Genomic DNA, 142,781 nt, shown 5'->3' on the forward strand with positions numbered 1-142,781 from the left:
TTATAGTTTTATGTTTAACTTCCTTAATTATTAACAACAGAGAGAAACTCATGTTTTAACAAGTCCAGTTACAGCTACTCTGAGTAGCTAGCTGCCCATGGACCACTTACTCCCCAGCACTCTCTTCAAATAGGAATGAATAACATGCAGAGAAGCAACAGCTCTGCTCTGGGGCTCAGACTCATGGAATCCTAGGTCTTTAAAATGTATTTTGGTGGTCCTGAAGAAAGCTGTAACCAATAGTGGAATTCTTATTTCAGGAGTATGCTTGTTCACTTCTCGGTCTTTGGACCCACTACCAGAGACTCATCTAGCTGAAAAGAAATTCTTAGGTAAGATCTTACGTGAATAAAATGATACAAAATGGGTGGTAGCTTAAAGCAATGTGAGCTTGTTGGTCCTTACTCTAACAGGGAGAATATTTAAAAGTACTAAGCCAGCCAGATACTATCTGGCTTTGGGATCACTGAAGACATTGTCATACTGGGCAACATCTTCGTCTTGAATGAGAATAATTAATATCTGGGGTCACCACATTTGCTACCATTTAAAACAGGAGCAGTATGTAATTGCTATCTGCAATAGCATATCTAATCTAATACTTTAAAAGCAGCATTCAATTCCTAATAGATAACAGATGCACATGCCTTGATGTGACGATGCAAAGCCATATATATTGAAAATGGTAAAGTAAAGTAATATGGCCTTGGCTAAGTTACTGAACTGTGTTCCCTACCTATAAAATGACTTTTGGAAAAAAAGCCCCACGTTGTAGTTAGTCCTGTACCAAAATAGTTTACATTAAAAAACTGAGGCCCATTTAAGTGCTATAAATTTGGCCATTAATCATACTAGACTGTTTCCTTTAAGAGAAAGTCAAATTGATATCACTTTGTCAAACCTAAACCCACCTGAACTAGCAGTCTATAGTTGTGCTAAGGAAGGGCTCAAAGTCAGTATTAGAAATATTATACTTTATTGATTCTACAGCAGCTAATCTACCGTCCCGACAAATAACAGTAAGAATGGAAGAAACATATGAAGGTTAAAGTGAGCGTCTACACCACTGTGGAAAATGTTGTAACAAGGTTCACTGTTCTGAAGAGGCAGTTATAATACCTTAAAGTGTACAGTAATGATCCATTCTTGTTTCAAGCAACAAGAAGTCATTTCACCTGGGAGTCTGAAGTGAATTTATTCACACTGATTGTGCCCTCTGTTTTCGTAAATGGTTCTAACTCACAAAAAAGCCCTCTTCCCACCCTCTAATGCTTGAGTTTAAAAGACAAAGAGAATAGGGAAGGCTGGAATGGGGTGGCAGGAGCTACCTGTAAGGCCCACGTTAATTAATTTTACTCACTATGGTAAAGAAGGAAGCTCTGTTTTTTGCGGGTGGCTTGCTCCTTTGTCCTCTTTCAGCTAAATTCTTTCCACAGATTTACCTCAGATGGGAAAAAAGACAATTTGGGGGGGAAAAAAATTTTTTTTTTTAAATTTTTGCTTATCTAAAAACTGTTGATGTGGATGAAGACTTTTGCCTCAAAATGCAATCACTACAGTCCATTCCAGCCCAGCCCTACAGCAAGTAGAGAACACTTCTGCAAAGCCACCGACAGCAGCCTTACCAGAATCATGGAAAACCTGAAAGCTTGTAAAGAAAAACTCTGACCTTAACAAAAGACTACATTTGATAATGGAAATAATATATTTCTCCACTGATATACAATACTTATGTAATGCACTGAAAAAGATGGGATTTTGGAGTAAGAGCACAATTTGTACCATAACATTTTTGGCTCACATCTTCCCATTGGCGTCCTTGCTCCACTCTGAGGCCCTTCGCCACCCTTAGTGTATCTGGATAATACACTGCCACACACCGATGATGAAACAAGACAAGGAAACCACGTCACAAACCACGATGGAGCCCATCGCATGCAGTTCAGCCCAGCTTTACCCTTACTTTCCTCCAATACAGACTCCAATTTTGAACCATCTGCAGAGTGCAGACACACAAAACTAAAACAAGTATCTCCCTATGATTAGAATATTTTAGTCTTCAGAAACTTTCCAGATGTACCTTTGATGGAGCCCCCCCCACCCCCCACTAGGACCCACACAGGGATATCCTTTGCTCCTGTGAGTCCTGCCAGAACTTGTGTAATGGGTGCTCAGAGTCTGCACCTTCTTCCTCACTCCTCTTCTTCCTCCTCCTCCTCATCATCATCTTCATCATGGCAGTGTGTAATTTCCTGGGGGGCCAGTGGGAAGAGGTTGGGGGGCTTAATCTCACTAATTGACCGTGTCAGTTGGTGCCGCTTGTAGTCAGTATCTTTGAAATCCACTGATGTGCGGTTCCGGGTGGCGAGCGGGGACTCCATCTCATTGATATCTACATGTGTGTGTTCCACTGTTGACTCATGAGGCATCTACAACAAAGCCAGAAGTTCAGAAAGCAGGTGGAATAGACAGCTGTCTCCTAAGCCCTCTGCCTGTGTTAGATGGCCGCACAGTAACTCCCAAAATGGACCAGAGGCCAAGTCAATTCAGTTAAAGTATCTTCTTAGAACTTCCTAAAGCTCCCTATCCTCTTTTCTCTCCCAAACCCTCAGAACTGTGCCCAGATCAGATACTATAGTATAAAAAGTGGTAATATGGGAGAGAATTACTATTTCACAGCTAAAAAGTCTTGAAATCTAGATGAGTATTATTAACAGAATATAGGAATATAAAATTACACAGTAAAGTTAAGCTCTGTAACATTCTATCTTGATTGTTCTTTCTCAAACACCTTTTTGTGCAACCATGTAATCTGGCCATGAGCTCTGCACATTAGAAAAAAATGATCTAAACTTTCCTGTGCCATGCAGATAGCTAGTTGCAGAACTTGGCCTTAACAGTGTATCTTAACCGTAAATAATGGCCTTGGGCTATATTAACTCACCAAGACATGGGCAGCTCTGAAGAGGTAGCTGAACGGATAATACAGCAGGTTGATGAATGATGCTGCATAGAGATCAGCGTAGCGCATCACCTGACTGGCAAAGAGGGTCTGCCGGGAGCCACTGCGGAATAGGCTCCCCATCATCCCGTAGCACATGTCCATGTCGTGAGTTACTTTCTAAAACAGAGAACAAGGTTAACGCTCAGCTCATTCAGCAGACATTTACTGAACACTGGGTATGTGCCACTTGTATAAAATCAGAAACAGAGAAATCATTTCAAGTTTATTTTCCAAGTTTTCTCTCAAATCCCAATTGGTGGATACCTTAATACGTCTCTGGATGGAGCTGATATCTGGGCGCTCATTGCTGCTGCTGTCAAGGTGCCTGGGGACAAGAAAAATTCAGTGAAAATCTCTAGAAAGGATGTCTCATATATCTAGGTCACTCCTGAAGAGGTAGATGATTTTTAGGGAAATAATTTTTGATATGAGGAAACTTACTTGTACAGTTCAGCCAAGAAAATATCCAGGCTCTGAAGCTCTTCGAAAAGTGCTAAAGGTTGGAAGAAAAAGGAAAATGTTTTAAGTAAATAAAAAAGCATCTAGTTTTTAACTATTACTAAAAACTAAATTAAGAGGTTTCAGATATGGCTGAAGAGTAAAACTGTAGGTGAGTGTATAAAATGACTTCCCTCACCTTCAGGAAAACCCACTAACACTGCTTGGAATCTGGCAGCACATGACACCAGAATTTCCTCTTTAACTGCCCTTCCTCCTCCTCAAAACCACTAACTATACAACTTTCCCAACTGGATGCTGATTTTGAGCTTGCTGCCACTGCTAAGTCATGTCAGTCGTGTCCGACTCTGTGCAACCCCACAGACGGCAGCCCACCAGGCTCCCGTCCCTGGGATTCTCCAGGCAAGAATACTGTAGTGGGTTGCCATTTCCTTCTCCAATGCATGAAAGTGAAGTCGCTCAGTTGTGTCCGACTCTTCACAACCCCATGGACTGCAGCCTACCAGGCTCCTCTATCCATGGGATTTCCCAGGCAAGACTACTGGAGTGGGTTGCCATTGCCTTCTCCATTCTGAGCTTAGTAAGTGCCAAAGCACTTACTAAGTATGTCAGCAAAGCAAGTGTTAACAGTTTCACTTTTGGATAAAAGAATGAGTCACAAGTTCAGAACACAGAACCAAATCAACTAAATTTCTGAAGTTAGTTGTTAGTGAGAGTCACTCAGTCATGTCCAAATCTCTGTGACCCCGTGGACTGTAGCCTGCCAGCTTCCTCTGTTCATGGGATTTTCCAGGCAAGAATACTGGAGTGGGTTGCCATGGCTAGCCAGGAAGTCCCACCAAGAACTACAAGCAGTAGCAACAGCCAAATATGTTGTAAGCATTCCAGTCTTTCTCAGCCTGGGCTCCCCAAAGAGAATTAAGCAGTGAGGCATTCACTGTATATAACAAATATTCTTGATCTACCATCTGTGAGAGAACAGAGTCATATAAAATCATCTTTGTTTTGCAGTTCAAACGAGGAGTCTCAGTTGAAAAAGGTTGTACTTCTATCTCCTTTATAAACACACTGCCTCAGTTAAGTCCCAGCAACTTTATGATAGTAGGTATTATCTTCATTTTCACATCTGAGGATACTAAGGCACAGGGTGTCTCAGCATCTGCCTGAGGGCATGAAGATATTAAGTGGTAGAGCCAGGGTTACTACCTGAGGCAGGCTGAGTTTTCAGAGCAGTAACATTCTATATTTTAAAAGAATTCAAGAAAAAGGGAAAACAAGATAACCTCTCCAAATTCTGGACTTGTGTGAAATATGTGCCTAGATGAGAAGGAGGTGCTCAACTATTAGGACCCGCCTCTGACTCCCTGCATACAAAGTAATGGTTCATCAGAGGACTGATTCATAGCTAGCCATTAAGATATAAACTAGCAATAGAAAAGATTTATAAAGTAAGAACAATGGTTCCTTACAACTCTTATCGGTCCAGACATGCAGTTCCTGTGCGAGTTCAGGAATCACCAAGAAAGTTCGCCACCCTTGCCGTTTCTTTGATTTTAAAATGTCCCCAAAAATGTGATCTCCAATATACAAAATGTCTTTGCCCTTGGCTCCCAACAGATCACAAATTGTATCAGATGAACCTGAAACAATGCAATGAGAAAATAAAAACCAACATTCCAAGTACCATAACCATTAAATAGTATATAGATTAATTTTATTCTTTTAAGTATGTGAGGAATAGACTGGAAAAAGGGCTCACCTTTCTTAAGTCAAAGACTCACCATTGTCTTTTTTCATCATTCTTTTTACTGCCTCTATGACAAGGCCTTTAGCTCCACTGTGCTGACCAGAGCTCTCGATCCCCAAATCCAAGAGCAACAAAACCACGTCTCAGCTTGAGGGACCATAACCCTCCAAAGCACCACTACCATTTCTCCTCACAGGTCTGCCATTAGGTTGGCTTTGTTCAACTGCTTCTCATTCCAATAAAATATGCATCTATGTCTGTAGAGACTCCTTAAACCCCCTTGAGGCCTTGGGAACCATCCACCTGATTCCAACACTGAGAAAATGCCTCAAATATGCAGAGGAGGAGGACAGGAAAAACTGGTCCTTTTAGTGAAAATCAAAGATTCATTAGGACATGCTGACAACTTCTCAAACCCATCCTCCCAACTCTTTAGTAGGTGACTGAAGTGTTTACCTTCAGGAGACGCTATTTTTAGAATACTAAAGAACATAAGCATGGTGTCAGGAGGACACCAAAGCTTTCACAGTGAGATTCAAGCACAGACTTACATAAAGGAAAGTGCGTGACTCACCTCCAGAGTAGACGATGCCATGCTGTAAGGGGCCCGTGTAGGTACCAATTTTCAGCTTGCCAGTTTTCTGTGAGAAAAGAATTTGGATTTTGTAAAGTTATCACAATCTGCACCAAAAATGCTAGTTGGCTAGGCAGCCAAATCAATGTCACTTTTGAATTATATTCATTTGAATTATTCAGCTATATTATTGAGACCAAAACCCTAACTTCAAAAGAGGAGATAAGGCTAATAAGTTAAAAATACCTGTTTCCTGGGGAAAGAATAGGAAAGGGGGAAGGAGGAACATGAAGGATAATTGCTCGTGGACAGACCATCCTCTCAACTTACAGTATCCACCTGACGAAGTACTGTGCCTTCTCCAAAGAACAGTGGTTTCCGTGCATCCACCAAGATCAGGTCAAAGTAGGACTGCCACGGTCGATGAGAGCTCCCAGGCTGATAAGGAAGAAACAGCAAAAGCCAAAACATCACTCCTAATCTAAAAGCACTTCTGTTTCATCTCAAGTCAGATGAAAGCAATATATAAATACTAAGTAAAACCAGAAAATGCCACTGTTAAAAACATACTGTGGCTTATTATAAGGCACATCCTTTTGAAAGCAGGCAAAGTGAAACTATAAACAATGACTCTAATAATCTCTGTATTTTAAATTGTTTCACCTACTTACTAATTTATTTCAAGAAATTTAATGTATGAAAGAGTGTGCTCATACTCTAAAAATGGGCTTAAGAGGCTCAAAGGGGCTAAGGAGAGATTAAAAAAGACAAATATGTAAGAGACGGACTAAGAAAGAGGCAGTTTAGCATCTGAACTGAAGTATATAGCTAACACAGAACTATTATTAGCAAATTGTACAGGTTATGCTTTCAGAATGGTGGTGCCAGGTACACACTGGTCTTTGGCTCATACTGCGGGCTAATGAGCACTAATGTGGAAGGTATGCCCATCAACATTACTTCATCTTGAACTGGAACCATGGCTTTTAACCTTTTAAGATCAAGACAAAGAGCACTAAATACTGTGCTTTTGGGTGATCTCAGAAGTCACTAACTAACATTTATTCAGAGAAGCCTAGCGACTAAACCTGGGTCTCTTGCACCACAGGCACATTCTTTACCATTTGAGCCACCAGGGAAGCCCCCTAAATTGTGATTAGTATTTATTAAATCTAAGACCATACAGAAGGAATGACGACTTCTCTGCTAAGTATCAAAGTTAGCTGTTCTATTGACACAAAACTCAGCAATTACTAACAGCAGAATATAGCAGTTGTTAAGAATATATACATTTTCTGTTTCTTTTAATAAGATTATCTCCTTCAACCTGAAAATTCCTTTTTGCCACACAAATTTAGCAATTCTGTATAAAACTTGTTGGGCATAAAATTCTCATCCCATCCTACTAAATACCACATGAATCTCTCATTTCTGTCTACCAAGTTTTCAAATTGCTAGCAACTTTAAATTATACTAGCTCCTGCATTACTTGTAATATTAATGAATATTTCTGGATGGCTCCTGACCAATTCCTTACGCTCAATATTCCAGAATATTAAATGCATTCATTATTGCTAAATCAACAGTCTGTTATATTACAGAGAGTACCTTGGGGCCATGTGGGAAATCAAACAGGTAAGTCATAATTTTCTGGAAAAAAAGAAAATCCAACATAAGATCCATTTACTATTTGTGCAAGAGATATAGAACACCTAAGTAAAGCACACACAAGCTGTTTATAAGACATGTCTTTTTCAATACAAGATTCATTACATTCTTGTTTCCTCTAAAGTTTATGAAATCATGGGAGTTGAAGATAGAAATTAATGCTTCATCACAGCAAACAAATGCAAGCTTCTGACATTCTCAGTAGAACACAGGGTTCTTCTAGGAGATATTTTTATACGGATTCCTCCATATATTCCTATCAAATTCTCTGAGTGGACGGGAACACGTATTTGGAGGGAAGGGGTATCTGCGATAAGGGTGTAGAGAAAACTGATGACTCACATGGAAATAACACACCGTGGCCCTCTTACTACTGTTCCCAGGACAATCAAGCCAACTTATTCCAAATCACTAGATTTCTAAATCAGCATTTTACATAAAGAGGGTTAGCGAGCACTAAGCTTGCTAGGACTATGAACTTGTAACCAGCTTAGCAAAAGTAACATGAGGTTAAGGAATTAAATCAGCTTTTCTATATGCTTTAATCATGGCAAAAATTTTAAGAGGTAGTAAATTTTGATGGCTAAGAGTCAAAACAACTTTTTACCACCTATTGCTGTCTGGCTCCCAGCAGCAGGGAGGGAACGTATTACACATGTAATAAAAGGCGTAACTTTTCAAGTTGTAGAATGACACACAAAGACACAGAAGACACTGTAGTCAGCACAAATGTTTTAAATCACCCCCAAAATGAAAACCGTTAAGCAGCCAATTATAATCAGGGAAAATCGTCCAAAGAAATAGTCATAAAAATTTGAGAACCACTTTGAGGTGTGTCATTTATTTTTGCTTTTTTCATTCTGCTTTCAAAATGAAGTGGCAAAAAACTATTCTCACTTCATAAACTACCTTCTTCTTTATATTCATAGTTCTTTAGTCCAATATAATTCCTTTGTATAAAGAAATATACTAAGCACTTACATCTGTATATTTATAGTCACTGTTGGTGGCAAGAAATACTTTTCCTACTTCCTTCATCCGGCTCAGAAGTAAAGGCAGTTTTCCCTGAAATGTAATGATGATGATGAGCGGAACAGTAAAACACAAACACAGATCTTCTTCCACATGTGATGGGGTTATGCCCCGATAATACACTGAACATGGCAGCCAGCCTAGTCTACCTAAAATGTGCTGAGAACATACATTAGCCTACAGTTGGGCAAAATCATCTAACACAAAGTCTACTGTAACTTATAGAACACTATACTTAAAGTGAAAAGCAGAATGGATGTATCAGTTGTTTACCCTTGTGATCTCTTGGCTGACTAGGAGCTACTGCTCGCTGCTGCTGCCCAGCATCTCGGGAGTATCAGAGGGCATATCACTAGGCCAGGAAAAGATTCAAAATTCAACACACAGTTTATACTGAAATGTATCACCAAATATATATATATGGTTCCTGTGAGAGTGAATATATATATATATATATATATATATATATATTCATTTACACTGTAGAGTGGTCAGATACAGGACTTTTTTTTGTCTACTGAAATAGGAACAGGTGATGCCCTTTAAGGGAGGGTTGGTTGGTTTCAGAATTTTGCATTTAGAAGACCACATTGTCATTGTGCATGAATTATTATATATACAGAACATACATGGTATATATAATAGACATATAAAATAAATAATTATATGCCTATTAAAAACATAACTCTAACCTCTTCTTTATGTCTATCTCAGGAAAGAGTTTAAATTACCTTGTAATCTCTTAAATTAAGTGAATTAAGTGTGTTATAGATTAGGAGAAGCCAATTTTAGAGATCAGCTAAATGCTCTATGGAGAGTATTAGATATGGTCTCTCAGTGTGTACACTTTCATTTTATGAAATACCTTGCAGAAATGGCATGATGTGTATAGAATGCAACTTGAAAGTGCCCGGACTCATCTGTAACTACACGAGGAAATTCTGACTCCTGATGTGACCAGAAAGAAAAGAGCCTTTCCTTCTCTCACAGTGAATAGGTCCCTTCACTCAAATCCTCTTGCACCTCTCCTGAACCCCTCAATGTTCTTTCTTGAAACAACAATCATGGACGTGGGAGTGGATGGGAGTTGGAGGTACAAAGTCTGGAAATAAGACATCTTTACCAAAGAACTTTGAGGGAATAATTGCATCTACTACTTTTACTCCGTAAGAAAGGAAGAAGTTATCTCATCTCAGTATTCTGTGTGTGTGTCTGTGTAATTTTTATTTTGAAATAATTTGAGACTTAACAGAAAAGTTGTAAAAATAGTACAGAGAGTTCCCATGTATTCGTCATCCAGCTTCCTTTAATATTAACATCTTAACCCCAGTACAATGATCAAAACTAAGAAATTGACACAATGCTATTAACTGTAGACATTTAAAATTTTTTTTATGTTTACCACTGACGTCTTTTGAAGTACTTTAAAGCTTTCCTCATTATTCCCAGTTGATAGGTTAAAGACAATTTAAATAACAGTCACACATGTACATTTTTTTAGATGATCTAGCACCACGGTTATGATTCAGAGTACACTGAGGTGTGACTTTTGGCTTTCTACTTACTAACTGTATGAACTTGGGCAAGTTACTTAATCCTGAGTCCCCAGTTTCTTCATCTCTAAAGCAGAGGTAAGAAAAACTAACTCAGGATTTTATGGAAGGTTAAATGGGATAATGAATGTAAACACTTGGCACAGTGATACGTACACAGTAACCACTCTAGCTGCTATTACTATAATTAGAGCTAAAAGGATAAATGAAATACTGGTCCTCTTTGCCTAATAAAAAACAGGAAAAACAAACCTCATGCTCCAGCTGAGAATGCTTGGTGATTATACTTGGCATGTGTTAAAGTGCCAGGACAAAGAAATATCTTCTCTTGTCCGTTTCATTATCAATAAGCTTGCTAATTTCCCCAATAGGTAAAGCAAACTATCATGCAGATCTACTTTTCCCTTTACTACTTACATCTTTGACTACATACTTCTCAAGATTTTCAACTGTCTTTTCCTTAAGGGAACCCTAAAGAAAGAAAAAGAAAGCAAGAAAAGAACAAAATCAATTTTTAAGTTTATTATAAAAACTGTGTCTACTATTAGCTTAAATGCATTTCTTAAATATTTCCAAAATTAAAATGGCAGATGTGATTTGCTGCAACTCTGCCTCCAAAATGTATTTAAAATAGAAATCAAAAGGCATTTCATATTTAATTCAGCACAATTTATAATAAATGTAAACATAATATTATTAATCAGTAAATGTTATCAGCCAAGGAGGAGGTATTTGGAAAAAACAAATGGACCATAAGCATCCTGAAAGGATATGGTAATTATAACCTTAACACTAAAATCTCTTCTAGTAAGTCTGGAAAATGCAAATTGAAATAAAATCTAGAAGCCAAGCACCACCACTGAGGAAAGACCAGCACTACCTCTGTAAGCCAGACAGCCAAAGACAAGGACAAAAGTATTCTAGAGAGCTATCACTAGAGGCAAATCCCCCTTTTTTAACAGGTGAAAAACTCTGCCCTGTTTGCACTTGGAAAGTTAATGTCAGACCATAAAAGACACAAGTCAGGCAGTAAACAGGTGAAGCAGCAGCTCCTAGGTACCTTGTAATGAACCCAGTCAACTGCGTCTCTTACATCCTGGAACATACTCCGGTAAGACATGAAGAGGTCCCCATCTTTAAATCCTGTTTCGCAGCTACAGAAAGATGGAAAGAACATGACAGGGAATCCAAAGGAGGGTAAATAAAGGGAATACCAAACACTGCCCAGGGGACCCAAAGGTTCTTTTGTCACATAATAAAGGCTGTGTGGCTAATTCGGAAAATAATCACTCCCTAATGAAAATCCATTCTGACCATCAGAGATGACTACAGTGTTCAATGGAATATATTAACTGTGAACAGATACAAAATGGTAGAAGAGTATGATGGAGGCTAAAAGGCTAGTTCCAAAAATAACAGGTTGTTTTATTCATCACTTGTAAGAAACAGGTTCCCATCAAAGAAACATTTAAAATTGGTAATTTAGGTTCTCGCCACCCTGACTTTTCTGATACTGTTTCTAAGGTATGGTCTATTTTTTATTTATCTTAGTGACTTAGTGCTCAACCAAATTTAGTGCCTTGAAGTGGGTAAGGCCTAAAGAGGATAATAAGTTAGCAAACTCTGGCACATATGGCCGAACTTAACAATTCCCCCTAGAAAGGAAAGGATATCTTTTTCAAGACTTAAGCACATTTTTACTTGAGGGAGGATAAACAGTATCTTCCTCAATCAAATCTTGCTGGGCCTGGGAATGAAACGAAATTACTATCCCTGAATGGCTCCTGGGTAGCTGCTGTGAAATGAGTTGGGGGGTTTTAGTGCAATTCTGCTTGGACAGATAATCATCACACAAACCTCCCACTCAGTTGTCACAATTAGCACCTCTGCTGGCCGTCTTCATTCCCAGGAGAAGCCAATCAGAAGTGGTCCCTTCCAAACATGGCTGCAGCACACTGGCAAGGAGAGGGCCGTGTGGGAGGTGAGGGCCTGCATGGAGCTGCTGGTGCTGTCCCATCTCTCAGGCTGGCACTGTGGCATCTCTCACTAGCACTAAATTCACTTCAGAAAAGCAGAAAAGACCTACAATGGCCAGTTCTCTAAAACCCTGTACATTAATTTTTAAAAATCAATTGGAAAAAGAAAATTATAGTACACACATACCTGGTATATCTGGGACAATTAGTAAAAAAATCTACTAGGCAGGCCAACAGGTAGGTCTCTGAAAAATGAAGAATAGATATTCATAAGCTATAAGTGAGATAACTAAAATCTGTTTCTCTCCCTTGAGCAAAGACAAATGATCACGGAAAGAAGGGGAGACATCAGTATATGTAAGCATAGAATGAGTCTACCTGGTAGGTTGAATAGTGTGTTCAGAATGTAAAATCTTTCAGTGTCATCTCGTTGAATAAATTTATTTGGATACTGCTCTCTAGTTTCTGGTCTGAAAGAAAAAAAAAATTAACCAACATTCAAAAACAATATAACTCAGACGTATTCATCATTCAAAAATTAATTCAAATATTTTGGCGGCTATATGCAAGGTGAGGTTCCAAATAATACACATGGGAAACTCTGAAAATGAAGAGGCTCACTCACTGTTTCAGCCCCTAAAACATTCTCAGTCTGGCTAAGCGAGGGAGTCGCACACACAGACAATTGTGAAGGTCCAAAACAGAACTGCCACAAGAAAGGTGCAAAGAGCTATAACAAAACAGAGGGAAGGGAGAGAGACCATTTCAACTTAATGGGTAGAGAAAACGGAATGTAGAGGAAAATCTAGGAAGAATCCATGAAAGTCATGGCATATGAGCTGATCCTTAAAAAGTTAAACAGCCCAATCCAGAAACTAGTCAAATTCAAGTAGAGAAAGGTAAACAGAAATACAAAGCTAGAAAGATGAATTGAGGCAATCATGCTATTGTTTTTATATAATTTTCCTCTGAGCTAAACTGTAAAAGTATTAAATTAGGAGTATTAGGATAAAATGGAAAAAGAAATGTGATGTGTTGCAAAAAACGGCTACAAATCTTTCCTATCCCTTAGTAGTGTGACTCTGCAGTTCCTCCAATTAAGAGGCACAGTCTCTCTCTCTATCCTTGAATACAGGCTTGAGTAACAGAAAATGGGATCCAAGAAGACTTGGAAGACACGTGTGTATTAGGGCCAGTGTACTCCTGCTGGGGAGTAAAAGGCCCCATGCAGAAGTGAGGTGCCCCCGCCAGGCTGCCCTCTGTCAGACATGTGCATGAGGCCATTCTCCATCGCTGAGCAACTCCAGAACTGCTCAACTGACTCAGAATTTTGAGCTAAATCAAATGGCTACTGGTTTAAGCAACTAAGTTTTGAAGTCATTTATTATACAGCAAGAACTAACCCCAGCCCATGGGGTTGCAAAGAGTCGCACATGACTGAGCGGCTGAACTGAAGAACTGACTGACACAGACACAGAGGCCTGGGAAATCAGTTAGGGGTTCCTGCAGGGGTCCAGTTGAAAGCATGAGGGGCATGGGCATGTCCCAGAGTGGGCACAAAGGAAATTAAAGAGAAGAATTACTCAGGAGGGACTGCCAAGGTAAAAAGAACAGGCAACTGAACAGATGTGGTAGACGAGGGACATGGAGCCGAAGATGATAATTCTCACACTAAGGTGTCTCTGAGAGGGTGGTGGTAATATTAACTGAAACATAAAAATTAGATAAAATACAAGAGGAGTTTTATTTTGGATATGTTAATCTAAAAGTAAACATTTTTATAGGCAATTAGAAACAAAGGTCAAGAACTTAAAACAGAGATTCAAATTTGAGAGGTTGCTGGGATCATCTACACACAGGTTAACAGAGGCAGTCAGGTAGACTATTAGAGCAGAAGAGGCCACTTAAGAGTGGAGAGAAAGAAGACCAGACCGTGTCGAGGTCCACAGAGGACATTCAGAGTTTAAAAGAAAAAGCCAGTGAAACAAACAGAAATTGTTAAAGATGCATGAGAACCTTGAAGAGTGAAATGAAACACTGCAAGAAGAGGAAGGAGATAGTATTAATTATTACAGAGAAAATAAAAAGGAGAAAAACGAAAATACAAAAATGAACAGTCCTCACAACGAATATATGAAATTAACTAATTTAAATAAAGGACATCAAATTTAAATTTCATAATCAGGATAACTTGGGTAATGTTTGTTAACTACAAATGTCATAAACTCTACTTAGGAATATAAAATCACATTAGTTCCCTGTCCTAGCCAGCATTCTGAAACAAGAGTTCCCAATGAAGAATAACTTTGTGGAATATCACATCTTCTAGCCTTCCAAGATTTTCTGTAATGAAAATTAAAGCAGAAAGAAAGAGTAATGATATACTTTCCTCAGTCAGGTTTGGCAAGATGACATTGTCCTCTTGAATATCTTTCCCTATTCCCTTCATCATTTAAGAGTAATTCCTTTACATAAGGAAAGTTAATCATTATGCAATTAGAACCCAAACTGACTTATAAATACAGTTAGCAATTACATTTTGTTTAAGTGTCAAGTCATGCTAGTATACATTTAAAGTGAAAACTGACTCACGGAGAGGTAATATATTATAAAAGAAGGGATGCTAGACTTAGGAAGAAAACAGAGTTCAGTATTGCTAACTATCTGTGACCCACAGAATAAAGATTTGATCTCAACATTATTCTAACCTAAAACTTTAAAAGCCTTTAACTATTGCCTGAAAAGAGGTTCCAACTCACAGGCAAGGCATGTAAGGTGATGCTTGGTGGAGCCATAATTTTTCTTCCAACTTTGTTAACCACTATATTTCAATAATTATCTCTGTTGCCCTCCATCATCATTCTGGCCTTCTCCGTGGGCTTTCTAAAGACCGTACAGTGCTAAGTACTGTTTGAATGATTCTGCAGGTAACACATAAATGATTTATTTCTGAAACAATATTAAATATATTTCCAAAGAAACTATTTATTGGCTTCTTTGGGGGGAAGAAAGGTCTATAGATCTTGAGTTAGTAAATCTAATTGTAATTCTAACATATGGAACTGCTTCTCTTTCTTTTCTTCTCTATCTCCCACCCAATAACACAAAAATCCCTCTTCAGGAATTCATAAATAGAACCTTGGTTCATCATCATTGGGATTCTGAATTATAGTGACAATATCCATACATAAAGAGTCTGGGTTTCTAGTACTATCTGCAGTCACTTCACCTTCTAAATCCCACCTTTTGATATTCATGAACTTGAATAAATTCCTCAGAGAGAAATGGTGAAAGAAAGGTAGATATAACTACTGGTCCAATCAGATGTGTCAAATAGGGTATTTATTTCATACTGTTCTCATACTGTATACCTGGAAATCACTGAGTCTGTGTAATGCCAGCTGAAGACTTAACAGATGATTCAATTCCAAATAGGGCATGGCAGTTACCTCAGATTTAAAGGAAACTCTGGGACAGTTTCAGTTAGTGTCTCTTATCACAAAAAAGTATTTACCAAAAAGACATTGTTTATTTAACAAGTTTCAATGTAGACTGTGTAGTTTTTACTACTTTGCTATGAAAATAAATAATAGACTGATACTTAACCCATATTGGTTTTAAGAGTTGTTCTGACCCTAATAGTGTCAGTGGTAAATTAAGTGGTATAATAGTAGAGAAAACGTATAATTGTAAAGCCACAATTACAGAAATTGTCAAACTGGGGTACTGTGGTTTTTAAAGAAAAAATTTGAGATGTTTCAAAAAAGATACTAGACACTAAATTTTATCTGCTGTTTATTACTAGGGTGGAGAGTTCAAATTAGGTAAGAATAGTGGAAATATGCTAATTATGAAAATAAAACTTATCCTTATTTGTTTCAAATAGTATCACTCTGTATTCATTTTAACCCCATGTTTAAAAAAATTTAACCACATGATCAAATACCTGAAGGTATACATTAGAATATAAAAATAATGTATTAGCTGTTAAAAATCTTAGTCATTTACATCACTATAGTTTTAAATTTTTCAAAGTACTTTATGTACATACCTCTTCTGAGCAGCTACCTGAGAACTGTATTAAAAAGGAGAAAATAAAAATCTTAGAATTTCAAATAAGTCAAAGCCACTACAGTTTTTTGGCAAGTTTCAAGATTAGCTTTGTTGGATGCTATATAATTTTAGAAGGCACTTAATTTAAACAAAATGTAACTGCTAACTATATTTATACATCAGTTTGGGTCCTAGCTGTCTAAAAAATAATTATTAAGTATTCTTATGTAAAGGAATTGCTCTTTAATAATGAGGAAATAAGAAAGTATATTATACTGGGGAAGATAATGTCATCTTCACATTGTTTGAATATAAAAACACTAGAAAGAGGTTAAAGGTTCTTTGTACTCACCCCCTTATGAAGTTAAATCCATGTGCACAGACCAAGAGGTTTCCATAGGCATCAACTTTCAAAAGATTTCCATACAGTGTATCAAATACCAGTCCCCTATGTGAAAATGAAGATATCACCAATCACACAAAGTAATAAAGGCAAGGATCTAATGTAGTATTTACTCAATCACCACAAACCAACCTTCACCTTATTCAAGTTTTATGGTGGCTCATGTATGTACCCAAAAATACAACCCTAGAGGGTAAACTGAGTGAATAAAATCTTAAAAACGAATCCCAGGGCAACTAACAAATACTTAACTCTGTCTAGATGAATAATCACAATTGTTTTATGTGAGAGAGTTTAATCAAACAAGGTGTAAACAAAAATTTTCTGAATACAGCTGGTTCTGTTCTAAAACAGAGCTTCTTTTTATTCTCTTAGACAACTGAGTTGGCTTCTATTTCCCTCTATTAGACATTTCTCGCGCCGCCTGAGGTGGCCTGTGGTTCCCCTTGGATGGAAGTGCATTCTGCTGCCCAGTGAGAAGTAAAGAATCCTTCCCAAGCCTGCCTGTCCAGTCTGTCATATCTCACCCCAGGACTTTTGTGAGAAATGTTGTGAGCCTGGCGGGCTACAGTCCATGGGGTTGCAAAGAGTCAGACATGACTGAGCAGCTAAGCACACATGGGACACACACGATGGCATCTCAAAATAAGCCTCGTCTTAACCTCAAATCTTTCTTATCAAATCCAGAAATGGAAACTGCCAAGAAGGCTCCTAATTACCAAGTTAAATATATTAGCAAAACAAAATATATTAGCAAAACTCCCAACAGCATAAGAGAGGAGCATCTGCAATTACTGACCATTAGTTTTAATAATCCCTCTTCTCATAAATTTGTTGTTGTTGTTTAGTTACTGAGTCCAACTCTTTTTCAAGCCCATGGACTGTAGCCCACCAGGCTCATCTGCTCATGAGATTTTCAGGCAAGAATACTTTGAGTGGGTTCCCATTTCCTTCTACAGGGGATCTTCCCAACCCAGGGATGGAACCCGAGTCTCCTGCATTGGCAGGCGGATTCTTTACCACTGAGCCACCAAGGAGACTCCTTCTCAAAAATGGATCTTCTTTAATAGCAATGAACTAAGTTCAAAGTTCAAATCAGGAACACAAAAGATATGGCGTACATGAAAGGTTCATGGTAATTTCAGAAAACCAACCAAAAAGCCCCAAAGACCTTTTGATGTTTTGTTGCATCTTTTTGTTTGTTTGTTTGGGGGATGGCATTGGTTAGGGACACATTTGGAATTATTAATTTGGGGGACAAAAGGATGGCTTTTAATCCAAAAATAATCTTGAAAAATTACCTGGTAGGGAATGTAGAGTCATATGCAAAGCTGAGAAGCTCTTGAGGATAGCCAATAGAAACCAATCTCTCCACGGTAAGCTCAAAGCCAAGAGACTCATACTCCGGGGACTTGTACACTGCACAAAGAGGAGGTTCTCATTAAAACACAGCCAATTAAAATGGAAGCCAGAGTGAATTTCAACTTTCCCAATTCCTCTCTCCTACTAAATTTGCCATTTTTCTTCTTTTCCTTCAAACTTCATGTTTTGTACTGCCTCAAGGTATCGCAGAACTCAACTGTTAGTCTGTGGAAACAGGTCATGTTATGATAGGAGTAGCAGCAATAAGATGAATTATCAGGCATTCCAGGCTTCTTCATCTTAGGAAACCTAATCCAATCATTCTTTTCCTTTTTATTATCCTTTTTTTTTTCCTTCAATAACTTTATTCTTTATAAAACATATAAATAAATAAAACTTTTCAACTTCTAAAGGATTACCACGTTTAAGAAGAAGGTATATTGCTATCACCATTCTAGATTATGGGAATGCACTAGGCCCACAATCTAAAGTTGGGAGGCGGGGAATGTAATAGGCACACCTGTGGTATTAACCATGGGAATATAATTAATATAAAACTAGACAGAGAGGTCTATATAAGTTGAAGTCCTCACTGATGTGCATGACTGGTATAGGAATCCTTCAAAACTATTTTTTTTAAAAAAAGACTAGTCTATTTTTAGAATTACTATCTGGCTCTGGAATTGCCTTAAGCTCCAACCAGCATAATTCTATTTGTTAGGATTTACGTGTTTTCTTTATCAGTCCTAACAATGTCATAGCCATCAAAATTGCATTTTACAAATTATTAGTGCTAAAACTACCATAAAAAGACATGCCTAAGACAGGGAAGTCTGGATATGAATTGGGAATCAGACACTGAAGACTTAGAACTCATTTTATTAGACCTGATTATGGAAGAATGAATATGTGCACGAATATATAATGTTATATATATACCTCTTTATCTGCCAGAGAACAATGAGTTTTTTACAGGTGAAGTAAAATAGATTTTGGAATATGGGGGTTTCTCTCAAATATAATGTATGTCTGAAGTTTTCTATAATGAAAAACCTTTGCAGAATCATCACAGTTCAGTATAAAGAAAATGTTGCTCCTTTAAATGGGTTTCTTCCAAAATAAAGGATGTAGGTAGACATTCTTCCATCAGTTTTCTAGAAGCAGGTAAGCCATATTAAAAACTTAAAAATAAAAAACACCTGTGATCTTGCTAACTGCCAAATGAGGCCAAAAAAACTCCCCAAACATCCTATTCTTATGTCTCATAATAATGAAACTATTATTATAGTTCTATCTACAATTAACACATAGCCTATGGCTCAAATGGACTCTTCATTGTAATTAGTCTGCCTATCCAAGTTAGAGCTAATATTTTAATGAGTATGATTCAACTTTCCCTTTCCGAAAACAATCCTTTAGAATATTTCTGGAAATACATAAAACGGTAATACTGGTTGCCTCCAGAGAGGAGCTGAGTAGCTAAGAGACAGGAGAGGAAAGGAGACTTTCATATACCTTCTTCTGTACCTTTAAAACTTGTAATATGTTAATATTATCTATCCTTTTTAAATTGAAATTTTTAAAAACAAGGTGAGCTTTCAAAATCCTTCAATAAACATTTGTCATATTAAAAAGCCTACAAATTTTAAAGTCCTTTAGGAGATGCTTAAGTCTCAGCTCACCAGAAAAATGCCAAAAGAAGCTGTCATTTCTTCTGTGGAATGATGATTTCATGCCTAAGCTAACTCTGGCTAACATTTTCAAAACTGGCTATATTTTTCTCCTCCTCTCAATTTCAGTACCATCCTCACCCATCCCTCTCCCCCAAAACTTTTTAAATCCTCAGGCATGGAAGATGCACACTGTTGTAAAGGAAGTGCTATGTATATGTACATGCAAACAGAACAAGAGCCGGTGTATTATCATAAAAACTAGGAAAGCATGGTATCCATTGATGTCAATTTGAATTATTTTGAGAATATAAAATAATATCTCACCCCTCGAGCTTCCGCCTCAACTGAAAGTAAATTTCATTTTAACAAGATTTTCACAAAACAAAGATTACTTCTCAATCCTAACAAAGCCCCACTTATTTCAAACAACATTTTATTTAATGGAACAAAATTCCTATATAGCAAAGTCATTTGGATAATCCACTGACACTTATTCTCATAGGATTTGGCCCATATAAAATGTTTTCAATTATTAAATTTTCATAAAGATAATCTGTTGGATATACCTTAAGAATGGGAGACAGAAACAAAAGTTAATCATCCCCACTGATTACCTCTGAATGAACAATTTTCCCTAGTTAGAGAAGTGATGAAGTAATATTCATTAAAATCTATTTCTATGAGGCAATTTGGACTGAAACCCAAATCAATTTATTGAGAGTTTTTATTGAAAAAAAATGTGGGAGGCTGAAGAACACAATTTCCCATTCTGCCATCATAAGGAATAGAACAGCAGAAAATAAACACTATACTCCTGTCATGTTTGTGTTTATTCCAGGGCAGAACTTCCAAATGATTGTCTAGAAACTCCACCTACTGAAGTAAATACTTCAAATTTCTTTTCTCTCAATGAGTTTAGGATGCTTCCAAAAAATACAGTTTTCCCCAATTGCTTTTAAAGTTGCATGACAAGTACAAACATCAGATGAAGCCAGAATTTAGGTTTTCCTGAGTCTCATCCAAAGCTTCTCATGGCGGCATATAGTGCCACTATTAAAAATGAATTTCTAGATTGCGCAGGCCATCAAAGTTTAGGCTTGGGTGTTGAAATACACTACTCTCCCTCCAGTTTCTTTCAGCTAGTCCAAAATAAACTGTTCTATTCACAGATGGGAATGGATTTAGCAAAGAGAGTCCAAGTTCCACTCTGACAACACCATCTATTTCACTAAGCTCTATGTTAATCAGTAAGACCTACAAGCTATTGACATTTTCTCATAAGCTTCCTGGATAATCATTTCAGTAACATGAACTCCCAGGTCATTAAATCTATAGTTCTCTGCTAGAGAACTATACACTACAACCAGGGCTGGAGAAGCAGAACTGCAGCTGCACAGAGCATGAAATCTAGATGTTTGGTTCTAAGTGTCCCCTGAGGATAATTACAATCTGTTCTGACCTGGTGGCAAAAATGACTACTCTTGAAGCCTAAATATCATGGCTCAAATGAATAAATAAATAAAAAGCAAAATTCCTTTTTCAGTCAACCAGGCACTTCAAAGCCAGCCTTGACATCTGTGGGTAACCATATGTATCACCTCAGACTTACAGCTCCATATGCCTCTACAGCTGCAAAGGGTCTAATTTCAATTCCTCTGGCAAAACTGGCAAGTAAACGATGTACAGCTTCAAACTCAGTTCTTATAACTGACTTTCCAAAACACAGCCAATAACTTCAGGCGTAAACATAGTCTTACACATGCACTGCTTAATTTCTTCTTCAAGAAGGTCCTCAGGCCTATCCTAATTTACCCAATATCCAGAGACAAAGGAAGAGGTTATTTTAAGGGCCAGAGTCCAAAAAAGAGGCCTGCTTCAGGCACCAGGGCAGCACACAGTGTTCTCAGGTTACGTAACCAGACTATAAAGAGAACAACCAAAGCTTTGAGAGCTGAAGCTACTGAGAGCATTTGAAGATATTCTTTACTCCATAATCTGTGAGAGAGAAAAACAGGTCTTCCAGAAGTATCAACTGCCTGTTGTGGGGATGAAAGCTGTGGGCTCTGTTTTGAGTAGATTTTGCTCATACAAGATACAATCTGTATTAGAGGAGACAGTCCCTTTGGATGAGCCGAAAACTTTCTGCAGGGAAGTCTGGGACTCTCATGCACTTTTTACCTTTGCCACCAAGACACAGTGAGTGATAGTTTGGAGATTTTAGAAAAAAGGAAGGGCACACCTCGACAGAGGTTCCAGCCTAGCAGAATGCTGCTGCCAAAATGAGAACTCACATGAGGCAGACGCAGACGCGGAGTGTGTCACTCCAGTCTTGAAGGAGTCACACTGGCTCTCCTGTTAAAAAACAAAACAAAGCAACAAAACAAAACAAAAACAAAAACTGGTTTTAACACTGTTGTGATGGGCTGGAACAGAGAGATACCATTTGGAAACTGGTATTAATAGGAGTTACTGCCTCCTATTTAGAAGCCTCTGACCATCACTAAAATTCATCTAATTAGCCATAACAAGAGTACTGAAGATAAGCTTAAGTATTATACATTATTTAACTTTTCTTATACCCTAAGCCTAGAATACAAGCTTGATCCTGAAATGTTAAGTCAAAAGACAAATAGAAAAATAAATTTCTTTTGTCTTAGTTTATTTTTTCTGCCACATTTCAGGTTTATATGACAAAAATTGAATGCAACTGGTAAACAGAGTTTAAAATTGAACTACAGTAGGTGAAACAGACTAATAAAGAATACAAGAATAAACCAGAGCAGTCTCATCTCACTTTTAAGTGCTCATTTAAACAAAGTCTGCTTGTACCTAACAACCCACTTATCTACCCTTCCAGCACCTAAATTTGTAATCTTTATACAGGTAAGAACCAACTTTCCCTATTAAAGATCTAACTAGATGTCCAAATATGGAACAGAAGGGAAATTTTTTTTGATTCTGTGAATGGATATTTGCCCTTGGTAAATGGAGTCATATTACTCTATTTTTTAAAAGTTAAAGAAACTTTAACTAGTCTAGTAAAATAACTAACTTGAAGATACATAAATCTTTTAAAGATATTGATAAATTTAGGATATGAATTATGTTTAAGTTATAGGGTGTTTTCCCTAGAGACATCTAGGTTTTTGAAAACATATATTTAGATTCCTCCAACTTCTGTATTTTTTGTGAAAGGGAGATGGTACTAATTGGAAGAGCAAAATGACCAAATACAATGTTGAAAATTTCTAAAACTATTACAACTAGGAGAAATGAATACTACCAATCATACTATGAAAAGCAAAAATCCAACACAACCACTCAAGAACAGTTATTTGCTTTTATGCTATAAATGTGATCAACATCAACATTCTTTATTTAGGCTACATGATCTTGGTTCTCTGAGCTAACTAGGAAAGGTAATAATTCACACTTTCATTAAGGAAACTTCAAATTAAATCCATTCATTCTCATATAAACAAATACCAGAGGGCCTTTTCTATTTTTCACAACTATTTGAAAACCCCAACACACTATCATAGACAGTCAAAAATTTTCTCTCTAACCTATGAGATCACAAATGATCTTTAAAAAATGAAAAATTCTAAAAACTACCTCAATTTTAAAGTACCTAAAATCCAAAATCTAGGTACCATTCAATACTTTCAGTAATACAAAATAAAACCAACTCCAACATGGCTAGATATGTAAGTAAGTGAACAAGTAGAGTCTGAAAGACTGTCAATCTTAATTCATTGCCAATGCAAAATTAAATGGTAATTAAAAGATTAATTTAAAAAGTCATTAAGAAATTAAAAGAATATTTATTTTAAAATAAAATGAAAAAAATTACCTAACTCAAAATTTCCCCTCTGAGAACCTATATGCTTAGTAGGAATGTGTATTTAGACTATTTTTTTCATTTTAAAACAGAAAAACTGGCATTTTTGGAAATAATAACTTTAAACACCCTCTTTAACCAAAGATGCTTGTTAATTTTTTTAAAAAAGAGAGAAATAGCTAGTATATAATTTTTCCCTCAAGTAAGAATAGATCATCACACTCAAATGCCTGTACTTGAAGTTAGAAGAATGTAACAGACATCTGGTATGTCTACTGTATATAGGTATTAGATGCTGAGAACAGAAAACAAAATAATTCATAATCTTAGGCCTGAAGGAGATCACAGTGTACCACAATTAGATTTTTATAATAAATTTTAGAAGATCTACAACACAATGTGACTAAGGAGGTACAGGACAGAAACGGGGCCAATCAGCCCAGTCCAGAAGTCTTCTTAAAAAAAAAAAAGTGTGATTTACTCAGGCTTATATGGATAATCCATTTTTATAACCAGTATCTCAAGGTACTACAAAATTTACCAAACTTTCTGAGACTCACATAACATGTCTCAAATAACTCTGTCAGGGTCAGGCAAGTCAATTAAATGTGCAAAATGGTTTAAGTGTTGGTGTAGATCTTGGCATAAAGGGTGAAGGTGCTGTCAGCTATAGCTGACTTCTCTGTGGGAATGAAAGTTAAATGCTGCCATTTATGTGATAACAACCAACCTAGATTTTTACTTGGAATCTGCCAATTTTTAGCTACGGACTCAACTGAGAAAACCAACAGACTTTACTTGAGCCAAACAATTGTCTGTGGTTTCAGTTGTGCCCATGGGCAACTGGGGTGCAACCTCCAGTGTACACTTTAGATCAGATACTTTCACATAAGTTCTCTCATCTAACTGAAATGTTTCAACTGTCCTTTTCAAAGAGTCGTCGTCTGTTTTTTGGTTTTTTTTTTTTTGGCCGTACCACACAGTTTGTGGGATCTCACTTTCCTGATGAGGGACTGAACTTGTGAATCGGCCCTTGGCAGTGAAAGCTGAGTCCTAATCACTGGACCACCAGAGAATTCCCCTCTTCAAAGAGTCTTAAAGAAGTAGAATTTAGCTACTTAATGAATTGGAAATCCAGGTGGAAATAAATTCATTCTTCAACAACCACAGAATCTCCTAGATAATGTTGTTCTACTCATCTCAGGAAAAACGGAGTGAAAGTCGCTCAGTGGTGTCTGACTCTTTGCAATACCATGGACTATACAGTCCATGGAATTCTCGAGGCCAGAATACTGGAGTGGGTTGGGTAAGATCCCCTTATCCAGGGGATCTTCCCAACTCAGGGATCGAACTCAGGTCTCCTGCACTGCAGGTGGATTCTTTACCAACTAAGCCACAGGAAAAATTGAGGGGTAGATTAAAAAAAGCTTAGAAAATAAAGGAATCTTTACTGTAGTCACTCAGTCGTGTCCGACTCTTTGTGACCACATGGACTGCAGCCTATCAAGCTCCTCCATCCGTGGGATTTTCCAGGCAAGAGTACTGAAGTGGGTTGCAATTTGCTTCTCCAGGGGATCTTTCCAACACAGGGATTGAACCCAGGTCTCCCGCATTGCAGGCAGACACTTTACCGTCTGAGCCACCAGGGAAGCCTGTAAATCAAATCCCTTATGACTATACAGTGAAAGTGAGAAATAGATTTAAGGGACTAGATCTGATTGACAGAGTGCCTGATGAACTATGGACGGAGGTTCCTGACATTGTACAGGAGACAGGGATCAAGACCATCCCCATGGAAAAGAAATGCAAAAAAGCAAAATGGCTGCCTGAGGAGGCCTTACAAATAGCTGTGAAAAGAAGAGAAACGAAAAGCAAAGGAGAAAAGGAAAGATATTCCCATCTGAATGCAGAGTTCCAAAGAATAACAAGGAGAGATAACAAAGCCTTCCTCAGCGATCAATGAAAAGAAATAGAGGAAAACAACAGAATGGGAAAGACTAGAGATCTCTTCAAGAAAATCAGAGATACCAAGGGAACATTTCATGCAAAGATGGGTTCGATAAAGGACAGAAATGGTATGGACCTAACAGAAGCAGAAGCTATTAAGAAGAGGTGGCAAGAATACACAGAAGAACTATACAGAAAAGATCTTCACGACCCAGATAATCACGATGGTGTGATCACTCACCTAGAGCCAGACATCCTGGAATGTGAAGTCAAATGGGCCTTAGGAAGCATCACTATGAACAAAGTTAGTGGAGGTGATGGAATTCCAGTTGAGCTATTTCAAATCCTGAAAGATGATGCTATGAAAGTGCTGCACTCAATATGCCAGCAAATTTGGAAAACTCAGCAGTGGCCACAGGACTGGAAAAGGTCAGTTTTCATTTCAATCTCAAAGAAAGGCAATCCCAAGGAATCCTCAAACTACCACACAATTGCACTCATCTCACATGCTAGTAAAGTAATGCTTAAAATTCTCCTAGCCAGGCTTCAGCAATATGTGAACCGTGAACTTCCAAATGTTCAAGCTGGTTTTAGAAAAGGCAGAGGAACCAGAGATGAAATTGCCAACATCTGCTGGATCATCAAAAAAGCAAGAGAGTTCCAGAAAAACATCTATTTCTGATTTACTGACTATGCCAAAGCCTTGGACTGTGTGGATCACAATAAACTGTGGAAAATGCTGAAAGAGATGGGACTACCAGACCACCTGACCTGCCTCTTGAGAAACCTATATGCAAGTCAGGAACCAACAGTTAGAACTGGACATGGAACAACAGACTGGTTCCAAATAGGGAAAAGAGTAAGTCAAGGCTGTATACTGTCACCCTGCTTATTTAACTTATATACAGAGTACATTATGAGAAACGTCAGGCTGGAAGAAGCACAAGCTGGAATCAAGATTGCTAGGAGAAATATCAATAACCTCAGATATGCAGATAACATCACCCTTATGGCAGAAAGTGAAGAAGAACTATAAAAAGCCTCTTGATGAAAGTGAAAGAGGAGACTGAAAAAGTTGGCTTAAAGCTCAACAATCAGAAAACTACAATCATGGCATCTGGTCCCATCACTTCATGGGAAATAGATGGGGAAACAGTGGAAACAGTGTCAGACTTTATTTTTTTGGGCTCCAAAATCACTGCAGATGGTGATTGCAGCCATGAAATTAAAAGATGCTTACTCTTTGGAAGGAAAGTTATGACCAACCTAGATAGCATATTAAAAAGCAGAGACATTACTTTGCCAACAAAGGTCCATCTAGTCAAGGCTATGGTTTTTCCAGTGGTCATGTATAGATGTGAGAGTTGGACTGTGAAGAAAGCTGAGGACCAAAGAATTGATGCTTTTGAACTGTGGTGTTGGAGAAGACTCTCGAGAGACCCGTGGACTGCAAGGAGATCCAACCAGTCCATCCTAAAGGAGGTTAGTCCTGGGTGTTCATTGGAAGGGCTGATGCTGAAACTCCAATACTGTGGCCACCTCATGCGAAGAGTTGACTCACTGGAAAAGACCCTGATGCTGGGAGGATTTGGGGGCAGAAGAAGGGGACGACAGAAGATGAGATGGCTGGATGGCATCAGCGACTCAATGGACATGAGTTCGAGTAAACTCCGGGAGCTGGTGATGGAGAGGGAGGCTTGGCGTGCTGCGATCCATGGGGTCGCAAAGAGTCGGACACGACTGAGTGACTGAACTGAACTGACTTAGTGTAGTCACTTGATTTGGTCCCCCACCACAATACTGAACAATTATGTCATAACAACTGTAATTATCTGAATCTGATTCCTTCACATGACTGTGAAATCAAATAAATGTTCCCAGTAATTGAAAGAAACAGTCATCTATGGTCTGCCTAGGTAACCAACTTTCAGAGTTCCCTGACCCAGCAGGTTTTATCTATAAGGTTTAACCTAAATCTTCCCTACCCAGCTTAACTCTGTTATCATTTTTTTCTCAGTGGTCATTATCCCTATGATAAAGTAAACATTCAGAGAATGTGTAAGCAGAAAAGAGATAATGAATCAAAGAGAGCTATTATGTTAGGAATACTTTAAAAACAAATTTCTCCATGTTGAAAATGGCATGTGATTTTTTAAAAAATTCATTTTAGTAATTTTACTGATGCAGCAAGTATTACATGATGTTTATTCACACAGAAAAATCTGACTTACATTTGAATGTCTTTATGCTTGGCAATGGAAAACAAAGGCCATGAACACTGAAAATGAATTTCTACACTATGTAATATAGAGATGAAATTGGGTTTTATTAAGCAATCTTTTCAATTCCCTAATGATCTAGGGAATTGGTCCATAGGGTCGCAAAGAGTTGGACATAACTGAGCAACTGAACTGAGCTGAACTGAATGATCTAGGAACAAACCACATAATACTGCAATTCAGAGATGAATTTAAAATTAGTGAAAACTCTACTGGGATACAGAAATGACAAAAAGAAAATCAATCAAAGCTTGGAAATGACGTTTAGTCACAGATATATATTTACTGATATCTATCTATCTACAAAAGGGCTGCCTAAAAGTAACGTGGGCTTCCCTGGTGGCTCAGTGGTAAAAGAATCCACCTCCCAATGCAGGGGACGCAGGTTTGATCCCTGGGTCGGGAAGAGAAGGAAATGGCAACCCACTCCAATATTCTTGCCTGGGAAATCCCATGGACAGAGGGGTCTGGTGGGTTACAGTCCACAGGGTCGAAAAAGAGTTGGACACGACTTTAAACAATAAGAGAAGTAATGCATAAACTTAACACATGTAATATAAATCTATATCTAAAAATCATAGTTTTCAGAGTATATATCTCAACTAATACAAAGAACTTTAATCCACAAGAAGAAAATGCACTGGAGTATCAAACAGTATTTCTTTTTTAATTCTTTCCTGTATGTTAGGCTGGAAAAATAGTATTTCATTTCCTGAGGGAGGTAGTGTAAGAAAGTCTTAAGTTTAAGAAAAAAGCAGCAAGAGGAGCTCCAATAAAGATCATATTCTAACATATATATATGGGATTTAGAAAGATGGTAATGATAACCCTATATGCAAAACAGAAAAAGAAACACAGATGTACAGAACAGACTTTTGGACTCTGTGGGAGAAGGCGAGGGTGGATCGAAACATGTATATTATCTAGGGTGAAACAGATCACCAGCCCAGGTTGGATGCATGAGACAAGTGCTCGGGCCTGGTGCACTGGGAAGACTCAGAGGGACTGGGTAGAGAGGGAGGTGGGAGGGGGGATCAGGATGGGGAATACATGTAAATCCATGGCTGATTCATGTCAATGTATGACAAAACCCACTACAATATTGTAAAGTAATTAGCCTCCAACTAATAAAAATAAATTAAAAAAAAAAGATCATATTCTCAAATAGAAATGAAAGGACTAAAAAAGACCTTTAAATTTAAAGACCGTTTTAAATATAAAGTCACTTTGTTGGTATTTTGCCAGTTTCTTTCACCTGATTTTTAAATTTAACTTTATTAAGAATATTTTTTAATCATACATAAAAGTAGAGAGAAAATTAAATGAACTACTTTAAACCCATCACCCGAGCTTTAACGATTATCACTATTTTGTATTCTTGTTTCATCTACCCTCCCTAATTTATTCTACCCCAATTGAATTAACTTTTATTAGATGAGAAACTGACTGATCTTTAACAGAACATTTAAATAGCATAAATGTACACAAATATCAAGGGCTTCCTGGGTAGCTCAAATAGTAAAGAATCTGCCCACAAAGAGGAAGGCCAGGGTTTGATCCCTGGGTCAGGAAGATCCCCTGTAGAAGGTCATGGAAGCCCACTCCAGTATTTTTGCCTGGAGAATTCCATGGACAGAAGAGCCTGGCAGGCTACAGTCCATAAACTCGCAAAGAGTCAGACACGACTGAGCGACTAACACACACACACAAGTATCATACATATGCACCTACAGAATTATTCCATTACTTAGGTCAGGTGATCCTTTAATTACAGCTTAAATCTCCTTTCCATTTAAAGGCCAATGAAGAACAGTCTTTTTATTAGCAGCAAGTTATTATAAAACCCTTCCAAATTAAGGATTGCTCAGAAATATTTTAACTATACTATGGTTATCAATTTTATAGTTTTGATGAAAAAATCATTCTACCAAAAGCACTAATCTTTTATTTTTTTAATTAAAAAAAATTTTTTTTTCCAGTGGGTTTTATCATACATTGATATGAATCAGCCATAGAGTTACACATATTCCCCATCCTGATCCCCCCTCCCACCTCCCTCTCCACCCGACTCCTCTGGGTCTTCCCGGTGCACCAGGCCCAAGCACTTGACTGATGAATCCCATCTGGGCTGGTGATCTGTTTCACCATAGATAATATACATGCTGTTCTTTTGAAACATCCCACCCTCGCCTTCTCCCACAGAGTTCAAAAGTCTGTTCTGTACTTCTGCGTTTCTTCTTCTGCCCTGCATATAGGGCCATCGTTACCATCTTTCTAAATTCCGTATATATGTGTTAGTATACTGTAATGTTCTTTATCTTTCTGGCTTACTTCACTCTGTATAATGGGCTCCAGTTTCATCCATCTCATTAGAACTGATTCAAATGAATTCTTTTTAATGGCTGAGTAATATTCCATGGTGTATATGTACCACAGCTTCCTTATCCATTCGTCTGCTGATGGGCATCTAGGTTGCTTCCATGTCCTGGCTATTATAAACAGTGCTGCGATGAACATTGGGGTGCACGTGTCTCTTTCAGATCTGGTTTCCTCAGTGTGTATGCCCAGAAGTGGTATTGCTGGTCATATGGCAGTTCTATTTTCAGTTTTTTAAGAAATCTCCACACTGTTTTCCATAATGGCTGTACTAGTTTGCATTCCCACCAACAGTGTAAGAGGGTTCCCTTTTCTCCACACCCTCTCCAGCATTTACTGCTTGTAGACTTTTGGATAGCAGCCATCCTGACTGGCGTGTAATGGTACCTCATTGTGGTTTTGATTTGCATTTCTCTGATAATGAGTAATGTTGAGCATCTTTTCATGTGTTTGTTAGCCATCTGTATGTCTTCTTTGGAGAAATGTCTGTTTAGTTCTTTGGCCCATTTTTTGATTGGGTCATTTATTTTTCTGGAATTGAGCTTCAGGAGTTACTTGTATATTTTTGAGATTAATCCTTTGTCTGTTTCCTCATTTGCTATTATTTTCTCCCAATCTGAGGGCTGTCTTTTCACCTTACTTATAGTTTCCTTTGTTGTGCAAAAGCTTTTAAGTTTCATTAGGTCCCATTTGTTTATTTTTGCTTTTATTTCCAATATTCTGGGAGGTGGGTCATAGATCTTGCTGTGATTCATGTCGGAGAGTGTTTTGCCTATGTTTTCCTCTAGGAGTTTTATAGTTTCTGGTCTTACATTTAGATCTTTAATCCATTTTGAGTTTATTTTTGTGTATGGTGTTAGAAAGTGTTCTAGTTTCATTCTTTTACAAGTCGTTGACCAGTTTTCCCAGCACCACTTGTTAAAGAGGTTGTCTTTTTTTCATTGTATATCCTTGCCTCCTTTGTCAAAGATAAAGTGTCCATAGGTTCGTGGATTTATCTCTGGGCTTTCTATTCTGTTCCATTGATCTATATTTCTGTCTTTGTGCCAGTACCATACTGTCTTGATGACTGTGGCTTTGTAGTAGAGTCTGAAGTCAGGCAGGTTGATTCCTCCAGTTCCATTCTTCTTTCTCAAGATTACTTTGGCTATTCGAGGTTTTTTTTCCATACAAATTGTGAAATTATTTGTTCTAGTTCTGTAAAAAATACCGTTGGTAGCTTGATAGGGATTGCATTGAATCTATAGATTGCTTTGGGTAGAATAGCCATCTTGACAATATTGATTCTTTCAATCCACGAACACGGTATGTTTCTCCATTTCTTTGTGTCCTCTTTGATTTCTTTCATCAGTGTTTTATAGTTTTCTATGTATAGGTCTTTTGTTTCTTTAGGTAGATATACTCCTAAGTATTTTATTCTTTTTGTTGCAATGGTGAATGGTATTGTTTCCTTAATTTCTCTTTCTGTTTTTTCATTGCTAGTATATAGGAATGCAAGAGATTTCTGTGTGTTAATTTTATATCCTGCAACTTTACTATATTCATTGATTAGCTCTAGTAATTTTCTGGAAGAGTCTTTAGGGTTTTCTATGTAGAGGATCATGTCATCTGCAAACAGCGAGAGTTTCACTTCTTCTTTTCCTATCTGGATTCGTTTTACTTCTTTTTCTGCTCTGACTGCTGTGGCCAAAACTTCCAACACTATGTTGAATAGCAGTGGTGAGAGTGGGCATCCTTGTCTTGTTCCTGATTTCAGAGGAAATCAAAAGCACTAATCTTTTAGTATGGTAGGACTGGCTTAGTATTACTATGCATTAATACACTCAGGAAATCCGAGTTAACATGTAGGCTGATATGTTGGGCGGAACAAAATAAAACAGTGTAAACATGTGAGAACATTTTTAAACTAGGGACGCCATCAACAATAGGTCAGTTTAAAAAAAGAATAGCTTAAATCAGTTAAAGAAGCAAACTAATAAAATATTTCTACCTAAGGATCAATGAATCTATTCCAAAGTAGTTCTCCCTAAAAGACAACTATCCCCCAAAAAAAGAAAAACCAAAAAATCTCCAGAACAAACCTGAAATGAACACAATCAAACTGTATTATGCCTTTCCCCCATTCTTTCCCCAAATAATGCCTTTTAAATGCAAATGTAGGGGTACTCTTTTTCCCCCTTCTGGTGCCTATGTCAGAAGCTTTCTCTATCTCCTTTATACTTTAATAAAACTTTATTACACAAAAGCTCTGAGCGATCCAGCCTCGTCTCTGGCCCCGGACTGAATTCATCTCCTCCGGAGGCCAAGAATCCCGCGTCTCATCGTTCGGCAACAACCTTTCATCTTGGGGGCTCGTCTGGGATCCTTCAGGACATGATGGGCCTGATAATCTATGTGAGCCTACTTCTGCTGACTCCAGAAATCCTGAGTCTGCCGTTTGATCCTCAAGACAATGTCGTCCTGTCCTGGGCTCACTCCTATGCTGCATTCCACAATCGGTCTAACTGCTGGGTCTGCGGAGCACTCCCCTCTTCATCAGTGGAAGGCATCCCATGGTGGACATCTCCACTTCAAGGAAAGGACTTTCTCCAAGTCTGCAAATACCTTCAACAATCGCATGTGATGCCTCTTCTTAAACTGATGACATCTAACAACCTTAAAATGGACTGATGTAACTATGGACATAATGTGACTTTTCATTTTGATTTTAACTTGGTTTAATGACTATTAAATGTAACTGTAACTAATGTAACTGTATAATGGGGTTTTCTAATCGTCTAAAAGCTTTTAATTTACAAATAGTTGTCCGAGCTCCTATGAGTGCCACAGCCTCCTCCAACTATTACTTGGAGCCCCTGGATCAGACATCCTCACTATGAGGATTAGGAGAATATGTTGCCTCACCAATTTAGGGACAACGCCCCTTGTCAGCTCGGAAGCAGTTATGGAATGAGAACAACGCCCCTTTTCCCTAGGCAACATAATTCTCCTAAAAGAAAAGGGAGGAATGAGATAGTCATTTCCTAGGCAGGTTGATAAGAAGTCTAGGGGTCCCCAAGAAGAGAGAGGTCTGGGATATTTAAGGAGGAAGAAAGGACAAACTTTTTTACTTTTTTTCCTCTACATTCCTTAGGATTATATAACAATACTATATCCTGCCTGAAGACAGTCTTTGGATTAAACCCTCTGGCTAATTCTGTTATCTTAAAACAAATTATGGGAGTAGGTCTGGTCTTTACAAGGATGTATCCTGCCTGAGGACAATCTTTGGATTAAACCTTCTGGCCAACTCTGTTATCTTAAAATGTAAATTATGGGAGTGGGTCTGGTGAGGTCTCTGCAGCCTCCAGACATTCTTTGGATTCATTGGAGAGTATATAACTCCATTGCTAATACTAGCGAAGGGGGTACTCTTTTGCCCCCTTCTGATGCCTATGTCAGAAGCTTTCTCTATCTCCTTTATACTTTAATAAAACTTTATTACACACACACATACCAAAAAAGCAAATGTAGTAAAACTTACTTATCAAAATGAGACTTTTCTCATTCACAATAACCACTCCATAGCAATATATACTTACTCCAATAATGCATGATTCAAAACATATCTGAAATTGTTTCAAAATTACTTTCAGAGTCTACAGCACGTTGTTCTAGATATATATCTCCCTGGTGATATGTTTTCATCAACAAATGATGAATTTAATTTAAGATGGTGGGGAGGCAGTTATTGAGAGCAACCTGTGATTAAAAGGGAAATTCAAGCTGGGTTAAAAAAACAGGTGAGTGCTGAGAGCTTCTCTGGTGGTCTAGTGGTTAAGAATCCACCGTGCAACGCAGGGGACACCGGTTTGATCCCTGGTCTGGGCAGATCCCACAGGCCTCAGAGCAACTAACTTGAGCACCACAACTACTGAGCCCATGCACTACAACTACTCAAGCCTCCGTGCCTAGAGCCCATGCTTTCCAACAAGAAAAGCCACTGCAATGAGGAGTCCACGGACCACAACCAGAGTACAGCTCCCACTCACAGCAACTAGAGAAAGCCCATGCACAGCAATAAGACCCAGCACAGCCAAAAATTTAAAAAAATAAATATTAAAAAGCAAAACAGGTGTGACTTGAAGCAATGAAGTAGATTTTCTTGTGGGTTTATGAACTGGCTATGAAAATAATTCCAAAAGAATTACTAAAATTCTAAGAAATAGCCATATTACAGTAATTTTTTTCTAATCAGGTGACTTTATGAAGGATAATATGTATTTGGAAGCATATCTTCTTATGGACATTCTTTTATAAAAATAGTCTTTTGACCCATTTTATATGTGTTTAATTTTGCAAGTCACTTCAAATCTCTTCTGGGGGTTTACATAAAAGTAAATTTTATTGCTTTGTATGTAACAAACCTTCTAGCTATGCAAACTGATTCAACCACAGGCCCTGTCAAGTACAGCTTATTCTAACTGGATCTTTGATACAAATCACTGATTGTACTTGAGTACTAAATTATCACTTCTTATCTTCATAATTCTTTTTTGGGTTGAGTCCTCATAATATATTCTTATTAAATTTTTGTTTTGCTTGTTTTTATGAGGGTATTTTCCAACTTACTTTTACTGATAAATCTATCAACTAGTATCCTTGTTTTTTTCTTTTATGGAAAGGGATCATCTCTTTTTGGAGAAAGGTTTCCCTCACTCCTTTTATCCGTTACCCTAGTTTCTCTATTTACTCAGCTTATCCCTCTTTTCTACTGTTTCAGAAGAAATAAGGAACAGAAAACCACCTTCAAAAGTTCTTTTGAGAAAAAAAAAATTTCTCAGGGGAGAAATGAATGCACTTTACTTATCAAACTACATCTATTTTTATATTACTTTAATCTTCAACTCTGTATATTTGATCCATTCGCAAACTGATACATCCCTCATGAAGAAGGCGACACACATAGGTTAATAAAACTTTCACTGACATGGAGGCTCTCATTCACTAACACAAAAACCTCTTGCACATGGAGAATCTGTCTGGAGGGCTGTGTGTGCTGCATGCTAAGTCGCTTCAGTCATGTCTGACTCTGTGACCTCATGGATTGCAGCCTGTCAGGCCCCTTTGCCCATGGGATTCTCCAGGCAAGAACGCTATGTGTGGGTTGCCATGCCCTCCTCCAGGGAATCCTCCCAACTCAGGGATCAAACCCGTGTCTCTTATGTCTCCTGTACCGGCAGGCGGGTTCCTCACCACTAGCATCACCTGGGAAGCACCCCAGAAGAGACACAGAAGTTGTTGTTTAGCTGCTAAGCTGGGTTCAACTTTTCTGCGACCCTATGGACTGGAGTTAGGTAATAATGTGCAAGTTCTGTTTTCCAAGTTATGAGAAGGATGCTCTGACTATCTCATGACCTAGGATAACAAGAATTTCTCTGCCCTTTTTGATCATCTTCCTTGTGGTTATCTTCCTTGGTTTATAAAAACAGAACTTTTTTTTTTTTTTTTTAAGAAATGCATTTCTTTAAGAGACCCTGTTGTCACACTAAGAACGTCAGATTCATCCAGTTTATACCCATCCACAATTAAGTTCAACTCAGCTGATGTTTCATATTCATTTCATTCAGCACTATTGCAAAGAACCTTATCTTTCTTTAAGGAGAGGTGCTGAAGCACAGACAAGTTTACATTGTCATACGTTTCACTTTTTTAAAAAGTGCTCTCCCTGCAAATATGGTCAAATGATTGACAAGAATGTTAAGTCCACTTAGCAAGGAAACAGCAGTCTTTAGTGGTGTTAAAACTAGATGTCCACATGTGAAAGAATGAAGTTGGACCCTTACCTTATACCACACACAAAAAATAACTCAAAATAGATCAAAGATCTAAATGTTAAGAACTAAAAATATAAAACATTTAGGACGTTTTCATTATACTGTATTTGGCAATGATTTTTGGATGTGAAAGCAGCAAAGTCACAGGCAACAGAAGAAAAAACAGGTAAGTTAGTCTTCACCAAAATTAAAAACTTTTCTGCTTCAAAAGACACTATCAAGAGAGTGAAAAAACAACACACAGAATGAGAGACAATATTTGTAAATCATATACCTGAGAAGGGATTAACATCCAGAATATTTAAACAGCTCCTACAACTCAACAGCAAAACAAACAACCTATTTAAAAATTGGACAAAGAACTTTAGATATTTCTCCAAATAAGGTATACAAATGGCTAATGAGCACATGAAAGATGCTCAACATTACCAATCATTAGGAAAATGCAAATTAAAACCACAATGAGATACCAACTCACACCCATTGAGAGCTATTATCAAAATAAAAACAACAGAAACTTGAAAATAACAGGTTTTGGTAAGCATGTAGAGAAACTGGAACCCTCTTGCATGGCTGATGGCAATGTAAAATGGTGCAATCACTGTGAAAAACAATGTGGCAGTTCTCCCAAAAGTTATACATAGAATTACCATATGATTCAGCAATTCCATCCCAGGGTATAGACCGAGAATAACTGAAGGCAAGGACTTAAGCAGATACTTGTACACCATTGCTCATAGGAGCATTAGTCACAGATTGCAAAGATGGAAGCAACCAAAGTATCCACTGACAGTGGATAACAAAATGTGGTAAATAAAAATAAGGGAACATTATTCAGCCTCAAAAAGGAACGAAATTCTGAGATATGATAAAACATGGATGAAATTTGAAAACATTATGCTAGGAGATATAAGCTAGACATAAAAAGACAAATATTCTATGACTCTACTATGTATATTAAACATCTAGAATAGGTAAGTTCACAGATACATAAAGTAAATTAGAGGTTACAGTGGTTGTTTGATGGGTACAGGGCTTCCCTGATAGCTCAGCTCATAAAGAATCTGCCTGCAATGCAGGAGACCCTGGTTTGATTCCTGGGTTGGAAGATGCACTGGAGAAGGGATAAGCTACCCACTCCAGTATTCTTGGACTTCCCTGGTGACTCAGCTGGTGAAGAATCCGTCTCCAATGTGGGAGACCTGGATTCGATTCCTGGGTTGGGAAGATCCCCTGGAGAAGGGAAAGGCTACCCACTCCAGTATTCTGGCCTGGAGAATTCCATGGACTGTATAGTCCATGGGATCACAAAGAATCGGACACAACTGAGAGACTTTCACAATGGGTACAGAATTTCTGTTTGGGATGATGAAAAAGTTCTGGAAATGGATAGTGGTGAAGGTTGCACAACACTGTGGATGTATTTAATGCCACTCAATTATACGATTAGAAATGAAAAAACAGCAGTTATGTTATGAATATTTTACCACAGTTTAAACAAAGGGAGGGAAAATGTGCTCTACCCTGTTTGAGATGTCTTGAGGGACAGTCCACCAGTATTATATAATACTTCTTACTTTAGAATTCTTTTCCTCACCCCTTTAAATACTTCTAATGCCAATAAGCTTGGTAAGAATACACAACTGCTGACAGAAACATGATCTGAGTGCCCTGGACTTTAGTCCAAGCAAATACACCAAGCAAAAAATGTTCATTTAAATGTCAAGTGAGTTGAGTCAACTCCAGTAACAATTAAACAAGATCAGAGAGCATCTACTATGCCTGAGAGGATAGGATAAGAAACCAAAAGTCCTGAGATGCTTCTGCAAGTAGCAGGATAATCTTCTGATTTACCGAGACCAATAACTAGTTTCTCTTTATTTCTTCCCTGATGCTCCTAATAGTTTTTTATTCTATCTTCCTTCCCCACTTTAGGCTTGTTAATGCAAAGTGCTTAGGTATACGAGATTATTAAATTTCACCCCCAGCAGTTCATGATATGGTGTAGACAGGAGAGGAGGTCAGAAAAATTCAAAAGGAAAGAGTTTAAAACATATTTTCAATCCCTCCCAAGATTTTTTAATTGGGGAAAAAAAAGCACAATTTTAGAATTTTAACAATAGAATATAGTACTCTGAAGCTTCATTCCCTTAAGATTGCGTCTATCAATAAAAATTAAAGAAAAATTGGATAAAACTATAGCACTCCCCCCTTGTCTTCGATGGATTCATTCCAAGACCCCAACTGGACGCCTGCAACTGCAGACAGTATCAAAGCTTACATATACTATTTTTTTCCCTATACATACATACCTCTGATAAAGTTTATAAATTAGTCACAGTAAGAGATGAACAATGATAATAAAATAGAACAATTATACCAATATACTATAATAAAAGTTACATGGTTCTTCTTTCTCAAAATATGTACAAATTTAATGCCTTTTCCATCTTAACTAAGCACTCATCACACAAACAGTAGCCAAAGTTTTCATGATTTTCTAGTTCCTTTTACACAATTTCATGAACAGAATATTCATTCTTACTATAGACCTTAGTAACCTTAGCATATGATTTTTTTTTCCTTATTGAGAACTTTGTCTTTTTCTTTTTTTTTGAGAACTTTTTCATTTAAAGGTTTCTCTTCAGCATATATGCACTGCCATATATTACTCGTCATATTACTCTTGCTCTTTGGGGCCACTAATAAAAAATAAAGGTCACTTGAACACAAGCACTGTGACATCATGACAGCTGATCTAATAACTGAGAGGGCTACTAAGTGACTAACAGGGAGGACACTCTGGACAGAGGGATGATTCATATTCTGGGTGGGATGAAACAATAAAGTACAAGATTCCATGAAGCTACTCAGAATAACGTGCAATTTAAAACTTACGAATTATCATTACCATCTTTCTAAATTCCATATATATGTGTTAGTATGCTGTAATGTTCTTTATCTTTCTGGCTTACTTCACTCTGTATAATGGGCTCCAGTTTCATCTATCTCATTAGAACTGATTCAAATGAATTCTTTTTAATGGCTGAGTAATATTCCATGGTTCGGGATGGGGAATACATGTAACTCCATGGCTGATTCATGTCAATGTATGACAAAACCCACTGCAATGCTGTGAAGTAATTAGCCTCCAACTAAAAAAAATAAATGAAAAAAAAAAAAAAAACCTTACGGATTGTTTATTTCTGCAATTTTCCATTTAAATATTTTCAGACCACAGCTGACTGTAGGTAAATGAAACCATCAAAAGTGAAACTGTTGATAAAGGGGCGACTATTGTATCTGGTCCCATCACCTCATGGGAAATAGATGGGGACATTACTTTGCCAACAAAGGTCCATCTAGTCAAAGCTATGGTTTTTCCAGTAGTCATGTATGGATGTGAGAGTTGGACTGTGAAGAAAGCTGAGTGCCGAAAAATTGATGCTTTTGAACTGTGGTGTTGGAGAAGACTCTCGAGAGACCCGTGGACTGCAAGGAGATCCAACCAGTCCATCCTAAAGGAGGTCAGTCCTGGGTGTTCATTGGAAGGGCTGATGCTGAAGCTGAAACTCCAATACTGTGGCGACCTCATGCGAAGAGTTGACTCACTGGAAAAGATCCTGATGCGGGGAGGGATTAGGGGCAGGAGGAGAAGGGGACGACAGAAGATGAGATGGCTGGATGGCATCAGCGACTCGATGGACATGAGTTTGAGTAAACTCCAGGAGTTGGTGATGGACAGGGAGGCCTGAAGTGCTGCAATTCATGGGGTCGCAAAGAGTCGGACACGACTGAGCAACTGAACTCAACTGTATCTGTGGTTTAAGGATGTGGACTACATTTAGATGCCAGAGCAAGATAGATTTTGCTTTAGGGAAAATTCCCATTTTGGGGGAAAAAAGAAGGCTTTTATCTTTTATGTTTATGAACTTTTTTCTATTATTAAGTTCTTATCAAGAGATGAGTAAATAATTTCTGTAGCTCTGATAGCTGGGAGCAGCAAAAGAAATGGAAACTGACTTGGTTTTAAATTTTAGCTAGGAGGTGCAGTGGTAAAGAATCCACCTGCCAATGCAAGAGCCGAGGGTTCATTCCCTCGGTCTGGAAAACCCTTTGGAATAGAAAATGGCAACCCCCTCCAGTATTCTTGCCTGGAAAATTCCATGGACAGAGGAGTTTAGTGGGCTACAGTCCATGGGGTCATAAAGAGTCAAACACAGGGGAGGAGCAAAGATAGCAGAGAAGTAGGACGGGGAGACCACTTTCTCTCCTACAAATTCATCAAAAGAATAACTGAACGCAGAGCAAATGTCACAAAACAACTTCTGGTCGCTAGCTGAGGTCATCAGGTGCCCAGAAAAGCAGCCCATTGTCTTCGAAAGGAGGTAGAACAAAATATAAAAAATAAAAAGTGAGACAAAAGAGCTAAGGACGGAGATCCGTCCCAGGAAGGGAGTCTTAATAGAGGACATTTCCAGACACCGGGAAACCCTCGCACTGGCGGGCCTGGGGGAAGTGTTTGAATCTCGGAGGGCAACCTGACTGGGAGAGAAACAATAAATAAAACCCACAGATTAGAAGCCTAAAAGCAACTCCCAGCAGAAAAGTACCCCAGACACCCGCATCCGCCACCAGCAAGTGGGGGCAGAACGGAGAAGAGCAGGCAGCATTGCATGGGGTAAGGCCCGGACCTCAGTGCCCTGAAGAATCAGACACAACTGAGCAACTGAGTGTGTACACGTGTGAGTCAATGTACAAGCTTCATACAAGTCATCTTACCTGTTGACTCTGGGGCCTTATTTGTAAAATGGAGCTTTGTTATCACTGTTTAGTCACTAAGTCAAGTCTGGCTCTTTAGCAACTCCCTGGGTTGCAGCCACCAGGCTCCTCTATCCATGGAATTTTCCAGGCAAGAATACTGGAGTGGATTACCATTTCCTTCTCCAGGGGATCTTCCAGACTAAGGAACTGAACCCGCAGCTTCTGCACCAGTAGGCAGATTCTTTACCTAGTGATTCCTATCTCAGAGGGCTGATGTGAGAATTAAAAGGTACACTGTACATAAAGTACATTTCATAGCTCCTAATGAAAGTGAAAGTGATTAGTGGCTGAGTTGTGTTTGACTCTTTGTGACCCTATGGACTGTAGCCCACCAGGCTCCTCTGCCCATGGGATTCTCCAGGCAAGGATATTGGAGTGAGTTGCCATGCCCTTCTGCAGGGGATATTCCTGACCCAGGGATCAAACCTGGGTCTCCTGCATTGCAGGCAGATTCTTTACCGTCTGAGACACCAAGGAAGCCCAAGGGTGACTTTATATTTGTGAAGGGCATTAAGTAAAATACTAGTGAACCTTCCCCCACACCTCACTGCTACCCAAAAATGTTGTGCTACTCTCCCTTGGGGTAAATTTCTGAAAACAATTCTACATATATAATTTTGATGTTAATTCCATGGAACTTACTGTATGTTTAAGTTTTTCATGCAACCCAAAAGTCAACTAGTTCTTTCCACTTAAAAGAGTCTTACTGTTTCAAAAACGCAAATAACTCCCCTTGTACTTATGATACCTCTGTCCTAAAGTAAAAATTTTAAATTTAAGTAAGAACCTTTTCACAGAAATCTATTTCTTCAGCATGATCCTGCTAAGAAATAACCCTTCACTGAAAACACTGCTTAATTTCTATGGAAACATAATCTGATGCCAAATACTTTGTCATTAAGAGTCTACTCAGAAAAGAACTTTAACTTTCTATTTTTTGTGATCATTGGCAATACTTAAGAAGAAAATTCAAAAGAGTGATTAAATATTCCACTGTCAACTGTTTAGCATTCCAGGTTTCCCCACAATATAGAGGAATACAAATGAGTTTAATTAATATTGATACTTTTCTCCTTAGAGTTTCCCTTATGCTCAAGTTCAGTAAATTAACATTTTGGTATCACCAATCAGAGCAAGAAAACTACTTTCCCTGCATTTATCATTTTACATATATTCATTATTCCATTCAAACCTTATACCAATAGTTCATCCTTATAACCCTGCCCTGTTTTTGGATTAAATGAAGAGGTTAAGTAACATGCTAGCAGCCAAGAGCTAGTACAAGGCAGAGCTGGGATCCAGATCCAGGTCTACCACACTCTTCTTTCTCTTACCACAGAGCCTCAAAGGTAAAGATGAAAAACAAGACTGGGTCTGAGCTCAGAGTACATGGAACTTACCCTTCAAAACAGAAAAAGAGCTATCCTGGTTTGTTGTTTTTTTTTTTAATTACTTTTTTACACCAAGATTACACTCACTTAACAGCTAGTGACTAGCATTTTGCTTGTTAAAGAAACCATGTTTTGGAGATTAGCAGTCTGTCAGAAAGAGATGATCTATTACCATTAGGAGGTGATCTTAAGTACATTATGTGACTCAGTTAATCATAAAATATTTTCTCGTTTGAAACCTCAGCAATAAATTTCTAGGTGTAATATTATAAAACTAAGTAACAAAATACTAACAGTAATGGAAACCCCACGTCTGTTTATGCCTATATGCCACTTGAAAAATGAACAAGAACTAAACCTTAAAAACTCAAATCCTCCTTTTGTTTTCTATTTTCACTCTTCTGCCCACTGTTAGTAACAACAAATTCTGCAACATAACATTTTTAGGAGTCCTGTATGCAAACAAAATCAAAGAAACACAATTAACAATTAGTACAGATTGGTCCCTTCATTCTATGGAGAGGGACTAATGTGGTTATAAACAACTTTCTTGCTCTCTCACAAGTTCAAAAACCTAATCTTAGGTCAACTATCAAGATCTTTCCGGGCTTGGTTTGTCCTGGAGAATGCACTTTCAAGTCTGATCCATCAGTGTGTCTCACTGAAGCACAAAAAGGCTAAACATTACTCTCAGATAAAGACCACAAACACAAATTCCGAGGTCTAGAAAGGACCTACAGTAGACAACTTAATAAAACAGGAAACCAGAACATAGTCCATCACTTGTTGGGAACGAAGCTAACATACAAGACTAAGTACGACACTTGCTCCTTGGAAGAAAAGCTATGACCCACCTAGACAGCATAGTAAGAAGCAGAGACATTACTTTGCCACGAAGGTCCGTCTAGTCAAAGCTATGGTTTTTCCAGTAGTCATGTATGGATGTGAGAGTTGGACCATTAAAGAAAGCTGAGCACCGAAGAATTGATGCTTTTGAACTGTGGTGTGGAGAAGACTCTTGGAGTCCCAGGGACTCCAGTCCTTGGACTGGAGATCCAACCAGTCAATCCTAAAGGAAAGCAGTCGCAAATGTTCACTGGAAGGACTGATGCTTCAATACTTTGGCCACCTGATGAGAAAAACTAACTCACTGGAAAAGACCCTGATGTTAGGAAAGATTGAAGGCAGGAGGAGAAGGGGACAACAGAGGATGGGATGGTTGGATGGCATCACCGACTCGATGGACCTGAGTTTGAGCAAGATCTGGAAGTTGGTGATGGACAGGGAAGCCCGGCATGCCGCAGTCCATGGGGCTGCAAAGAGTCAGAAATGACTAAGCAACTGAACTGAAGTATGACCTAGATTCTAAACACTGACTTTTGTATACATTTAATCTGTATTTAGTAGACAAACTGGTTATACTATAATTAATGTACATAATTCCATTAGAGAAATAAAGTGTTAACCTAGAGTACTGCAGAGATGAAGTTTTAAATAAATACCAATACTGGCATTAATTCTATAGGCAGGTTTCAGGATTAAAACTGATTCAGGTCCAAAAGTTCTCTGCTTGCAAGTTTTAATTTTTATCTATACAAAAATGTCAATCTTACACAGAAATCCTCCAAATAAACTTAATAAAAACAAAAAAATGTATAGCTTGCTTTAATTACAAGGATAGCTGATGATAAAGGGATCTTTTCATAAAAAAAAAACTATGTGAGGTATGAGGCTGACATTGGGATGAGATGAAGACAGTGAAGTTCCCATCAGAATGGATTGTTACTGAACACTGTGATTCACTTCACTCAATGAATAAATGTACCAAACTCTAAGCAAAATCATGAAATTTTTGAAAATTAATATAAGGCCATCTGGCCACCTGATGCAAAAAGCCAACTCATTGGAAAAGATCCTGATGCTGGGAAAGATGAAAGGCAAAAGGAGAAGGGGGCAGAAGAGGAGGAGATGGTTAGATAGTATCACTAACTCAACGGACATGAATTTGAGCAAACTCTGGGAGGTAGGGGAGGAGAAAGCAAGCCTGTGTGCTGCGGTCCACAGGGTCACAGAGAGTCAGACACAACTCAGCAGTGCAACAGAAACAAAATCAATTTCTCTTCTAATAAACTAAAAGAACAAAACTCCCACAACTTAATTTCATTCTATCAAAGGTTTGTATAATTCACTTATGGAAAACTGCGAGTTTGGAATAATTACATACACAGCTTAACATGCTTAGAGTCCATGTATGTATTCTTGCCTCAGTTATCCTCTTTCTTATTAGTGATAAATCAAAGTTTTAAGTGATTATTTACCACTAATTCTATCAACCCTGACATCTGACATGAAGATGAGGATTATCAAAGTCAATCTTCTTACCAACCAATATGGACTAAAAGTGACCCAAAGTTAACCCAATCCATGACACCTCTCCTCCCAAAGAAGGTCTCCTATGGTCATTTTCTAGACCCAAACAAAACTGTTTTCTCATGAAAATAGCTTAACTCCCCAAAATTAGATTCCATCCCAAACTCTTTCCATGGAAAGGTCATATATATTTCAAACATGTGTTAACACGGGAAGAGAAACTTTGAGAAAACCTATGTAGTTGTTTTCTCTGAAGAAATTTAGGTAAAGTTTACAGTGTGATAAAGTAGGCCCTGAAACCATAACCACCTTCTCTTACTGAATGAACCATTCCAAAACAAGACTGCCACTTGAGATGTAATGTCCTATCCAGACTCTTTGGAGACACCAATCCTTGCCTTACTATCAATCTCACTGCATTCTAACTCTAAAAACCAGTAATCCATCTATGCTGTAAATGATAACCCTGTATCACTCAAAACATTACTTGCCAGAATAGCCATTCATAGATTATGTTAGATAGCAATTTTATAGCATATCTAATCATTTCATTCCAGATAAAATGAATGTTCATTAGCTTGTTCCTTCTCCCAATTAAAAAAAAAAAGGCAAATGGTTATTGAATGTCTTCTCTTTAGGAACAGAGTTATACAAAGAAGGTAGCCATTTATTGTAATAGCTACTATTTATTAAGCACTTAATATATACAGAGCTATTGATAATACTGGCTTCCCTGATAGCTCAGTTGGTAAAGAATCCGCCTGCAATGAAGGAGGCCCCAGTTCGATTCCAGGGTCAGGAAGATGTCCTGGAGAAGGGATAGGGTACCCACTCCAGTATTCTGGCCTGGAGAATGCCATGGACTATATAGTCCATGGGGTCGCAAAGAGTCAGATACGACTGAGCGACTTTCACTAGTTCTAGTTATTGATAATTTAAAAAAAAAAAAAAAGCTAAAACAACCAATTCCTTAACCCCCAAACTCTAAAGTCAATACAAGGGGAAAAAATGAAACAAAGTGTATTGTGTCACATTTCATTCTGCATAGAGAACTGGCATATTTCATTAATGCCTGAAGCAAGAAAGTAGGTCAACAATATCAAAGATATTAATGGTGCTAAGAGAATACAGAAGCAAAACAACCAAACTTAAAAATTATAATCAGAAATAAAAGTTATTATTGCCTAGGTCCTAATAAAAAATATAAATCAAAAGAAGAAAATGCCTGGAATATTTGGATAGTACTTTAATAATTTTATAAGAACTGTTTTTATAGTTAACAATTATCACAAAAGCAGGTTGCAACCTCAAAGTCATAATAAATTTAAAATCAATACTAAATTTAATTCTTCCTCATTCTCAAGCATTCATTGAAACCAAAAGGTGGTTCTTTTTTTCTTGGCAGAGGTTGAGAGGTAGGGGATTAATAACACAGATAAACCCCTAGCTAGACTGATGAAGGAAAAAAAAAAGGTACAAATTACCAGTATCAGGAATGAAAACAAGGACATTACTACAGATCCTACAGACATCAAAAGAATAATTTTAAAACATTATGAATTATTTGATGTCAATAAACTTGAAACTTAGATGAAAAGGCACAAATTATCAAAACTGATACAGGAAGAAACAGAAACTGACTAGCCCCATATTTTTGTTTAAAAGTTGAATGTATAATTTGAAGTGAAAGTCGCTCAGTCATGTCCAACTCTTTGAGACCACCATGGCCTATACAGTCCATGGAATTCTCTAGGCCAGAATACTGGAGTGGGTAGCCTTTTCCTTCTCCAGGGGATCTTCCCAACCCAGGGATCAAACTCAGGTCTCTCACACTGCAGGCAAATTCTTTACCAGCTGAGTCACAAGGGAAGCCCAAGAATACTGGAATGGGTAGCCTATCCCTTCTCCAGCAGATCTTCCAGACCCAGGAATCGAACCAGGGTCTCCTGCATTGCAGGTGGATTCTTTACCAACTGAGCTATCAGGGAAGCCCAATAATTTGAAACCTTCTCACAAAGAGATAACTCGTGGCCTACATGGCTTCACTAGTTAATCCTATCAAATATTTAAGGAACATGTACATGACCAAGTACATGACCAAGCAGGATTTATTCCAGGAATGCAAAACTGGTTTAATATTCAGAAATCAGTCAGTGCAATTCACCCTTTTAATAGACTAAAAAAGCAAAAAACATATAATCATCTCAACTGAGACAGAAAAACATCTGATGAAATTTAGCACCCATTCACATTAAAAAACAAAGCAAAACAGAACTCTCAGAAAATTAAGAATAAAAGGGAACTTCCTCAACCTGATAAAAATTATCTACATAAAACCAACCCCTTATTTAACAGTGAAAAACTGAACTTCTCTCCCTAAGATCAAGAACACTCAGGAAGTTAATACAACATGGTGCAAAGGTTTTAGTCAGCACAATGAAGCCAAAAAATTTTTTTAGTCAAGTAAATTATAAAGATATATGGGCTTCCCTGGTGGCTCAGTTGGTAAAGATCCCATGGAGAAGAAAATGGCAACCCACTCTAGTATTCTCACTGGGAAATCCCATGGACAGAGGAGACTAGTGGACTACATACAGTCCACAGGGTCGCAAAAATCATACACTACTTAGCGACCAAACCACAATAAAGATATATAGATTGGAAAGGAAAATTAAATCATTTGTAGATGATATGATCATAGTGAAGATGCTCAGTCATGTCCGACTCTTTGCAATGCCATGGACTGTAGCCCACCAGGCTCCTCCATCCATAGGATTGTCCAGGCAAGAGTATTGGAGTGGGTTGCCAATAGAGGTAGATAATTCTAAGGCATCTACAAAAGAGTTACTAGAACTAATAAACAAATTAAGCAGGTCACAGGACACAAAAACACACTGCATTTCCAAATGCTAATGACAAAAAAAAAAAGAAAATGGAATGTAAAACACCATCTAAAACTACATTAAAATATGAAATATTTAACAGATAAATGTAACAAAATATGTATGAAATCTTTACACCAAAAATCACAAAAATTGTTAAGATACTAAAGAAGATTAGGTAAATCAAATAATGTATCATGTTCAGGGACTGTAAGATTCTACATAGTTAAGACAGTTAAGATATCAAATGGAATAAGGGATGAAGACAATCATAAACAAAGTCCCACCCAGGCTTTTTTGAAACACTGATGAGTTTATTCTAAAATTTACACAGAAATATGAAGGACCTAGAATATCAAAATAATTTGAGAAAAGAATAAAGTTAAAGGACTTAACACTATCTTACTTTAAGAGTAACTATAAACCTACAATAACCAGTCAAGACCATGTGACATTCACTGATATCAATGGAATAGAATGTCAATAGATAGACTAACACATATTGGCCAATACAGTCACAAGATATGTATCTGAAAGAGGATCAGCATTCAGAATATATACAGAACTTCTATAATTGACAATAAAAATATAAACAACCCAATTAAAACATAAGCATTTGAACAGGTACTTCACAAAAGAAACACATATACACAATAAGCACATGAAGATTTTCAACATCACTAGTTATCAGAGAAATACAAAATAAAGTCAACGGTGAAATAACACTACATATTCACTAGAATGGCTAAAATTCAAAGGACTGACAATATCAAGTGTAGATAGGAGTGGAGCAACTAGAATTTGCATGTTTTCTGGGTACGAATTTAAAACAGTATCACTACTTTGAAAAACTATTTGTCAGTTTCCCACAAGGTAAACATTATATGACAATTACACTCCTACATGTTTTCCCAGAAAAAAATAAAAATATACATCCACAAAAAGACTCCTACACAAATGTTAACAGTTTTACTCACAATAGCCCCAAACTGGAAACAACCCAAATGCCCGTCAACAGATAAATGGACACACAAATTGCGGTATAAAAACAAAGGACTGCTACCTGCTCTCCCGACCCAAAAAAGTAAAGTTTAAAGAGAAAAGAGAATTTCATAATTTTCACTGGTTAGCATCACTAGTAATGAGACCTATTATGGGCCCCTGGTATCATGCTCTAAGAAGGGCACATACTTCTTTGGTATTTTTCCCAGCTATGCACAATACTTCAATCTATTTATGGGAAAAAAAAAAATCAGACAAATCCAAATTGTGAAACATTCTACAAAAACATCTAACCAGGACTCTTCAAAAGTGTCAAAGCAATGAAAGATATGAAAGACTCAGAAGTATCACAGAAGAGACATAGGAAATATGACAACTAAATCCAATGTGAAATTCTGGTTTGGATCTTGAATTGGAATAAAGGACTTTAGTGTAAAAACTGAATATCAGAGTCTGTAGTTCAATTAACAGTATTGTGCTAATGTTAATTTCTTCGTTTTTATAATTGTCCTACAGTCAACCATGGGTCAAGCAAGGCATTACCATGGGACAGAGTAAAGGCAAACTATTACTTTTGCAACTTTTCCACAAATCTAAAAATATTTCAAAATAAAAAGTTTAAAAAGTTAGGGGTAAAAAAAAGAATGAACTACCTACTGACAGACACAGCATGAATGAATCGCAACAACATTATGCTAAGCAAAAGAAGGTAGAAACAGAGTACATCACTGTATACTTCCATTTACATGAGATTCTGGAAAGGTATAATTAATCTGCAGTGACAAAAAGCCATGGGGCAAAGAGGGGAAGGAGGAGAAGTAACTTCACAAAGGCAGTGAGGGAACTTTCTGTAGTGACATAAAAATTCTCTATCTTGATTGCGGTGATGATGTTTGCTGGTTACACAGGCATATACATTTTGTCAAAGTCAATCTATATAATTAGAATGCATGTATTTCATTGTATGTAACTTATTCTTCAATAAAGTTTATTAAAATTTTTAAAATGAGTCCATGCTTAAAAGTATTTAACTAGAATAATTAGTGTATATTTTATATTGTAAACATAAAATACCATGACTGATTCTTAAACTGATATATTAAAACTTACGCACCCAAATTGTTCATTCAATAAATATTCACTGAGCAACTAATATACTCCAGATTTTAGGCCACACATAGGACATAAATGTGAAAAAGAAACTCCTTACCCTTGAGGAACTAGCAGGCTAAAGGGGAGACAAGCAAGTGAACAAAAACTGCAAGTGAATTACAAATTGCTCTGGGGAGTGATATACCAAGGTGTCAGGATTGCACAGAGAAGACAATGTCTCAGAAAGGCTTCAGAGAGAATATAAGCCCTTTCCAAGAATTCATCCTGTGAGGCAACTCCACTTATTTCAGGGATATTTATCCCAAATACTCAAAGCTTTAAAAAAAAACACTTCTTTTAGTCTTGTCACTGTACTTTATGGCACATTTTTCTCATGAAAAATCCTTAGTACTTCAAGAGTGTGGTTTGTTTGTTTAAAAACCAAAAGTTATTCAGATAAATTTTATGAATATTTATTATGGAAAACAGGTGGCAGTATGAAATCAGTAAAGTTGTTTTCCTACATGCTTTATGAAGTGAAGGCAATACCACAAGGATAGTAACAATGTTTTTCATCCAAAATAGAACTGCTGGAATAATATATAGTCTCTCGAGGGGGCTACTTTATTTATTTATTTATTTTTAAGGGGGCTACTTTAAAGAGCTTTGTCTTTTTGAGTGCTTAAGTCTTGGTTGGTTTGTCTGCAGGGAGAGGGGGAAGTGTGTATCACTTTCAAATTATACCTTGCTATAAATTGTCATTATTCAAAATATAATGTAAACTTATTATATTCACATATATTATATACATATGTATACATGCATGCTTAAGTCTGAATCTTAGTTCAGCCATATCACAACTGAATGTCTTTAGACAAAGCCCTCAAAATCTTAGTGTCGTCTGTTAAATGAAGACAATAGTAGTAGAATCTGCCTCGTAGGATTCTGTAAATATTAAATAAGTGATGTGAATGAGATAATCTGCATATTAAATGAAATAACCAATGTAAAGCACTTAGAACAGGGCTTGGCATATAATAAGTACCTAATAAATGATAATAATCACTATTATATATAGCGAAGTATATTGTCTAAACTAAGAATAAACATTAAAATATAAAGTAAGATTACAAAAAAAAAAGCATATAAAAAGAAGAAACCATAAGGTAGCTTTAAAGTTTAGAAACCAAGATTCAGTGACTTTTTTGTTAAACAAGAGAATTCCTTTTTAAATTATTCTATAGAATATACAGTTATGTCAATGCTCAGTAACAAAACGTACCAGGCACATTACAAGTTTCCAATGAATACTTATTAAACTACTTCAATACAGTAAGATAGTCTTAGTAACCAAGAAAAAAAAGTTTGTCACTTTTCAGCCCCATTAACTTCTATCTCTGCTTTAGTTAATACCCCTTTCCGCTGCCAAATGATCTTCTTTTCCCTGGACAGCAGAATTCTAGAAAGGAAAGACTGCAGGATTTTCTTCCAGTTTGGACAACAAGATCTATACTGAGAAAGCATAGTGCTTTTAACTGCTTTCTGGTAAGAATATCTGAAAGTATCTGTGTCCAATTGGAAAAATATAAAAGAATCTACTGCAAAAACAGCTTGGAGGTTAAAGAAAACTAAATAAATAACAAAGAATATAGAGAGAAGAAAGAGAAATTCAAATCAAGTCAGTGTATATTTTCAATATATAACTTGCTTGGTAAAATATACCCACATCCATGTAATAAGTACCTATAAACTGCATGTGCTCATTTTTGTACATTTTATATTCACTTATAGTTGCCTAAATTGAACATCAGATAGAGATTTATATAATTTGAGATGGAAGTCAATTTTCTAATACTGTTATATAAAGTTTCTGAAGATAAGTGAATTAATACATTTTAATGTTTTGTGTACTTAAAGACAATAGTTTTAGAGAAAATTTCTGAAAGACTCTGAGTTGTACACATGTGCAGGTACAAACATATAAACGTGTGCTCAACTCAGTTCTTCATCTCCTTTTTTTTTTTAGTCTATTTTTTTTTATTTGAAATAAAACTGATTTGCTATGTTGGTATTAGCTTCAGGTGTACAGCAAAGTGATTCAGTTATATATATATATATATTCTTTTAAAGATTCTTTTCCATTATAGATTATAAGATATTGAATATATAGATCCCTGTGCTGTATAGTAGATCCTTGTTGTTCATCCCTACTACCTCTGAAATTAAATGACATTTTTGCCAGACTGCAAATATTTTAATAAAAACTTCATAAGTTCTCAAAATATGTTGCAACTATTGGGTAATACATTAAGTATTTCAAATATATCTCAGAGATAGAACAGCAAAAACAACAATGCTGGTGTCTAAGGTCTATTTGATAAAGAAAAAAGTAATAGCTCTAGCTTTTAAAGTCTATACATAGCATATGTGTGATCATTTCAAAAGAAAACCAACACATTTTCCATTTGTCTTAGGAATAACATTGAAAATTTTAACTGATAAAAGTTTACCTGTGGTAGACAGACACAAAATTCCATCCTTGAAGAACAGCTTAACACAGTAAAAGCCAAAAGTGCACAAATATACATATTAATGCATACTTTCATTGTATCGTTTCTTACCAGGGCCTCTAATTTAGCACTTGTTCTACCTGTACAATCTAAACCTCAAGGAAATCTGATAATTCCAATATTCACATATGTCAATGAAAGCAGCCTGGTAACAAGAGCTTCTGGCAGCTAAATATGTGACTACATCAACAAGTGTTTATTGAAAGGTCCAGTGGGTTGTATCCAAAGCAGTAGTTCTTTAAGCAATCAGAAAGTGCTACTCACCAGCGAGTGTATAATCCATGTCAAAACCAAAACACTTTATTTTTTCCATGGCTAAACTCCGGTTCACAAACACCCTAAAGAAAAAAAAAAGAGTAAAAAATGATAACACTGTAGCCAAAAAAAAAAAAAATTCAATTCACAATATAAATTATTCAAGTCCTCCTTATACCATAGGTGACATCAGATACTACACAAAAATATGTGACTTTTCTTAATGTGACTTTATTTTAACAAAGCTATGTACTCAAGATTTCAGAGAATCAGTTTTCCTTCTCTAAGTTTGACCCCATAAAATAGCTTATTTCTGAGATTTTATAATTCATTCACTCATTTATAATTTATTTAGTGAACAGAGGTTCACTTAAAGCCTATCATATGCCATACAGTAAAGACATAAATATGAACAGATTTATTCAACAAATACTTACCAAATGCCTACTACATACCAGGCACTGTGATATGGCAGAGAACAAAAGAGTACCTGCCCTCACAGTACTTACATTTTAACCAATCTCTATCCTTGAGGAATTCAGCAGTAGCAGGAGAGAGGTTTAAGCAAATAATTAAAGTATTTCAATAAATGCTATAAAATAACATGCAGGAGATAGCACAAGTTGTTTGAGCTGATCTTAAACAATCAGTAGGAGTTTTCCAGTAGGACAAAGAAAGAAAGGCACTCCACAAAGAATGACAAAGTAAAGATAAGGTTTTTGCAGTGAACCAAAATACATTTACTGGAGCTGAGTTTTCTTTGGTTTTACTTTTCTGTTGCAAACGCAAGTTTTCCAGAAAAGGGAAAGAAGCAATAAAGGTTATGAAGCTAAAAAAAGGTAGCAAGGGTCAGATTAATGAAGACTTTGTGTGCCACACTAGAGAGATGGGACATTATCCTGCAGGCAAGAAAAAATTATCAGATTTTGATGAAATGCAATAAGCAGATTCAAACCTCAGAAAGATAACTATGAAGATACAACGAAAACTAAACATAATAGTATGCAGGATCATCATCATGATGGTGTTTTGGGGTAAGTTTCAATCATCTCTGAAAGTAAGGGTATCCCCCCTCCATCTCATCCCAAAGTTTGGTGGCCAAAATTACTGAATGGTTTATCCTCTTATTACCAAACCTTTTCTTTGTCTTCATCTCATAAGTAACTATGAGACGTGAGAATGCTACAAATCACCCAGGAAACTTGGTAAAAATAAAGATACCTGGGCTAGGCTTCTCCCACTGACAATATAGGTCAATAGTCTCCAAAGAGGAGTGACTGCACCTGAGGATATGAAAGACTCCCCTGGAATACAGAAGAAAGGGTTACAGCTTCTACTCAAAATTATCTCGTATTTTTAAAATGTCTAATTTGTGTAAGTCTTCTACTATACAGAAGTAATGACAGTAGTATATGTAATTTAAGTATGCACCCAGGGGGATGACTGTTCCATACTTTAACTGATGAAATACTCAAGTTTGGAAACCATTAATCTAGATAACAACTTAAAGAAAAACCTCTTCACCAACTCAAGAACTATTGTTTTAACTTTAATAGAAAGGTTTCCCTCTCATCTCAGAATGCACGCACCAATCTTATATGCAAATAATCAAATATTTGCTTACAATATTTTAACTGGTGGACTTAACAGGTCCTTGATCAGAAATGTTATTCTCTAAAAAATATGAACTTATTTCTCTCACAGTGTGCTATGCACACTAGATAAGCTTTATAAAACTCTTAGTCCCTGAGACAGATGTTATGTAAACATTTATACTTTCTTTCCCTAAGAAAATCTGTTATTCTGGAAAATCAACCCTTATTTTGATTGGGTTAATAATGGATGGGAAAGGAAGAGTAGTGAATAGCTGAAAGATACAGGGAACTAGAGGACAAAAGACACCTTCTCAAATCTTTTAAAAAATACCCCCAAACTCCAAATATATCACCATGACCCTTCTACCACTTAATCAAATTTCACTCTATTACTACCAACTGGAGCATCTACTTTATTATCACCTTTTTCAGTTACATAAATCCTTATGAAGGCACAAGAGAAGGTAAAGACACTGAGTAATGGTTTTAACTCTGGAAACACTGAAGCTGAGACTTTTCAAACACACTCTCAATTCAGGCTAGGGGGCCAACTGGATCAAATCCTTGATCAAAGCCCAAACAGCTGACATGCCTAAAATATTCTGTGGGAATTCAGCAGGAACAGACTGGGAAGATTTTTCTATCCAGGAGGGAGAGATATAGGACCACATAATAAAAGGAACAGCTTTGATTCTAACATAAGAATGATGCAAGCTGATTTTAGACACAGCTACAATCATAGACAAAAAGATACTTTGCTGGTATCAATCACTGCTAAAGGCAGAAAGAAACAGACCCAGCTAGATAATCCACCCACTTCTTTCTCGTCCAGAAAAGAGGTTAACCTGTACTCCTTATCACATTTTTAAGGATACAGAGATCATACTATTATCCTTAGGCATTGTCCACAGAAACTCTGGGAATGATATCTATCAGGAATAAGAAAATCTGTTGTTTCTGCAAAAATAATCATTGCTAAATATCCATTAAATCACACTCTTTCCTCTTTGACTAACTGGTCATTTTATTCAATCAACATGTTTGTTGAACACCTATTACAAAGCAGGTACCATTTTATGACATACATCCTAGAAGCTGTCCTTTAGGGAGTAGCTAAAACTAGTAAGTTTTTTTAGATGTCTAAAATTAGAAAGATGCTTTTCTATGAAACCAAATATCCTTTATCTTTTCATTTTCATTTAAAGTAAGTACCCCCACCTACAGAAGCAATTCCTGAACTTAAAAAAAACAATCACTCCTGTCTCCCCTATAATTTATTACTATTATGAAACAAAAGAAAAACCTTACATATATTCTCACCACTCCTTTTCTTTCCCTATTTAAGCTACAATATGGGAGAAGGGGGCAATAGGGAATTAAATCTAATTCATGCATGAATACCTAAAGTGCATAAGCAAAGCTGTGATGACAAAAGGGAACAGCTGCATTATAGATAACTGCAGTAATATATATGCCATGATTTATAAAGATAATAAACATCCAAATGCTGAAAGTATGCACTGACTTCAGCTGAGAGGCAGCCTTGAGCCAGAAATACCACATCTCCAGAATATAGCCTTAAAGCGAAACTGATCTCCTGGCATCAAACTAGTAAATATTCTTTACTGTTATTATATAAAAGAAAGTGCTAGGTGCTCTATCAATTAAAAGGCTGATTCACCATCTCACCACACTTTTAAAACAAAAATATCCTTATCTGCCTTGGGGAATCCAAAATTTTCTATTGGTCCCAGAACCTTTGACTGTATCTTCATTAATGCCTGTTAACTTGTGTCACGTTTCTAAATTATTAACCAGTGGAACATACTCCACGTCTCTAGCTTCAAGAGCCTGCATATACTTGTGAAACTTTCCAAAGCTTACTTTAAATAAAGCACAAAGCTGCCACTCTAGAAAGTACGACTGAACTAAGCATCCAACATTAAAATGCAATTATCAGTCAGAAATTCCTATGTACTAAGTCATTTGCAAGATATAGACTTGAGCATTAAAACAACAGACACAATCTTTAGCAGACAGACCAAGAAACACTATAAAACTGAGCACAGATGTCAACACAAAGACAAATGTAACAGCTTTTACTATCATACAGCACTGCAGTAAGGCATAAAACTTGAAGAAATGCTATCCAAATAAATACAGACATTAAACAAAAGAAATAAGACTATTAACATAATGTGCTTTAAGAACAGGAATCTAGTATTCTCACACTAAAGGAACATGAACATGCAATTTATTAAATTTGGAATTTTGTAAATAGCAAACTCTTAATGGTTTTGAGATTTAACTTGTAATTCAAAGCAGCATTACCTCATCTGTCACTGGTTGCCGTTCTGCAAAGTATAAAACTATCTGAGTCAACTAGTTCTTGAAGTCACATAACAGAATTCTTCTTCAAATTCCTAGTATAATTTTTGTGTGTGTGACTTTAACCTTACTTCAAAAAGACCGTTTTAGTCGGAACTAGGCCCCTCCACAGTATGTCTCTTCTGAGACAGTGCTGGAGAAAACACCTCTGTGTCTAATTTAACTTGTCATTGGATATCACTGTTGCTCCACATGAATCCATTTGGAATAGAATTTCTCTGGCACTGGTGAACTTTATCCCTAGCTCCTCCTCCTGCCCAGAAGTCACAATTTCCTGGCCAAAGGCCCAACAACAGTTACTGCAACAACAAATGAGACTAAGGATACAAGCAAAAAATCTCAGGCATGTTTTGGTTATGGGTTTGTGTAATTATATCCTCAAAGTTTGTTACAGTTACAAGCGCCTGTTGGAGAGTGCAAATTTAGATTATCAACCAAATGATGTATGTGAGTGTCTGCTAATTAACAGAAAAATGCTATAAGGTGAATTTTTGTTGAAAACCTAATTTGTATCTCTCTCCCCAAACTAGTCTCTATTTCAACCAGGGCACTCTCATTTCCCCCTTAAGTCTAAAACCTAGTTAACATCTTTTGATTCTTTCCTCTCCCTCAAATCCACAACATCTAACTTGCCTTCATTTAAATTTCCAAATGTCTCTAATCCACATCTTCCAGTCCACTCAAACTGCTAACAACCTGTCCAGGTCCCTCATTAACTCTTCAGCAATCATCTCTCAATGGCTCTGCCTGCGCACTAATGCCAAATTAATTGCTTTGAAGTAGTGCTACTCAAAAGTGGGGTCCACAGTCCAATGCAGATTTGTGAAGTGCTGTTACTGATTTAAGAAACTGCAAGTATTTAGAAACTTTTATAACAATTTGACAGAAAAGTTTTGTTTGTTGAACATAAAAACAAAAAATGTATACTTTCATTTTATGTCTCTTCATTTTTCAAGTAATTAATTTTTATCATAAGTATCAATTTCTAACAGAAGAGAAGTCTTTTAGAAGAAAATGGTTCTCCAACACAGATGAGAAGCATGGTCCTAAGGCCCAGCTCTAATCATGCTGCTCTCCCTCTTAATAACCTTTAGACATTCCTCACTGCTACTGCTAAGTCACTTCAGTCGTGTCTGACTCTGTGCGACCCCATCCCTGGGATTCTCCAGGCAAGAACAATGGAGTGGGTTGCCATTTCCTTCTCCAATGCATAAAAGTGAAAAGTGAAAGTGAAATCTCTCAGTCATGTCCGACTCTTTGCGAACCCATGGACTGCAGCCTACCAGGCTCCTCCGTCCATGGGATTTTCCAGGCAAGAGTACTGGGGTGGTGTGCCATTGCCTTCTCCAAGACATTCCTCACTACCTACTACCAAATACAATTTTAAAAAAAATCTTCAAGGAGTTCAAAGCTTTCATTATCCTTCCAAAATCAGTTTTATCTCACGTTGCTCCACATCATACACCTTTAGCTCTAGTTATTAAAATGAACTACGTGTTATTTCCTAAAAGTTCTCTGAAGCTTTGTTCATACTGTGCCCCATACCTGAAACGTCCCTCTTAGTTATCTCTACCTTATTTTTCAAGACCCAGAAATTTCAAGACCCTTGAAATTTCTTTAAGAAATTCTTCTGGCCATGCCAGAGAACTACCGTAACAATGATGCCCCTGGGTCTTAGATTACTTTTTTTATTTAATTAAAGATATTTCATCAACAACTAAAGTTCTAAAATGTGATGCATGTGAGCAGTTATGGCACATCTATATTTTATCATATACACAAACTAAGTGTTTAATTCCCCTATTCTTTACTGGATTATAATCTTGGAGAAAAGGATTTATTGCCTTCCCAACAACTAGCATAGGGCCTAGTAATGACTAGACACAATACTCAGCTGAATTAAAAATTAAACTAAAAAAAATTTAAACTAAAAACTTAATAGCAATTAGTGACTGCCAGAACTGTGGAGAAGAAGGAATGGGCAGTTTGCTTTGGGGGATAATAAAAATATTCTGAAATGAGTGCTGTTGGTTGCACACCTCTCAAGAATATACTTAAAACCACTGAACTGTACTCTTTAAAGAGTGAATTGAATGGTATGTGAACTATATCTCAATAATGCTGTTATTTAAAAAACAGACTGACAAGACCTTAGTCTGCCTTTACGATCCCATTCTTCAGTAAAAGAATGCTAGTGATCTTAAAAAAAAATTCTTTATTTATGAAAATGGATCCTTAAAAATTGAAAGTTTAAATACTTCGAATATACATTCACAACAAGAAATTGTGGACTAGATTATAAAAGTAAGGTCACTAAAGCATCAGTTTTTTCATAAATTTCCAGCCAACAGTTTCTTACTAATTTGTCTGAATATTTTCTCTGAGGAACACCCTCAGAAAGGATACATTATCAGATTATGTTATGATACCAGCACCCTGTGCTTCAAAAGTCTGAATACGCATGCTATCATTTCTAAAATAATACATGAATTATCATAATTTCTCTTATTCAAATAGTCAATATGAAAAAGTCCCAGTGAAGAGAATGAGGAGGTATACAAAGAACAAAATTAAAGATGGTTAAAATTTAAGATGCATCAACTGTAAAACTCACCCATATTACATGCCACTAAAAAAGGGCCAGGAGGGGTGCCCAAGAAAAGTCAGTCTTGTAAAAAAGCTAGGATTATCAAAGGACTATATCCATAGTACAAGGAAAAAAGAGAACTAAATCTGCAATATAGAAGAAACATACAAGGACATTTACGCATCTTGACCCTGACACCAAGTCCAAGAAACAGGAAAAAACTCCCCCTGAGAATCTGAACAACAAATCTGGTAGGTTTGTGGTTTAAATTTACCCTCTAGCATGGTTAATGCTGCCCCTATGTGACTGACAGAAATGAAATTCTCTCTAAAAGAACTCAACTTAATTCTAGGTGGTGTATTGCTAGATGCAGCCCAAATTCAGAGATGTCTAAATGTGAAAAAATATATATCTTAAAAAGTGATAAACAAGGACTAATAAGAGTAGCGATTATGCTATCTTTCCCCAAAGATTTCAAAGCATACTTTTAAGGAGAATCTCTTTAAAAGACATTAAAATTCCCTTCACCTTCAAACTCAAATGAAGAAACTGCAGTAATGAGAGCAGAATGGTGGGGAATAAGAAAGAGGACTAACAAACAAAGAATACATAAATTAAAGGAGAAACCGGGAACCATGGCAGTACTTCTGAAAATTACTGTTCAAAAATGTCAGTCTAAAAACAAGTTTTTTCCAATCTTTTTTTCCTACTTTCCCCTAAATTCTTTACTTTTTCTCCCCAATTTTTAAAAGTAAAAACCAATGTATAGAAGATAATTTATAAAATACAACAAAATATTAAGGTTGAATTCTGTGGAATAAAAATTAGAGAAGAAAATATATTTATCCATGTTATCATTAGGCCAAATTAACAAGTGTGCTGACTGTGCCCATAATGGAAAACAGAGGTCAAAATCTAGAACTTAAAATAAAAGCAAATGACAAAACTGATTTTGGCTTCTCACCTAAAAGACAGCAGGCTCTAGTGATAAAAGGCATTCTGAACAGCTCCAGAACACGAGGGATCAATCATTACAATGAAAGAAGAACGTATTTTTTTTTCCCCTTGCATTACACATCCTAGGGTACCTATATTTTTCCAAATATACTCCTTTGACTATGCTAAACAACAATAATTTTATTTATAAGATTTTAAATAAGCAAGTTTAGTTTCTCAAGTCTCATTTCCCCTCCAACTTTATTGAGGTATAATTTACTTCAAGTGAAATTCACCCATTTTAAGTGTGAAGATTGGTGAGTTTTGGCAACTGTATACATCCATGTAACAACTACCACAATCAACCCAAAATATTTCTTCATGTCCTTTTGCAATACTCTCCCCAACCAATGGCCACAAAATACCAATGACCTATGCTGTCACTAGTTTTCATGTAGATGAAATCAAACACCATGTAGTCTATATCTGGTTATTTTTCTTAACACAATAGTTCTGAGACTCATACATGTTATTACATGTATCAAAAATTAGTTCCTTTATTCCAGAGTAGTATTCCATTGTATGGATATACCACAATTTATTTACCTATTCAATTACTGGATATTTTGAGTTGTTCCCAGTTTTTGGCTATTGTAAATAATGATACTATGAACACTCACATACAAATCTGTATGGACATAATGCTTTCATTTCTCTTGGAGTAAATACCCAAAAGTGGAAATATTAGTCCATTTAATAAGTGTATGTTTAACTTTAAAAGACATTGCCAAAATGTTTTTATTTTGCATTCTCATCAACAATGCTTGAGAGTTCCAGCTGCTCCACACTGTCAGTGTTTAGTCATTCTAGTCGGTCTGCAGTGATACATAACTGTAGTTTTAATTTGTATTTCCCTAATGGTGTTAGTGGTAAAGAAACTGCCTGCCAATGCAGGAGACAAGAGAAACAGATTCAATCTCTGGGTCAGAAAGATCCCCTGGAGGATGGCATAGCAACACACTCCAGTATTCTTGCCTGGAGAAGCCCATGGATAGAGGAGCCTAGCAGGCTACAGTCCATAGGGTTGCAGAGTCAGACACAACTGAAGTGACTGAGCACGCAATGACAAATGATGCAGAGCATCTTTTCAAATGTTTACTGGTCATGTCTTTTTGTGTGAAGAATCATTTATAAACTGGGGTATTTGTGTTATAAGAATTCTTCAGGTATTTTGGATATAAGTTCTTTATCAGATATATATGTATTGAGAATATTTTCTCTCAGTCTATGGCTTACCTTTTTATTTTCTTAATGCTGTCTTCTTAAAAGCAGAGGTTTTTCTTTAACTTATGATGAAGTCCAATTTATCAATTTATCTTCCATATTTTTATTTTTTATGTATTTAAAGAGAAATCTATACCTAATTCAAAGTCACAATCATTTTCACCTACACTTTACTTTAAACTTTTATATTTAGGTCTATGATCATTTCTGTTTTTTTTTTTTAATATATATACTATTGAGGCAAAGGTTGAGATTCACTTTTTTTCTTTATGAATGTTTAGTTGTTTCAGCACATCTGTTAAACAGATTAACCGTTGACTTACCATGGCGTCATTACTGAAAATCAACTGACTGTATGTGTGGGTCTACTAGGTTTCATGATCTCTCTCTATATATCTATCCTTACACTAATAACACTGTCTCGATTACTATATGTTTACATAAGGCTCAAGTATAATTTTTGATGATTTAACTCTACTAACAATCCTTTTCTATTACTTATTAGAGAAATATTTCATAGATATAAAAATAATCACATATACCAACATTCTGAATATAAGAATCATTTCATTCCAAAGTAGAAACTTTATTCATTTATTTCTAAAGATAGCAAAGGAGAATAAAAGCTAACTGATTTCATTTATAGGTTCCATTCAATTCAAATGCACTTGTTCATTACCTATTCAGACAGTAAAAGAATTGCCTCATGGATCCCTAGAAATAATCTAAAAGAATACTCCAGGCTTTATAGTGTCCTCTGACTACAGATCTTTCTTTAACCAACCAATTCTAACATATGTTTTACCATGGGGGGCAGGGGGGAACTACTAATTACTTCCCAAGAACTTTGACTGCATCTAGAAATATAGTTCTTCTTAAATCTATCAATAACCACTATACAAGCCTGACAAATATTACCAGCATCCATGATAATATGTACCATAAAAACTGTTCAATAAAAACTGCAAGCTTCTAGCTAGAGCTAGAAGGAAAGAAAATATACAAACCTGAAGAGGCAGTCCTCTCATAATTTTCACATTTAAAGAAACCTCAAAATTCCAGTGATGCCATGAGAGGTCTAAAAATAATACAGAATTATTTATACCCATGGCTGCTCTTTTTAACTAATAATGAGGCTTTATAAAATAGCAGTAAAATGGGCCAACTTTATTTTGCTCACAATCAATACATGACCAGATTAAAATAAATTATAAACACAAGACTCTGAAACTACTTCAAAATTTCTACTAGAAAAAAAATTAAGAACTTCAAGAAAATCAAAATTTAAATTGCACTGTATTTTTAAAGATTTTTTTTTTTTTTTTTGAGGGGATCTGTGTCCTGTTTGATCAAAGGGGATGTTTCTCTGGAATTAACCAGGTCAAGTTATGCTTGAAGGTTAGAAATGAGATCGTTAACAGGATGGAGCTATTAACTTGCATGTCACCTATGACAGTGGTCATAAAAAGAATATCAATAATAATTCAAATTCTGAAACATAAGAGAAAAGACTATAAAGACAATTAAAAAACCCTACAGAACTATTTTATATCGCAAAATAAAGATGAATGGGGGATTCCACCTGAAATTATTTTTGTCTACAAGTGACCAGAAAGAAAAAAAATCACAGATTACTTTTCAATCTTTCACACCATTTTCTAAAGGTACAAATTATTTTCGAATGCACTTGAATTTTTAAATTTCACTCAATTCAATGTAAAACTCTTTGGTAAGACACTTCAGTTTGCTTCCAATCTTCATAAACACTTTCCACTGAAAAACAAAGAGAGTTTACCACAAGGTAAACAGGGTGCTTATCTCTCACTTAATTTCTATGCAGATTATCCGCCCTCAATGCAGTCTTTCCAAATAGCAACTGTAACTTTACAGCAGATTACATGTGAAACAGTAGCAATGTAAACTTTCCGCTGAATTTCTTTCAATCTCTCCCCCATCTCTACTCAGACTGGTAGCACTGCTTATTAATCTTCCAATTCACTCAGATGACTAGAACATCTCTTCACTGAGAAAAATGAGGAGAAAAGAATAATAAACTCACTTACCCTTCCTTAGACATTCTCAAAGATCTACTTCCTCTGGAAGAGAATACAGGATCAACAAACAAGCTTCACTGATCTCTTGAGAACTGTAGCTCATTTGTTAAAGCACAGAGAACTCAGACCCTGAGAGGCCCAACAAATTCGGGCAAGATGCCGAACCCTAAGCAGGCAATATCTCAGAGACCAATATCCTCAGCTTTAAATACTTAAAACCAAAGAATAATAGGAAAAAATTGAAGAGCAGGAAAAATAACTGATGGTCTAAACTGTGTAAGACAGGCCAGTTTAGGCAGGAGACTATCCAAATGGCAAGTTCCCGTAAGAGACAGGAATCGTTACTGGCAAACACACAGAAAAAGCAAATTTACCCCCTAATGAGGCCCGCCAACAGTACGCAAACAATGTGAGTTTCACAGAATGGAGCGGCCCTAGTCAGTTCAAATCATTTAGTTTACTCTCGGAGGAAAAAAAACATAATACACAGTATTATGTTTTAATTATCAATTTAGTTATTTCCTCCCTTAAAAAATGAACAATGCAAACTACAAGAAAAACAAGTATTTATGTGCCGATCATATTACAGGAGTAACCTAAAGTATTTCCACACTGTGGTCTCTTTTCTGATCATTAACTACTTTTAAGAAAAACATCTGTGTTCACAAATATTTTACTCATATACTTGAAAATGTCAGCCCATGTGAAAAGAAATTTACAGATCTTTGGCATGTGGAGGATATACCAGAACATTCTAAAGGTTAATTCCAAATCTCAGAGCAAGTTGCAGTTTGAAAGAAAAACATTTGCAACATTCCTGCCTCCTGACCAATATAATGCATAGGGATTATGCAACAGGGGAAGAAATAAACAAGTGTGCTAAAGTCTAAGAACATTGATAAGGCAAATAAATCCTCCTACTGATGGTTTGATCTAAAAATAAGATATACATACCTTAAAGAAATACTAGTTGGATTTAAATTTTAAAAAGCTTTTATCTTTAAACAGTTACCCAACTATCTTACCATAAAGATTTCTATTAGTTACTATAAAATGTTTAAATAGTCACCAAGTAACTGAAACCACTACCAAATACTACAAATTCAAACTAAAATTATTTTCAGTTTATTTAGAAAAGCAGTATGGTGAAAGAGAATGAGCACCACAGCAACTAGGTTTAAATTCAGCTTTCTGGCTGAATAAGTTAATTAACCTAAGCCTGAGATTTTTCATCTATAGAAGACAGATAACATCTGTCTGTCATTTGTAAGCACTCAAAGAACCATTGGAACTTGAGGGGTAACAGGGAAAGCATTATCTCACCAAAATATCTCTTGGGAGATACACTGTAAAAATCCAATTCTCAAATTACACATGAATATGAAGGACTTTCACTATCCTCAAACCAAATTCCATAAATACAAGAATACAAACTGAATATGGAAAAATGATCTAATCCTTAAGAGTGCCAACTTCCCATGGCTTCCCTGGATTTCCAGCTTGTGGCATCACAGCTCAGTGTGGTGGAAATAAATGTAATTACTATTTTAAGACTTTTGACTTGTAAAGAGAAAGGAAAACAAACATCTCACTTGAACAGAAGATATACACACTTATATGAGTTTCCCATGCAAAAGAAACTGCATTGTCTAGCTATTTCAAACTCAGTTCATATATTTAAGAAATGTTTACTAAATGTCTACCTGCCAGTACCTAGTACCAGTAATACAAAGACAAACATGACAGTTCTTGATTTTAAGGAATCTCTAATGGAGGAGGTCCATCAAAAACATTAAAAAGTTGTATGTAATTGTAGTATTAGACATATACACAACAGAGAGGTGCACTTTCCTGTCTTATTGAAAGACAGAATGCCCAAACTGTTGTTGTCAAACTGACACTATACTAAGCACTTTTATAGTTATTATCTCATTTAATCTCAAGTAACTCTATGAGGTAGAAATGATTCATATTTCATAGATGAGAGAACAAAGTTTATAGCATTAAATACTGTGATTCTAAAGAAATTAAAATGAAATAATCCAAAATACTAACCCAAGGCCCAGGTTCCTAACCACCACACTAAAAAGGATTAGCAACTGTTAATCAGATTAAGAGGAAAAGAGGGGTGGAGAACATTCCAACAGAAGAGAAATTATGAATGAAAAGCAGAGTGACACAGATATTATGGTGTGTGGGAAAAAATTAGATGCAATTCAGCATTGACAGAATACAAGAATTTGAGGAAGGGAGCTGCTCAAGATGAAAGTGGAAAGCAAAAGATTAGTCCTCACAGGGTCTTAAATACTATGTTAACAGGCTTAGGATTTATCCTATAGCATTCTGGATATGATGCCACTCAAAGGTCTTAAGCTGGGTGATAAACATGATTTACAAAACAGATCTGAAGATGACAAGGCTAAAAACAGGCAGACATAAGCGGGGTTATGGTTATTTTGCAATGCATGACAGTGATGACCAGAGCCTGGACTAGCACCATCAGGAATGAAAAGAACAGGCCAGAATCTAGAAAGATTAGGAGGCTGTATTAAAGTGCACACACGCTCACATGTTTAAACGCATTGAAAGAGGACTAGAAGAATGCTCTCCAAACTACTGACATTGTTTACCTATGACAAAGAGGAGTGGGGGTGAAAATGTCAATGAAGGGGAACTTTCATACTTTATGTATTTCTGAATTCCTGAATATTGCACAATAAGAATTTAATTATGTATTACCTAAATAATTTCAAGCACTTTTAAAAAATAATTACAAGATTAAAATTTGGGATTGATAACTGTATTACTCTCTATTTCTTGGATTTATGGTAGTCACACTCACAGATGGTTTGACTTCCTAATGAGAATAGTAACAATTACAATTATTTTTAAAACACTTTGAAAAGGGAAGTGGTTGGAAACAAAGATAGGAATGTACTTCAGATCGTTTTGATTCTTAAACCAAAATTCATTAAGATTTAAATGTTTGAGGGACGTTGCTGGTGGTACAGTGGATAAGAATCTGCTTGCCAATGTGGGGGACACGGGTTTGATCCCTGGGCCAGGAAGATTCCACACGCTGTGCAACAATTAAGCCTGTATGCCACAACTCCTGAGCCAGTGTTCCTCAATAAGAGAAGCCACCGTAATGAGGAGCCCATGCACTGCAATTAGAGAGGCAATGAAGATGCAGCACAACCAAAAATAAAATTAATTTTTTAAAAACCTAAGAAAGGGACTTCTTTTATAGAAAAGTATTTAAATGTTTAATATATAACTGGAAATTATATTTTTTAAAAAGTTAACAGTATATTTGAAAAAAGATTCCAAAATGAAATGCTGAAGAAAGTAAAAATTAATTAAAATAAAAAATGTGAAGAACAAATTCAGGTCAGACCCAACCAAAAACAGAATTAGTGAACTGGAAGGTAGGTCAGGAAAAGCATTCCAGAATGTGATACAGAGACAAAAAAGAATGAAAAATACAAAAGAAAGGATATGAGAAGGGAGGAAAACAGTGCCAAAGTCTAACATACACTTATCAGAGTTCTCTCTCCAAAGAGAACAGAGCAAGGACAACATATGAAAAGATAACAGCTGAAAATTTATAAACCAATTAAAGGCAAGCATAGAATGAAAATTCACATATAACTCTGCAGTCAACCCTCTATTTCCTTGGTTCTGCAAACTAGGAATAGAAAGGAATCTCAAACTAAGATCAGAAAGGAACTGCCTCAAACTGATAAAGGGCAGCTGTGAAAAACCTACAGCTACCATCATACTTAATCATTAAAGACTGCAACCTTTCTTCCTAATTTAACAATTGGAAGAGTATTGGAAACAGAACTCTTTCAGCAAACAGAACTAAGACAACTGGATATTCACATGCAAAAGAAAGAATTAAAAAAAAAAAAAAAAAGAAAGAATTTAAACCCTCATCTTGCACCATATACAAAGTTAGCTCAAAATGTATATAAAACCTAAACATAAAATTATAGAACTCTCAGAAGAAAATACAGGTATAAATCTTTGTCCATAGATTAGCAATGATTTCTTAAACATGAAAACAAAAGCATGAGAAACAGAAATCATATACAGATTGAACTTCATTAGTAAAAACATTTGTCCTTCAAACGACACTACCAAGAAAGTGAAAAGACAACTCACAGAATGAGAGAAAATATCTGAAGATCATATACCAGACAAAGGTTTAATATCTAGAAAAATGAATAACTTACACAAGTCAACAATAAAAAGACAAACTCAGTTAAGAAATGGGCAAAGGATCTGAAGAGATATTTCCTGAAAGAAGTTCTATAAATGGTCAATAAGAACATAAAAGATGCTTAACGCCATTAATCATAAGGGAAATGCAAATCAAAACCAGAATACCACCACATAAACACCAGGACGGATACAGTAATTTTTAAAAACCCACTGACAATAATTAGTGTTCTTTTGAGAATGTAGAGAAATTGGAAGCCCCATACACTGCTGAAGGGAATGTAAAAAGATGCATTTGCATGGCCAAAGTTTGATGATTCTTCAATAAATTAAACAAAAAGTTACCATATGACTCAGCAAATTCCACTGCTATATATATAACCCCAACATTGAAAACATGTCCACACAAGATGTACACACTAATGTTTACAGTAGCATTATTCATACCAGCCAAATGTAGAAACAATCCAAGTATTAAGCAACAGATGAATATATAAACAAAATGTAGTATATTCATACAATGCAATATTATTCAGCCATTAAAGGAATTAAGTATTGACTCATGCTAAAGAATGGATGAATCCTGAAAACATCACGTGAAAAGACAGGAAAAAAGCCACATATTTTATGATTCCATTTATATGAAATGTCCAGAATAGGCAATTCTATAGACAGAAAGCAGGTAAGAGACTGACAGGACTGGGAAGAGAAGAGAATGAGGAGTAACTACTAACATGTGTAGACTTTCTTGTGAGGGTGATGAAAATGTTCTGCAATTAGAGAATGGAGATGCTTACACAACTCCCAATATACTAATATACTGAATTGTATATTACTATTTTATGTTTTATGAATTAATCTCAATAAATCTGTTTTTTTAAAAATCTGTATTAAGACAGATCAATAAGAATAAGAGACAACTCAATTAGCAAATGAATGGAATAGTCAAGTCACAAGACAGAATCCAAATGGCTAGTTAACATATGAAAATGGTGTTCAACCTAATAATTCACCAGAAAAATACAAATTAAAACCAAACTGATATGTCACTACATAACCAACAAAATTACTTTGAAATTAGACATACTACTGAAGAGATTGATATTAAAATGTTGGTTACACTGCTTTCACACATTGCAGGTAAAACTGTAAATCAGAGTAACCATTTGGGAAATTTATTTTTCCTCTGTACTAAAGCGAAATGTATGCTTTACACGTTGGCCCAGAATACTACTCCTTGCTATTCTTTTATTTTTTCAAGATTTAAATACAGTAAAATCAAACTTTTGGGGTGTACCATGTGATTCCATCACACCCTCAAAACTCTCCTGATTTCCTCCTGTAGTCACACTCCTCCTCCTCTGACAACTCCAAGAATCCACTTATCAATTCTCCATCACTAAGTGTGCTCAGTCACTTCACTCGTGTCTGACTCTCTGCAACCCCACGGACTGTAGCCCACCGGGCTCCTTTGTCCATGGGATTCGCCACACAAGAACACCGGAGTGGGTTGCCGTGCCCTCCTCAAGGGGGATCTTCCTGACCCAGGGATTGAACCTGCGTCTCCTGCATTGCAGGCAGATTCTTCACCACTGAGCCACTGGAGAAGCCCCTCCATCACTCTAGTTTTGTCCTTGAGAGTACCAGTGTGGAACTTCTTAAGACTGGCTTCTTCGACCCAGAATTGTCTTTGAGGGTTAAGGTGCTGTGTCTTATTGATAGTGTGGTTCCTTTTTCCTGAGTTATATTTCATTGTATTTTATTTAGGATGTACTGCATTTTATTTAAGCATTCACTCACTAAAGGGTATTTGGGTTGTCTCCTGTTTGAGGCAAAACCAGTCAATCCTAAAGGAAATCAACCCTTAATATTCATTGGAAGGACTGACGCTGAAGCTCCATTACTTTGGCTGCCTGATGCGAAGAGCTGACTTACTGGGAAAGGCCCTGATGCTGGGAAGATTGCAGGAAAAAGAAGCAGGCAACAGAGGATGAAATGGTTAGATAGCATCACTGACTCAATGGACATGAGTTTGAGCAAATTCCAGGAGACAGTGAAGGACAGGGAAGCCTGGCATGCTGCAGTCCATTGGGCTGCAAAGAGTTAGACACGACTTAGTGATGGAGTAACAACAGACTAATATACTCTACACATTATTCGTGCAGTTTTCTTGTGTGAGCATAAAGTTTTCATTTATCTAGTACAAATATCTAGGAGTAAGATCTCTGGGTCATTAGCAAAATGTCTCTAACTTTATAAGAAACTACCAAACTGTCCTGCAGAGAAGCTGGAGCATTTTGCCTTTCTACCAACAATGAAACAGAATTCTGAATGCTCCACATTCCTATCAACATTTGGTACTGTCAGTATTTTTTATTTTAGCCATTGTAATAGGTTTATACAATGTGGTTTTAATTGGCATTCCCCATTCCCTAAAAGCACATTCCCAAGATGGCTGGTGATGTTACGAATGTCTTTTTATGCCCTCCATATGTCCTCTGCAGTGATGTGTCGGTCTTTTGCCCATTTCTTCATTGAGTTGTTCTTATATTGTTGAATTTTAAAAGTTCTTCATATATTCTGAATACAAGTCCTTAATCAGATGTGTGATTTACAAATATTTTCTAAGTTGGTAGCTAAAAACTGAAAAAAGTCGAAAGCTCCAAAATGAAGAAACAAACTGTGGTATAATCATACAATGGAATGCCAGATAGTAATAAAGAAGAACAAATTACTGACACGCACAACAACATGGCTGAATCTCTCAGACATTATGCTGAATAAAAGAAGCCATATCCAAAAGAATCCTTGAGAGAGTTCCCTGGCCTCATGGTTAGGGTTCTGGCTTTCACTGCTGGACAGTCCCTGATCAGGGAACTGGGATCCTGCAAGCTGCAAGGCATGACCAAATATCATTTTATAAATATATTGGTTTGGCCAAAAAGTTCATTCAAGTTTTCTTGTAAGATGTTACAGAAAACATACGTATATACACATACACAAAAGAATCCTTGAAGGTGAAATAAACTATCTAAATATGAATAACATTTCCTCAGCCAAAGTTTCTTACTATAGGATTTCATTAAATCAAAGATCTGCTATGTTTTGTTCTCTCTCTTCCTTGCCACTGCCATGACCACCACTACTTTCCTTTTTTAATTTACTTTTTGTTTGGGGAAAAGGCACAGAGGGAATGGTGACAGAGAAACTGAGAATGTTTTAGGATCTAGTATCTTCTTTTGAATAATAAAGTTTAGAGAATTTGTATTCCATAAAGCATCACTGCACATTTTAAAGAGAACTTATATCTAGAACACACAATACCCATGATACAAGAAGTTATGTCACTGAGAGAATTTTATAAATTAAACTTGTTATGTTGAGATAACTATAGATACACAAGCAACAGTGATAAATAATATAGAGAGATTTCTATACTCTTCATCCCCAATGGGAACATCTTGTATAAATATAATATCACAACCAGAAAACTGACACTGATACAACTCACCAACCTTATTCAAATTTCACCAGTTTTATATGTACCCATTTGTGTCTGTGTAGATTCATGTAATCACCACTAGAGTCAAGATACAAAATAGTTCCATCACAAGGATTCCTTGTGCTACTTTTTATAGCAACACCCATCTCCCTCCACCCAAGCCAATCCCTAACATCAAACCACTACTCTTTCCCCAATCTCCATAATTTTACCATTTCAGGCATGCTATGGAGTAATGCAGTAAGTAATTTTGTGAGATTTGCTTTATTAACTCAGCATAGTTTTCTTGAGCTGCATTAAAGTTGGTGCATCAATAGTTCATTCCTTGTTACTGCTGATAGTATTCCATCACTTAAATGTTCAAAGTCTTACCAATACCTGAGTCCTCATTTGTCATTCCTTAGGAATATGAAACACTAGCCAAAGCATTAGAATGATATACTAACAAAAAAATTAATATAGTTCTGATATTCTACCTCATTCTTCTTACTCTGACAGGACATCTGTACATTATTTAAGGATGGCTTCTTGGCATTTCTGAGAACCTTATTTCCATTTGACTTTCAATCTACAATATGGCTACTGAAATTTTAACAATTCATCCACTTCAATATTAGAAACTATACTAAAATGGCAAGTTAACTCAAAATGATACAAAATGGTAAGTAATGATAGATAAGTGTCTCTATAAGAAACTACCAAACTGTTCTGCAGAGTAGCTGGAGCATTTTGCCCTTCTACCAACAATGAAACAGAGTTCTAAATACTCCACATTCTTATCAACATTTGGTATTGCCAGTATTTTTAATTTTAGCCACTGTAATTTGTATATACAACATGGTTTTAATTGGAATTCCCTATTCCCTAAAACAGGCTTCTCTGGTGGCTCAGAGATTAAAGCGTCTGCCTGCAATGCGGGAGACCTAGGTTCGATCCCTGGGTCAGGAAGATCTCCTGGAGAAGGAAATAGCAATCCACTCCAGTATTCCTGCTTGGAGAACCCCATGGATGGAGGAGCCTGGTAGGCTACAGTCCACGGGGTTGCAAAGAGTCGGACACGACTTAGTGACTTCACTTCTTCCCTAAAAGCACATTCCTAACATGGTTGGTGATGGTATAAAATGGTATCATTTTTATGATACAAAAAGCTGAATGACATTCATGTGATATCTGTAAGTAATTGAGAAAAAAATTAAACCTCACTTACCCGTAGTCCTTGTCTGCATAAAATCTGACACCTGTCTTTAATCTGAGGTTAAAACATTATTAACATCTCTAATTCTACTAATGTGCTAAGCTTTAGGTACTAAAAAATAAATTCCTTTTATTCCTTAGACATATATGATAAACTTATGTTGACTGGAAAATAAATTATTATTCAACAGATCTAAGTAAATACTGATATAAAGGCCAAAATTTCAATTAAAAAAATAATTTCAGACAACTATACAAAGAACTTTAAAGACAAAGTGACTACAATGTCTTTCAAAATAAGACAAAAGTTTGGATAAGCAGAAATTCACAAACCCAGTTACTTATCTAATTTCAGTTTGACAAGATAAAAGCAACTGATGAATTTACAATCTATGTTCACGAAGAGCAAATTTACTTACAAAAATTAATTTGTACTGTAATCATTGAAACTTTAAAAGGATAAAACCAAATACCTGACTTCAGCATCCAGGGTACTGTCAACAGGAAGAGCAGATGAAAATTCTAATAGTTCCACTCCTGGATTTGGTGGACACAAACTGTGACTGGTACTCATTATTATCAAATTCTAGATATTCAACAGGGTACTATTCAAAAGGTAATTGTTTAACCTGCCTCCTTCAAGCCACAATAAGATCTAAACAGCTCAGCCTGTCTTCTGACCATATACAGAAACATATTCCAATGAAGGGTTTGGCCTGATGATTAACCCCAGCATAGACAACTCAACAATCATAATAAGGAAATGGAAGAAGAACACGTCATACATTCTGAAGGCCAGTTTCTTAATAATGACACATGAACGTCATTTCCATATTGTAACTTAGAAGACTAATATTAAGCAAGAAAAAAAGTTGGAAGTTAGGTATTTATTTACTTAATTAAAAATATTTACCTTCTTCCAAAAGGGAATTCTGAAGCATCACATACAAGGTACAATTATGATAAATGATCATCACAGCTTGCCTGATTTAACCAAGGATAAATTACCAATTCCAATAAATGTCTTTAATATAGAGCCCTGAAATAGAATACTCTATAAATTGACTTAGCTAAAAAACTAAATTTCTTTTCAAAGCTTTCTAGTTAAAAATTTTAATTAACAAAAGCAAATACCTGCAAGAGTTCAAGAACCTAATTCTCTACATTAGAAGGAAATTCTGGAATATGCTACAACAGAGATGAATCTTGGTGACATTCATGCTAAGTGAAATAAGCCAGTCACTAACAACAAACACTGGATGATTCTATTTACACGAGGTACTTGCTGCTGCTAAGTCACTTCAGTCGTGTCTGACTCTGTGCAACCCCATAGATGGCAACCCACCAGGCTCCCCCATCCCTGGGATTCTCCAGGCAAGAACACTGGAGTGGGTTGCCATTTCCTTCTCCAATGCATGAAAGTGAAAAGTGAAAGTGAAGTCGCTCAGTTGTGTCCGACTCTTCTCGACCCCATGAACTGTAGCCTACCAGGCTCCTCCATCCATGGGATTTTCCAGGCAAGAGCACTGCAGTGGGGTGCCATTGTCTTCTCCACATGAGGTACTTAGGGTGGTCAAAACCATCAAGACAGAAAGATAATGGTGACTGATTGCCAAGGGTTAGGGTGAGGGGAGATTGGAAAGTTATTGCTCAACAGGTATAAGGTTTTAATTTTACAAAATGAAAAGAGTTGTGGGGATGGACAGTGGTGATGACTACCTAACAATGTGTATATACTTAATACCACTGAACTGTATACTTAAAAACAGTTAAGATGACAAATTTTAGGTCATGTATACTTTATTAAAATAGAAAAAAGCGGAAAAAAGTTTTAAATGACCTAAAAGTTCAAACTGTTCAAGATGCTTTTTCTATTCCTCCTATTATTCTACTATATGAAGAACACAGGGTGTGAGAGCCTGTCTAAAATCTTCCAGGAGGTTATCATTCCAAATGAGTCAGAAGTGCTCTCAAGCTGTGACATATTAAATACAATTAGGATACTTGATGTTTCCTAGATGACCTCTCTTCACTACATGATTCTAAGCCCTTGTTTTCAGTGATGTTACATCATAACCAAATGTATACTTTATGAATATAAAGACTACATAAAAAACTGAATAGAAAGTACAAAACACCTCTCTCTAGATTTTTTCTCTTCCAAATGCATGTTATGCCTTTTATTTTTACACACACACATAAACACTGTTTTACAGTTTAATTCCCACATACATCAAGCAACATGTCTCATTGCTGCAGAGGATCACTAGTACCCACTGACTAATTGAGTCTTCCTATTTTGATGGGAACTAATAGAATCAAATCAATTTGTTACGAAATACTTTGTTTCCTTTCTAATAGATTTGCACCACTAAGTGATCAAAACAGAAAACTTACTGGGGTCTAAAATAAGTTATACTGCCTACAGTGGGATGGACTGAAGATTCCACCTTGTCAAGACAGATTTGTTGTCAGCTTATATGTTCAATTTATGTCATGTTGAGCTCCAGGACTATGTGAAATATAAAAATGCATTAAATGAAACTGATGAGACAGGACAGTTTACACTGCATGAAGCTGTTCAACAAACTCTGGATGATCATTAAAACCCCTTTGTCTAAACCAAATCAAGAATGTAGAAGTAGCTGGTGTTCTCAATGAACATAACAAGCAAACAGAAAAAGCAGAATGAGAGATTTGGAATTTGGAAAAGGCAGTACCCATGTTTTAAACTCAAGAATACAAAAATCAGCACACTTTGTGAGGTTCAGGATTCATCCTTTGCATCCTTCTAAGAATGTGACACTAGTTGGCAGGAAGGTGTGGTTTTCACCTGAAGTGATAAAAATTTGTGTATATCACAAATTAAATGATTCAAATATACAGTTTTTTGCTTTGGGAATTCAGTTTTTAATTTTTCATCTTTTACTAAGTTTCCAAAATTTTGTTCTATAGTACAAGTAGTACTCATAATATTTGTTCTTACATTTTTTTCATAATGTAAACAATGAATTGGAAAAAAAATGCTACCTAGCGACCTAGTATCAGGAAAATATCACCAATCTACTTAAAAATCAACTACTGATACAATAATTAACTTTCAAAATATTCAATATTCAGTATCAATCTTCTTCAAAATATTAATGCTTACTGAACCACCGAAATGTTACCTAATCTGGATTAGCTTTCCTACATAGGAAAGAATGGAACCAGAATAATTCTTTCACCTGTTTTACAAAAACTTATCTGTATAAACTAATTTAACCATCTCAGAAGAAATGAGTAATTGAGTTGTCACAGATTTCCTGGAGTTCCCATGCAATTTTTTTGGCACTACCAGTAAACCAGCATTTCTACTTACTCCTGGCTTTCCCAAGATGGAAGCAGAGATGGTTCTAGTGTGGCCCAAATGTTTCTATCAAGTATAAACTTCTAATTTCTGTCTAAAACCAAATGATTCCTAATTACAATACCTACTTCCAAGTACCTTGGCTACTTAAGGTTCAGGTAGCCATTAAAATTTAGAAACAGCCATTTAACTGAATCTATTAAAAGTGGAAAGTAAACTGAGAATACTTTACACTTTAAACTTTTAAAGGAAAAATGATTTAAAGGAAATTTTAAAGTCTTAATATAAAAAAAATACTGTTAATATCCAGAATTATTTACATTCAAGACTAACACAGTAATCAGTAGACACAATTCTAAAACTCTATTTAAAAATTATAATCAGTTTCTGGCAAATAGTATTAAGAATTGTATTATTAATAACTAAGGCACAATCTTTTAGCAGCTGAAGACTTTCTGCTCTTGAGGACTTTTATTAGTAGATATAAGAAGATATAAGAAGTAGATATAAGAAGCAGTAAAAAGAATTTTTTTTTTTTTTTTAAGCAGCAACAGCAAAGTGGTTAAAAGTCTGGCAATTAGAAGTCTGGACTTTGGACTGGTTTGAACCATGAACTAGCTATGTGATCTAGGGTAAATTACCTAACCACTCTGCACACTAATTTCATAATCTGTAAAATGAAGATATTATATGCCCCTTTATAGAGCTGTTTTGAGAATTAAGCTGATAAAATAGGACTTCCCTGGTGGTCCAGAAGTTAGGAATTCGCCAGTGCAGGGGACACAGGTTTGATCCCTGGTCTTGGAAGGTCCCATATGCCACAGAGCAACTAGGCCCATGTGCCTCTACGACTGAGCCCAAGAGCCCTCGAGTTTGTGCTTAACAAGAAAAGCAACCAAACGACAAGGAAGAGTAGCCCCTGCTTGCCGCAACTAGAGAAAGCCCAGACGCATGGCAACAAAAAGCCAGCGCAGCCAAAAATTAAAAAATAATAAATAAAATAAATAGACTACTTACCGATGATAGGCTTCTCGCCGATACTTTTTCAGGGCATGTTTGTCCATGTTAGCAGGCATATCTGCTGCATTTTGTAACCGATCACTCCAGGAGGTTGTCATTTTGTTTTAATTGTACGCTCAATTCTAGAAAAGAAAAATCAGTAATTTAGCATATTAACACTGTCATTCATATATTGATATCAGATTTTTTTAAAAATTAGTAGAACTGTACATTGCAAACTATCTGATATAACTATCTATTTAAATATATTGAGGGACTTCCCTGGTGGTCCAGTGGTTAAGAGCAGCCTCCCAAATGCAGGAGATGTAGGTTCAATCCTTGGTCAGGACTAAGATCCCACATGCTGCGGGCGCGACTCGGGCCTCACAGTGCAACTGCTGAGCCTGTACGCCACAATGAGGATCCTGCATGCCACAACTGAGACCCAATGCAGACTAAATAAATTAACATTTTGAAAAAATAAAATAAAATGTATTGAATATGGAAATATACTGAAAATTAAACCAACACTTCTAAACTACCTAAATTTAGGAAAATAATTTCATATAGTAATTTCTATCCAGAAAGATCACATGTATCACTTTCAAATAATTAAGCATGACAGTCAGTAATAATTTACTTTAATCCTAGATTCTAGGAAAGGAGTTGAGACCACAAAGATTTGAGAAAATATATAATGTTCAGTTAACATATGTAAAGTTAAAATATGTAAGGTAAGCAATTTTTAAATTCTGATAAAAACAACAAAATCAATCAATGGTAGTACAAATATAAGTCACGTGCATTTGACTTCTAATTAGATTATGCTTTTGTATTTTTCTACAATAAATTATCTTCCAGATAGCATTAAAGACTGAACTAGAAGAAGAAATAAACTAAAAGATTTAATCTCATTAGAATAAACATTTAAAGCCAGGTAAGCAGGTAAATAACTTTACTGTATTTTAACTATAGGCCCTGTTATAGGTTTCATTTCTATTTACAGAAGTTTTCATCTGTAAATAGTTTTAAATAAGGATAAAAAATAATCTTTTAGAGTTCAATCTTTATTAACGTTTTATTAAAGTACCAATAGGGCTTCCCTGGTGGCTCAGAGGGTAAAGCATCTGCCTGCAACGCGGGAGACCTGGGTTCGACCCCTGGGTCAGGAAGATCCCCTGGAGAAGGAAATGGCAACCCTCCAGTACTCTTGCCTAGAAAATCCCATGGACGGAGAAGCCTGGTAGGCTATGAACCATGGGGTCACAAAGAGTCAGACAGGACTGAGCAACTTCACTTTCACCTTTCTTTCTTTCATAGTACCAATACTTGTGAAAACATCTGCATTCTAACTTATTCCCAATTTTGAAAATGCTAACACTGTTTACATTAAGTCAATTTTTAAATAAATCATCTTTGCAGCTTTTGAAAATAATTTATTGAAGTGAAATTCACATAAGAAAACAAACATTTTATAGTGAATAAGTCAGTGGCATTTGGTATGCTCATAGTATAGTTCAACCATCACCTCTACCGAGTTCCAAAATATTTTTATCACTCCAGAGTAAAACCACTTGCTCAGGGATTCCCTGGTGGTCCTATAAGACTCCACATGCCCAACGCAGGGGGCCTGGGTTCATTCCCTGGTCATGGGACTGGATATCCCATATGCCACAACTAAAGATCCCACATGCTACAGGCAACAAAGACATAGATCCCACGTGCCACAGCTAAGACCTGGTGCAGCCAAATAAATATTACCAAAAAATCTTACCTAGCAAGCAGCTTCTCCCCGTCCCCCTACCCCCTGGCCACTACCAATCCCAGTTCTGTCTCTTTGGGTTTATCTATTCTGGATAGAGCATATAAGCAGAATCATGTAATACGTGAGTTTTTGTGTCTGGCTTCCTTCACTTAGCATGTTTTCTAGATTCATCCATGTTGTACCATGTTTCAGATACTTCATTCCTTTTTATGGCTGAATAAGAAATATTTCATTTGTATGTACCACAATTCGCTTATCCATTCATCCATTAATGAACATTTGGATTCTTCTACCTTTTAGTTACTGTGAACAGTACTGCTATGAGCATGTATGAACAATGCATTTACTTGAGTACTAGTTTTCAATTCTTTTGGATGTATATTTAGATCTGTAATGTTCCTGAAGTAATCAAAATTTCCAAACCCTTTAGGTAACTGTGGTACTGGCTAGTACTAGTCAAGGGACTTCCCTGGCAGCCCAGTGGTTAAGACTCCATGCTTCCACTGCAGGGTTCACAGGTTCGATCCCTGATTGGGAAACTAGAATTCTGCATACCACAGGTGTGGCCAAAAAAAAAAAGGATTCTAGTTAAAAACTAGTTTTAAAAACTAGTTAAAAACTGTATTTTAAGACTCTTCTATGCCAAAGCCTTTGACTGTGTGGATCACAATAAACTGTGGAAAATTCTGAAGGAGACGGGAATACCAGACCACCTGACCTGCCTCTTGAGAAACATGTATGCAGGTTAGAAAGCAACAGTTTGAACTGCACATGGAACAACTAACTGGCTCCAAATAGGAAAAGGAGTATGTCAAGGCTGTATATTGTCACCCTGCTTATTTAACTTATATGCAGAGTACATCATGAGAAATGCTGGGCTGGAGGAAGCGGGAGTCAAGATTGCCGGGAGAAATATCAATAACCTCAGATATGCAGATAACGACACCCTTATGGCTGAAAGTGAAGAAGAACTAAAGAGCCTCTTGATGAAAGTGAAAGAAGAGAGTGAAAAAGTTGGCTTATAGCTCAACATTCAGAAAACTAAGATCATGGCATCTGGTCCCATCACTTCATGGCAAACAGATGGGGAAACAGTGAAAATAGTGGCTGACTTAATTTTGGGGGGCTCCAAAATCACTGCAGATGGTGATTGCAGCAATGAAATTCAAAGATGCTTTACTCCTTGGAAGGAAAGTTATGACCAACCTAGACAGCATACTGAAAAGCAGAGACATTACTTTGTCAACAAAGGTCCCCCAAATTAAGGATATGGTGTTTCCAGTACTCAAGTATGGATGTGAGAAGTTGGACTATAAAGAAAGCTGAGCGCCGAAGAATTGATGCTTTTGAACTCTGGTGTTGTAGAAGACTCTTGAGAGTCCCTTGGACTGCAAGGAGATCCACCTAGTCCATCCTAAAGGAGATTAGTCCTGGGTGCTCACTGGAAGGACTGATGCTGAAGCTGATACTCCAATACTTTGGCCACCTGATGCGAAGAGCTGACTCATTTGAAAAGACCCTGATGCTGGGAAAGATTGAGGGCAGGAGGAGAAGGGGACGATAGAAGATGAAATGGTTGGATGGCATCACAGACTCAATGGACATGGGTTTGGGTGTACTCCAGGAGTTGGTGATGGACAGGGAGGCCTGGCGTGCTGCAGTTCATGGGGTCGCAAAGAGTCAGACAAGACTGAGCGACTGAACTGAACTTAAAATATAAAATTAATATGTCATTTTTCAGGTTATTATAACTGAATCTAGATATACTATGAGGGTTTTTGTTTTTAAAAGAATTCATATAGCAAACCCAGATTATTTTGTGAACCACTCCCCCAAAAAAGGCTTAAATTTTGAAAACTAGAGCATTACAATGGAACTTCAATAATATTCCATGTGGGGTGGGTTTGGATATTGAGCAAAAAAAACAGGACTATATTTCACATAAGTTTAAATAAGACTCAGAAATGAAATTTGTATTCTATGATAAATTAAGAGAAATTAGAATAATCATGCCATTAAAGAAAAGCTTCATTTGAGTTCAAGTCCTACTGCGGTTATAGTTCATATAGCATAGAAAATAAATTTTTATTTATTTATTGTTAAGGCCATAAGTGAATTCCAACTTTTAAAAATCTCTAACAGTACTCACAAAAGTCTGCTTCTTTTTATTTTTAAAAAGTTAAGTAGATCAGCAGAGGGTAAACCCTCTAATCTTCACCTGAATATTGATTAGCACGTATGTAGTTTGATTTCCTCAGTGAGGAAACCACACAAGGTCCTAAAAAGAACCAGCTAAAGTGTGTTGAGGAAACAATTTCTGAAACTCACAGACTAGGAATAGTTCCTGCCCCTATCGACTAGAATGGAAAACTTCATCATCATATAGTACTGAGTAGAGCAGTTGGAAGGATTTTGTGTCTGTAGAAGGCCAAAATTATCTGGGCTGCTCTGATCCTGCCTAGCAAAGGTTAAAAGCAAGACCTAAAAAAGATCAAACTGCTTCCAAGTAACTTAGCTATGTCACAAAATAAAAATATGTGTAAGAATACAAAAATATCTATTACTTAACCAAGTAAAATATATACTGTATGGCAATAAAAAATTAGCAGCATTCAAAGAAAAAGGAAAATATGATACACAAAGAGGAGAAAAATCAACTGATGCAAACCCACAAATGACACAGATGGTAGAATATTCAAAGACACTAAGTTGTTGTTATTAGTCTGTGTGGTAAGTTGCTTGATTCCAACTCTTTGCAGTCCTAAGGACTAATAGTCCACCAGGCTCCTCTGTCCATGGGGAGTCTCCAGGCAAAAATACTGGAGTGAGTTGTCATACCTTCCTCCAGGGCACCTTCCTGACCCAGGGATCAAACCCAAGATTCTTATTATTAGTCTAGTAGACTTAAAACGCTAAGTATAGGTATGAAAAAATTTTTTAAAATACACAAATCAAACATCTAGAAGTAATTACAACAATATCTGAGGTGGAAAACATGCTAAATAGATTAATGACAGAGCAGACATTACAGAAAACATTAGTGGAGTTGGAAGACATAGCAATAAAAATTATCCAAATTAAAAGAGATCAGTGACCTGTGCAACATGTTAAAGTATATTCTGATTTCTAATATATGCATAATAGAATCCACAAAAGAGAGAGGACAGAAAAAAAATATTTAAAGAAACAGTGGGTGAAAATTTGCCAAATTTCATGAAAATTGGAAATCTGCAGATCCAAGAAAACTGACCAAACCCCAAGCATATGAGATAAGAAAACTACACCAAGATACATCAAAATCAAATCAAATTATTTAAAAGGAGTGATAGAGAGAAAACATTAAAGAAAAAGCTAGAGAGAGAAGACATCATCAAGAGAAAAAAGAAAAAAAATGTTTATCTGAAGCAGTGAAGTCAGAAGAAAGTGAAGAAACACCTCTAAAGTACCAAAAAAAAAAAAAAAAAAAAAAATGCCAATCTAGGATTCTTTACCCGACAAAAACACCTTTCAGACATATAAAAACTGAAAGAATTAATCACCAGAAGACTAAAAGAAATTTTAAAGAAGTCCTTCAGGTAAGAAGAAAACAATACCAGATAGAAACCAATCTACACAGGGATGTCCTTGGTGGTCCAGTGGTTAAGAACCTACCTTCCAATGCAGGGGATACAGGTTCAATCCCTGGTCTGGGAAGATCCCACATACTACAGAGCAACTAAGTCCGTGCACCAGAACAGTGCCACAACTACTGAGCCTGCATGAAACAGTGATTGAAGCCCATGTACCTAAAGCCTATGCTCCACAAGAGAAACCACTGCAATGTGAAGCCCTCACAACTCTAACAAAGAGTAGCCCCCATTCACTACATCTAAAGAAAGCCCAATGTACAGCAACAAAGATCCAGTGAAGCCATAAATAATTTTTTAAAAAAAATAAATCAATCTACACAAAGGAATGGATAACTATAAAATATTAAGTACTTTCAAAATACAACTGTTTGAAGCAAAAGTAATAACAGTATATTGTTGTGTTTTCAGTTGCTTCAGTTGTATCCAACTCATTGTGACCCTGTGAACTGCAGCCCACCAGGTTCCTCTGTCCATGGGATTCTCCAAGGCAAGAATACTGGAGTGGGTTGCCATGCCCTCCCCCAGGGCATCTTCCCATCCAGGGATCGAACCCAGGTCTCCCGCATCGTAGGTGGTTTCTTTACCATCTGAGTCACTCAGAAGGTTTACAGAAGTAAAATATATGACAGTAATAACACAAAGGTGGAAAGAAAGAAACCAGAAATATAGCATTTTAAGATTCCTATAGTATACATGAAGCAGTATAATACCACTTGAAAGCAGACTGTGATAAGGTAAAGATGCATCTTGCTTACCCTAAGGCAATCACCAAAGTAACAAAAGTATAGCTTAATCAGGCAACAGGAGAGGTAAGGGGAAACAAGAAATAACCCAAAACATGAGACAAAGAGAAAAAGGAAACAACAAAGCAAACAAAAAATAGCAAGGAGGTAGAAGCACCTTAAACCACATTTAAAAAGTTACATTAAGGGTTTTTTTGTACCAAACATAATCTGTATTCACTGCTGGTGAGAATTCAAAGTGGCACAGCCACTTTCAAAGATAGTTTGGCACTTTCTCATAAAACTAAACACACTCTCACCACGTCACCGCGTGATCCAGCAGTCAAGCTACTTGTTATTTACCCAATGAAACTGAAAACTTATGTCCACACAAAAACTACAGGATGTACTACACAAGGAGTATGCCCAAACATAATCTATGGACTTTAGTTAATAATAATGTCTCAGTATTGGCTCATCAATCCTAACAAATGTACCACGCTAATACAAGGTGCTGGTAACAGGGGAAACTGTGTTTGTGGTGGGGCATGTGTGTGAGGGAATATTCAGGAACACTCTTCTTTAATTACATTAAGTTTTAAACATCTACTCTAATCAAAAAAAAAAAAAGCTGTAAAGATTTAAAAATTGATATTAAGACATGATGCCACAAAACTCCTAGAAGAGAACACAGGCAAAACATTCTGTGACATAAACTGTACCAATGCTTTCTTAGGTCAGTCTCCCAAAGGCAATTAAAAAAGAAGCAAAATGGGACCTAACCAAACTTATAAAGTTTTTCCACAGCAAAGGAAACCATAAATAAAATGAAAAGACAACCTACAGACTGGGAGAAAATATTTGCAAATGATACAACTGACAAGGACTTAGTTTCCAAAATACATAAACAGCTCATACCACTCAAAAACAACAATAAAAATAATCCAATAAAAAATGGGCAGACCTAAATAGACATTTTCCCAAAGAAGACATTTAGATGGCCAACAGGCACATCAAAAGATGCTCAGTATCACTAATTATTAGCAAAATGCAAATCAAAACTACACCCTCATACCAGTCAGAATGGCCATATCATTTAAAAGTATTCAAATAACAAATGTTGGAGAGGGTGGGGAGAAAAAGGAGCCCTCCTACATTGTTGGGAGGAATGTAAACTAGCACAGTGAGTATAGAAAACAGTATGGAGGTTCCTTAAAAAACTAAAAATAAGAGTATTCCCTGGTAGTCCAATGGTTGGGACTCCAACCTTTCAAAGTCAAGGGCACAGACAGGTTCAGTCCCTGGCTGGGGAGCTAAGATCCTATGCCACGTGGCACAGCCAAAAAATTAATTAATTAAATGGTTCATTTAAAGAAAGTAAGTCCATCCTTTACCCTGAGGTTTAAAAAAAAAGGACTAAAAACAGAGTTGCCATAAGATCCAGCGATCCCACTCCTGGGCATATATCCAGAGAAAACTATGCAATTTGAAAAGATACACGCACCCTGATGTCCATAGCAGCAGTATTCAAAACACAGAAGCAACCCAAATGTCCATTGACAAATGACTAGATAAAGAAGATGTTGTGTGTCTGTGTATAAAGTGGGATGTTGTTGCTGCTGTTTAGTTGCTAAGATTTGTTCAACTCTTTTGTGACCCCATGGGCCGGAGCCCACCAGGCTCCTCTGTCCATGGGATTTTTCTAGGCAAGAAAATGGAGAGGGTTGCCATTTCCTTCTTCAGGGAATCTCCACAACCCAGGGATCGAACCCATGTCTCTTGCATTGGCAGGAAGATTCTTTACCACTGAGGCACCAGGGAAGCCCATTTCACATGCTAGCAATGTTATGCTCAGAGTCTTTCAGGTAGGCTTCAGCAACATGTGAACCAAGAACTTTCAGATATACGAGTTGGGTTTCAAAGGGACAAAGGAACCAGGGATCAAACTGCCAACATTTGCTGGATCACAGAGAAAGTAAGGGAGTTCCAGAAAAACATCCACTTCTGCTCCATTGACTAAGCTAGAGCCTTGACTGTGTGGATCACAACAAACTGTGGAAAATTCTTAAAGAGGTGGGAGTACCAGACCTCCTTACCTGTCTCCTGAGAAACCTGTATGTGGGTCAAGAAGCAACCTGAAGGAGAAGGAAATGGCAACCCACTCCAGTATTCTTGCCTGGGAAATCCACGGACAGAGGAGCCTGGTGGGCTACGGCCCATGTGGTTGCAGAGAGCTGGGTACAACTTAGCAACTTAACAAACAAACAAACAAACAAAAGTATATGTTCTATCTGGGATAGAGCATCTGTCCCACCAAATGTAACATGTGACGTATACAGGCAAACCTTGTTTTACTGTGCTTCATTTTATTATGCTTTGCAGACAGTGTTTGTTTTTTTTTTTAAATTGAAAAATTTTTCCAATTGAAAGTTGCTTGTGGCAACTTTCGTGTCCAGCAAGTCTGTTGGTGCGATTTCATCAGCAGTGCTCACTTCTTGTGTCTGTCACATTTCAGTAGTTCCTGCAATATTTCAAACTTTTTTCATTATTATTTGTTACAGTGATCTGTGACCATGATCTTTGATGTTACTATTGTGAAAACGATTACAACTCATTGAAGGCTCAGGTGATGGGTGGCACTTTTTACAAATAAAGTATTTTAAAATAAAAAAAAAAAAAGAAGCAACTTGAAAACCAGACATGGAACAATGGACTGGTTCAAAACTGGAAAGGTGTACGACAAGGCTGTATATTGTCACCCTGACTGTTTAACTTCTAAGAAGAGTACATCATGCAAAACGCCAGGCTAGGTGAATCAAAAGCTGGAATCAAGACTGCTGGGAGAAATATCAACCACCTCAGATATGCAGATGATAGCCCTTTACTGACAGAAAGTGAAGAGGAACTAAAGAGCCTCTTGATGAAGGTGAAAGAGGAGACTGAAAAAGCTGGCTTGAAACTCAACAGTTAAGTATATAAGGAAATAATATTTGTTCACAGACCTCAGTAAAGTGAGGATATGATAGATAAACAATAAATCAACTTACTACTAGGTTGGCATTACAAGTCATGTTCTGCACATTATGGTTTATATGTATATGAGTGATACAAAAATATTTCACTCCCTTTGGAAGTTTAAATATTGACTCTTTAATTTTCTTTATATATTCCACTTGTCTCTTTTCATGGCTAACAGAGGACATAAATGAAACAAAATTGTATTTTCATATTGTGTTTCCATTAAAGTGTTTTCTATCACTCTTTAGGTGGGAAGGGGGAGATAAGCTACAGTCGGGGGGAAAACATTTGCAGTTCAGTTCAGTCACTCAGTCATATCTGATTCTTTGCGACCCCATGGACTAGAGCATGCCAGGCTTCACTGTCCATCACCAACTTCCTGCTCAAACTCATATCCATCGAGTCGGTGATGCTATCCAACCATCTCATCCTCTGTTGTCCCCTTCTCCTGCCTTCAATCTTTCCCAGCATCAGGGTCTTTTCAAATGAGTCAGTTCTTCTCATCAGGTGGCCGAAGAATTGGAGTTTCAGCTTCAGCATTAGTCCTTCCAATGAGTATTCAGGACTGATTTCCTTTAGGATTGACTGGTTGGATCTCCTTGCAGTCCAAGGGACTCTCAAGAGTCTTCTCCAGCACCACAGTTCAAAAGCATCAATTCTTCATCACTCAGTCTTCTTTACGGTTCAACTCTTAAAACCATTATGCGATTACTGGAAAAACCATAGCCTTGACTAGACAGACCTTTGTCAGCAAAGTAATGTCTCTGCTTTTTAATATGCTGTCTAGGTTGGTCATAGCTTTTCTTCCAAGGAGTGTCTTTTAATTTCATGGCTGCAATCACCATCTGCAGTGATTCTGGAGCCCCCCAAAATAAAGTCTGTCACTATTTCCATTGTTTCCCCATCTATCTGCTATGAAGTGATAGGACCAGATGCCATGATCTTCATTTTTTAAATGTTGAGTTTTAAGTCAGCTTTTTCACTCTCCCTTTTCACTTTCATCAAGAGGTTCTTGGTTCTTCACTTTCTGCCATAAGGGTGGTGTCATCTGCATACCTGAGGATATTAGTATTTCTCCCAGCAATCTTGATTCCAGCTTGTGCTTCATCCAGCCTGGCATTTCACATTATGTACTCTGCAAATATGTTAAATAAGCAGAATGACAATATACAACCTTGACGTACTCCTTTCCCAATTTGGAACCAGCCCATTGTCCCATGTCTGGTTCTAACTATTGCTTCTTGACCTACATACAGATTTCTCTGGAGGCAGGTCAGGTGGTCTGGTATTCCCATCTCTTTAAGAATTTTCCACAGTTTGTTGTGATCCACACAGTCAAAGGCTTTGGAGTAATCAATAAAGCAGAAGTAGATGTTTTTCTGTAATTCTCTTATTTTTTCAATGATCCAACAGATGTTGGCAACTTGATCTCTGGTTCCTCTGCCTTTTCTAAATCCAGCTTCAACATCTGGAAGTTCTCGGTTCATATAGCTGTTGAAGCTTGGCTTGGAGAATTTTGAGTATTACTTCGCTAGCGTATGAGATGAGTGAAATTGTGCGGTACTTTGAACATTCTTTGGCATTGCCTTTCTTCGGGACTGGAATGAAAACTGACCTTTTCCTGTGGCCACTGCTGAGTTTTCCAAATATGCTGCTGAATATTGAATGTAGCACTTTAACAGCATCATCTTTTAGGATTTGAAATAGCTCAACTGGAATTTCAAATCCTTAAAGATGATGAAAACATTTGCACACACCTAATAAAAGAACTCAGAGAAGGCAATGGCACCCCACTCCAGTAAGAGTTGGACACGACTGAGCGACTTCACTTTCACACATTGGAGAAGGAAATGGCAACCCACTCCAGTGTTCTTGCCTGGAGAATCCCAGGGATGGGGGAGCCTGGTGGGCTGCCGTCTATGGGGTCACACAGAGTCGGACACGACTGAAGTGACTTAGCAGCAGAAGCAGCAATAAAAGAACTTGTATCCAGAACATATAAAGAGCTCTCAAAACACAGTAAGAGGGCTTCCCTGGTTGTTCAGTGGTAAAGAATCTGCCTGCCAATGCAGGAGACATGGGTTCAATCCCTGATCCAGGAAGACCCCACATGCTGGGGAGCTGCTGAGCCTGTGCACCACAGCTGCTGAGCCCTCCCTTATGCTGCAACTACTGAAGCCCGAGTGCCCTCGGGCCCACTGCTCCACAGCAAGAGAAGCCCTCGTAATGAGAAGCCCATGATCGCAACTGGAGAGCAGCCCCAGCTCTGCAACGAGAGAAACCCTGTGCAGCAACCAAGACCCAGCACAGCCAACAATAAATAAATGAAATCATTAAAAAAAAAAAAAAACCCACACACAATAAGACAAAGAATCTAATTATCAAAATACAGGCAAAATACCTGAACAGACACTTCATTATAAAAGATATACAGATGTTAAATAAGCACAAGAAATGATACGCAACAACATTTATCATCAAGGAAATGCAAATTATAACCATAATAAGATTCTCCTACATGCCTATTACAACATCTAAAACTAAAAAGACTGACCAGGGACTTCCCTCGTGATCCAGGGGTTAGGACTCTGTGATTCCACTGCAGGGAGCACAGGGTTCAGTGAGGGAAGAACTAAGATCCTGCATGCCACACGGTGTGGCCAAAACAAAAAAAAAGATTAGCCATGCCTAATTTGATGAGGCTATACAGCAACTAGAACTCTAATACATGGCTGGTAAGAATTAAAAAAGAAAAAAATGGGACAAGCACTTTGGAAAACAATTTGCCATTTCTTTTTTTCTGTTTTTCTTTTTTGGCCATGCAGCATAGCTGGTACAATCTCAGTCCCCTGACCAGGGACTCAACAAGATCCACAACAGGTAAAGCCCAGAATCTTAACCTCTAGGCCACCAGGGAACTCCCAGTATTTTTTTAAAACATTTCTACTCTAGGTCCCAATCTTTCTACTCCCAAGTAACTGTCCAAGAGAAATGAAAGCATATATCCATATAGACTTGTACATGAATATTCATAGCAGCTTTGTTTGTAATAGTCAGAAAGAGAAAACAACCAAAATGTCTACTAACAGGTGAATGGAGACATATGGTGTTACATCCACACAATGGAATACCAAATGAGGTAATAAAAAAGAAAGAACTATTGATATACAACATGAATTAATCTCAAAATCATGCTGAGTGAAAGATAAAAAACTGAGTGCACACTATATGGTTTTGTTTATATAAAATTCTAGAAAATGCCAACTAATCTACAGTGATAGAAAGCAGATCAGTGGTTGCCTGGAGTAGAGGAATGAGGTGGAAGGGCCCGAGGAAACTTTTGGGTATGGTATGTTCATTACCTCAATTATGGTGACTGTCTCATGGCTATACACATATGTCAAAATTTATTGTATACTCTAAATATATACAGTTTGTTGTATTTATACCTCAATAAAACCGTTTTTAAAAAGTCAGCCTTTTCTTTCCCTCTTTCCTTACAAATTAGAGGCAGTAATTATATTAACAAAAGAGTTCCTCCATATATTTTAATTTCTTTTTGTATTACTTTCTTCAAATTATTTGTAGGAAAAATTCAAAGCACCTTCTTGGATCATTCATGGACTAAACAAAACACATTTTATTTTAAAAATTCAAGTTACAGAATCTCAGCAAAGGTAACATAAAAATTTATTCAGCAAAAAACATAAAAATAAATGATTAACTAACCATGTAATCATTAACATGAAATAAAATCTGCCATGAACTCTATACAGTTTTGTGAAGGTTAAGGGATGAGATTTTCTTAAATCATCTTCAAAAAGTTCCTTACTTGACAGTTTTCCTATGATCTTGTGTAACACACATAAGTGTTACTATGACAGACTTTTGGACTCTATTCACAGAGCCAGCCTATCCAATGTTGAACTATTTTTCATAGCAACAATAAAATTACAGATGATTATCATACAGCAAAAAAAAAGAGTGCTCAAGTAAGTAGGTAAGCATTTCGTTTGTCACCTGTTTACAGTGTCAAGCTTAAGAGTAGTTTTTTCAGTAAGGTACAGCAGTGACTAATGTTGAATAAAAGGCTCAAATTTTAATTCCTTCCAAGCAACAGTGGTACAGCTTATACTGAAACAGTACTTTGCTTCAATATAAATTATCCAGCCTGCAAAGTAGTTGTATCTAAACAGTAGCAATTGAACTCTCAGGCATTCAAAATACTTTAGTTTCACACTTTAAAAATATTTCCTAGGCAAAATATACATATTTATAGTTCCCTTCACCACCAGCATCACCCTCCCCCAAAGAAAGGGAAACCAGCTGCCCCCAAAGCTCCAGGCAACTTCTGAAAACAGGAAGCAGAGTAACTGAAACGGCAGGGCAAGCCTTGAGCATGCTGCAGCCCGGTGAGCAAGGCCATTGTAATGCCTGTTTCAGGTCACGTCAGTAGTTCACTTGGAAAGAAGTGAGTAGCCCTTCAACACAGTACGTAGCACAGATCCATCAGGCAAACTGTTTTTTCACATAGCAATTTGCACCAAATATTCATTTTTCAGTGGAATACGTGTGTCACTATAAGCAATATATAATGATAACAGTAATACAAACACTTAGTGTTATACTAAATTTCACTGGAAATTTTTTGTGTTTGAAATATAAAATTAGGAATTTATAAGTTTTATAATCAACCATTCTCATTCTAAAAACAATGAACACTGCTCTGAGACTTGAATGGAAAGGATATTTTTAAATGGCTTTTTCAAATTTCCTCACTTTAACCTGAAATTTATTTTATTTTCAAAAATACGACTTTCATTGCACATGGCGCTGTGCTCAATTGTGTTCGATTCTTTGCAGCCCCATGGACTGTAGCCAGCGGGATTTTTCCAGGCAAGAATATTGGAGTGGGGTGCATTTCCTACTCCAGGGGATCTTTCCGATCTAGGAATCAAACCTGTGTCTCTTGGGTCGCCGGCTCACCTGCATTGGCAGGCGGACTCTTTATCACTAGTAACTGAATATTACACATATTAAACTGTTATAGTTGACTATACGGAAAAAGAAAAGCTAAAGCTATATTGCCCATATGTATGCCTGGTATCACACTAACATTTTACACATAACTCTTGATAATCCTAATCCTTGACAGATGAGCAGTAAAACCAAGGAAGTGTAGAGGTACATTAGTTGGTTACATCATTATGTTGCCATCAAGGGCCCCTTCTGTAACAAGACCACAAACCAATTTACTTACAAATACAGTCCCTGGAAAACAAGGGAAGCCAGATCCAAATTCAGATTAATTTGTCTAACGATACTGCTAAAAATCTAAATCACAGTTTATGTAGTTAATAGGCCCACCCCCTAAATCAAAGAACAGCACTTTGAAATAAAACACAGCTTTGCAAGTATTCTTGTAACCTTTGTTTCTTCTAATCATAAAACACATGAAAGAAAATAATCACATAAATTAAGATGAAGGAATACTAATTTCTCCCCAAAAGTAATAAGACTCCTTGGGTGGTGGTGGTTGTTTAGTTGCTAAGTCATGTCCGACTCTTGTGACCCCGTGGACTGTAGCCTGCCAGACTCCTCTGTACATGGGATTCTCCAGGCAATAATGTTGGAGTGGGTTGCCATCTCCCTTTCCAGTAAGACTCCTTAAAAGTGTGTTATGTATAAACTGTTAAATGTTTCATTAACTCCTGTCTTTTTAGTTTATAAGGAACAGTTTTTTTGCTCCTTTTCATTCAGTTCTTTATATCATTTGCCCATATTTTACATTTGTGTAAAAGACTAAGTTTACACATCAAGTGATACAGATGGCTAACAAATTCCAACTAATAAAATCTCACTTACCTATCCACAAATATCACTAGCTATTCTCGTACCCTACTTTATTTTTCTTTTTTGAACATTACACTTCTAGATTTAACATATTTGACAGTTTTATACTGCCAAGTCATTCTCTCTAAAATGCAAGTTCCACTAGTGTTTTATTCACTGTTGTATCCTCAGTTCCTGGAAATGCAGACTTGAAATATACAGGCAGAAATAAACTCTTAAACCTCTACATTTGGAGCATTTTGCTTTTCAGAAGCTAATTTCTGTGTATACCTGAAAATGCAAGATTACACAGGTTCTTTTTAATGCTCTAAATCAATCTTCATGAAGTCTTACTCTTGGTTCAGAAACGCATAAGATTCTTAGCTTGATTAATATAGTATTTTGTTAACATTTCGACACCAGGCCTTCGAACAAAAGGTTCCCTGTTCTCTGATGGAAAACAACAAAACTAAGAAGAGATCTTGTCAAATGAGAAATGTACCACCTGTTGCTGGGACAACTTGTTTTTCTTCTTCAAGCAACAACATGCTCCAATCTCTAGTTTGAAACCGTAACTAGAAAATGTGAATGTATTGCATATGTTCCTAAACTTCCAAAAATAGACCAAAAAAAGACCCAAATTTTATGTTATCCTGAACACTTTACTGCTGCTACTCCTAGAATTCCATTAACTCTGCCACATCACACAGAATTCATCCGTATATGAAGGTTGCTTTCAACTGAATGATCTGAGTAATACTAGACCTTCAACAACAACATAGTTGTTGACAGAAAGGAGCAAGAGAGCATGTAAAGAAAGCGTTTTAAATGACTATGCTTGAGAATATGTAGCACAGCAGTTCCCCCTAACCCTTATCCAAGAGGGGATACATTCTGAGACCCCCAGTGGATGCCTGAAACTGGATAGTATGGAATGCTATATAAGCTATATTTTCCCCTATACATATATACCTATGATAAAGCTTAACTTACAAATAGGGCACACAAGAGGCATGTTAACAACAATAACTAATAATAAAACAATTTCAACAATACAACTGTAACAAAAGTCATGTGAACGTGGTCTCTCACTCAATATCTTACTCTATCAGACTCATACTTCTTTCTTCTGGTGATGATATAAGATGATAAAATGCCTATGTAATGAGATGAAGGTAAGTGATGTAGGCATTGTGACACAGTGTTAGTTAGGCTACTCTTGATCTTCTGATGATATGTCAGAAGGAGAATTATTTGCTTTGGGTGATTCTGGATTACTGGGCCATGAGGAGCTCAATGATTGGGGATCCCAGACAGGACGGTGCTAGATTTCACCACATTACTCAGAATGGCATACTCACATTACACAATCTAAAACTTATGACTTGTTTATTTCTGGAATGTAATATTTTCAGGCTGTGACTGCAGGTAACTGAAACTGTGGAAAGCAAAACTGTGGATAAGGGGGGATCACCACAGGACTTTTATTTCTTCAAAACACTGCTATAATTAGCTAAGGTCAAAAGCATAAAGGTAACAGAGCGGAACTGTTTTTACATTCAGCTAACATATAATACTTTGCAATGGATGATTTAGTGATTCATGAAAGATTCATGAATATCCTTTTAAAAAGCTGATGGGGACTTTCCTGATGGTCCAGTGTTTATGAATCTGCCTTGTGGTGAAGGGGGTACAGGTTCGATCCCTGTTCAGAGAATGAAGATCCCATGTGCTGCAGAGAAACTAGGCCTAAGAGGAGCAGCTACTGAGCCCGAGCACTCTGGAACCTGGGCGCCGCAATAATCACCATGATAGTTCTACCTTTTTATTATGTACATTCATATATATGGTTTAGTTCACTTATTTGATGAAAATTCGGAGATATGGGACTTCCCTGGTAGTCTAGTGGTTAAGAATCAGCCTTCCAATGCAGGGGACACAGATTCAATCGCTAGTCTGGGAAGACCCCACAGGCAGCAGAGCAACTGAGCCTACGTGCCACAATTACTGAAGCCCAGGCTCCCTAGAGTTGGTGCTCCAACAAGTGAAGCCACCGCAACGAGTAGCCCTCAGGCAGCAATGAAGACATAATGCAGCCAAAAAAAAATTTTTTTTTTAATTCAGAGATATGTATAAAGTCAATGTCTTAGTAATGCTAACATAATAGTGGCTAACTTTCCCAGTGGCTCAGAAGTAAAGAATTCACCTGCCAATGCAGGAGACATGCGTTCGATCCCTGGGTGGGAAAGACCCTTAGAAGAAATGGCAACCCATTCCTGTATTCTTGCCTGGGAAATCCCACAGACAGAGGAGACTGGCGGGCTACAGTCCATGAGGTCGAAAAAGAGTTGGACACGACTTAGCGACTAAACAACAATAAAACATTTATTTAGCACTCACTTTTTCATGTATTATTCTAAGCTCTATATATATTTTATCTGACTTCTCACAACAACCATATGAATTAGGTACCATTATCTTCATTATACAAAGAAGAAAACAGCATAAAGAAGATAAATAATTTGACCAAGATTATAGAAACAAACTTGTAGTAAAGAGTACAGATTCTGGAGCCATACTGACCAAGTTTAAAACTTGGTTCAAAAGCTAATTAGTTCTGTAACTGAGCAAATTATACAATCATCTCAGCTTCTTCTACTCCAAAATGGTCAATTGGAACAAGGATTTAATGCATCAATAAGTGCAACATACTAAGAACAGTGGCTGGCACACAGTGCATGATAAATTATATATTTATAATACTAGAGACCACAGTGCTTAATACTTATGACTTCTGCACAATGTAGTAAATACTTTATGTTTGAAGGAATGTTATAGTAGGTTTCTACTTTTAGAGTCCAAACTTCAGAGTGTCCATTAAATGCCACAGGCTATACAATTTCACACATTTTTTCATGTCAATCTAAGTATCCTAAATATAATCTACTATCGGTTTCTTTCTTTCCTGAAAGCTCTCAGTTCCTCCTAGGATTACTTCATCAAACCTATTGCAAAAGTCAATAATTTAAGGCCAAGAATACAGCATTCACTGATTTCAGATTTGTGAAAGATCCCAATGTTACATCTTGGTGTTATTTACAGCAAGATACCATGCTGAAACTCTTACAAATATATCTTAAAATGTTCGCAATTTTCATACAGAATATTTGAACTGTTTCAACCTCTCCACATTTAGCACGGTTCAGATAACACAAAATTTTCACAATTTAGTACATAACAAAAGCCATGCAGTCTTTAGAATTCACAGAGTAATTTCATAACAAACACAATGGCAGAAAAAGAATGTGTAACACAAATGCTAACTGAACACCATATTAAAGATAGACTAAGCAGAAAAAATAGCATCTAAACCTAAATATAAAAAAAGCAAAACCATGTAACTTTTAGAAAATAAAAAAGATGAAAAGCCTTAGGACATCAAGGTAGAGAAGACTTTCTTGGATAATAAACACAAACCATAAAGGAAAAGATGGACAAATTAGACTAGGTTAAAATTTATAGTTTATATCTGCCAAAAACATTTGGTTTGAATTTAAATACCCTGCCAAAAAACATTTAGTCTGAATTTAAATACCCAAGGAAATGATCAGACAAATCCAAATTGAGGTATGTTCTATAAAACAACTAACCTGGACTCTTCAAATATCATCAATATTATGAAAACAAACAAAAATCTGGGGCTCTGTTGTGGATTAAAGGTAAAACTAAAGGGACATGGTAACTAAATGCAACTCATGATCCTGAACCAGGGATGGGGCTGAAGAATAACTATAAAGGTCATTATTGGGACAACTGAGAAATTTTTAATATGCACTGTATGTTAGATAATAATGTTAAATTCATATTAAATGTGATAATTATACTGTAGGTTTATAGGTCATCCTTGCTTTTAGGATATTTAAGTATTAATAATCTTTTGAGAGATGAAATGTCATGATGTCTACAACTTACTTTTAAACAGTTTAGAGAAAAAAAATCTATATTAGAAAGAAAACAAACATGGCCGTGTTAACAACTGGTGAATCCAGGTGAAAGGTGTAAGTGTACTCACTGAACTACCACTGCACTTTTCTGTAGGACTGAAAATTTTCAAATAAAAAGTTGGAATAAAAATGTAAAACTTAAAAAAAAAAAAAGAAAAAACTAAACTAAAACTTGGACTTCCCAGGTGTCTCGGTGAAGAATCTGCCTGCCAATGCAGGACATACGGGTTCCATCCCTGATCAGGGAAGATCCCACATATGGCAGAGTGACTAAGTCAGTGCGCCACAAGTACTGAGTCAGAACTATAACGCCCAGGAGCCCTGCACAACTACTGAGCCCATGTGATGCAACCATTGAAGCCTACAATGCCCTGGAGCCTGTGCTCTGCAATGAGAAGCCACTGCAGTGAGAAGCCTGTGTACCACAACCAGAGAGGAGGCGCTGCTCTCCACAACTAGAGAAAGTCCAGGCAGTAACGAAGACCTAGCACAATCAAAAATAAATAAATAAATATTTTTTTAAAACGTAAAACTTGGGACTTCCCTGGTGGTCGTGACTAAGAGTCCAAGTTCCCAATGCAGGGGCCCTGGATTCGATCCCTGGTCAGGGCAAAAACAATGTTAAACACCATCACTAGTCATTAGGGAAATGCAAATTAAAACCACAAAGAGTTATCACTGCTCACCTGACAGAAAAGTTATTATAAAAAAAAAAAACCCCAAGAAATAACAAGTGCTGGTGAGGATGTGGAAAGAAAGGAACCCTCAGGGGCCCTGGATTTGATCCTTGGTCAAATTCTTCACCACTGAGCCACCTGGGAAGCCCAAGTTTTACAGTTGTTAGTTTTTTTTAAGTTTTACATTTTTATTCCAACTTTTTATTTGAAAAATTTCAGTCCTACAGAAAAGTACAGTGGTAGTTCAGTGAATACACTTACATCTTTCTTGGATTCACCAGTTGTTAACACTTTACCACAACTATACCCAGTGTAGCCAAATAAATAAATTAAATAAATATAGTTTTTAAAAAAATGTAAAACTCGTGCACAACAAAAAGTAAAGAGCACTCAAATACTGAGAGGACACTGCAATATCATAACAGGGAGGGTATCAGTATAAAGTAGATATAAAGAGCTGCAAACTAATGATAGAAAAGAAAACAGGCCAACAGAAAAAAAAGAAGGAAGGATACAAACGGCAATTACAGAGAACAAAAATCTCACAATAAATAGATGCAAACAGAATAAGTCATTACAATAAACGGAAAAGCAAATTAAAATGAATTGAGCTTGATTTTAAAATTGAAGAGTCTGACAATATCCATGTTTGCAAGGATATGGCAAAATGGGAACTCTCACAACCTGCTGATGGGTATTTCCTATTTAGTGTTTTGGAAAATAATTTGGCCTTATCTAATAAAGGTGAAGATCCTCATACTCTACAAACTAAGAATTCCCGAGGCTTAGAATTCTCTCTCACACCTGTAAATAGCATGACACATTGAAGAATGTTTATTACAGCACTGTTAACAATAGCAAAAAAAGGCAGAAACCCCTACATATTGATAAACAAACTGGGTTATTCACATAATGCAATATTATAGAGCACTTGAGATGAACTTAAGATATATCTATCAACATGGATATGCAGCAAAAACAATGTTAAACAACATCACTAATCATTAGGGAAATGCAAATTAAAACCACAAAGAGATATCACTGCTCACCTGACAGAAAAGTTATTATAAAAAAAAAACAAAAAAAAACAAGAAATAACAAGTGCTGGTGAGGATGTGGAGAGAAGGAACCCTCATATACTGTAGGTGGAAACATAAATTGGTGTAGCCACTATGGAAGACAGTATGAACATCCCTCGAAAAAGTAAGAATAGAACTACCATATGATCTAGCTTCTAAGGATATTTATCCAAAGCATATGAAAACACTAATCTGAAAAAAGATACATGCACACCCCTATGTTCATTCTGGTATTATTCACAATAGCCAGGATTGGAATCAATGGATGAAAAGATGTGGTATATATATACATATATACACAATGGAATACTACTCAGTCATAAGACAATGACTTCCTGGTGGCTCAGACGGTAAAGCGTCTGCCTACAATGTGGGAGACCCGGGTTCAATCCCTGGATCGGCAAGATCTGCTTAGAAGGAAATGGCAACCCACTCCAGTATTCTTGTCTGGAAAATCCCATGGACAGAGAAGCCTGGCAGGCCCCAGTCCATGGGGTCGCAAAGACTCAGACACTACGGAGCGACTTCACTTTCACTTTCATAAGACAATGAAATCTTGACACATGCAGTAACACTGATGGACATTAAGGATATTATGCTAAGTGAAGCAAGCCAGATGAAGAAAGACAAATACCGTATGATTTTCACTCATATGTGTAATATAAAAAACTAATGGGTTAAGGAGATCAACTATATGATGATCGATGGACACATTTTCTGGTGGTGAGCAAAGGGTATACAGAATTAGAAATACTATATTTGTGAAACTTATATAATGCTATAAATCAATGCATATCAATAAAATAAATTTTAAAAAGAACAAACAGCCTCAATATTGGGGTACACCTGAAAACACAGGCTGGGCAAGAAGTCAAACATAGCCCCCTCCAAAACACATACTCCCCCGAAAATCTTCATATGGGGACTTCCCTGGTGGTCCAGTGATTAAGAATTCACCTGCCAATGCAGGGGACACCATTTCAATCCCTGGTCGAGGAAGTTTCCATATGCCATGGGGCAACTAAGCCAGTGTGCCCCAACTACTGAGCCTGCTCTCTGCAACAAGAGAAGCCACCGCAACAAGAAGCACTTGTACCACAACTAGAGAGCGGCCCCGGCTTGCCACAATTAGAGAAAGCGCAAGCGCAGCAATGAAGACCCAGCACAACCAAATAAACTAATCAAAACATTTTAAAAATCTTCATATGAGCATCTTTCAAAAATGCTTTATCATAAAATATCTTCAAAAATACAAACAATGACTCAAAAACAAGTTTTTTATTGTGCATAGTACATTAAACAAGAGAATCATGTGCGTAACATATTAAACAAGAGCATATGCCCTTTTATGGACATACACATATTAGTAAAACTATATAAATGTAATGGGAATAATTACTGAATTCATGAAAGGGCAAAAGAGAGGAACAGTATCAGCAAGGGTTCATACAGGCCTTACCTGCATTGGTAATTTTATCCCTTTGAAAAATACAGTAAATTGAAAGGAGAGACTACACAATTAGAACAGGGACTAATATGGGGCAAAAAAACCCACAAAATAAATATGAACTGTAATTACGATGATTACATTATATTCTGTATTTTAATATATTTAAAATATTAAAGAAATCCCATTAAATTGAACCAAGAGGGTGGAGAGGGAGGTGGGAGGGGGGTTCGGGATGGGGAATACGTGTAACTTTATGGCTGATTCATATCAATGTATGACAAAACCCACTGAAAAATTTTAAAAAAAAAATTTAAAAAAAATTGAACCAAGAAGCATTAAAAAACATATACTCCATGGACATCTGAAAGGGAAACAAAATAACACAGTGGGCCCTCAGAATCCATGGGGGTGCTGGTTCTAGGATACACACCCCCTCGTCACAGATACCAAAATTCCCAGATGCTCAAGCTCCTTATATAAAATAGCACAGCACAGTCCTCCTTCTGATTTTTCCCCATTTTGCAGCCAGATACGACAGGCCTACTATATCCAACAAACTTGCTGATATCATATTTTTGTTGCTGTCGTGTCCAACTTTCTGTGACCTCATGGATGCCAGGCTTCTCTGTCCTCCACTATCCTCTGGAACTTGCATGTATATTTTTACATGTACATGTATGTATTTTATATATACATATAAAATATACAGGGAATTCCCTGGCAGTCCAGTGGTTAGGACTCTGCACTTCCACTGCAGGGGGCACGGAGTCAGTCCCTGGTCGGGGAACAAGGAACCTACAGTATATATTCAACCATTAAACTTCACGCACCAGATTTCAATCTTCTTCCAAGGAGACCCTGACACTGCAGCCTTTTCATCTCACACTCTTGATAATGCTTCCCAACCAAAAGAAACACACAAAAGAACAAATAGCTCAACAATGAGTCAATTTAATTCTGGTTCTGTATTTCACCCAAACAAGGGGTCATTTTGCTGCTCTACTTGCCATTTTGCTGGGGGGGGGGGGGGGGGGGGGGGCGGGGTACTGCTGAAGTTGTTTTTCATGAAAAGGAAAACAGCCACTGCAAACTTTGGTAACCAATCATAGGACACAAATTTCAAATGATATTTGCTTTAAAGTAATTGCTTCAAATGGTAAAGAGTCACATGACATTTACTCTGTTCAAAAGACAAGGACTTAACACTCCAGAACAATTTGCTATCAATTTCCTTAAAACAAGTTAACTTTTTCAGGGCTAAACTTTAAAAAACGAAAACAAACACCAGCTACTTGTAAATAAGGGCTGTCTTGCTTCATTAATTTTGCTCTATCTGCAAGAAGCCCATGTAGCCTATCTTCTGAATAGTTTACTCGAATTTCTCTCTCCAGTTTTATTTCATACTATTGATCTACCAAACTCTTTGTTTTAGTGAGAGCAATCTATTCAGCAAACCCTCAATATATCCACTTTGCATTTTTTCCCTACTCTCAAGTGTCACTTTCTTGTTTTCCCTGATTCCGCCAACCTACAGTAATCTCTCCATTTTTAACCAAAAAAAAACACAAAAAAACCACACAGTACTAACAGGTAACATTTATAGAGAATTTAATGGGTGCTACCTACTCCAGTGTTCTTGCCTGGAGAATACCAGGAACAGGTGAGCCTGGGGGGCTTCCATCTGTGGGGTTGCACAGAGTCGGACATGACTGAAGCGACTTAGCAGCAGCAGTGTTACTTCAATGGAATTATCCCACTGAACCAACACAACTCTGTGAAATTTGTTCTATTTTTCCCTTTTTCATGGTGAGAGAAACTGAGTGAAGTTCTCTTAAGGTTAGTTCTCCAAGGGTGCATGAATGGTATGGCAAGCCAGGTCTCAAACACAGACTCCAAAACCCAGGCCCTTAAATATGTGTGATGCCATCTCCTGGCTCAGTGCCTTTGTATTGTCCACCTTTACTGCTCATATGTCATTTAATATATGCCCTGTGATATTTAACATTTTGTGTTCCGAAATGTTGCCTAAGCAGCTCAAAATAATACATTCATTCAACAAAAATTTACTGAGAGCCTATATGCCAGGCACTATTGACTAGTAGGCATAAAATCATGTTATGGAGCCTCCACAAAAGAAAAGTAGATGAATTCTCTAGATACATGGACGACATCCAGATATGTGGGGAAGCGCAAAATTTAAAATATGTAAAAGGAATTATAACTACATAAAAATTATATTTACATAAGAACTGGAAAAGGGGCATCCCTGGTGGTCCAGTGCTTAAGAATCTGCCCTTCAATGCAATGGACACTGGTTTGATCCCTGGTCCCGTGGGAAGATCCCGCATGCTTTCGTGTAACTAAGCCCTGTTCACCACAACTGCTGAGCCCACGTGCTACAACTAGTGAAGTCCACTGTGGCCATGAGCCACAACAAGAGAAGCTGCTCATCAGAACTAGAGAGTAGCCCCTGTTTGCCACAACTAGAGAAAAGTCCACACAGCAACGAAGACCCACCACAGCCAAAAAATAAATAAATCTTAAAAAATTAAAAGAACTAGAAAAGATATTTGTCACAAATAATCTGATAAAGTTGGGGGATTTTTTAACTATTAAATTTTGCTTTTGGGTAAGAAAGGCAAGCAATAAAAAGATGTATTTTAAAAACAAGTTTTAAGCTCTCTCTTTACCCCATTAAGCAGTAGAAATTAGAAATAGCCTAGAGGCAGAAGATGAACGTTTGGCCAACATTCCACTTTCCCTGGCTTTCTTTAGGAAGCTACACCTGAAATAACTAATCAGGCTTGCAGATACCCTTTGTAAATATCTATATAAATCTTCCTACAATTATAAACTTTTGGAAACCTGTAGCCGATTATAAATTTTCAAACAATGGAATCAAATCTGGGAGTTGAATGAACCCTTGCCGAGTATCTCCTTGGGCTCTCTCATTTTACAGACTAGTTGATCATTAAATTCTAAAATCTAAATTCTGGGTTGATGAGAATAATGTAGCAAGCTATACCGAAATGTGGTGGTTTACACTGCAACAGAAAAGCATTTCCAAAATAAAGTTTATGCGCGCTAGCATCAGCCCAGCATGTGGAGTTCTGCTTTTAATTACAAGCTGTGTCTTCTTGAACTTAACCTCTTCAGGCGTGGATGCCTTCATCTGGAAAAATTCTAACCATGTTGAAAAGTGTCGAGGTAAATATCTAAAAGGACCTCAGTAACATTACGGTTCCACGATAAATGGCACTCTTTCACATTACAGTTACCAGAGTTTGCATATACTACTTTAAGAGGCAAGATGAACAGTATATAAACAATATGAAACAAGTTCAATCATGAAGAATCTGGACACGCACACCCACGCACAAAAACAACGCTATAATGGTGACTAGTCACTGCAGAGCCCTGCACTTACAATGCATCCTCAAAACAAGGGCCCAAAGCCAACAGCAAGGGAAAACGCTACATCTGACATCCAACTCTACCTACTAGCCTTTAAAAGCTAAGGCCTACCACAGTCAAAGCCCCCAAACGTCATGCTTGTAACTACAGGTTCAGGCCTCAGATTCGCATCTCACTCTACGCTCTCAAGGCCTTCAGGGGTCCCCAGGAAAAGAATGCACTGCCACCAGACAGTTGGCCCCGAACTCGAGAGCCACTGGGAAAGAACTAGCACGTTTTTCTCGTGGCGGCTTGCAATTCGAAGTGAGCTTTCCAGGAAGTGCTGCAAACGACCAAACTGGCATGTGGACTTTCAGTTGGCAATTTCTGGTCGTTCTTGCTACAACGCAGTCAACCTTGCATCCTAACACACAGCTGCCGGCTACTTCCTTGGGGGAGGGGGGGGGGGGGTCGACCGGGAACGCGCACGGGGTGGGGAGGCCCATTAACTTGGCGGAAAGGCAGACGTCGGGTACGGACGGGAGGAAGCCAGGAGTCGGCAGGAAAAAATAAGCTGAACTGAGTAAAGGGGTGTCCGCCCGAGGTAGGATGGGGGCTACCACCAGCGTGAGGGAGAAGTAGGGGAACGGGCCGGAACGCGGCGAGACTGACTGCGGAGGCTAGGGGCCGCGCTCAGAGAGTAAGGCGGGTCCCGGCGAGCCCAGACCGGGAAACAATGGCGCGAGCGTGACGTGGGGCCGGAGCCGTCGCCGCGGCGCGGAGGAAGGGGCTGCTCTGAGGCTGGGGGCTAACTGGGGTTGGGGGCGTGCGGAATCTGGGGTGCGGGGTCCGCGGGCGCGCAGGCGGGCACTCAGACCAGAGGGGCCTGACGGGCACAGCAGCCGAGTAGGACCGCTGCGGGGGCAGGTGGGGGGCCCTGGCACAGGTCGCGCGCTGTGCCGCGCACCCTCCCTCGCTCCCCGCCCGCCCGCGGGTCCCGCCGCACTCACCGGCCCCGCCGCACGGCAGCAATCCCAGCGCGCAACTGCCGCAGCCTCCCGGGCGCGCGCACTCCCCGCCCCCGCCGCCCCGGCACCGCCCCCCTGCTCGCGCCCTGCCAGGGACCGGCGCGCTGTTCCGTCCCCCAGCTCCGCCGCAGAACCCGGCCGCCGCGACGCTCCCTGGCCACGCTGCGGGAGTGCGGGCGTTAGGCGGCCTGCGTCCCGGTCCCTCGCGCGGGTCTGGGGATTGTCAAATAACAGAACATCGCCTGCTGCTGAGCTGTGGGGTGACGCACGTTGACAACCCTTCCATGTCCCTTAGGTCTCCATCCCTGGGCCTTCTGCAGGGCCCTGGACTACTTCACTGACACTCCGAAGCTTACCCTCAGCGGGGTGGAGGCATCCGTTTTTCCCAGTCACAGAATCTGCCAGACGAAAGGACCTCAAAAAGTCCTCTGACCCAAACTACGCCTGAGTCCCAGTAATGACTAAAAGTACGACTTTGAGGTTTGTCAGAAAGGGTTGGAGTCTCCGTTCCACAGCTCGCCAACTGTGTGACCTTGTGCGATATACCTTAGTTCATCATACCACTTCCCTCATCCTTAATATAGGTGTTAATACATCCTTAACAACACTGCCTACCTCTTAGGATGATGACAGAATGAAATAAGATAATAGAGGAAATGTCCTCGGCACAGTCCTGGCACATAACCCTCAAGAAAATCTCCTACCCCAACCAACTCGCGTCTGAAAGAAAGCTCCTCAATGACAGAAAGCCTTAGCCTCAGCAGCTATGACCAGCCAGAAGGTGTTTCCTAAGCGTCCACTCTCTGGCCCAAGTCCTAGCCTTTGGAGCCTCAGAGAACAAACAGGTCTAATCTCTCTTCCACCTTCTACTTTTCAGATACTTGAAGACTTATGCCCAAGATCTTCTCTTTTCCAGACTAGTATCTCCCATTGCTTCCATTGTTTCTTCCTTTGTCCTGATTTTGAGGGTCCCTGTCCTCATTCTTCTTACACACGTGGTCAGTTTGATTGTGGCTCCTTCAGAGTATGTTGCCCAAGATTGAATCAAATGTTTGTGATACCATCAGAGCAAACCAGGCCTCGTAGGGCTTACTGCCTTGCATTCAAGAAATAAAATTCTTGGCACCTGCACTATTGAATCATTGAGCTTGCAGTCAACTAAAACTTCCAAGGCTTTTTAATAAGTGCTCTGCTGGAATATTTCTACCCTCTCTTGTGTTTTTGAGCCAACTTCAGTACAGGTTGGCTGAGGACAGGCCCTGAACTCTTACCTGTTGAATTTTTCAGGATATGTGGGGAAAAGAAATAGGAGTTTGAAGGTAGTCTGACACTACCTTTAAACCAAGTGCACGTGGAAAAAGGCCAGAGTTTGTATCTAAAGATCATGGCACTAAGCAAATAAATATATATATATGCAATGTGATCAAAATGAAGTGCATGCACAAACACACACACACATACACACCAAGACTAGAAGGAAATATGTGAGTATGGTTTTCATAGTGGTTTTCTCTCAGTGAAAAGAATTAGGGCGGGTTCTTCTTTATACTTTTTCGTAAACTTCCCAGATTTTCTACATTGTTTATATTACTTTTGTAATCAAGAACCTTTGTTTCCAAAAGAAAAAAATCAGAAAAAAATTTTAAATCAGAGAGATGAAATAAAGACAAAAAATGGGAAACAAAGGGATAACAGACTAGGAGAAAACATTTGTTAATACATAAAACAAAGGATTTGTATCTGCAACATATAAAGGATGCAACAAATCAAAAAAAAAAAATTTCACTACAAAAATGGGCAAATGTAAATAGGCAGTTCACAGAAAGAAAGTTATAAATTGCCAGTAAGAATACAAAGAGACGCCCAAGCTCAGTAGTAACCAGGGAAATGGAATTAAAACTGAAACTGGCAATAATTTTCAAGCTTCATAATATCAAAAGAATGTAAATTGGCACACCCACTTTAGAGGGCAATCAGACAACATCTATTAAATCCATGTCTCAGCAATGCCACTTCTAGTTATCTACTATAATCCGATGTTTTGGAGATATGAACAAGGATAATTGCTATGATACTGCTAATAAAGAAAATTTTTATCAGTTAAAATGCCCACCTATCAGTCAATGGCCAAATAAAATATAGAAAACTCTTACAAAGGAATTCTGTAGAGTTCCAATTTAAATAAGTGACCTATATGTTAATTTACATCTATCTCAAAATCATATATTTGAATGAAAACAGCAACTTGCAGCATGAGATTGATTTCATATTTTATAGACACTCTCCTCAAAATGCATAATTTCAGTCTAATCATGAAAAATCATCAAATAAGCCCAAATTGAGGGATATTCTATAAAATACCTGACCTGGAGTCCTTGAAATTATTAAGGTTATGAAAGCCAGGAAAAGACTTGAGAATTATCAGACTGAAGGAGACTCAGGAGACAAGACAATTAAATACAATTTGGGATCCTAGATTGGATCCCGGAACAGAAAAGGGATATTAGTGGGAAAACTGTTGAAACTCTAATGAAGTCTATAGTTTCTAGTATTGTACCAATATTAACCTCTTAGTTTTGGTCACTGAACCAGACTTATGTAGGTTGTTAACATTAGGAAGGGCACACTGAAACTTTCTGTACTATCTTTGTAACTTCTGTAAATCTAAACTTATTTCAAAGTCAAAAGTTAATGTAAAACAGACATACATACCATAATTTCTTATCATCCTGCTATAGACAATATGTGTACCCATCAAATTCATATGCTGAGACCTCAGCCCCAATGTGATGGTATTTGAAGGTGGGCCTTTGGGAAGTAATTAGATTGTGAGGGCAGTAAACAGAATTAGTGCCCTTATAAAAGAGATCCCTGAGAGCTGCCTACTCCCTTCTCCCCTGTGAGACACAGCAAGAAGAGAAGACAGCTGTCTCTGAACCAGGAAATGGGCCTTCACCGAACACTGAACCTGCTAACACTTTGCTCTTGGGCTTCCCAGACCCTAGAACTGTAAGAAATAAATTTCCATCATTTATAGACCACCCAGTCTCAGGTATCCAGTTACATCAGCCCAAACTAAGACTTTCAAAACAGATTGTAAGGCTATTGGCCAAACTCTTAATCAGAGGTTATCTTTAAAGATAAGGGCAAAAGACCAAGATTGTGGGTAATGTTCAAAGGGGGTATTACCTTTAGTTGTAATGTTTTAGAAGATAAAAGCACTCATGCATTGCTTTTTAAATCAAATATTAAGTTAAAAGAAAAAAAAGCAAAAGTACAAGATTCTTGGTCTCATGACTTTCAGGAGTAAGACAAGCCATGCCAACTATGAAACAACCTTCTAACAGAAGGCTGGGGAGCCTATAGAAGCAAAGAAGAGCCCTAAGTGGCTTGCTTGGTCTATCTTGACACTGGCTGAAGGGCTCAGGCAACACTTGGCAAGAAAGACCATCCCACTGTGGCCTTGGATGGCTTCTCACCAAACTTCCTGCCTAAGAACCCACATGGCTGCCCTACCCTTCTGATTAACACAATTTTCCCCTAGAATACCATAAACTCTGAGTCACCCAGAATGTGAGCTGCATTCATAGGTCACTCATCAGTTTTCTGCTTCTTGGCAGAATCCCTCAGAGAAATGAAAGCATTGCTCAACATCCTGGCCTACGGCCTAGAAAGAGCCTGCCCCCAAAGCTTTCTCCCAGGAAGTATTCAGTCAGAGATCCAATCAGCCACCTTGCATGTCTCCTCTCTTTTTCATCTATCTTTCTCTAACAGCACAATGTCAGTACTTAACTGTAATAATGCCAGTATAGGTATTATGCGAGGAGACAATTAATTAGAAAATATTTAGTCCAACTAGAAACACCTAGTTCAACTTGAGAGACAGGACAGCCATGCAGGACTTAGGAGCACCTACATGAGTTCAAAAATATGCACTGAGCTCCAACCACGTGCCTCACACTGATCAGTAGAGACGTGAGTTTCTGCCCTCATGCACATTTCTGACTGCCTAGAAAGATGGACTTTAAATAAATAATTTTACTACAATTCTGATAACTGCTATGCAGGAAAAGTAAAAGATGCTTTGAAGGAGAACAAAATAGGGGGTCAGCTTTGGGGCAGGGAGAGGGTCAGGAAGCATTTCTCTGAGGAAATAACATCTTAGGGGGAACCTGAATAGATGAATGAAAGTGAAAGTTGCTCAGTCGTGCAAGTAGTCCATGGAATTCTCCAGGCCAGAATACTAGAGTAGGTAGCCTTTCCCTTCTCTGGGGGATCTTCCCAATCCAGGGATCGAATAGAACTTTCTAAAGTAAAAAAAAGTGAGAGAGGGGCTTACTTGGAGGAGTAGAGAAATCTTTAAAGAGGAACCTGTGGGCACAAAGGTCCTGAAGTAGGGCTGGACCTTGTAAATCTGCAGAATGATCAGCAGCCTAAGAAAAAGGGAGAAAGTGGCCAAAAAATGATCTAGAAGGAGGCAGAACCAGACTTCGCAGGGCACTGTAGATCAGATAAATGATCTGCAGCCTTATCGTAAGTACCTGATGGCATAAAGCAGAGGCGTGGCAGAGGTCACGTCTGCAGTTTCAGTGAACAGGATGTAACCAACCGATCAATTGCCTCATACACTCATGAAAATTAACTCATTTGAATCAAGCAAAGAACTCCTAGATGCCTGTTGGAAACTTCTGTTGGTTGTATACAACATGAGAGAGACAAGATCTGCAACTTTTATCACAATCCTTCTATTTATCGAACATCCTCCACACTTAACCCCAGAGTTGCTGAACATCTATCTGTTTAAGAAATTAGACACTTAGGTAAAACATGAAATTAGGTCATTAGAAGACCCATGCTACATCAGTGGCCCCCAAGAACTTCAGAGTTTCGCAATAGATGGATTCCTGAGGAGACAGAAGAATAAGAATCAAATACATAGAGATACTACTTCATACCTACTTTAAGGAAGGAAAAAAAAAAGGAGGTAAGTGTTGGTGAGGATGTAGAGAAACTGGAACCCTCCTGCGTTGCTGGTAGGAAGGTAAAATTGTGCAGCCTTGGTTGGTGGTTCTTCATAAAGCTAAACGTGTGTGCTTGCGTGCTCAGTCACTTCAGTCATGTTCAGCTCTTTGTGACCCTATGGACTGTAGCCAGCCAGGCTCTTCGGTCCATGGGATTCTCCAGGCAAGAATACTGGAGTGGGTTGCCATGCCCTTCTCCAGGGGATCTTCCAGACTCAGGGACTGAACCCGCAGCTCCTACACTGGCAGGCAGATTCTTTTCCTAGTGAATCCTATCCTAGACAGCTGATGTGAGAATTAAAAGGTATGCTGTATGTAAAGTACATTTTGTAGCTCCTAATAATATACGCTTAATATTTGTTCTCTCCCTCCTGACAATTTCTCAGAAAAGATGAAGGAGCCTAGATACAGCCCATGATATCAACTAGTTCTGAAATAGTAACAGAAATAATAAACTTATTGCTGGACTTAATTAAATGGCTCAGAATCTAAAGGTGATGAAGCTGGTAAAATATTAGAATGTGTTTCTTTTGGATCTTTGAGCCCAAGAGGATTAAAAAAAAAAAACACCAAAAAACAGATGATTGAAAAATCAAGGTGATTTTCTAAATGAACCAAGTTTGAAACAGTAATATATTTTCATAATTCTAAACCAAGTGTGTGAAAATTATTAGTTGCTCAGTCGTGTCGGACTCTGTACCCCATGGACTGTGGGCCACCAGGCTCCTGTCCATGGAATTCTCCAGGCAAGAATACTGGAGTGGGTTGCCATTCCCTTCTCCAGAGGATCTTCCCAACCCAGGGACCAAACTCACATCTTCTGCAGCTCCTGCATTGCAGGCATATTCTTTACCACTGAGCCACCTGGGAAGCCCCTAGAATGACCATAATTCTACTTTTGGGTATATACCCAAAAGAACTGAAAACAGGGTATGACAAAAACCACTACAATAGTGTAAAGTAATTAGCCTCCAACTAATAAAAATAAATGAAAAAAATAAAAATTAAAAAAAATGAATTTTAACAACAACAACAAAAAAGAACTGAAAACAAGGATTCTAATAGACACACACATACACACACCAATGTTCATAGTAGCTAAAAGGTAGAATGAACCCAAATGTCCATCAACACATGAATGGATAAACAAAACATGGTATATCCATACAACAGACCAGCCATACAAATAAATGAAGTTCTGGTACATGCTACAACATGGATAACCTTAAAAACATTATACCAAGAATATATTATACCAAGTAAAATAAGCCAGGCACAAAAGGACAAATATTATATACCACTTCTGTGAAATATTTAAAATAGCCAAATTCATAAAGACAGAAAGTAGATTAGAGGTTAGCAGCAACTGAGGTAGCAGGAAGGAATAGGAAGCTATTGCTTAATGGGTCCAGAACGTCTGTTTGTGATGATGAAAAAGTGTTGAAAACAGGCAGTGGTAATGGTTGCATAACACTGCAAATGTACTTATGCCACTGAATTGTACACTTAAATATGGTTAAAATGACAACTTTCATATCATATATATTTTACCATAATAAAAAAAATTCAAAGGCGGGATGGATTGGGAGTTTGGGATTAGCAGATGCAAACTATTACCCAGAGTAGATAAACAAGATCCTACAGTATAGCACAGAGAACTATATTCGATATCCTCAGATAGACCATAATGGAAAAGAAAAAACACATGTTTATTACACAGATAAAAATATTAAAAAATAAAATGGAAAAGAAATTTTTTAAAAAGAAATCAAATACATAAGTAGGACCGTTTCCTCTATGTTCACTGAGCTCATTTCAAACTGCCACTTTTCAGTTGCTGGTCCCCACATCCCTCCATAAAGCACTATTTACATTTTGAACTCTATTCATGGCCTTAGCTTAAATGTAGCTCAGAAAGCCCTTCCCAATCTCACTACCCCAGGATTTTCTTCCATGCTGTCCACACTTTCCTTTCCCTTCCCACAACAGCAGTTAAATATTTGTGTGCTTGTGTCTTTAATATCTGCCTTCTCATTAGGCTGTAAGCTTCAGAGAAGCAAGGACAGTCTTGTCCACTGTGTCTTATCTCATCCCCTGAGAGTGAGTATAGCACCTAGCCCAGAGTCTGGTACATTGTGGATTCCATATATATTTTTACATAAATAAATTAGTGACTAAATGTGTTGTGGGATTGTGAGTGGATTTTATTTTAATGTCTTTCACAATGCCTTGAGTCTGATTAAATTATTTTAAAAAACATAGCACATCAGGGCTCTCATTCTTACATCCCCATGTTCTTCCTTGTGAAGTCATCAGCAGTCTCTTAGAGTGGGAACCTGAATGAGACACTAGTGCAATTTGTTTCCAGGTAGATCTGTTCCATCACCAACCATTCAGGTTTTGGTTCCTAAATGACAAGTTGTTGGGCTTAATTAAGATAGAACATTCTTTGCTGTGGGACCAGAACTGCTAGCCCCCTAGCATTTCACAAGTACAGGTTAAGCAGCATCTATATTAAGAACACACTCTCATCAGCAACAGTGGCTCATTAACAGCAGTGATTCTTAGAACAATCAGGAAGCCTGTGTAGTGGCCTTTATGTGTGTGCTATAGTCCCACCCTCCTAGGGAAAGAATGGTGCCTCTTGGTCACATCAGAGACTCAGGCCTGCATCTTAGCCATTCTATCCAGTCCTGGGTTCTTATCGAACCCTGCTTGGGTCCCACCCTAGTCCTTCCCAGTGATATTGAACAGTATTTCCCCTGTCTTGCTAATCCTGTTTGTGAGGCCAATTGTCTTGCTGTATCTCACTGGCCACACTGTTCACTGAACCCATGGTAGGCAAGACACGAGCTGAGAGGCAGGAAGAAAATGTGAGGAGCCATAGGAATCGCAGACTTATTTATTTTCTCTTGGCTGGCGCAGCAGCCGTAGCAGCAGACTAACTTAACATAACATCACAACGTACCATAACATAACATAACCGCGCAGCCATAACACAACCTCTCTCCTGGCAACAGCAAAAAAGGTCTCCTCAGGTGGAGCTTACATATGCTTACAGAACAAAAGTAGCCTGTGGTCAAATGCGTACCTCCTGACGGGCATGCCCACTGGTATGAGTGCTCCTAGCTGTTACACAATCATTATTTACAAAACATGGGGCAAGAGCAAGAGGCCGTGGGGCGAGAGAGCCTGACCACTCCATCTTGGCTAATTTGCTCTTTCCTGACATCCCCCATTAGGGAAATTTATTTGGGGACTTCCAAAGTATATTTTGATATGACTAGTTCTGTGAGATGTTATTAGATATTCCTTGAAAAACAAAAGTTCCATTCTTACAGAATTCATGAAAGTCCTATTTAAACTCTCAGCATTTGCTTGACCACTTATTATAAATGCCTGGGACAGCACATCTACTTTGTCTTTTGAAGACTGGGCCTTCGTAAGCAAGAAAATGGCTCTAGCTTTCACAGCAAAGAAGTGAGGCCTCATCCAAGGATATACAACAAGGGTTTGTACAGGGACCTGTAACAGGGATGCTTTATTTTCTTCAGTCAATGGTTCTCAAACAACAATCAAGAATAAGGGTTGCTTTTCAAAAAAGCCAGTTCCAGACCCCATCCCAGTCTATGGCTGTGTGGCCTGGGAATTCATATTTCAACTAGCTCCCCAGGTAATTCTGATGCAAGTGGTCCACGTATTCTCTGAAATTGCTATCTACTGCAGGCCTGCCCAGGGGACAGGAATCGATGTTGCCATGGCAACAGCCAATCTGCACCACCTCCTGCTGCCCGCTGCCTGGGCAACGACTGACTTTTTGGGTCTCTTCCTTCTTTGCGAGTCCAAGGAGCCACTGTGAACAGCAGTCTTTCAATACTGTGGAAACTATTCAATTGAGTCACACAAAAGAAACTGACTCGTAACTGTAAGATCTCAGATTATAAACTACGTCACCGCAACTTCAGTGCACCCATCTTTTAATCTGCTTTCTTGGCCTCTCTACAGATGTCAGATACTATCCCTGGATGATTGCATTTCACTGGAAGAGGGTGTAGTCCCTGAGACCCACACAGTTTTCCAAGCCTGCCACGAGCTGAGGTCCTCCCTTCTCAGTATCTATGGCACTCTTATAACAAGGGTCCTATTAGTTAAAAGTAAATAAATCTTCTCTCATTTGAGCAATGGAAAGTTGAATTCATTACTTCTTTCTTACATCCAATCAATTATTTTGAACTATTTTTGGGGTCCAATGCTGTCTGAAAGAAAATCCATGCTAGGTGAAAAGAGAGTAGGTTAAGTACCAGGATTTATATATAAACCCTTAGATAGAAGAGAATAATGGCCTAATCCCCAGAACCTGTGACACTGTTGCAATTATAGAGCAAAGGAGAATTAAGGTAGCAGATGAAATTAAGTTTGCTAATCAGCTGACCTTAAAAAGGGAGCGTAGTCTGAATTTTCCAGGTGGATTCAATGGAATCACAGGATCTTTCAACGTAAAAGAGGGAAAGACAAGAGTCAGTGTCAGCGATGCGATGTAAGAAAGAGTTGGCTGGATGTTGCTGGCTATGAAGATGGAAGTGGGCCATGAGCTGAAGAATACCTGCAGCTTCTAAAAGCTGAAGGCAAGGGGATTGATTGCTCCGTGAAGCCTCTGGAAGGAACATAGGAACATGGCCAAATAAGACTTTGACTTTAGGCTTCCCTGGTGGTCCAGTGGTTAAGAATCTGCCTTGCAATGCGAGAAACACAGGTTTGAGCCCTGGTTCCGGAAGATTCCATAACCACCGCGCAACTAAGCCCAGTGTGCCACGACTACTGGGCCTGCATGCTGGAGCCCTCAAGCTGCAACTACTGAAGTCCAAGCATCCTAAAGCCTGTGCTCCACAACAAGAGAAACCACCACAAGAAGAAGCCCATGCACCACAACTAGAGAAACCAAGCAACCAAGACCCAGCACAGCCAAAGAAAAAAAGACACTGACTTTAATCCACTGAAACCCATTTCAGACGTCTGGCCTCCAGAACTAAAATAATACTTTGGTGTTGCTTTAAGGCATGAATTTGTGATAACTAGTTACACCAGCAATGGGAAACTAATATACAGGGAATTAGGAATGGAGATCAGAAACAGGTACAGACTAGAGAATTAAGCAAATGTGAGCTTACTATCTTATCTCTAATAGTGGTCTGGGGAAACTTCATTCTGAGTCTTCCAGGAGGAAAATTCTGCAGTATTAGAAAAAAAGAGAGAGAGCAATTATATTTTTTATGAGTTAAATTCATGCACATTTCTTTTTTGATCCCTTCAGTGTTGGTATTTTGTTTGCTTCTCCCTTTTTTTTTTCCTGTAGCATAACACCAATGTACATGTATACAGAGAAATGAACAAAAATCACCTTCACAAAGTAAACACATCTATGTAACCACCACCCAAATCAAAATACATAACCAGAAGCTTCAAAACTCATCTCATGCCCCCTCCCAAGTACTGCTTCACCTCCCACTGATAATTGCTACTCTGACTGTCAATCTGTAGATGAATTTTTGCCTGTTTTTGAACCTTACATATATGGACTCTTACCTATGCATGCCTTTGTGTCTAGTTACTTTCACTTAACATAATTATAAGATGCATCTGTATGAAGCAACTGTTTGTCTATTTTTATTGCTCTATAGTATTTCACTGTGTAAATATAAAGTAACTCATCCATTTTTAAAAAAGAAAAATTGTGTATTAAAAGTGGTTTCACCCACTTCCAGGGCTTTTCAGATTCTTTACCTGCTAATAAGTAACTGTAAATCCCAAAGCAAGGATAAAACACCCTGTTTCTCAAACGTATTTGACTATGAAATTTTTTTTTCCTACAAAGCATCTTACAAGACTAATATTTTGTAGGACATGCTCCAGGAAACCCTGGTCCGGAGCAATGGTTTTCAAACTGTGCTCCTCAAAGCTCTAGGGTCCCAGATTGTGACTCAATACTGCTTAAGGGATAAGAGTTAGGTCATTTGGGTCCCCATTTCTGCTTAAACACACCCTCCACTTGTATCTGTTTTAAGAAAGGATTTCACATATATGGGGTGTATGTATGTATTAACTGCCTATGTGTCTATGATTGAAAAAAAAAGGGTTTGGCTGCTTTAAAACCTGTGTTTGAAAAATCACATGTTTTCATGTGGTGGACCTCCCAGAAGGCCTCTGCACAGACTCCAGTTCCAAGCTACAAGGACGTGCTGACCTCATCCAGAGTTCATCGCTTCTGCCATTACTGACTTGCCAGGTTCTGTCCAAGGGCCATCCACTGATTCTCTTAGTGGTGTTGTGGAAAGGGCTCAAAAAAGATCATTGACAGCTGTTCAACACAGATCAAGCAGATTAGTCCATAGGCAGCTTCTGTCCATGGAGTCAGAGGCTGAAAATAGATCATTACATGCCACAAAAGTCTGAAATTGCTTCCAACCAGGCACCATGGTTTAAGGATTAAGAGCATGGACTCCAGAGCCAGACTCCCTGGCTTCAGCTTCTGGCTCTGTCGCTAACTAGCTGTGACCTTGGGCAAGTTTTTCAATACCCTCACATCTTAGTTTCCTCATCTTTAACATAGAGGTGAGGATAATAATAGCATGTACCTCATAGGCTTGATGAGGATGAAATGAGATCATGTTTGCACAGCAATTGATACTGGGCTGGGCATCTAGAAAGCACCATATAATGTTTGTTAAATAAAACCAAAGTGGTTCTATGAACTCATGGGTGGCAAAGCCCAATTCCATGCATTTTAATTATTTTACTGTTCAGTGCTTTACCACTGCCCTTGAGTAAGGCTCTCTCTATGGCCATCCACGCCCCTTATGAGTTAGGATCACATGGCCCTCCAAAATGGTGAGGGTTACCAGACTCAGGATTCCTTGGATCAATAACATTTCAAAAGCCATTTGGGGAATTTACTCAGGGTAACCATTATAACTATGCCATTCAGGACATGAAAATAAACTACTGTCTACCATCACTACTATTTCACAAAAGGCAATTTCAACCCCAAAGAAAGTAGGAAATACATAATCTCAGAATAAAAAACAAGGCTTTAGATTAAATTGACCTTAGTTTAAAAAAATATCACACCCCTGTTTTGGTTTTTCCATTTCATCTGAGCCAGTGGCCAAGGGCCAACCCCTGTCTGTGACCCAGCATTTGGCTAACAGTGCTCTTGTGTGTCCCAGGACACATGAGCCATTATAACTAAATGAATGTCCAAGTCTCAAAGCTAGCAGTGAACACCCCAAACTGTGCAAAACCAGAAGGCACTGACTAATGATCCCAGGTAGCACTGCTATGCTCAGAGGTAACGGATCACAGGGGAATTGGGTAGAGTTTAGTTGTTCATGATAGCATTTGAGGTGCCTTTTAGAACCATGGCTCGATTCCAAGGAGCCAAGAGTGAGCTACCTGGGTGTTCTAGGAAAAACCTCAGTCTTTCCACCTGTGTTTTTCCTTTACTCTCACACCACCACCACACTTAAACAACACTTCTGACACCAGATCTGTGGGGTTTTCCCCCACACCAGGTGATTCTCTGTGACACAGTGAGTTGTTCTACAATGAAACTCAATTTCAACACTATCTACTAAAGACAGCATCAGATCCCACAGGTTAAAGACTCAGTCCCTTGAGACTGCCTCCCCTTCCTACCAACCAAGTTTCAGATGCCAGTCACAAGTAGTAGGCCCCTAGATCATCCACAACACCTGCCTATTTGCTGTTCAGTTACTAAGTCATGTTTGACTCTTTGTAACCCCATGGACTGCAGCACACCAGGCTCCTCTGTCCTTCACTATCTCCCAGAGTTTGCTCAAATTCATGTCCATTGAGTTGGTGATGCTATCTAACCATTTCATCTTCCACCTACGCATCTGTCAAACTTAGCTACAAACTGGAGGTTCCCATGACCTCTTCCTCCTTGTATTTGATTATCTGCTCGGAGACACATTTACTTACATTTACCAATTAAAGGATAACACTCTAAAGGAAGAAAGTGAAAATGAACTAAAGAGCCTCTTGATGAAGGTGAAAGAAGAGAGCAAAAAAGCTGGCTTAAAACTCAACATTCTAAAAACTAAGATCGTGGTATTCAGCCTCATCACTTCATGGCAAATAGATGGGAAAAAAGTAGAAACAGTGACAGATTTTATTTTCTTGTGCTCCAAAATCACTGTGGACAGTGGTTGTAGCCACGAAATTAAAAGACACTTGCTCCCTGAAAGAAAAGCTATGACAAACCTAGATAGCATATTAAAAAGCAGAGCTATCACTTTGCCAACAAGTGTCGGTATAGTCAAAGCTATGGTTTTTCCAGGAGTCATGTATGGATGTGAGAGGGGGACCAAAAAAAAGGCTGAGCACTGAAGAATTAATGCTTTTGAATTGTGGTGCTGGAGAAGACTCTTGAGAGTCCCTTGAACAGCAAGGAGATCAAACCAGTCCATCCTAAAGGAAATCAACCTGAATATTCATTGGAAGGACTGATGCTGAAGCTCCAATACTTTCGCCACCTGATGTGAAGAGCCAATTCATTGGAAAGGACCCTGATGCTGGGAAAGATTGAGGGCAGGAGGAGAAGGGGCTGACAGAGGACGAGATAGTTGGATGGCCTCACTGACACAACGGATATGAGTTTGAGCAAACTCTGGGAGATAGTGAAGGACAGAAAAGCCTGGTATGCTGCAGTTCATGGGATCGCAAAGAGCTGGATACAACTTAGCAACTGAACAACAACAATGATAAAGGACACAGATGACCAGCCAAATGAAAAGACACTTAAGGTGAGGTCTGGGAGAGTCTGAATACAGAAGTTTTTGTCCTAGTGAACTCGGAGTATATCAGCCTCCTAGCATGTGAATGTGTTCATCAACCTGGAAGCTCCCTCAGCTCCATACCTTTAAGATTTTTATGAAGGCTTCATCATGTAGGCACGACTGATCATTAACTCCATTTCCAGCCCTTCTCCCTTCTTTAAGAAAATTGGAGGCAGAGATGAAAATTCCAAGCTTCTAATCCTGGCTTGGTCTTTCCAGTTAGGTCATCCAGGAGCCATCCAGGCCCCACCAAGAGTCTCATCATTAGAACAAAAAACACTCCCATCTCCAAGGAAACTACAAGAGTTTGGGTAGCTCCATGCCAGGAACCAGGGAAAGAGACCAATATGTTTTCTATTACCTCACTCTGGGTGCACAGACACAGTGAGAGAGGCCAGGATGGGGAGTCAGGACTCAGGGGCTGTCACGCTGGCCCTGCTGCTGACCCAACTGTAAAATTTTCGGTGAGGTCCTCAACCATTCAGAGGCTTGTTTTTCTCTTCTACGAAATGGGGGCAGTAATGCCTGCTTTGTATTTCTCAAGGTTGTTTTGGGACTCATGTAAGTAAAGGCTGTGAATATGGTGCTGAAGCACCAGAAAGGAATGCATATTTGTGACTCTCAGTCCTCACCCCCTTCTAGTCAGGGCCCCAAGTTTCCCCACCAAGTTTATACCAAGGATCCTTCCCTCCAGCCTCTCCTCCAGCCCAAGTAGGATTCCACAGTACAACACCCTAGGGTTGACTCCAAGGCCTTGGGTTAAAGCAGTTGGGTAAGGAGAAGCCAATTTTTTCTTACTCAAGAGTCCTGGTTCCCCAGGTTGCTCCAGGAAGGAGGGAGCTGCTAAGTATTAAACATTCAGGAATCCACAAACACTCTCAGAATTCCAGCTTAATGAGCCCGTTCAATAATGCTTCCTGCTAAACTAACAAAGAGTGATAGCAGAAGAATGCTAGGAGACATTCCATCCCTCTGGTTCCAGCCAGTCCTGGCAGCTCAACTTGTTATATCAATGCGTTTTATTTGGAAGAAACTTTATATGCGTGGTTCTTAATTCTGGCTGAACATTGAAATCACCAGGGGAGCTTTTAAAAAATATCCGTGCCTGGCTGTTCCTCACACTAATTAAATCAGAATCTTTGGGAGAGGGACCTAGACATCAGTATTTTTAAAGCTTCCCAGATGATTGCAAGGTGCAACCTAGTTTGAGAACCACTACTATAGAGGATCCAGGTCAAACACCTCACTTTACAGAAGGAAAAACTGAGGCCGCGGTAGTTTAAGGATTTTGTCCGTATTTAAGATAGGGATAGAACAGGGTAGTTATACAGGGTAGTTGCAGAAGTTCCAGTATGGGACTATATAGAGGGAAACCTAGGAAACGATGAGAGACCACTGTAAGTTCATGATCGCTCAAGAATGCTATTGACACATGGTGGAATGAAGCAGGCTCACTTGTAAAGCCATAAATAAAAGCACGAGATATGCCCCAGGTTATTAGGTGAAAGAAAAATGTCACCACCCTTCTACTGATTTTAAAAGCCCTATGACAGTCCTAGTTTGATCTCATGGAGTCAGACAATCTCCTGCCCAATACTGAAGGAGGAGCTAGTGAAGTAAGTCTGACATCTACTTGAAGAAGGCGGGCTTTCACCCCTCCCCCACTTTCCTTTGATTATAAAATTGTAGCCCACTTAATCCTCCGAGCAGAGCCCCATCGCCTGCCCGCTTGTCTCTCTCTCACAAGCATCTTGTATTAACAAATCTACTTCTTGCCCATCACTCTGCCTCTTGCTGAATTCCTTCTGCACTGAGACACAAAGAACATGAGCCTCAGTAAGTCCAGACATCGGATGAGGGATTCTAATTAAAAGACTGTGGGTTCAAGTCCCAATATGAGGTACACAGTTTCACCACACCTGATTAGAGTTTGTGATATCAACCCAACAAGCCGATGGTAATTCCATTTCATCATTGAGCATTTACTCTGGGCCGAAGTGAGCACCAAGCACTTTACAAACATAAACTCAATAAACCATAATAATTTTATGAGAAAGTTGAGGCCCAGGGAGTTTTAACTAGTTCTCTTAAGGTCAAAACAACTGAACAGTGGCAGAGATTCCAGTTCAATAGTTCAACTGAGTCTGAGCTGCGTACAGATGACAGGGATAGGGTCCTGCCCTTAAGAAATTTACCGTCTACCTGCAGGGACAGGACACAGGTGAGGCAACACTTAAAACACGCTTTGTCAACTGTTCTAGTAAAAGTCATCAATGGAAGGACAAGGAAGTCACCTAACTCTGGGAAAGGTCAAAGAAGTCTTCTTAGAGTAGGAAGTATTGAAGAAGTCTTAAAGGTGAATAAAAGTTCAGTGAAAAGCAAAGAGGGAGAGAAAGTGGGACTGGCCAGTGTAAAGAATGTGAATGCTCAGAGCTATGCAGTAATTCATAATGACTTGATAAGTACATCTGGGTGGAGCTATCACCAAGAGGTGAGACTGAGGAAGTACAGAGACTAGATCATTAAGGAGTCTGAAAGAGGGAACCATAGCAGGATTATAAACAGATAGTGGAAGGATATAAATGCATGTGTGTAAAAGGTTATTGCACGATATGATATCAAGAGCATAGGCAACAAAAGAAAAAACAGATAAAGTAGATTATATCAAAATTAAAAACTTTTGTGGCATCAAAGTACATTCTTAGCAGAGAAAAAGGACAACTCATGCAATGCGACAACAAAAATATCCAGTTCAAAAATAGGCAAAGGGCTTGAACTGATTTATCTTAAAAATATATATATACATGTCTAATAAGCATATGAAAAGATGTTCAATAACACTAATCATTAGGGTAATTCAAACCAAAGCCAAAATGAAATATCACCTCACAGCCAGTAGGATGGCTATAATTTAAAAAAAAAATAGAAAATGACAAGTGTTGGTGAGAACATGGAAAAATTGGAACCCTTCTATATTTCTGGTGGGAGTGTAAAATGGTGCAGCTGCTATGGAAAACAGTACGGCGGTTCCTTAAAAAATTAAAAATAGAATTACCATATGGTCCAGCAATTCCACTTCTGGGTATGTACCCAAAAGAATTGAAAGCAGGATCTCGAGAGCTATCTGTCCACTCATGTTCATAGCAACATTACTCATAATAGCTCAAAGGTAAAAGCAACCCAAGGTCCATCTAGTCAAAGCTATAGTTTTTCCAGTAGTCATGTATGGATGTGAGAGTTGGACTATAAAGCAAGCCAAGAGCCGAAGAACTGATGCTTTTGAACTGTGGTCTTGGAGAAGACTGTTGAGAGTCCCTTGGATAGCAAGGAGATCCAACCAGTCCATCCTAAAGGAAATCAGTCCTGAATATTCATTGGAAGGACTGATGCTGAAGCTGAAGCTCCAATACTTTGGCTACCTGATGTAAAGAACTGACTCATTGGAAAGGACCCTGATGATGGGAAAGATTGAAGGTGGGAGGAGAAGGGAGTGACAGTGGATGAGATGGCTGGATGGCATCACTGACTCAATGGACATGACTTTGAGTATGCTCCAGGAGTTGGTGATGGACTGAGAGGCCTGGCATACTGCAGTCCATGGGATTGCAAAGAGTCGGACACAACTGAAGTGAACTGAACTGAACTGAAAAGCAACCCAAGAGATGAGTGAATATATAAAATGTGGTATACATATGTACAAGAGACCATTATTCAGCATTAAAAAAGGAAAAAATTTTTGGTACATGTTACATTATGGATGAACCTTGAACCTCACCGTGTTAAGTGAAATAACTGTGCTGTGTGCTCAGTTGCCAGGCTCCTCTGTCCACCAAAGGACAAATACTGTATGAAGTACCTAGAGTAGTCATATTCATACAGACAGAAGATAGAATGATGGTTACCAGGAGCCAGGGGGATGGGTCAGTTCAGTTCAGTCCCTCAGTCATGTCCAAATCTTTGCAACCCCATGGACAGCAGCACGCCAGGCTTCCCTGTCCATCACCAACTCCTGGGGCTTGCTGAAACTCCAGGTGATGTCTATCGAGTCAGTAATGCCATCCAACCATCTCATCCTCTGTCGCTCCCTTCTCCTCCTGCCTTCAGTCTTTCCCAGCATCAGGGTCTTTTCCAATGAGTCAGCTCTTCACATCAAGTGGCCAAAGTATTGCAGCTTCAGCTTCAGCATCAGTCCTTCCAGTGAATATTCAGGACTGATTTCCTTTAGGATTGACTGGTTGGATCGCCTTACTGCCAAAGGGACTCTCAGAAGTCTTTTCCAATACCACCGTTCAAAAGCATCAATTCTTTCAAATCTTTCAAAGATTTCAAAAGTTCAGTTCTTCAGCACTCAGTTTTCTTTTTGGTCCAACTCTCACATCTGTACATGACTCCTAGAAAAACCTTTGACTAGTCAAAAAAGCTTTGACTAGACTGACTTTATTGGCAAAGTAATGTCTCTGTGTTTTAATATGCTGTCTAGGTTGGTAATAGCTTTTCTTCCAAGGAGCAAGCGTCTTTTAATTTCATGGCTGCAGTCATGATCTGCAGTGATTTTGGAGCCCCAAAATAATAGTCTGTCACTGTTTCCATTGTTTCCCCATCTACTTGTCATGAAGTGATGGGACTGAATGCCATGATCTTTTGTTTTTTGAACGTTGAGTTTTAAGCCAGCTTTTTCACTCTTCTTTTTCACTTTCATCAAAAGGCTCTTTAGTTCCTCTTTGCTTTCTGCCATAAGGGTAGTGTCATCTGCGTATCTGAGGCTATCGGTATTTCTCCCGGCAGTCTTGATTCCAGTTTGTGCTTCATCCAGCCTGGCATTTTGCATGATGTACTCTGCAAATAAGTTAAATAAGCAGGGTGACAACATACAGCCTTGATGTACTCCTTTCCCAATTAGGAACCAGTCTGTTCTGTGTCCAGTTCTAATTGTTGCTTCTTGACCTGCATACAGGTTTCTCAAGAGGTAGGTAAGATGGTCTGATATTCCAATCTCTTTAAGAATTTTCTACAGTTTGCTATGATCCACACAAAGGCTTTAGAGTAGTCAATGAAGCAGAAGTAGATGTTTTTCTGGAATTCTCTTGCTTTTCCTATGATCCAATGGATGTTGGCAATTTGATCTCTGGTTCCTCTGCCTTTTCTGAATACAGCTTGAACATCTGGAAGTTCTCAGTTCACGTACTGTTGAAGCCCAGCTTGGAGAATTTTGAGCATTACTTTGCTAGCGTTTGAAATGAGTACAATTGTGTGGTACTTTGAACATTCTTTGGCATTATCTTTCTTTGGGACTGGAAGGAAAACTGATCTTTTACAGTCCTGTGGCCACTGCTGAGTTTTTCAAATTTGCTGGCATACTGAGTGCAGCACTTTCACAGCATCATCTTTTAGGATTTGAAATAGCTCAGCTGGAATTCCATCACCTCCATTAGCTTTGTTCCTAGTGATACTTCCTAAGGTCCACTTGACTTCGCACCCCAGGATATCTGGCTCTAGGCAAGTGATCACACCATGGTGGTTATCTGGATCATTAAGATCTTTTTTGTATAGTTCTTCTGTGTATTCTTGCCACCTCTTCTTAATATCTTCTGCTTCTGTTAGGTCCATACCGTTTCTATCCTTTATTGTGTCCATCTTTGCATGAAATGTTCCCTTGGTATCTCTAATTTTCTTGATGAGATCTCTAGCCTTTCCCACTCTATTGTTTTCCTCTATTTCTTTGCAGTGACCCCTGAGGAAGGTTTTCTTATCTCTCCTTGCTGTTCTTTAGAACTCTGCATTCAGATGGATATATCTTTCCTTTTCTCCTTTGCCTTTCACTTTTCTTCTTTTCTCAGCTATTTGTAAGGCCTCCTCAGACAACCATTTTGCCTTTATGAATTTCTTTTTCTTGGGGATGGTTTTGATCACTGCCTCCTGTACAATGTTATAAACCTCCATCCATAGCTCTTCAGGCATGCTATCAGATTTAACCCTTGGAACTATTTGTCACTTCCACTGTATAATCGTAAGGAATTTGATTTAGGTCATACCTCAATGGTCTAGTGGTGTTCCCTACTTTCTTCAACTTAAGTCTGAATTTGGCAATAAGGAGTTCATGATCTGGGCCACGGTCAGCTCCCGGTCTTGTTTCTGAGATGGATGGTGGTAGTGATTTCACAACCTGAATATACTTGATGCCACTTAACCATACAAATTAAAATGGTAGATTTTATGTTATATGGATTTTACCACAAAAAATTTAAGACAACAGCATTAATATGAAAACGCAAAGAGGAGATCACTTAAAAAGCGAATGCCCACGGGCAAAGAATCCAGTAAGAGTCTGCTAATGTAAGACAGTGGCAGGGGAGATGCAGGGGACATACACTAGAGATCTGTAGGAGGTGTGTGGCTGGATGGGGTGTCAGGAAGAATGAGGAGCTGAAAGGCTTGTCCCAAAGTCCTGATATGAAGGAGTGATGAACGGTGGTATCCATCACCAAGACAGGGCCCACAGAGTTGATGGGAGAGGAACAGGCTTCTGAGAAGATGCTGGTTCAGCTTTGGACAAGCTGAATTTGAAGTACCTGAAGAACGTGTGCTATGCTTAGTTGCTCAGTCATGTCTGACTCTTTGCAACCCCATGGACTGTAGCCTGCAAGGATCCTCTGTCCAAGGGGATTCTCCAGGCAAGAGTACTGGAGTGGATTGCCACGCCCTCCTCCAGGGGATCTTCCTAACCCTGGGATCAAACCCAGATCTCCCACATTGCAGGCAGATTCTTTACTGTCTGAGCCACCAGGAAAGCCCACCTGAAGAATACCCAGTGGCACTATCTTAAAGGAATCAGATATACTACAAATTTATCCCAGAAGGTTGGATATTTTATGTATGATAATAGTATTATGGTTATTTTTTAAAGTTTGTATCTTTTGTAGAAAGTAGGGGTGAATGGGGCAGGGCTGGCCATGGGGTGATGGTTCTTAGGGCTAAGTTATGGTACACAGAGATTCATTATGCAATTCTATCTATTCTGGGGACTGATCAAAAATCACCATAATAAAAAGTTTAGAAAACAATAATAAAAAGAGATGTAAAACTGTAGGGCAGAAATAAAGACATTGTTTTATTATCAACAATAATAATACAAAGGACTACCACTTAGGGAGTCTCTGTGGCAGGTACCTTGCTGGGCCCTTTACATGTACTTTTCATGACAATTCTCATTTTACTAAAGTTCAGAGATGTCAGGTGTCTTGCATAACAAGTGGCAAACTTTAGATTATATGAGGTATAATCAGAGGGAGCAAATAAAACAGGAAGCTAAAAGGGCTAAACAAGGAAAAGTATGGACTACTGACATTTGAGAATAGGAAGAGGACCTACACCTACCACTTATAAAGAAGGTGGTGGGTAGAGTACTTTGCAAACCAAGAAGGAACAGAGATTCACAAAGAAAGGAGTGGCTCTTACTGTCAAATACCACACAAAGTGCAGGCAAGATAGCAACTAAAAACTGCCACTGCTTTTTTACAGTTAGGAGGCTGGGAGTACCTCAAGCCTTGGGAAGAACTGCCGTAGTGGTGGGGCTAGAAACCAGGTTGGGAGTAAGTGGGAAGCAAATTGGGCCTACACTTTTGATAAGATATGCTGTGAAGGGAACTTGAAAAAATTGGTGTGATATTGTGATTTATATTAAGAAATACATATTTGGTCTTCATGCATTTCTAGCAGAGCTTCTAAAAGCCTTGGAATTTCCTAAGTGATGAAAGTGATAAAGATGTCTTTTGTTAATGAGGTAACTCTTGGACCACACCTAAAGGATGGGGTTGGCTGCCAGGAGAATCGACTATGTTTTTTAGAGGGATGGAGCTCTTCCACACGTCTGACCTCTAAGGAATGGGAGACGGGGCCAGAGATTAAATCAGTCACCAATGGCCAATGATTTAGTCAAACATGCTTATATAATGAAGCCTCCATAAAACCCCAAAGGATGGGGTTTATGGCACTTTCAAGTTGGTGAACATCTCTTTCCATGTGGCTATCTCTGAGTTATATCTTTTTAAAATAAACCAGTTAAAAAAAAAAAAAAAAAGAACCTCCCTAGTGGTCCAGAATTAAGACTGTGCTTCCACTGCAGGGGGCGCAGGTTCAATCCCTGATCAGGAAATAAGATCCCTCATGCTGGCATGGCCAAAAAAACTTTTAAATAAATAAATAAAGACCTCAAAAACCACACAACTAAACCAGTGATTTAATAAGTAAAATGTGTCTCTGAGTTCTGTAAGCCACTCTAGCCAATTAATCAAACCCAAAGAAGGAGGGAAAGAGGAGAGCAAAAAAGTTGGCTTAAACTCAACATTCAAAAAACTAAGATCATGGCATCCGGTCCCATCACTTCATGGCAAATATAAGGGGAAAAGTAGAAACAGTGGCAGATTTTATTTTCTTGGGCTCCAAAATCACTGTGGACAGTCAATGCAGTCATAAAATTTTTTAAAAGACGCTTGCTCCTTGGAAGAAAAGCTATGACAAACCCAGACAGCATATTAAAAAGCAGAGATATCACTTTGCCAACAAAGGTCCACAAAGCTATGGTTAAAGCTATGGTTTTTCCAGGAGTCATGTATGGATGTGAGAGTTGGACCATAAAGAAGGCTGAGCACTTTATGAATTGATACTTTCAAATTGTGGTGCTGGAGAAGACTCTTAAGAGTCTCTTGGACAGCAAGGAGATCAAACCAGTCAATCTTAATGGAAATCAACCCTAAATATTCATTGGGAGGACTGATGCTGAAGCTGAAGCTCCAATACTTTGGCCACCTGATGAGAAGAGCTGACTCACTGGAAAAGACCATGAACATGGGAAAGACTGAAAGCAGGAGGAGAAGGGGATGACAGAGGATGAGATGCTTGGGTGGCATCACCAACTCAATGGACATGCGTTTGAGCAAACTCTGGGAGATAGTGAAGGACAGGGAAACCTGGTGTGCTGCGTTCATGGAATCTCAGAGAGTTGGACACAACTGAGAAACTGAACAAGAACAAGGACGGGGAGGGGGTTGTGGGAACCTCTGACTTATAGCCAGTTGGTCAGAAGCACAGATCACACCTGGGATTTCAATTGGCATCTGAAGGCAGTTGGGCAGTCTTGTGGGATTGAGCCCTTAACTTGTGCCACAGAGATGCTATCTCTGGGTAGCTCATGTCAGAACTGAATTGAGTTTCAGGACACCCAGCTGGTATCCAAGGATGGTTTGGTAGTGTGGGGAAACCTCCAAACATCAGAATTGGTCCCAAACCATAATCAGCTAATAACTAGAGGAAGGTAGGCCCAAAGGTGAGAGAAGCTTGACCGTGTTGGTGTGGGGGAGGGAAACAGCCAGAGGAGGGACTGAAGACAGAAGAAAGGGAGGTGACAATGATGGCACAGTGCCGAGGGGTCGGCAGGGGTGGAATCCAGCGCCCAGGTGACAGACTGCCTTGGACGGGAGGAGCGGCACTTCCCTGGGGAAGGGGAAGAAGAAAGGAGGCTATTTATGGGCTGGGGCTTAGAAAAGGGATGAGGGAGTCATGAGTCAGAGAGCAGGTGAACTGGGACTGGGGGCAGTGAGTAAGCCGAAGGCAAGGAGGGGTTCTGGCCAGACACCAGCATGTTGGCATTTCTGAGCTGCAGCAGTCATGACAAGGTCCAGGGTGTGCCGGGCTGAGGTGGCAGTTGTGGCACCAGAGTTAAAAGGTCAAGAATTATGACATGGATGATCCTGAGGAAGAGATCTGAGGTGGAGAAAAAGTCTGGTGGGTTCCATCCTCAGAGAGATCAGGGGAAAGCAGTTCCCTGGTTTAAGACAGAACTACATTTTGAGATCATGAAAAATAATTCTAAGTCCTAAATCACAGCTAGTCTAAACACCTCTTGCCAAAATGTAAATCTGTAGCTTCCTCAAGAGGAGACCAAATATTTAGATCCTGTAACAGACCAAAACCGTGGAGCAGGAAACCTGCATGTTTAATCCTGGCTCTGTCAGTTAACAAATGGGTTAAATCTACCTTTCTGAGTTAGACTTGGGCCTGCTCTCCATTCATTCATTCAGCAAACATGCCTTCTTTCTGCCAGGTCCCAGAGATTCAACAACAAATGATCTTTATGGAGCTCACAAACAAGCAGAAGAACCAATCCTGACAATGTGAAAATTCTAGGGCAGAGGGAGGTTAGAAAGTGTGGTGTGGCTGTGTGAACACAAAGATAGGCACCTAGAAGGGGGAAGGAGCACGGAAGAGTTAACATGAGATGAATCTTAAAGAAGGAGCAGGGAGCACCAGTCTGGGAATTCCAAGAAGGGCATTCCTGGAAGAGGACCAACAGGAGAAAGAGCACCAAGGGCCAGCACAGTCATGAAATATCACAATCCGGCTTGGCAGAACTGCAGTTCTTAAATGGTAGTCTGCACAAGAATTGACCTCAAGTATTCCAGCCCCTGAGAGCAATGGATTTGGTAGGGCTAGGACTCTGCATTTTTATTATTTATTATTTCTAAATTTCAGCTCTGCATGACAATCCTTATTCTTTTATTTAAAAAAATAGTCTCTTATTTTAAAATTTTTTATTTAGTATTGTTTATCTTTGACTGCCTTGGGTCTTCATTGTTGCCTGGGCATTCTCTAGCTGCAGCCAGGAGGGGCTACTCTCTAGCTGCAGTGAGCAGGCTTCTCACTGCAGTGGCTTCTTGCTCTGGGGCACAGGCTCTAAGGTGTATGAGCTTCAGTAGCTGTGGCACATGGACTCAACAGCTGTGGCTCCCAGGCTTAGCTGCCCTGTGGCATGTGGGATCTTCCCAAACCAGGGATCAAACCATGTCCCCTGCACTGGCAGGTGGATTCTTAAACCAAACTGGACCACCAGGGAAGCCCTAGAACCTGCATTTTTAAAACAAATGTCCTCTATGCTTCTGAGGACAGTTCACACTGCAAAACCCTGGCCGAGAGCACAGGGTAGCTGGTGGGATGGAGTGAAGGTTGGGATAAGGCAGAAATTTTGGTCAGGACCACAGTGCTAAGGATAGGAGCTCAGTCTATAAGCAGTGAGGCACCTTTTGGAAGTGCCCTGATGACCTCTGTCCTAGAAATCCTAGTCTGGAGGTGGTTCTGGCAAGAGCCTGGAGAAAAGGAGGGCTGCTGCATTCAAGCAAGACATGAAGGGTTTCTTCAAGGGAAAGTGTGTTATTTAGAGATCAAATTACAACGAGGACCTGATCCTACCACCTACTCACTAGCTGGGGGGTAGCCAGGACACCCTTGGGCTCCCAGGAGACAAAATCTCCTCTGAGGGACCAAATAGAGACAGTCACGGTGGCCCACACAGTGCACACACGCCTACACAGAACCCAGGCCTGGGGGCCACTCCCTGCGGTTCTGAGGCCTGTGCTGAGTCATCTCTCACCGGAACAAGCTTCTCGGAGACCCTGGGATCTTGCTTCACATGCTGCTGCTTGGATTCCCCTTGGTTTTCAGGCCAAGGAAGGAGAAAGAATAAACACTAACTAAAGGTGCCCGGCCCCAACCCCTTCCCCTTCTCTCTTCACTCCTCACCCTAGAAGTTAGGATAAACAACTGATTTCCCAGTTTCACAATCCTCTTGGCTGCTCCTGCAGAATAAGGGCAGAGGTAAGCACCTCTCTGAGCCAATCCAAGACTGGAAGGACTTCATGTTAACTTGGGAGGGGCCTCAGGGAGGGGGCCAGGCTGGCTAACCTGAAGCCCGCATCACCACCCAGATCTGGCTCCAGGGGAGGGGCTCTCACCACACCAGACTGCTTGGTAACTTCCTGGTCAACTGACACAAGGGTGACCTCGCAGAAAAGTACTCCCTTTCCTGGGCTTTGGCTTCCACTGTAAAATGATGGAGTTGGACTCAAAGAAACTTACCCAGTCCTGCCACTCCTGGACTGATTGGGCTAAAGTGATTGGGGCTGAATATCCTCCTTCCAACATGCCCAGAAGCTTCGCTGGTGGCTCAGATGGTAAGGAGTCTGCCTGCAATGCAGGAGACCCAGGTTCAAACCCTGGGTCAGGAAGATGCCCTGAAGAAGGAAATGGCAACCCACTCCAGTATTCTTGCCTGGAGAATCCCATGGACAGAAGAGCCTGGCTAGCCCCAGTTCATTGGGTTGCAGAGAGTCGGACACGACTGAGCAACTAACATTTCATTCAATGTGCCCAGGAGGGCCAGGAGCTATTTCAGGTACTCTCAAGACACACAGATCCATTTATTTACTATTTTCTGAACACTTTGCTATGTGCAAATAACCAGTCAATCTTAAAGGAAATCAGTCCTGAATATTCACTGGAAGGACTGATGCTGAAGCTGAAACGCCAATGTTTTGGCCACTTGATGCAAAGCAGTGACTCACTGGAAAAGAGCCTGATGCTGGGAAAGATTGAAGGCAGGAGGAGAAGAAGACTAGAGAGGATGAGATAGTTGGATGGCATCACCAACTCAATGGACATGAGTTTAAGCAAGCTCCAGGAGTTAGTGATGGACAGGGAAGCCTGGTGTGCTGCAGTCCATGGAGTCACAAAGAGTCAGACACAACTGAGTGAACTGAACTGTGCAAATAATAACAGCTGTTGTTTTCAAGTGCTTTCTAGGTATCAGCATTAGGCTAAGCATTTTACACTTATTTGCCCATCACAACAACCAAACAAAGTGGGAACTCTTATTATATTTCATAAATGAAAAAAATTGAGGCTCAGAGAGACTAAGTATCTTGTCTAAGAACATTCAACTGGTAAAGCAGCAGAATGCATATCAGCTCCAGGTCGGTGAGCTTCAAAGACCAGGGTCTTTCCATTCCATCACACTTTACAGTGCTGGTCAACCAAGGATTAATTTGTTGTTGTTGTTGAGTTGCTAAGTCATGGACTCTTGTGACCCCATGGACTGTAGCGCACCAGGCTCCTCTGTCCATGGAATTTTCCAGGTAAGAATATTGGAGTGGGTTGCCATTTCCTTCTCCAGGGAATATTCTCGACTCAGGGATCAAACCCATGTCTCCTGCACTGGCAGATGGATTCCTTACCACTGAGCCACCTGGGAAGCCCTAAGGATTAGTTAGATGCAGATCTTAGCTATAATGAAGTGGATCAGGGGAGAGAGAGAGAGGAAGGACAGATCAAGTGATGAAATTATTTTATTTTCTGGCAGCACCTCAAGGCTTATGGGATCCTAGTTCCCCCAACCAGAGATCAAACCCATGCCCTTGGCAATGAAAGCATGGAATCCTAACCAGTGGACCACCAGGGAATTCCTGAAATTATGTACTAAATGAGAATAAGAATAGTACCTACCTCAACTGGTGGTTGTAAGAATTAAATGATTAATACATTCATAAGTGCTTTAAAAAAAAACAGCTACTAATATATACCATTAACTATTGTTATTAACGAATGTTTTATATATATATAGTAATTGCCATTTTAAAATTGTGGTAATGGATACATACCATAAAGTTTACCATTTTAACCATTTTTAAGTGAACAGTTCGGTGGCATTAGGCACAAACATATTGTTGTGCAACCGTCACCACTATCTATCTCTGGAACTTTTTCATCTCCAACTGAAATTCTGCCATTGGTCTTTAAATAATTATTAATGCAACTCATTATGATGCTAAATATTTGTATGCTCCTATCCCCTTGACAAAATGCTATAGGCTGCAGAAGAGGGCACGGGGTTGGAGATCATAGCCTTGGGTTCAAATTCAGATTCCTTCAAAGTCTATTTGAACTTTAAAATTCTCAACATCTGTTTCTCCATGAGGATAGGACTAATACATGGAGACCACAAGAGGTTGTGATTAGTATTAGATGAGATCACTGAGGAAAAAGCACATCGCAACAGCCATACAAAGAGCTCCATCCCTTTGATTGGTGGATAGATTCTTTTAAGCCCCCAGCTTAGCACCTGGCACAAAAAAAGAACTCAGAAATCTAAACCAACTGGAGAAGCTCAAAGTTGTTGGGCCATACTGACCCCTGGTGGTAGCCCAAAACTGTGCACCATGGCTGGCCTCCAGGGTACACTTAGGGGCTAAGTGGGGAATGGCTCCTGGAGGAGGGCATGGCTACCTACTCCAGTATTCTTGCCTGTAGAATCCCATGGACAGAGGAACTTGGCGGGCTACAGCCCATAGGGTCGCATAGAGTTGAACACGACTGAAGCGACTTAGTACGCACGAATGGATAAGACCACGGGCCGGCCGGGAGCAAGAAGGAAACCAAAGGTCACTGCTTGGAGGGGCTTTTCCTTCTCACCTGATTCTCCCATTGATCCAGGACATTCTCCAGCCTCAACTCTATGTTCCAAACGGGCCAGGCTCCTTTCTGTACTCTTGACTTTCTCTTACCACTTTTGCTCCTGCTGGAACACTTCCCCAACAACACTCTGGGGACTCCATCAGAGATTCAGAACGCTCTGAATCTCCATCAAACCTGCTCCCGTCCACCTCATTCAGGAGGCCGCCCTGGAACGTCCCAGCCAGGGTCTCCTTCACTCCTTTTTTAATCTCCACAGAACTCACAGCCCATACTTAACTATGTGCCGTGTATATTTCTCTCCCAAGTTTGCTTCCTTGATATAATTTGTTTGTTTTCTTAAAGTTTGCCAGGGTCTACAGAGCAAGAACTCAAGCGACAGACAGGGCTCCTTAAAAGTCATACTTTTCGTTTCTGACGTGTAGTTGATTGACAGTGTCAGTTTCAGGCATACAGTGTAGTGATTCAAAATTTTTATAGACTATACTCCATTTACGGTTATAAAATATTGGTTATATATATACATCCTTGTACGTTATTCATTTTATACATAGTAGTTTGTACCTCCTAAGCCCTTACCCCTGTCTTGCCCCCACCTCCCCACAGATAAGCACTGGTTTTTTCTCTCTATTTGTAAGTCTGCTTCTGTTTTGTTACATTCATTCGTTTGTTTTATTCTTTAGATTTCACATAGAAGTTATAACATACAGTATTTGTTTTTTTCTGTCTGCCTTGTCTCATAGCACTCTCCAGGTCCATCCATGCTCTTGTGAATGGCAAAATTTTCATTCTTTTTCATGGCCAAGTAGTATTCCTGGGTGGTGTGTGTGTGTACATGTGTGTGTGACATCTTTATCCATTCATCTGTTGATGGACACTGAGGTTGCCTCAGTATCTTAGCTGTTGTAAATGATGCTGCTATAAATATTGGGGGACATGTATCTTTTCAAATGAGTATTTTTCAGTTTGGGGAGATATGTATATATATAAGATGTCACACACAAAGGAATACTACTTAGCCATAAAAAAGAATGAAGGGAAAAAAAAAAAAAGAATGAAGGTCTATATATGTATATCTAGGGCTTTCCAGGTGGTTCAAGTGGTGAAGAATCCACTTGCCAATGCAGGAGACATGGAGACATGGGTTCAATCCCTGGGTGGGAAGATCCCCTGGAGGAGGTAATAGCAATCTACCCCCTACCCTAGTATTTTTGCCTGGGAAATCTCATGGACAGAGGAGTCTGATGGGTTATAGTCCATGGGGTCACAGAATCAGATATGACTGAGCACATACTCTTCATATATATATATATATATATTCACACCCAAGAGTGGTATTGCTGGATCACTAGTAGTTCTATTTTTAGTCTTTTGAGAAACCTTTGTACTGTTCTCCATAGTGGCTGCACCAATTTACACTCCCACCAACTGTGCATGAGGGTTCCCTTTTCTCCACATCCTCACCAACATTTCTTATTTATTGTCTTTTTGATGATAGCCTTCCGGCAGGTGTGAAGTGATAGCTCTTTGCGGTTTTGATCTGCATTTCTCTGAGGATTAGCAATGTTGAGCATCAAAAGCTATACATTTTTTAATTCAAAATATAAGCCAAGTACAGCATTTTGGGTACTTTTAAAACATGCCAATCATCTTAATAATTCTAATGGAACTTTAGTGCAAATTACATATTATTTCAGTTTTATAGATAACAAAACTGAGCCTCAGAAACATTAAGTGACTTTCCCAAAGTCATAGCTGGTAAGTGGTATGAAGAGATATATAAACCAAATGCAGCCTTGTATCAATGTTAAATTTCCCAAGGGTGATGATTATGTTGCAGCTATGTAGGAGAACATCCATTTTCTTGGGAGATACTTGCTAACGTATTTGGGAGTGAAGTGTCATGACCCCTACAACTAACTCAGTGGTTTAGGGAAAGCTGTATGTGTGTATATGCATCTGTATACAGAGTTAAAGCGAATATGGCAAAATATTAATTCAATCTAAGGAAAGGGAACGCAGCGTTCATTGTGTCGCTCATAGCTTTTCTGAAGACTTGAACTATTTCAAAATAAGAAGTCAGGAATAAAATATATATTCTAGCTAGCAAAGTTTTAAAACTATCATGCTTCATGTTGGTGAGAGTATAGTAAAATCAACATACTAATAAATTCCCAAAGATAAACTGACACAACCATTTCAGAAAACAACTTTGCAACGCATGCCTGTGGACTTTAAAACAGTGATTCTGTTTCTGGCAGTTTGCCTTAAGTAAACAACTGAAGAAGAAAATAATGGAAAAAAAGAATTCACTGCGATGTTTTCTCCAGTGGTAAAAATTGAAGGAAAAAAAACCTAAATGTCCAGCTATTGAGGAATGACTAAGTAAACTACACCAACTTGATGGGCTATAAGGTGGCTATTAAAACTGAAAATTATGAATAATAATTCTTAGAATATTTGATGGCTGTATGGCAACATGAGAAATAGGAAGTATAAGTTAAATTTTTTAAAAAGCAAAAGAATTAGCACAAAGAAGTGGGAAGAAAAAAAATAAGCCTTTTTTCTTTTTACAAGGCTGGGCAGAAGTTCAGTTTGAGTCATTTCTCTAAGAGCCCTGGCAATTCCCTGGTGGCCTAGGGGTTAGGATTCTGGGCTTTTCACTGCTGTGGCCTGGGTTCAATCCTTGGTCAAGAAACTGAGATCCTGCAAGCCATGCATCACAGCCAAAAAAAAAGCCCTAATTCTTATAGAATCTTTGAAGGAGTAGTTACACTCTATCTACAATATATCTATGATTTTAAAGCCATTTTTATGAGAGAGGGAATACATTATTCTAAATGAGGAAACAAAGGAGGGAAAAAGCCTTTGAAAGCCTGACACTGCCTGCATATCTGGGACTTTAAATGCACCAAATCATTAATCATGAGATCCTAGAGCAAGAATAATCCATCCTAATTATAACAATTTCTTAAAAATGAATGTATTTGAGCAATAGAAATGATGGACCATTACACATTAATTACAGACCACTCAGCATGTGTCCCTGGTGCTCAGTTAGTAAAGAATCTGCCTGCCAATGCAGGAGAAGCAGGTTCTATCCCTGGGTGAGGAAGATCCCCGGGAGAAGGAAATGGCTACCAATTCCAGCATTCTCACCTAGAGAATCCCATGGGCAGAGGAGCCTGGCGGGCTACAGTCCGCCAGGGGTTGTAAAAGAGTTGGACATGACTTAGCAACTAAATCATGACATCAGCATGTGTCCACCTATGGGGACTGAGAGGAAGTAATGAGGATGAAAAGGTTGCGAAGCAAACTGTCTCAAATGATGAGAAAATCACATATCTGTGGGGAGTGGGGAGGGGGCATGGTCTCATTTGACAAGGTACTAAGATACACAGGAGCAGTCCTCTCTGAAGGATAAGGGCCCTTCTATTTACCTTAAAATTCTGGTTTTCCACTATCCTAACTCTGCTCTCCAAAGAAACAAAAAAAGAAAGACAGAAATAGTGACAAAAGATACAAAGCAATCTTGTCTCAGAAGCCCAATTTGAATTTATGTAACCAGCAAGACCTGTAACAGCCAGAATCACCAGCCTAGAAGACACATGAAGTCACATCTCTTCTACTTTTCAAAAGAAACCGAGCTTGATCACCCACATGCCAGATGAACAGAAAGCCCAATAGCCCTTTCTCCCTTGAGTTATCGTGTATCCCTGGCTTTATACAAACCAAAGGGGGCAGTGTTGTTCTAAGTGATTTAAGGACAGAGAATGGAAGAAATATTTCCATTCACCAGACAACCTGATTAGGGGAGCAGCTGCCTCTATCACTGTTACATGTGCGGTTGATGAAAACCCTTCATGCACAGCCTGCCTCGTGCTGCTGCAGGACGTTCACTGCTCTGCATCTCTGTGGTGCTCTGTGCTAGGCTCCCAAGGTCACTCTCACATACTGAAGTGTGCACCCACCTCCCCTCTCAGTTCATGTGTTAAAAGTCCTAACCCCCAGTACTTTATATGTGTAGGATCTCTGTATCATTACACAATGTCCTTCTTTGTCTCTTACAATAATTTCTGTCTTAAAGTCTATTTTGTATGATGTTAGGATAGCCATTCCAGCTCCCTTTTAGTTACTATTTGCATGAAATATCTTTCCAATTCTTTTACTTTCTACCTAGTCCTGTCTTTGAATCTAAAATGAGTCTCTTTTAGATAGCATATAGTTGGATCATATTTTTTTAAAAATTCACTATAGCATTCTCTGCCCTTTAATTGGAATTTTCAATCCAGTTATATTTAATGTAATTGATCATAAGGTAGGAATTTTATCCATCTGTTTTTTATATGTTGTATATCTTTTCTGTTCCTCTCATTTTTCCACCACTGTCTTCTGTGTTGATTAGCTATGCTCTAGGGCGCCATTCTAATTCTCCTGTTTACTATATTTTTTTAGTTAATTTCTTTTTGTCCTTGGACTATGAACAATATACAATTGGACAGTTACAACTGAAATTACAATGAATTTCTTAACTATAACAATTTGGTTCTGATTAATGCCAACGAGTTTCACTATTATACAAAAAATTTGCCCCCATATATCTCCGTTCCCTCTTCCCTTCTTTGTACTATAATGTTATTATTATACATTTTATTTTTTTTCATTTATTTTTATTAGTTGGAGGCTAATTACTTTACAATATTGTAGTGGTTTTTGTCATACATTGACATGAATCAGGCATGGATTTATATGTATTCCCCATCCTGATCCCCCCTCCCACCTCCCTCAATGTTATTATCATACATTTTAATACATTGTGTGCCCATCAGTGCAAATTTATTATTATTGCTTTATATAGTTATCTTTTAAATAAGAGGATAAAATAAAGAGTTGCAATGAGTACATTTATCCTGTCTTTTGTATCCACCTATGGAGCTACCTTAAATGGTATTCTTTATTTTTTCATGTGGTTCAAATTAAGACATGTCCTTTAAGCCAGTCCTTCAGGGAGCCACCTAATAATTCAAAACAATCACAATTTCTTGTAAATAAAATCCATTCTGTTCCCTTTGTCCCCAACACCCATACAGGGAATGCAGCTATTTTCTTCAAGGTTACTTCCAACCCTGGATGGGACCAGGATAAGTTAAAACATCACAAAGCCTTGCTATTCTCACTGAAATACAGCTGGTGTTCCTTGAAAGCATTCCCCTGTTTGTTGGAGGCTTTTAGTTAGTGTCCAGTGTTCTGAAAAACCTGACCCTGACAGTTTTTGTTGCATTTTTTTGTTACTATAATGAAGGGATCAACTTTTGGTGTTCCTTCCTTTGTTGCTCCGCTGACATCACTTCAATATGACATTACTAGCAATGTTAACCTTAATCACTTGGTTAAGGTGGTATCTGCCGGGTTTCTCCACTGCAAAGGTGCTATGTTTTCCTTTCTATATGCTATTCCAGGGAGTTTCCCCAGTGGCTCAGTGGTAAAGAATGCAACCAGCAATGCAGGAGACGCAGGTTCAATCCTTGCGTTGGGAAGTTCCCCATGAAGGTGGGAATAGCAACCCACTCCAGAATTCTTGCTGGGAAAATCCCATGGTCAGAGGAGTGTGGTGGGCTACAGTCCATGGGGTCACAAAGAGTCTGATCATGTATGCGTGCATGCTATTCAGCAAATCCAGGAAGGCCAAATCCAGCCCAGTGCTTGTTTTTGTAAATAAAGTTTTATTGGTACAAAGTCACACTCATTATTTTACATATTATCTGTGGCTGCTTTCATGCTACAACAGCAGAGGTGAGTTGCTGTGAAAGAGACTATGACTCACAGAGACTAATAGAGTTCCTATTTGGCTCCTGCCTGGCTCTTCTTGCTCTGTTAGAAGCATATCACTAATTCTAGCCCACATATAAGAGGAAAGAAATTAAGCTTTACCTGTGGAGGGAGGAGTCTCCAAGCATTTCAGGATGTATGTTAAAAATAAAGATAATTAAATATTTGGGAGTCGATACTTTAAGGCCATGCAAATATCAGGTTTCTCCTTAAATTTTTGCTACTAATATTACCTTCATTAGTAGATCTTAGCTTAGCAATTATTCCTGTGGTGCTCTAAATGTGATTTGCTGGTTCTCTCATTCCTTTTACATGTATTAATTAGAATTCTTCTGTAAGGGAGATTTCTTCTTTCTCCCTTCTTCCCCACTGTTTATTTATTCAGCCTTTTGATTACATCAGTATGGGCTCACAGATATTAATTTTAGTCTCCGGGTCATAATCCCAAATAGTCATAATTTGCTGCACAGGAGCTGAGGTACTTCCTCTTGTTGGTTCCGCATTAGAAGCCTAAGTTTGTGACTGAGTCACTTGACCTCTCCTTTTTTACCATGAGCAGAATAAAAATTTGATAGCCACTTCACAGGATTCTTGTGAAAACGCTGTTTGAACTAGGAGGTAGGATATAAATGTGAAGATTCTGCGGTAATGCACTTCCTCTAGTCTGATTTTCTTCGTCACGTCCCTTCTCTCCCTCTTTCCTTCCCCTTTTCCAATTCCTCCTTTTCCCACCCTCCCTGGGTGCTGCGCCCACTCGGGGTCCGCCGTGGCACGAGGGGTGAAGCCAGCGGGGTGTGAGTCACAGCGTTTCTTTCATGGAGGACTGTACCAGGGCCAGCCCTAATAACCAGTGTTCCTTTGCTGTGTCCCCAGGAAGCCACTTCAAGGACTCCTTTTCTCTTCTAAGCAGACCTCTTCCTGAACACATGTCCCCCACACCCCTCATCCCCTGGAGGGCAGGGACCTCGCCTTACATCTTTTGTTACTTCCTCACCTCCCTTACTGCACAAAGCCTTTCAGACAGTCTTTAATCGACCTTGGATGCAGATTTTATCACACCGCTATTCAGCGTGTTTCCACTGCGCACAACACAGTCGTGCCATGGCCAAACACCATCACTGAAATTCATCGGGGGGGTTCTATCACTTTCTTAGGGTTTCATTCCTAGTTTGAAGATATTTGATGTTCCATGTCAACAATCATTAACTGTGTGGGAGGCTATACACTGAGTCAGACATGCATGGTTCTGAAACTCAAGGAGCCCACAGTACAGTTGGGACGAGAGAGCTCTGCACAAATAACCAACCACAGATTATCAAGGACTTCAAATGTCAGACATCACATGGATTTTGTTCAGTAGGCAATGGGCAGCTCGTGAAGACTTCTGAGGAAGAAGAGGACATAATCTACACTGAGAAACTGGGAAGGCTGAAATTTATGAGTCTGGTGACCTGGGGAGCAATTAGAAAGCTTTTGAAATGAATCGAGTGAGAGAAATAATACACTTCAATGGCAGTAAGAATGGAAAGAAATGGACAAAAACCTCACGCAGGAAAAGTCAACATGACATGACCAGCTAACAATCAGAGAATCTTAGAAGGTGAGACTTCTAGCTATTGTGGGTTCTGCCAACTCAACTTGTACCTTCTGGGAAGAGAAAGTGTGGAGAACATGCATCACCTCCTCTCACAGTCCCTTCACTGGAATAGTCACATGCCCCAGCCTAACTGTGAGGGTATGGGAAGAGGGGTATTGATGTGATATTTATGTGAGCACTGCATTCTCTGTCACAGCCACTTAATGAGGAATGGCCTGGTTCCCATAGTTCAGGCCTTTTTCCTGCAGTATGCATGAAGCGGAATCCACCTTATGGATTTGCTAACATTTTAGTGTATCCTGTTCTGAATATCTTCCTGTTACTGCAACTTGGCAAGAGAACTGAAAACAGATTTTCAATCTTAAAACAATCCATTCAGAAACTGTAGGTAGCTGGGACACACAGGGGGGATATTACAAGCAACTCCAAGCTACATGTTACCATATAGCAATTATTTGTGCAGGCATACCTCATTTTATTGTGCTTTGTAGATACTGTTTTCTTGTTTGTAGTTTTTTTATCCATTTATTTATCTTTTACAAATTGAAGGTTTGTGGTAACCCTGCATCAAGGAAGCCTATTGGGGCCATTTTTTCCAACAGCATTTGCTCACTTCACGTCTCTGTCACATTTTGGTAATTCTCATAGTATTTAAAGTCTCTCATCAGCAAAAATATTGTGATTGGCTGAAGGCTCGGATGGTGATTAGCATTTTGAGCAATATTGTAAATTAAGGTATGCACATTTTTTAAAGTCTTTTTTAAAGTACATTTTTTCTTATATATTAATTTAGGTTGTTTTGGATTTTCACTGCAGCGTGCACACTTTCTCTAGTTGTGGCAAGAGAGGGCTACTCTTTGCTGCAGTGCATGGGTGATATAACATAATATATCTGTGCATGTTTTTGTGTGTGTGTGCTCGGTCATTTGTCCTGCCAAGTTTCTCACAGTATAGATTTTTTTATTTTATTTATTTTTGGGCGTGTGGGTCTTCATTGCTGCACAGGCTTTTCTCTAGTTGCAGCAAGCGGGGACTCTCCGTGCACAGAGAAACCAAAAACTGTGGGACTGGCTTTACTGTGGTGTTCGTTTTAGACAGTCACTTTATTGCAGTGTCCTGGAACCAAAACCCCAATATCTCCAAGATACACCTAATAATCTAAAACATGTGTAGAAACAGCTGCATAGCACACATTAACCCAGACATTTACAACTCTGCTCCCTGACTTGAGAAGTCACAGAACCAGATTCAGGAGAAAGGGTTAAAATACTATAGAGAGTGCCATGGCAGAGAGTGAAAGATGATGTAGAAGAATGAAGTCAGTGACCGTCTAGGTGCCTGTCTGCCATGCTCTCAACCTCCTCTAAAGAGAAGTAGGCCTTTACCATCAAGAGCCTCATTTAACAGCATGCAACTTATTACCCTGGCCACAAGTGATCAGAGCAGGGGAAGATGCTTAACTCAAGGGTGGCTAATTTCTGGGCAGGTAAGTGGCTTATGAGGTGGCATGGTATGAGATGATTGGAGACTAACTAGGCCAATCAGAAACTGAATTTGTGGAATTCCTGTGTTTGCATCATCTGTTCCTGGAAGTTCTTCTGCCCTGGCTCTGTGTCATTTCAGTCATTTGACTTAGAAAATGCCCTTCGAAGGACCCTGTTCACTGCTGCACTTTTCAATGAATTAAATTTTATTTCTGTTCTAGTGGGGGAAAAATAAAGAGAATCAAATTTTTGGAGGAAGACTTGTCAGTTGACAGCAGGCACAAGAGATGAAGCACATATAGGGATAAGAGATAGCATATCACTGAAATGGTAGAAATCTGGAGTCAGCAAAAGCCTGAGCATTGCTTTTCAGAGAGTAAGTAGGTGGTTTTCATAGAGTAAGAAGTAAGAAGTAGTGCCAGACCATACAGGAGCTAAGGAAGCAGATTACTAAAAAGGCAAAATGGGCAAGTATCAGAAAACAGCAAATTCCTGCCACTACAGGGGCAATGAAATATTTTGGTCCCTTGAGCTGTGCTGATCAGATTCTAAACTGTATTTAAGTCCCCAGTAAGCCCAACCATATGGCCATTCCTGAACTTCTAGCCTTGTACTGAGATTTCTGTCTTCCTTAATTCTATAACGTTGCTTACAGTAACCCCTCATTACTTCTAGTGAATCTGTCCTTTGCAACCATAAGACACTATTGGGCTCTAAGAAGAAATGGAGCTCTGGTGCCTGCTACAACACTGATGATCTTCAAAAACATTACACTAAATAAAGTAAGCAAGGCACAAAAGAACAAATATTCTATCATTCTAATCATATAAAGTACCTAGAACAAACAAAATCAAAGAGACAGAACATAGAATAGAAGTTACCACAGGTCAGAGTCTGGGGGGATGGGAGGAGTTGTTATTTAATGGTTACAGAATTTCTATTTCAGGTGATGAAAAAGTTTTAGCAATGGATAGTTGGGATGATCACACAACATTGTGAACATAATTAATGCCTCTGAGTTGTACACTTTAAAATGGTGAAAGCAGTAAAATTCACGATATATACATTTTACCACATGCTCACAAAGACTCTATTAGGGGTGCCGTGTGATAGAAAGAACACCAGCTTGGAGTCACAGAAACTGAGCTCAAGACCCAGCTCTGTCATTTTCCAGCTGTGTCACTTTGGGCAAGTTACCCAACCTCTCAATGTCTCAGTTAATTCATTTGCAAAATGAAAATAGTAAAACCCTTTCTGGGATTTCCCTGATGGTCCAGTGGTTAAGACTGTGCTTCCACTGCAGGGGGTACAGGTTTCATCCCTAGTTGGGAAATTAGGATCTCAATTCTAATTAGGATCCTGACCAGCGTGGCCAAAAAAAAAAAAAAGCCCCCCAAAACCTGACCCTTCCAAGTTTATTGTGAGGAAGAATGAAGACAAAAGACATTAAATCATTACATAAATATCTTTTGAAAATGAATCTAGTGACTCTTGCTATATGTATTTGGAAGAAGAGACAACAGACCTCTATTCTTTTAAGAAAGTGGAAGATGTCTTGATTGTGTGTTCAGGGTACACTGGTGTCAACAGTGTGAAGCTCACCACATTTGCCTTCAGAGACCCAGACTTCTTTGAAGGCCCCCTCTTTACTTCTTTTGCCATTTCCTGCTTTCTAAATGCATTGTGCTCTCTTCCTCTAGTCCTCTTCAAGACAAGTCCTCAGGAGGAATTATTTTCTCATTCAAATTGGAGTCCCTTTATTCCCCTTCACACAGCATACCTGTATCAAGGCCATATCTCTTTCCAGGGAGGAAAAATTTTGATCCATGTAAGCTTGCTGAGTTGAACTGAAGGATTCTTTTTTGGCATCAGCAGACATATAGATACAAGAAATGCTGTGGGAGGGGAAGCTCTCCAAGCCTTTTGCACCTCCCACAGCCAGGTAGTTAATAATTCTGGAATACTTGCTAAGTGGGATTCTTTCTCTAGGCATCATCCAAAGGCAGCAGGTGGACCAAATGGCTTTTCAAATTTGATTCCATTCTGACATTCTATGAGGTCTAGCGGAGAAGGCAATGGCACCCCACTCCAGTACTCTTGCCTGGAAAATCCCATGGATGGAGGAGCCTGGTGGGCTGCAGTCCATGGGGTCGCTAAGAGTCGGGCACGACTGAGCGACTTCACTTTCACTTTTCACTTTCATGCACTGGAGAAGGAAATGGCAACCCACTCCAGTGTTCTTGCCTGGAGAATCCCAGGGACAGAGGAGCCTAGTGGGGTGCCGACTATGGGGTTGCACAGAGACGGACACGACTGAAGCGACTTAGCAGCAGCAGCAGCAGCAGCAGCAGCATGAGGTCTAGGAAGTAGGCGCGCACACTGGGACACTGAGGAGCTGTCTCGGGTCCTGAAGTGTAACTGAGCAGGCAAGCCTCCCTGTTTCTCCTTTCCTTGCATACTTGCATGCTAAGTCACTTCAGTTGTGTCCGATTCTTTGCCACCCTGTAGTCAGTAGCCCGCCAGGGTCTTCTGTCCATGGGATTCTCCAGACAAGAATACTGGAGTGGGTTGTCATTTCCTCCTGCAGGGGAATCTTGCCGACCCAAAGATCAAACCTGTGTCTCTTACATCTCCTGCATTGGCAGGTGGGTTCCTTACCACTAGCACCACCTGGGAAGCCCTTCTCCCATTCCTGGGGCCCTGGCAACTCTGGTTCAGCCTATACTTGGATTTAGAAGAGGTAAACGAAGAGCTAATTCTGGGAAGGGGGGAAAGGATGAGAGAGAAAAGTACACAAACACACAGAGTCTTCTGAATCAGCTTAGTCACCAGGAGACTGCTA

At 38.5% G+C, this 142,781-nt stretch overlaps 1 protein-coding gene across 4 annotated transcripts; it reads right to left on the reverse strand.

The window, feature by feature from the left end:
• Positions 1–959: 959 nt before the first annotated feature.
• Positions 960–102,903, reverse strand: NT5C2 (5'-nucleotidase, cytosolic II). 4 transcript variants are annotated; one of them, XM_065923244.1, is made up of 19 exons: positions 102,841–102,903; positions 76,280–76,404; positions 52,159–52,232; positions 17,771–17,888; positions 16,419–16,514; positions 16,065–16,088; positions 12,392–12,483; positions 12,201–12,258; positions 11,098–11,191; positions 10,455–10,508; positions 8,434–8,517; positions 7,393–7,434; positions 6,115–6,222; positions 5,785–5,851; positions 4,933–5,103; positions 3,446–3,497; positions 3,269–3,329; positions 2,945–3,121; positions 960–2,429 (listed from the first exon to the last, which is right to left on the reverse strand). In XM_065923244.1, the coding sequence occupies exons 2-19, from the start codon at positions 76,378–76,380 to the stop codon at positions 2,193–2,195; spliced, it is 1,710 nt and encodes a 569-aa protein (XP_065779316.1). In that variant the 5' UTR covers positions 76,381–76,404; positions 102,841–102,903; the 3' UTR covers positions 960–2,192. The 4 variants fall into 4 exon arrangements, with proteins under 4 accessions (XP_065779316.1, XP_065779318.1, XP_065779320.1 ...); XM_065923246.1 differs by lacking the exon at positions 16,065–16,088; XM_065923248.1 differs by lacking the exons at positions 52,159–52,232; positions 76,280–76,404; positions 102,841–102,903 and adding an exon at positions 21,796–21,829.
• Between the last annotated feature and the right edge of the window lie 39,878 nt (positions 102,904–142,781).

Source organism: Muntiacus reevesi, chromosome 2 (genome assembly GCF_963930625.1).
Source record: "Muntiacus reevesi chromosome 2, mMunRee1.1, whole genome shotgun sequence".
Classification (NCBI taxonomy): Eukaryota; Metazoa; Chordata; class Mammalia; order Artiodactyla; family Cervidae; genus Muntiacus; species Muntiacus reevesi.

Bases quoted from the DNA above. Each gene is read 5' to 3' on its own strand.
- NT5C2 (XM_065923244.1), bottom strand. From the start codon at position 76,380: ATGACAACCTCCTGGAGTGATCGGTTACAAAATGCAGCAGATATGCCT. The intron at 10,509-11,097 runs GTACCTAGGAGC...TTCTTTCTTTAG, and splicing joins TTGACTGGGTTCATTACAAG to GGTTCCCTTAAGGAAAAGAC. The intron at 3,122-3,268 runs GTATCCACCAAT...TCTCTGTTTTAG, and splicing joins CCATCCAGAGACGTATTAAG to AAAGTAACTCACGACATGGA.